Source organism: Notolabrus celidotus, chromosome 9 (genome assembly GCF_009762535.1).
Source record: "Notolabrus celidotus isolate fNotCel1 chromosome 9, fNotCel1.pri, whole genome shotgun sequence".
NCBI lineage: Eukaryota > Metazoa > Chordata > Actinopteri > Labriformes > Labridae > Notolabrus > Notolabrus celidotus.
This window is the reverse complement of record NC_048280.1, coordinates 20,982,168-21,104,063: the sequence shown is the minus strand read 5'-3', so window position 1 is coordinate 21,104,063 and position 121,896 is coordinate 20,982,168. Positions and strand designations below refer to the sequence as shown.

Here is a 121,896-nt window from a genome sequence, read left to right as displayed (position 1 = left end):
GAAGTTTTTCTGTGAAGTGGTCTAGTGCCTTGTGAACATCAGGGATTTTAAAAGGTAAGACAATTCAACAATAACAAAAGGTGCTCATCAAAGGCTTTCATCTGTTAAAAATGTTTTTCATTTTGTTTTCTTCATGTGAGTAACCCTGACACATGCAACTTAACTGAATTGAATTGAGATGAGTTTATTATAGGGTAGCTCCTTGAGATGCCGCATCTAATTTTTAAGGGGTCCCATTGAGCAGTGATCACTTATTCAAAATTCAAAAACACTGGAGGCCACAATTTTATCACTTCTGTTGGTCAATACAAGATCTGTTGGAGCAGAGTCTGTTATGTTTTTTTTGGAGTGGGCCTTTTGAGTTCAGTAATAAGATGCAAAATGTTCAAATTACAGCACAATTTCTCGAGGTCTTCAGTGGGCATTAGGTAACAAATTAAGATTAAGGTTGCCTGAAATTACCATTTCCTTGTGCACCATTGAGAAGAGGATCCTCCAGCTTACCTTTAGCTGAGGGAAGCCTATAGATTGCTATGATCACAGAAGAATTATCATTCCCATTACATTTTTTAGGACAATAAGTTTTAAGCATTTAGGTACCGTAATGGTTTTGAGGATAACACATTAAAAAAAATGTTTGAAAAGACAGCAACACCCCCACCGCCTGTCAGTTCTATATAAATTATAGTTGATAATGGACACTTCTGAATTGTCTATGCTTTTTTGTAGCCAGGTTTCTGTGATAACTGCAGTATCAAGCTCTACTTGTGACACTTATACTGTATATTTAAATTACCCAATCTTGCGGATTTAAACTTCTGATTTCAAATGAACACATCCTTTTGGTTGGAGGGACGTACTTGGAAGAAAGCTTAAAAAAACAAAGTGTTGATACCGTGTCAAACACCAAAATTCAATTCTAAAGTTTTAGGTCTGAACTATTCTCTGCTCAGTTACTGAGACATCAAATGGACCACTTACTCATGTGTTAAAAGGTTTACTTTATGCAGTCAAGCTGACACCTTTAAACACGTAATTATTCAGCCTCTTTGTCCTCACATCCTCTGCCTCCAAAAGGCAGATTCATCTTTATTAGTCCCTCTTCTGCAATTTCTTTTCAGCCACCTCATTTAACCTTTGGAAGAAGAGTACGAACAGAAACAAATCCAGGAGAAGTTGCAGTGTTGGCAGTGTTAAATTCTATAAAAGCACAAAGAAGAAAAGATAAGAGTCACTACTATAACAAGTCACAATGTTGTGCTTGTTGCTATGGCTATACCCTCTGAAAAAAAACCATACAGTATATCGCTAAAGGCTACCGCCCACACTCCAGCACACGCTCAGGAGCCTCTAGTGTCATATTTTAGCGTTGGTTGGCATTTCTCTAATTGTATTTACACAGTTCAAAAGCCTGAGTATTACATAATTTAAAAAAAATCCTCTTTAAGGAACACTCAATCAATGCTACATAGAAACCATGTCACCTAAAGATGACTTAAAAAGTGAATATCACTCCATACTCCATACAAAGCTTTTGAAATCTACATTTGCTGTGCAGCTCTGATTGAAATGCTCTTACTGCTCTTACTCATCTCAGTGTCAGGGTTTCAATATGTCCCAGCCAACCTATAACACAGGCTGCTGCTGCTGCTGCAGAGAAAGACACTTGGAGGGAAAGCTTTGAAAGATATGATTCAACAGTGGTTTTTTTTCTTATGGCAGATGCCTATGTGTCAGAAAAGAGATGCTGTCCTCATGTGCAGCGTTTTGCCAGCAGATTCTGCCACACACAATCTGTCCTCTTTCTTGAACAGTGTGAAGTGTGTGGGCACTCAGTCTTTGTGGTCTGACCATTTTATGGACAAGTAAATTCACTATGTGGGCCATATGGTGATATGTGTCTGTTAGGACTAGACCATATTTCTTAAGCAATGAAGTTATATGTCAAGGATCTTCACACACTGGCACACACAGAAGCCATCAGTTTCAGTTGGATAACAGCAGAAGAAGTATGCCATGATTTGTCCTTGCTGGATGGAGCAGATTCTCTCATCTATTCTACGTTTTCTATTTTTCCGCCTGTTGTAGTAGGAACATGGTGCTTCTTGTTAATGATTATGATCATTGTTTAACTGTAGCTTGTCTCCTATAATTGATAGTCATAAAAGTAAATGCTGCTCTTTATCATACCATCTTTTCTATGCACATCTCACAGTTAATGTGTTGTATATGAGGTTTAAATTCAAGCTCCAAAGCCTCATTACCAACTCTGCAATATTCCTCTACTCACCTCTGAGTGTTATAAAATAAACAGTTTTATTCAGGCTAAGGTTTAATGGTAATTGTGTGGATGTGCTAAAAGCTTCCCCAATTAGATAACAGAGAATTTTAATATTCATGTAGAAATTATATCTAAACATTTATGAGTCTTACACTTTCCCCTCATGCACTTTGATACGTTTTAATATGGCTTTATTTTGGAATCTAAGGTATGAAATACAGATTTGTGCTAAGATTAATTCCAAAGTCAAAGTAGGAATTTCCACAAATACTAGGCTGCCCCCAAGTGGTTGATCTGTGTCATTAATACAGAATGTGGTGAGTGAAAAGACTCATGTTCAGTTTATAGACCTGTAACTCAGAAACAGGCAATCAAATTTTGGACACATCTAATTTAAGCCCAAAAGACTCACTTCAATTTAAGCACTAAAAACCCAAGATCTGAGCCCTGAAAACTGTCCCCTTAGTCAGCTGGTGAGGAAGCTAATCAGCCAGACTCCAGTCAGCAATGATCTAAAACACAACCAAATAAACTCATCATGAAGCACTCCAAAGATCTGCATTTAGAACACTGGAGAAACTAAACAAAGGACCCAAAGTAGGATGAATTGTTATTTGACCCTAAACTGTGATTATAAATTATCTGAATATCTGTACAGTGTCAGAGATACAAAACAAAGACGTACCCTGACCAAATACAGGCTGAGTGACCACCAGCTAGCTGTAGAGACAGGGACACACAGGCAGACATGGCTGCCCAGAGAGGAGCGTCCATGTGCTCACTGCTCTACAGGGGACATAGAGACAGAGATGCACTTCCTCCTCCACTGTAGAAGTTCTCTTCACTAAGAGATTCCCACTACAGGGAATTACTAAATTGTAACACACTTCCCAACATTAACCCCAGAAGAGAAACTGTCAGTTCTCCTGGGGGAAGGGTCAGCAGCTCCTCTGGCTGCTAAATATGTGTCTGCCTGTCAGCCTGAGGGACGCACCATCCCATAATATTTGATTTTAGGTGAAGTTTTTTATGAGCATACTGCATCAAGTGAGGACATTGAAATATGCTGTATGGGTGACACCATCGTTTCAATACGTATAAAATATGTAATATGTAATGAATATAATGTAATGTATGTCAGGGTTCCCACTCTTTTCCAGAGATCATTTTCCAGGACATTTCCAGGACATTTTCATTGATGATCAAGCTGGTATGACCGTCTAAATTTAGTTCCTAATTTAGTTCCTAAATAGTCTAATATGTTCCTCTCAGTGGAAGTCTACATTGAAAGACATGTAGTCTATGGCTATCAATGAAATCATCTCTTACATACTTAAAAATGATGGCAAATTGATAATAGAATAGCCAGGGACCCCTACAGGTGAGACAATTGTCCATGGCCCCCTCATAATTGTAACACTGATTAAGCACATTAGTGATGTGTCATGATCAAAAGCGCAGCTCTGAGAGTCGATGCTTTATAGTGAATCAGAAGAGCCGGCTCGCATCAAGACGAGAGAGCCGGCTCCAGTTTTTCCTTTCACTGCTTAGCTCTCTCAATGCTCAGCCCCAGCTCTGCTCACAGCAGAACTTTGTTTTGATTGGTCAGCATGGCGGCCATGTGGCCAATCACATGTGAGGATATAGGATACAGGTGGTGGAGGGGAGGCTGTGTATCCTGGCTTCATCTGTTCCTTCAGAGAGAGTCTTCTTGTAGACCGGGCAAATACTCACTGAGAGGAGAAATCGATCAGCCCATCCAAGCTGAGGCATCTGATTTTCTCAACGCCAACTGAGGACATTAATAATGTTTGCTTGAGTTTGGTTCTGGTTCTGTTTGCTTGAGTTTGGTTCTGGTTCGGTTTACCTGAGTTGGTTCTGGTTCTGTTTGCTTGAGTTTGGTTCTGGTTCTGTTCTGGTAAGGTTCTGGTTCGGTTCTGGTTCGGTTCGATTCTGGTTCACGTCTGGTTCGGTTCTAGTACGGTTCTGGTTCGGTTCTGATTCGGTTCTGGTTCGGTTCGGTTCTGCTTCAGTTCTGGTTCGGTTCGGTTCGGTTCGGTTCTGGTTCGGGTCTGGTTCGGTTCTGGTTCAAGTCTGGTTCGGTTCTGGTATGGTTCTGGTACGGTTCTGATTCGGTTCGGTTCGGTCCCGGTTCGGTCCCGGTTCGGTTCTGGTTCAGTTCTGGTTCGGTTCTGGTTCGGGTCTGGTTCGGTTCTGGTTCAACTATGGTAAGGTTCTGGTAAGGTTCTGTTCGGTTCTGGTTAAGTTCTGGTATGTGTCTGGTTCGGTTCTGGTTCGGTTCTGGATCGAGTCTGGTTCGGTTCTGGGTCGGTTCTGGTTCAGTTCCATTAGGGTTCTGGTTCGGTTCTGGTTTGGTTCTGGTTGAGTTTGATTCTGGTTCTGTTTGCATGAGTTTGGTTCTGGTTGAGTTTGATTCTGGTTCTGTTTGCATGAGTTTGGTTCTAGTTCTGTATGCTTAAGTTTAGATCTGGTTCTAAACCTAACCCTAACCCTAACCCTAATCCTAATCCTAACCGTAACCCTACTCCTAACCCTAACCCTAATCCTAACCCTAATCCTAACCCTAACCCTAATCCTACCCCTAATCATAACCCTAACCCTAACCCTAATCAAAACCCTAACCCTAACCCTAATCACAATCCTAACCCTGACCCTAACCCTAACCCTAATCCTAAACCTAACCCTAATCCTAACCCTAACCCTAATCCTAACCCTAATCCTAACCCTAATCATAATCCTAACCCTAATCCTAACCCTAACCCTAATCACAATCCTAACCCTAACCCTAATCCTAACCCTAATCATAACCCTAACCCTAACCCTAATCAAACCTAACCTAACCCTAATCACAATCCTAACCCTACCCTAACCCTAACCCTAATCCTAACCTAACCCTAATCCTAACCCTAACCCTAATCCTAACCAATCCACCCTAATCCACTCCTAACCCTAATAACCCTAATCCTAACCCTAACCCTAAACCCTAACCCTAACCCTACCCTAACCCCCTAACCCTAAACCCTAACCCTAACCCTACCCTAACCCTAACCCTAACCCTAATCCTAAACCTAATCACAACCCTAACCCTAATCATTACCCTAATCCTAATCATAACCCTAGGATCAGGGTGAGAATGATTTTTTAACAGAAGAAATGCACACAATTGGGCATTATAAGGCTTCTCATAAAACACCGTACGTAAAGGGTTTTCAACACAAACTATTATTTTTGCAAATTTAAGGTAAAAAATATACGGCTACAAAAGATCCTAAATAAGAGCCGTTGAGAGTCGAAAGAGCCGGCTCTCTGAAGAGCCCAACTTCCCATCACTAAAGCACATGCTTACTACCTTTTGCACTCTAGTTGCCCTTGGAACTATTTGTATTGTAAAACGTATCAATGTAAATACTTCAGACCTGTACCATAGTGATAAACAGATAACACTTCAATTTGAATCAAGTAAATACCACTTGTATACTTAAAAACAGAGGGTCATTTCATTCCTTGTGAACTCAACATGACAACATTTATACTTTTCAAGTAATGATCTTAAACGCTTTCAGAAAATTAACAGTAGCAAGACTCACATATCCCTTTGAGCCACCAAATGGTATCATAACAATGGTGTATATGCTGTTTTGTAATGACACAGCACAATTTTATAATTTATTAGAAATGTAATTCAATTATTTCACAGACCCCCACGCTATGGTTTCGCAGACCACCAGGGGTCGCAGGACCCCACTTTGAGAACAACTGAGCTAGAGTACGGTAATTGAGCAAGTGTACCATAAAACATAAACAATATACCAACGTTTTCTGTGAATGCATGATTATGAAGTGAAGGAGAAAAGATGTGAAAAAAGTTGCGCAGTGTCGCTGTCTTTTCCAGCACAGCGTTGCACTCAACTTTCAATGAATGGGGATGTGTTTTGTTAATAGGGTCAGGTCAAACGCAGCCATGTGGAATAATTTTTCCAGGACTATATGTGATTTTCCAGGACATTTTACTTTTTTCTCCCATTTTCCAGGTGTTTTCCAGTACTGGAAAACTGGGTCAATTGATTTCCAGGTTTTACAGGTTTTCCAGGATGCGTGGGAAACCCTGTATGTGTATAAATCATATGTGCTTTGGAACCTTTGTCTTTGTTCATGCCAATAAAGCAAATTGAATTGAATTGAATTCTCCTCTGACTACAGTGGTAAGAAAGTGTTTAAATTATGATTTTATCACAAATCAACCAACTTTATTCAATCTGTAATTTATATCAAGCCAAGTTTCTATGATTTGAGAATCAGCCATTTTGTCAATTGACAGTAAAAACACTAAAGACAACCTGTTTGACATTTCCAATACATATACCATTTGAGTACTTACATAAAACACTTTATTAACAAAGCTCACTCCAAATTAAAAAATGAACTCTGGTTGTGCATCAGAAGCGTAAAGAAAAGCAAAGATTGGAAACATGTTTCTGTTTTGCTCTTTTTGACAGTAGAGTGGTTAAAAGGCAACAAGGTCATTGTCCTCCAGAGGATCTCTCTTTCATGTCTCATATGGTCAGTCATACACAGTAAGTCACCCCACACTCATACACAGTCACAAATAGGTACTTATTATCGTGCAGTGGGGGAGCCCTGCTCACAACCAAACACCCTTTCAAAGATAAACACCAAGACTCCACACGAAGCCTTCAGCTGTTTTATGATCTGTATGCATTATGCAGCTCACTACTGTGCAGTCAGGGCGTCAGCTCTCAACAGGCACCCTGTGATTTATCTAAAACACGGTTTTGGCAATAATGCACAAGAAAAAATATTAAATGAGGCAGATAAAGAAGAACATTCAACTCAGTTTGAGAAAACAAAACAAAAAATAGTAATAAACGTGTATCCCAGTGCTGCACATGTGGCTGGCACTTGAGACATCACCACTGGGAGAGACAGATATAAATGAGATAAAAGGGTCCAGTAAGTCCATGTAGGAATCCGTACAAAGGTGCTTAAAGTCTGTGGTTGAACAGCTGCACGATGATCCGAGGAGGTTTTCCAGTCAAAGATTCAGATGTTACAGACTTCAACTTAAAAGTCTGAAAGATTTATATAAGCTTTGGTGAAAGGTGCTAGCCTATATGTTATAACTTTCTCATGAAAGTGCCTTTTTGTGTTTTAAGAAAGGTAGATACTTCTAACTGTATACTTCCATTAATTGGTTTGTATGACAACTTACATAATTTAAATATCAGGAATATGGCTTGTTATGACTTTAAGAAACATAGGACTTTTGTACCAATTACTAATGATAGCTAACACATCTAACCCACTGGCTCTGTTTACACAATAATACACAAAAGTTTTTGGCTTAGCATTGCTATTTCAGTATCAGATGCAATGGCCTTTATTGTCTTTATTTCCCTTTAATTATAGCACAGCTAATCCATTTAGTTTGATTTTCAGTTCCAGTCTGAGACCGTCTCATTTAAAGGACGATGCAATTCATTCTCATCACTTCCTTCTGTTCTGTGTGTCTCTAATGCCTTCTGTTCTTTAATCAGCCTCAATCCATTTCATTCTGCTTTCATTTGCTTTGTAATAAATAAGGTAGGAAGGAAGATGTTCAGGATTGCTTTGGGTTTGTTTTGTTTTGTTGTCAAAGATAAACAACCAAGTTACTGTACAGCTCCATCGATCACTTTGGCTGATAAGGCAAGTTGTGTCTTTAAAAGGAAAGTGCATTGACTCAACAGCCCCAAGGCATACTTCCACATACACACACACACAAACACGCAAGTTTTACAAAAATACTCACCCCATTCAAAATAAAATACCTTCTTTCCACTTGAAATCGGTAAACATCATTGCCATTGTTAATAAATTAAAGGTTCAGCAGTTCACATTCATCAGCTGGTTGTGTGTTGTGTGTCTCTGTGCAAGAGTGTTTGGGTAGTTAAGTTGTATAGTTCACATTGGTCATTGTTGTTCCATAGCTTTTTTGAGAAGCTCCAGATCTTTTCTCTTTTGAGCTGTAGGTGGCGTACAGCCGTATGCCTCCAATCCCAGAGGCAAGTACCGCTCCTGCAGCCCAAGGACCTCATCCCCCTGCCCGGCTTGTAGCGAGACCCACGGAGGGGTTGAAGAACCACCCTGGAACCCCCAAAGTGCCAGACTCTCTGTGATGAGGGGTTGCAATGATAGTGTGTGAGAAAGTGAGCCCAGAATAGTGACTAGACAGAAAAAAATAGAAAAAAATGCTATTGTCTCTAACCTTTATTCTGCAGATCAGCAGCTTGGCCAAACCAAGGGAAACCAGATATGGTGCTACACCCACCAGGCCTTGTGGTTGACCTCGTGTTGCCATCAGGACTATGGACCTTAAGAGAAAACAACAACTCTGTAAATAAACCAAGAATGTGGATGACTTTGCTAAAGTTTTATGTGTGTGTGGTATTTTACTCTAATTAACCTTTTTGGTATTCCAGTTTTAAGGTACTGTTCCATCTTGGCATCCATTTTAGCAAATGAGGATTTTTTAGTAACTTTCCCCGAGCAGGCATCCACTTCGACGATGAAAAAGCCAGGCTGAGAAAAGGGCATGGTCACCTCATTCACCTGGCAGGTTTCAGGAAGAAAGAAAAGCTACAGTGAGTCACATGTTCGAGTGATCCCGGTGGGTTAATATGCTTGGATTTTGATTGAGGCGTGGCATGCTCACAGTGATAAAAGAGCTCTTATCTCCTCTCTGCTGCTCTTTGCTGCTGAGAGACTTGATTTGTGTCTGGAGGTAGGACGTCCAAGGCTCACTAGAAAACACAAGCTGTGAAAGAAAACCACGGTGAGCAGTGCTGGCATACATTTTTAGTGTCCCAACAGAATTGATCTTAAATGTGGCAACACAAACCTGTTTAGCACCACAGCCTTTGCAGGGCTCTTTGTTTAAAGGTGGCATAGGCACCACTGCAGTGGGAGTTTTGGAGTACTTGGGGTAGGCCTTAGCTGTGCAGTTACACGTCTGTTTGGAGGACGTGGTGGCCATGACTTTCACTCTCTCACAACCTTTAAAGGAACAATAGCTGTGACCATCACGACCATGCCGGGCCCGGAGGTAAAGCCACAACAAGCTGGTTGGGGGAGGGGGGAAGAGCAGAAGCAACAATTTTAGTCTCATAAATAAACATGAGCAAGAAAGTCTCAAAGAGTTGTCAAAGTGTAAAAGTTAAAAGCAGATAATGTTTTGTTCTCTCACCCAACACTTTGATCAAAGTAGTACTTCCTCTCCATCGGCCTCTTCTCCAGCTCTGCAAGCGATGACACAGTGCCGTAGTCTGTAATGTCATCAAAGGTGTTGCTTTGCCTATCATAGATGTCAGCCATGATCTGGAATGTGGTGTCTGATGGGTAGCAGAGTCCTGCCAGCACCCAGTCCTCTCTGTGGGGGAAGACATCAACAAATGTATATATTCATAAGGGATGAATTTGCACTTGCAATAGATTATAAGGGTACTCTTATAGAGACAGTTTTTAAAATGTCCCCAAACTACAAAATAACCGAGTCCAAAATATCCTTATCCCTCCGTTGCAGCAGGCTTAGTCCCAAATACACCTCCACACAGCGTAGTAGACTCATGTTACTTACTTGTCAAAGTTGATAAGAGAGCACAATCTCTCTGGTTGCAGGTCCACTCCAGTGCAGAGTGTAGCTCTTACTCATCATCAAAATTGGCTGGTACTGCTGAGAGGTTGCCCCCTGGCTGTTAATTCCCCTCAGAACCAGTGGAGCATACGGATATTCATCTCTGCTAATGGATAAACTGAGGCTGGAGGCTCCCTGGGTCTGAATATACACCTGAGGGATGATAAAGTGAAGTGCAATGATCAGGATTAGTGTATACCTTAGATGAAATGACAGAGATTCAGACCCAAACGTGCTGTACCTGAGAGTAGCGGCCGCTGCAGATAACTCCACTCCACTGGGACATGTTCACACAGCTGGGATGTTGGATCAGGTAATTGTCTGCTCTGCCAACGTAGGTGTCTGTGTAGCCTGTTACTGACCCATCCACATCATGAAAGATGGAGTTTTTGTCACCATCCAGGTCGTTCTCTTCAAACCACTGCCCGGGGCGACCAAAGAAGGTTCGCAGACCCACCTGAGGATATCATTTGCAAAGACAGTCGTTTATTATTTAATTTAGTACATGTTTGTGCTAAAGAGGAAATGTTAGAATGAAGGCACTGCAGTATTTTTTTTCATTTACATGTTCCCCCTTGGCCATATCATCCATAAATACAATGTCCATTATCATTGCTATGCCAACACGCAACCTTACATCCAAATAAAACATATTGACCAATCAGAAATCACTCATCTCCACAACTGTCTGATAGAAAACAAATCTTGGATGTCGGACAACTTCTTAAAACTGAACGACTCCAAATCAGAAGTCATTGTGTTTGGCCCCCTGGCAAAGAGGGATCAAATCCTGCCAAATTTAGGTGAACTGAAAAACAATGTTAAACCCTCAGCCAAAAACCTTGGTGTCATTTTTGACCAAAATTTATGTTTTGAACCCCAGGTGAAAAAAGTTGTCTAGTCTTGTTTTATCAGCTCAGAAATATACCTAAAGTCAAGTCCTTGATGTCAGCTAAAGATCTACAGAAACTCATTCATGCTTTTATATCCTCCCATCTCTTGTAATTCCTTGTACTCATGTCTTAGTCAGAAATCAATCCACCGTCTTCAAAAAATTCAAAATGAAGCAGCTCGTCTTTTAACAGGAACTAAAAAATTTGTCCACATCGCCCCCATTCATCTCCACTGGCTGCCTGTTGATTTTAGGATTGATTAGCCTGCCAGAGGAGATCAGACTTGCAGAGTCAGTCCTGTGTTTTATGTCATTACTCAAGACACATTTTTACAGGAAAACTTTTATTGTTTTCCATCAGATACAGAGGGCCTCACTTTTGGAAGAGTTAAGCTGGTCATATAACAAGTTACACAAAGTTCAACTCATTCAAGAAACAAACTATAACATTTCTAATAGGTGAGTTAAGTAATACAACATGATACAATGTTTAATGCGTATTTACAAACACATAATCTCCCCACTTTCCTAACTTGTAAATAAATATTCTGTTCTTTTTGTTTTGTTTGTTTTTTAACTTTCCCTTCTTTTCTTTTCATCATTGTTTTAAATATTAATCCCTCTTTTTAATCTTTTTTGTTTTGTATGTAGATTATTCTGTTTCTACATTGATACTTTGTCTTTGTGTTGATTATTTTCTATGGAGGGCCACTCTACAGGCCTGTTAGGGTTTTTTGGCTCCTCCTGCACATAACATGTAAGTGGTTAGTTTTATTATTGAATTTTATCTGTTATATCTTGGCTCGTGTCATTGAACATGCAATGTTTTGTTTTGTTGTTTTATATGTGCAATAAATAAATAAATAAATAAATAAATTGTGTTATTTTATTTCATTTCAACTCTGATTTTAAGGGTCTGTTTTATAAGCTTGCATGCTTTTTAGTTTTTATTCATTTTATTTTTTATCACTCCATTTTGCTTTGCACTTCTTGTTTTTTTTTTATTTATTTAAACTTTATTTAACCAGGTTGGTCCCATTTCTGTGTATGTGCTGTTTTAAGAGATATTACTCACAGGACTTAAAAACTGGTCCTGATAAGTGTGTGGTTGAAGAGATCGGTAAGAGGAGCAGAATATCCTAATACATAAAACCCTTGTTTATTGTATAAATTAAGTTATTGCAATGTCCCGTTCCACCGCAAGGGGGCATAATCCATTTAGATTGGCTTCTAAATAGGTCCAACTTGGAGAAAGGCCCTCTCCTTTCTGTCAGACTCAGTGTGTCAAGAGAAAACACAGGCACAGACACAGACACAGACAGGCACAGACACAGACACAGACACAGACACAGACACAGACACAGACACAGACGTAGACACGGACAGGCACAGACACAGACACAGACACAGACACAAACACAAACACTCACAAACTGATAGAAAGCAACAGGATCAATGATAAAGGAGGAGAGAACAAAAGAGAGCCGACTAAAATGCACAATGGAAATCATGACCTTCTGTGACAGCGTTTATGGATCAATGTATCCCACTGCATTTCAATTTGTCTATGCACTTCTACTGATAACAGAGAAAATGTTAAGTGCCTATGTGTCTGAAGTGAAACCCCTCTCCTTTTTCACTCACCGTGGAGTGGAAGTTGAGCTGGGACAGGTTGTTTTGTGGGGTGAGCTGCCAGGTGTTCTTCAGGTTGAATCCCACTGCACTGGTATAACGCTCAGGTGTGGGGATGTACCCACGAAATGTACTCTCTGTAAGCCGCACAGGTCCATCATAGATCTGGAAACCTCGGATAGGGAATGTCCTAAACAGACAAGATATAATCCATGGTTAAGCAAGACAACACGTGGTAATAGCTGGGAAGATGAGAATATGAATGAAGTAAGTAAACAGAGTAAAGACCATATGTTATTAAAATATTCCAAATGTCTCAGCTTGGTGATGACATCATTGCGAAGCAGGACATTAAATGCTACCAAGGGTTGCCTGAACATGACCCTTACTGTGTTGATGATGTTAATAATGTAGACATCATAGTCAGTGTAGGAGTCTCAGTGAATATAATCATTATTCAAAACTGCATAAATTTTCCCATAGTTTGACAAAACTACCATTCCTGAAAAATTAAGTTAATACCACTGATGTTCTTTGATAAAAATGTACCCCGATTTGTTGGAGAAAAATGTTGTTTTTCCCTCCAGCAAAGTTTACGTTCTTTGCTTTCTCTCAGATAAGAATCTAAGATTGAACTGCTTGTTTTATTGGCCTTGTGTTGAAATTATATTGAAATCTGAACTTCTGTTATCTTGAAAGAATACAAATATCCATCCAGTTCATTGGAATTACCTCCTCAATATGAGGGAAAAAGGGTGTCTGCAGTTTTGGCAGTGGCCACAATGACGACAGATGAACTGACTGAGTCAGATGTCACTTTGTGGTCAGGAAGCCTATAAAGCGCCTGTAAAGCTGTGCTCAGTGCTGACAGTTCACCAGCTGATATAAACCTATGTTTTAAAGCTAAAAATGGCAGCTATCTAACCAGCCTATGTTTATGTTGCTCTCCTCTTGTGTAACAAGGTCTGATAAAAGTATAAAGAGACCCTGAGGGGACATAAAACTTTTAACTTTCCTCTCCTTAGACTTGTCCACTTTTTAAGAAATGGCATTACAGCATGGAGAGATTCCATTCATATCTTTATAATGGTGTCTTCAAGGTGCTGTCAGTTAAGCACAAGTGAAACAGAAACCACTATGATTAAAAGTGCTGTTGGTGATATCTTTAAATACAGTATTTCCTCCTAAATAAGGTCCAAAATTAAAATGAGAGATAATAAGGAAGGAAGTGATGCTGAAGTGAACAGAAGGTTTGAGTCAAAGATTCTTGATAAAAGAAAAAAACTCCCCTCCCTCTTGTGTGATCAAATTCTAAAATAAGAAAGATTTTTCTGTGAACTGAAGTAAGTGTTGCAACCTTCGTTTTCATGAATTGCCTAAAATATCCCTGCAGAGAAGTCAGTCAACACAGAACCTCCTTTCACACAGCAGCTGTACGAGACTCATCTGTCCATCTGTCCAGCTACCTGATTGCCCGTCTGGCTCTCTCTTCCTTGTTTGTTTTTCCCTGCATAGTTTTCTTTGCCAAACTACACACCAGCCCCTGCAATTCCTGTTTTGGAGTTTTCCCTCAGTTAATCACATATAACTTTCATCCTTTTACCAACTCCCCCTCACCTGTTTCTAGGTAGCGTTCTCATTTTTGCATCAGCTCCTCCTGGGCCCCAGTATTTATTCTGACCTCCATTTGTCCCTGTTTCGGCTTTCTCCCAAACAGAGACTGCTTCACCTCCTGACTGGAACCTTCATCCTTTGGATAGCTGCCATCGCTGGAGAAGGAGGAGAAAAGTGCGTACAGTAATTCAAAAAAATCCTGTCATACCAATTTGTTAACATGTTTATAATGATTCATGTATTTCTAAGGGATGAAAGAGGAAAAATGAACAGTGCCAAGGCAGAAAGAAATGCTCATCATGACCACAAAACAGTTTGTCTGCTACATACACAGTCATTATCAATCATGAGGCAAGTTCATCTGTCAAGAAGAGAAGAAAGGCATACATGCTATATAAAATGAGAATACACAGGACTGATTTTTGAGTACCCACCTAGCAAATGATAATCCTACTCCATTGTCTGCAAAGCTGTTCAGAGAAAGAAGGGAGACATTGATTAGTCTGACAAATGTCAGGTTTACTCATAGCTCAAGAGTAGAGTAAATTTCTTCCACTCCAGTGCTGAGTAAGTTATTAAAAAGGAAAGGGGAGATCAGTCCAGATGAAGACTTGATGATGTTCTCAAAACTATATCTGGTTCTTTATAAAAACAATGTTCTGTCAATTCACTGTTATCACTTGAAATACTGTAGGAATCAATCAAGTGAGTGAAAAACAAGGTTTAATGGTATAAATGAGTAAAAGTGTCATTGGTTACAAATTAGGATGAAGTCATCTGAGGAGCTGTGGAAGGATTACATAAATCCTACTACCTCAACAAACTGTCAACATCCCATTCATCTTACATTTTTATTTTAGACACCCTCCTTATATTTTTCATCACAGAGATTGTCAGCCCTTCGATGTCTTTAATTCATAAATCTCATCAAAGCCTGAAAGATGTCCCACCCAGAGTTCTCAATGACAATGTCTCCTCCTCGTATCCACGCTCCTAAGTCGTTGTTCTTGAAGGAGATCAGAGAGTCGATGATTGCCGCCACCCGGGGAAGGCTTGGGTCGGCATTCTGATGTGGTCTGAATCTGTAAAACAAAAAACCACACAGGTTAATACGGACATCTCTAATAGAAATATTTATCCTCCTTGAGAGCATGACCATGCAAGAAAATGTTATGACCATCGCTTATTCGATGAGGAAATATCTTGGGTACCAACCAAAAAATGATGATTTAGGGCTGACACCCTCCAATGATGAGCTCTTGTCCAAAATAGAATTGGTCAGTCAATGCACATGTTACTTTGATGTGGAAAGAAGAACCTAATCCATATTTGCAGTGAGGGATGATGTTTTGTAAGAAACACAACACAGATTATGAAAGAAGTATTTAAAACATTTTACTTACATCTTTCTGATTATTAATCACATAGTTTAATTGAAGTAGAGTCAAAACAGCTGGAACAAATTTGGACTCTCCCTTTTCTAGAAGAGACTGAAGACTTCAAGGCACATAACTCCGCCCCCAATTCATCTAAAAAAAGTCTGCTGTTTGGAACTGTTTCTTAAAATGATAAATAGAAGGTTAAATGGAAACTTTTCTAACAGCAGTTTGTTTTTCACAGCTCAACAACCAACATGGGCACATCAACTAAAGGGTGCTGCTTCCGATTGTGACGCCACCAGTTACCAAACTAGATATGTGCTCCACTCTCCTTCAAATTTAGAATCAACAGCACAAGTGGAATTGTGACTTCTAAGCCCTGTTTCTGTTATCAGGCTTATTTATGTAACCTGCATTGATCTCCTGAAACTGGTTTGTTTAATAATGATTAATCTAGAAAAATACTTGATATGTCTGTGATTGACGGTAAAGGCTTTAAGTTTTGAGATCAGTCTGGTCACATTAAGGAAAAAACTGAGGTCAATTTGGACCCAGTCGAGCCAGTGGTGTCTCTCCTATAGACCTGGGCTCCCTGCAGACTTATGTAAAACCCATAGTCACAAACCTTGGTGTCAAAATGGGACAGTGATTTTAAACTTGATAAACAAATAAACTCAGTAGTTTAAACCAGTTTTTATCATCTGAGGCTTTTATCCACAATTAAATCTGTTGTATCTTTTAATTTTGAGCGCTTGATTCATTATTTTATCTCGACCCGTTTGGACTACTGCATGTAATGCACTTTACACTGGCATTAACCACGCCTCCCTCGCTTGCTTACAGTCAGTCCAAAACGCGGCTGCTCACCTTTTAACAGGAACCCGCAAGCATGAACATATCAGCCCCATTCTTGCATCCCTCCACTGGCTCCCTGTCCATTTTAGAATTAATTTTAAGATTTTAATGTTTGTTTTTTAAGTCACAAAATGGTCTGTCACCTCAGTACATCTCACTGAGCACTGAGGTCTGCTGATCAGATGCGTCTTGTTGTGCAAAAAGACGACAAAAGACGAGGGATGACTGAGCTTTTTCAGTGGTAGCCCCACCCTGGATACTTTTAAATAACGTCTTAAAACTCAAATTTTATCCTTGGCTTTTAATACAGCATAAGCGTTTGTGTTGGTCCCTGTTTGTCTTTTAATTTACTGTATTTTAAATGTACTATTATTTATTTCTACTGTTTGTATTTGTTGTGCAGCACTTTGGTAACCTTGTGTTTTTAAAATGTGCTATATAAATAAAATGGATTAGATTGGACGATATGTGTAGCTGTATGCTGGGAAATTACACAGTGCAGGCTGGAACAAGTGAGTCCTGTTTATTGTTATGGTTATAAAATAAGTGAGAAACAGTTATCGGTAGGTATTTTGTTTAACTCTAAATAGTTATTGGGCTGTGATCACCAGTTCATATAGTTATACTTTCAGAAATCATATGAATATAGGCAGGGCACGCTGATACGCTCGGGGTCAAATGTTATTTCAGTACAACATAATGAGTGTTGAAGTTCATTTAGAGTACCAGCCAGGGTGCACCGACCCCATAGTCACTGATAGCGATGATTGAAAGATAATGTGCAGTTGTTGTTGTTTTTCTCAACAACCAATCAGGTGGGAGCGATTCAGTCAACCAAGTTTTCCTTCATTTTCACCTCTCTCTTTCTTATGTAAGATTAATGCACACTGACATTTAAAATCCTCCCCCTCACACCTCTGCATGCATATATACACTCCCACACTGAATCAAACACACACACAAACACACATGCATGCACTCACACCGCATTTCCAGCAGTCTCTGTGGACACATAAGGTTTTTTCCATCTAGTAGAGGGCTGTATTTGGGTAAGGAGCTGCAGAGAGGAAACTCTATCTGTGAAGCCTTATTTTCTCTGTCAACACCGACCTGACAGACCTTCCACCAAAATGCAGCAACAGAGTATAAGGCCATCTATCTGTCCCGGTCAATGGCCCTAGATATAGCCATAAATATCTTCGCTGACAAACAGGTATTGACAGTGGCATTACACAAATAAATTAGTAAACCACAAATACCTTGATGTTACATAGTGTAACCGAACACCAACCATAGACCCTCTATTAATGCATAGTTACAGGCTTTATGTAAATACATGTGTAGCATACTAATCAGCTGTGAGTAAATATCAATCACAAAAACTCACAACACATTACTGAAGACTATCCTAACTAGAAAATAACTTTGCAGATACATTTGTGTCTCTCTTTGCACAGTGAATAAAGCACAGTATTTTCATGTGGAAATGCATTCACTCATTTGCATGCAAATACATACCTGGCACTGTTATCTAGACACAGGTACTCCCGTTGGTCAGCAGCACTAGCATTGGTGGTCTTCACCCCTTTATCAATGAACAGTCCTGCCTGGGAAGAAGCATGATGACAGTAAACCTCCAACATTTATCTTTAACTACAGGTAAAAAGCCAAGATTGGCCTCAGGTTTATTTCTGTCTGACTGACATAAACAAGACTACTTGTATATTTAACTGTGAGGGACCTGAGGCAATAATAAATGCTCTAAATTTAAATCCTGGGCTAACCGAGTTATGGAGTCAATGTGGCACAGGGTACTGCGGGAAGCAGGAAAAAGGTAAACAGAATTCCTGAGCTTTTTTTTTTCCAATGTGTATGAACGTGTAATGTATATTACACACTCCATATCCTATGGATTAGCTATGTTAACAAAATGATTGTAAAATTAATGAGAGGGAAAAATGTCATGTCTGTGTGTTTGTGTGTTTCTTCTGTTTATGGAAACTTATGCTCAAGTTGGTCTTGTGGTATAAGTGAGGTATAGTCAAAAACCTCAGGGCTGCTTCCTCTATAAGAGAGGCTGCTGTGGTCAGACTGAACAAAGAGCTTACAGTTCACCTGCCCGACTTCTGTCATTACACCACAGAGCACTATTGTGGAGCCAACTCGCACATGTGTGTGTATGTCCATGCTTTTTTTTAAACTGAGAACCAAGTGAGCAAGCAGAGTTTATATGCAAGAGATTTTACAAGTTGTAAACACTATATTTCTTTTGTCTCTATAAAACAAAGGCCTCATCATTGTGAGGTTTGGAAGGTTTTTAAACTGTTTATAGGAGGAGAGAGCACACTTACTTGAGCTTATCCAATAACAAAAAAGCTTTATGGTTATCTACACTGATAATACCTTAAAGTTGGAGTGTACACGGTTGTTGTAAAAAATCCCCAGAGGGGTGAGCTCTGCCTTGGTCTCTGGTACCAGCCCGTGAGAGTCTCCGGTGGAAGAGCTGTGGAACACAAACCATATGCCAGCATCCTGGAACAGGAAGCGAGAGGAGACAAATGAGGAGATAAACAAGATAAATCATGTTAAGAGCACAGCAGGTCAACAGCAGAAATTTAATTTGGACTCATAAACACATTATTCATCGGTGGAAGTCAGGTCCCAAAGAATAAACTAGGAATTCATATGAGCTCAAGAGCTCATTACATTTTACGCTTCAATAGACTTAGACATAAAAACCCCAAAACAAATCAATAACACGCATACCCCCTTACAATATGTAGTATGTTAAAAATCCCTACCCAATGGATCCTCACTCAGTTTGAGGGATCTACTTTTTTACTCTTATATTAAAGGTCTCACAGTTTAATCAGACACTAAAGCCTGTTAAAGCCTGTTTTATTGACGGATCAATTTGTTATGAGCGTTTGTTTTTGTTCTGTTGCGTTAGAGGAAACACAAAAGCTAGTGTAGCCTCAACTGACGTACTAAAGGTCACACTTCAATAAGGGCTGCTCTTGTTGGTCATTCATTTTTTTATAAATATTAGTTGCTGTTGTTTTTCTTTTTTTAAAGGCTAATTTAAAGTTGTTTTCTTTCATAACTCTGATGTTATTACCTGAGAACCAGCAGCTGCATTGCTGATGAGATTGTTGTTGGGGTTGGCGATCCAGAAGGTGGAAACTGCCCTGGAAAGAACCCCCACAATGCACACAGACAAAGACACAGACATATCAAATCACAGTCATGCATGAAGAAAATATATTTAAAAGGCAGTACCTCGACACGACAGAGACTATGAGTAATAAGTAGACAGAGATCAAAGAAACCAGTGATGCTTCAAAACTCTCTCAATAATCCCCCTCTCCAACATAAACTCCGGACAGAGACAACTCTGCCAACACACACATACTGAAACCCCTGGAAACAGGCTGTACTGCCTCTCTGAAAAGAGGCACTTTTCTTGTTCCTGCTACGACATAAAAACATCCCGCGGATAGAAGTCGGTTGTTATTTCACGGATAAAACCAGCCTGCCAATATCTTTTGCACACACTTGAACTCACTACAGTATCTCTTTCACACGGAAATCTGTCTTTTCTCAAAGTATGTCTGCACTATCTCATCAGGCTTCCACACAGACACTTGACTGAGAGGGAGAGATTCTATATGGACTGTTTTAAAGACAACTTAGTTAACCCTCATCAACTTCGTTTTCATCATTAGATTAAAATCAAGATGTCAGGCTCAATGCAACTGCCAGGGGTTGGGAAGTGTATTTACAGTGTCCTGCCTATTATCCATCTTTACAACTTTCCTTGTGAGTGTCTAAAGTTGTTAATGGTTGATGGATAAGATATTCTGTATTTGAAAGGATGGACCTCTACGTCTATAGTGTTTTTTCAGAAAGCCTTTACTACCACAACAGCAAGACACCCTGTGTGTGTATATATAAGGGCAGGACTCTGTCTGTGGTTAAATTAAAGACTATCACACTGCTATAGTTACTGTGATGACAGTATGAACTTATATTGCACACTGGTAAATCATTGATATTTACAACCATACTTTGATAACACTGAAGAATCTTTACACGTTTAAACCCTCCTGTTATGTTCGTTTCTCTGGAACAGCAATAATGTTCCTGGGTCAATTTGACTAGGGGCATATTCGATTATCCAAAAAAAACTTTTTTTTTAACCCCATTTCTAACCATTCAAATCAAGATTTGGTCCATTGGTGTTCTTTAATCCTCACAGATCATGGTTCAATAAGGATAACTCACTCGTTTTTCATTAAAATTGATGTTAAAACTTTTTTAATGTACATTGGAAAGCCCTAAATAGAAACAATAGTTTTACATGTCATAGATTTTTGTTTATTTTATTTTACATTTGTATTTTTTTTTTATTAAGTGATGTTAATAAATTAATACGAGACCTCTTCTGTCACATGCTGTCCAGAATTTGATGCTGCATTTAGCTGGTTTGGTTGGCATATATTGCCTAAAATAGACTTTAAAAAGGGTCAATTTGACCCACAACATAACAGGAGGGTTAAGGAGCATCACACTTTGACTATTTACAGACATGCTCTCGAGGATTGTGCAGGAATGTGTGATGTCATCATGTATCAGTTTGTTCTGTACTCATATCCTGAAGCAGAAACAAACATAGGCATCAGTCTCTTACTTGCACTCTGTGCTGGGTGAAGGAGTGTAGCCTGGGTAGACTTTGTCCTTGATGCTGGTGCAGAGTGTGTCATTGCGGTCAGTTGGCAGTAGAGTCCCAGGTCGAGTCAACAGACCAAGGTTGTGGTACAGAGTGTTACGCTGCTCAATCCCATCCTCAAGGAAGAAACAGTGACCCAGGGTGTCATAGCCTACAGTGTTCTTCACCTGAGTCAAGGGAATAAAACCATGACATATTTAATAAGACAAGGAGACAAATTATGACTTTTAGAGCTTAATAGTTCTAGACAGGAGAGAAAAATAAAAACAAGACTGCATGCCATGTGTAGGAATCTTTCTTTTACAAGGAAAAGGTATTTCACTCTAGTTGGAAATATGCAGGAAACCTTAGTAAACACTGGGGCTAAGACAACATTTTAGTACATGTTGGAATCATCACCAACCCTCAGGAAAATACTGTATGTTCCAACTGGGAGATCTGCCTGCTTTCCTCAATACTTTAAATTCCATTAAGTGTTTCCTACCAAGACTGTTTCTTATTAAATCCATCTGAAGGTATGTAGAAAATGAAGGTCTTAAGGCACTTTTAGTCAAGGATATACAACAAATAATTGTACCAGAGGCAACACAGGAAAAACGGCAGAGCAATAACAATGTTATCCAAAACTTTGTAAAGTCCATTTCCTTGACATAAATAGGAAGAATGCCGTTACTTCTATGGCCTCAAGGACAAAAGTTAAACCTATCACTGGCTGACGTCAAGAGAGAGCAGAAAACTCGCACAAACAACATTGTGATTACCTGCTGACAGATTAAACATGCCTTATGTTTTCACTTATCCAGAAAGTAAAGAAAGCACATGTTTATATTAGCACACAGTACGAGACTAATCACAGGGGAATATTTGTACCTGTTGAATCTCGTGCCAAAGAGACCTCTAAAAAGAATGTTAAAAGACATGAGACAGGAGGGTTTCATGAGAGTGTTTGAGAAAAAGGAGAAGGGGAGTAAAATAATCTAAGGAGGAAATAGGCCATTACTCTAATCCAGTCATTGAGACTGTGACTGATGAGCATTCAACAGCTTATATCACGTGAGCTCTCTCACACGTCATAAATACCTACAGCTGTCTTTTCTTTGTACTCGCATGCATTTTAGGCTTCATTATGCTTCCCTTACCAGTAAGCCGTTGGTGGCATGGATGGTGAGGCAGCGGGAGAAGGAGTGGTGTATGGAGAGTCCGTCCACATAGGTGGGCTCCCAGTAGCCTCCCTTCTTGTCCACATCCCTGCACATGTGGAAGTGGAGAGGGTAGCGCCCGGTTTCAGCCTGCTGCCCCATATTCTTTAGCTCCACATGGGACAGATGCACTGATGAAAAGTTGCCAAAGATCTGCCAATGTGGGACAGAGAGCAAATGAAGGTCACGTTGGAAGAAAAATGGCAAACATTTAAAAATCTATCAAGCAAGATCGATACGCCATTACACAAAGCCAAGGTAAATCACCCTGGTTTTGTGTAAGGTCACGCGAGGTTCATATCATGCCACAAAAGCAGGCTCACTATCTTTCCACTCTGGTCCAATTAAAGGTTCAGAGTTTTATAGTATGGTTTTCTGAGTTTGTCTATGATTCCACTGGGATGTGAACTATAGCTTTGTTGGCATCATGTTCCATTGAATCTAACTGCACCAGAACACCACTGATGTTCCTTTCCACAAGTAATAAATGTGAGTTACTGATGCGTAAGTTTAAAGCTCAACTCACATGAGGATGCTCACGTGCAAAACACTCGAGGACTTGGGGGCATATAAGTTAAACATGAACATCAACAAATAATCCAATTCAAATATGATGGAAAATGCTGCCTGGGAGTTTTTCTTGTGGGTATAGCATAATCAAAACAGTCTGGTTCCTGTTATGGAGGTATTGGCCAATCCCTCCAGCTAACTGTAACTTAACCACTCACACACACACACACACACACACACACACACACACACACACACACACACACACACACACACACACACACACACACACACACACACACACACACACACACACACACACACACACACACACACACACACACACACACACTCACACTCACACACTCACAAACAGCATATTGACAAGTAGAGCAAGACTAATATGGGATTAGGGAGGTCGATTCAAATACCCAAATCAGGATCTTAAGCTAGTTGAAAGAAGCACCAAAACTGGACAGAGAAATATACAGTGATGGTGATTACTGTGTGTTGGTAAAGGCTTGGTTCTTTAAGTCAAATAGTTCAGGGCTGGGCAGGTCAATAATTTTCATTGCCAATTGTGTAATATGAGAGAATGTTTTTTGGTGGGGACAGTTAATGTGGTAAAACAAAAGCTGTTTGTTTAGCTCAGGGTGATTTAGTTACACGAAGCTTTAGGAATGTTATTGTGTTTTTGCCACTAAAGAGAAAATTATTGTATGATCATTAACCAAATTAAAGAGACCTCACTGCCTGGACTGTAAAGAGGCTCAGGTTTGACCTTAGCTTGTCTTATGTCTCCAGTCTTTGCTCAGAGCTACAGATACACAGAAATGTCAGCCACAAAATGACAACTTAAAGTGTAGAAGAAAAGTTGTGAGAGTTTGGGGGTGAAGAAGTAGCCATGCATTAAAAGCTAAGCTGTAGGCTGTTCTCATTTGGAATAGCATACACATATAGAGTGAACACTTAAGCTTTGCAGTGTGGAAACTGTCAGGCACATTTCTGAAGGCACAGTGACATTTAATGAGAGTATGAAGTCCTGCTGAAGCAGGCAGAGTTATGCAAACTGTAAATACAGAGAGAAAGCACATTTAAAAACACACACACACACAGCTCTCTCTCACACACACAAAATACACACCTTGATGTGGCCTCCAAAGGTGTCATGGTTGTAGAACTGGCACTTGTTGTTTCCGTAGCAAGAGTTTTCCATTTCTCCATAGATCAAAATGTTCCTGGAGAGAAGAGCCACTTCAGCACGCATGTCAACCCCGTCTAAGATCTCTCCAACGTGATTGTACTGTGGTTTCCCTGGGAAGAGAAGACAGGGAGATTCAAGGACATGTTCACAAGCAGAGAAAGTACTTTCTTTGTTTATCAATGCATTCCATCTCATCTGAGGAAATCAGGAAAGAAAACAAACACTTGAGGAAATCATTTAGTTTTACTGAAAAACACAACATTACTTGGCTTTTAATCTCTGCAGAACTTTTCTTAGTGGAAACAAGTCATACTGAGAGCAAATCCTCTGCACTGAAAAGACTATGAAACAAACAGTAGTAGCATTTAAACTAAACTGATGTATTTTATCTTGAAAATGACATGCTTATAACTGTCAACCACGGGAAATCTGTCCAGCACACTTAGTAAAACATAAACGACCCACACCCAGAAAACAACCAAGCAAAATATTAGACACACACAAGCAAATGTAATCCAATTCATATGAAACACAAACTAATCAGCCCTTCTACAAAATGGAAAGCACCCCTGCCCTTGTGTTGCAGCTGCCAATGATAAAGCCCAGCAGTACTCCATCTGTTCACCCATCCTCATGGCAGTAAAGCAAAAACTAATACACCCTTCTGAGGAAGGGTGTTGTCGTTTGTTGACAACAGATGAATGAGATCAGGAGACTTATCCGAGATAGATAGATGTGAAAATGTAACAGTAATATTTCTGAGTGCAGCATAACAGGAGCTAAAGAAGGTGAAAAGCCATAGAACCACTGTGATTTTTATGGGATAGAGTTGCATCAAAATGTTGTCTGATAATCTCTTTTTGAGTTTCCTCCATAATCTTACATCAATGCAACAGCTGAACAGGAAATTAGATCTCTCTGGACCTTAATGTGAGAAGCACCACATCTGCTAATCATATTCATTGACTGAACTGATGTTTTAGCAGGGGATCTCCTCTGTCTTCTTCTGTTGCTGAAAGGACTTTAATTGTGAGTCATGTCATAAATGTTCCAATAGGACAAATATCTGTATTGTGCTTCACATATTTCTTCCTCCCTTTTTCTGACACATATTTTAGTTTAGTTTAGAAAACTTTAATGTCCTCCAAGAGGCAATTTGTGGTACAGCACAGCTTTAAAAACACAACAACATGAAAGGTACATCAGACACACACAACAAATTGATCCAAACCGATCCAAACAACCCATAGTAGTTGTTTCACAGTAGTAGTCATTGCTAGCCCAATTTAAACAACAATTACAGTTGAAATACAATAAATAAGATAACATTGGTGTACTTATAGACAACCTTAGATCACTTGTGCATCTTATTTAATTGAGTTATTGCCATGGGAATGAATGAGTTTTTAGCACGATTTGTTCTCATCCTTGGGTATCTACACCTCTGGCCAGAATGGAGTAGCTGAAACTCGACTGAGAGTGGGTGTAATGAGTCCATGCAGCCTTTGTCTGCCTTCACAGCCAGCCTGCTCAGGTACAGCTGCTGCAGGTCAGCTTGCTGCTCCCCCATCATTTTCCCACAGATCCAAACAATTTTCCCCAATTTGTTTTTTTTTGTAATTTTAGCATTACCATACCAGCAAACGATACAATAAAAAAGGATGCTTTCAATAAAAGATTTGTAAAATATAGTTCAAATTGTGTTATCAACATTAAAATATCTTAGTTTCCTCAGAAAATACACTCGTTGTTGTCCTTTTTTAAAAAAAGCATCCACACATGAGTCCCAGGAGAGTTTGTGATCTAAAATGAGACCAAGGTACTTCTAGTCTGTCACCACCTTAATCTCCTCTCCTCTGATCCTAGATGAAGCAGGGGGCGGAGCCTCACGTCTGAAATCAATGACCAGATCTTTGGTCTTAGATGGGTTCAGAGTTAGGTGAAAGGCCTCACACCAGCTTACAAAGTCATTTAACACTGGACCATGATCCACTTCATCCTGCTTCAGAAGGCTGACCAAGGCGGTGACATCAGCAAACTTAATAATATGATGACCTGGGTATCTGCTGCGACAACAGTCTGTGTATAGGATGTAAAGAACTCTACAGCACTAATACGAACTTCTGTACAAACTTTAGGTCAGATTACCAGCTACACATGAAAGGAAGAGGCTTTAGTGGAAACACGATATCACAGACAAGGGCAGAGTTAGTTCAGTAAAAGGAAGGGCAAGCAAAGAACATAAAGTGACAAGGCTTCACTCTCTCACCTTGTATCCTGATCTGCCTGCTGGTGCAGTTGGGGCATGGCAGCAAGGTGAACTCTTCAGCCTGATGCATGGAGTAATCTGTGCTGGCAACTACAATCTGATGCCCAGGCTTCCAGCTTGGCTGCACTTCATCCTGCAGGTTCAGCAACACCTGGTCCACAGCATCCACCTGGAACCCTGATATTGGGAAACCTGTGGGGGACATAGCAATGTTGTTGTTTTTCTTTTCACAGGGACTGAAGGGTAAGCTATAATGAATTACAATGCCTCACTCGGAGGAAACAAATATAAAGCTACTGGCTTTGAAAGCTTATTAACCATGGTGGTGTTGTGAGGGTAAGATTGACTAAATACCTTAAAGCTGGGGTTGGTAGTCAGATTTAGATACACTTTTTGTTATACTGGTTAAAATTATCTTTATGTCCTGATGGCAATCAATACATAATGGGTTCTTAAAAAAGAGTGAAAAAAAGCTGCTATCTCCAGCCGGAGTAAACCTTGGAAAACACCAACCAATCCCTGCCATCAAGAGCCAAATGATGAAACCAATCAAATCCCATCCTGCCGTTCTGCCCGCTCCCTCTGCATACATTTCCACGGCGTGCACTCCCTGTCCCATGCCTCTATATTTACTGCCCCTCTTGCTCGACCTCGGGCCTGTCCCCTCTGACCCGAAGAGGTGCTTTGCTCAGGACTGTAGTCCGGATCAGAGTCTAAAAAGCTCTCACCACGGGGCTCTGACATGAAATAGAATTAATGAAATTTAGTAAGTCCTACAGAAATGTATATTGTAGCCATGTTTGTTTGTGTTTTTAACTTTCACTATGATAATGTTTTGGTGTTTTCATCGTTTGTGTTTTGCATAAACGATGTGATGAGGACCGGTTTTAAATCAGTCACGATCATATGGTTGTGAATCAGCTGCACTCATGCATGTGAGCGGGGGCGTTGTTTTGGAGGAGCACCGAGGGGAGGCGGGGAGGGGTTAGACAGAGTCCTGAGGAAATGCTACATTCAAGTTTTCCGTGACTACCAACCCTAGCTTTAAAGTAAATGTTTGTAATGTTTGTATCAATGTTCAGCTGAGGGCAATATCAACCAAAATGTTGTGAAGAAAGTCTGATAATCTAAAGAGGGTGCTTTCATTTTGCTCTGTTTCTTGGTAATACTGAGTCACTGTGAAAACATAGATTTTTTTAAGGTGTGGGTTTCACAGTCTCAATGAAGAAAGATAAGGTTCTGCTAGTGCCTCACCCAAACTAAATACACACAAAGACACTTACCACCACACACATCTGTCATAGGAGAAGTCACAAATATACTTTTCACAATGACAAGAATGTCTTTCATGTCAGGTTGACTGATCTGTAAAACAGCTGTCATGTTGGAACCTAATACCTCACCCTGACCACAAGACGTCTCTTTAAAGCTCAACAAACATCTCCGCTTTCCTGAAAAAGTTTCCTGACACTGAAGCTTGTTTTTGTGTGTAATCACAGTGTTGGCATCAAGCATAGACCTGACATAAAGCTCAAGCACCAAAACAAATGGAATACTAAATGGTTGCGAGTTCAATGGTTTCTGAATTTGATTCCAGCGTTAACCGTCTCTCACCATTCTTCCACTCGCTGTAGGCGGTGACAGCGAAGCCCACTCCATCCAAAGTAGTAAAGTTTTGTCTTGCCAGTGCCTTTCCTCCAGTGTCGTGGTTTTCATGTTCCTTTACGTCCTCCGAGCATGACACGTTACCACCGCCTACCACTGAGACCAAAGCCCACGCCTGTCTATGGAGACCAGAAGGATGAAGAGAAAAGTGGGACACAGACGAAGTTAAAACATTTTTAAACATTTAGAGAGCGTAGATTTTGCAAGACATCTTTCACCAACAAGTTAAGTATCGGAAAGGTCACAGTAGTTGAGGGTAGAAGCAGCTTCAGTGTACCAATATTTGGTGTACTTCAGAGGACGTATGACCTTTGTACAGATAGTATTTATTTATTTTTTTAGAACTTTTGGATTTGTGTTTAGGTTAATATGTTTATCGTCCTTACTGTCTTGTTGTTAAGTACCAGTGTTCCATCCACCATGCCAAATTCCTTGTGTGTGCGAGCTCACTTGGCAATAAAGCCTTCTTGAAACTTGAATCATGAATCTATTTTCTGTTGGGACTGCCTGTTGTATAATCAGGACTACATGTAATAACTTATTGATGCAATATCCACTCAGAAAAGGCGGAACTTTAACTGAACAGTTACAATTCTCTGTCTAGTGTTTCTCTGAGTCATGCATCAGTACGAATATGTGCTAACCAACACACAAAACCTCCACCCCTGACTATAAAGATACTTCATATTATAACAGACAGACACATGTGGAGCACTGGGAAAGATATTAAACCAGTGTAATACTCTGTAGGCAGAGCAATTAACCTGAAGCTAGAAGGAAGAGGAGAGAGGAGCAGGGCACTGATTATCAGAGTGGATATCATGTACTGATAAAAAGACAATGAGGGGTTAAGGGATCATTAAAATGAGAACAGGATATTTCAGGAAGGGTGTTATATGACTCAGAGGAACCCGTCATTCAACTCCAACTTTTTCTACTTTTGCTTAAAGTTCTGTGTTCTCGCTGTCTTTTCATCCCTTTAAAGCAAGAATGAATTCTGAACACAATTCCAAACATTAAATTTCAAAAGACAGACTGGAAACATTTCAGTTGAGGAGCTTTAGGGCGTGGATAGTGAATGGGATTTGGTGTACTTCAGAGGGCGTATGACCTTAAGCAGGACAGTGGACTCCAAGTTGCAGCCCTGTTTTTTTAAATGTCATGGTCTTGGCTTCAAAAGAATGACTTCTTGCTTTTTTTGTTGTTCAGTATTAGCTGAGGCAGTCCTCACATGCTTAAAGCCTTTTCTCTATACCTGGATGTAGGAAGACCATTGTTTCAAACTATGGTATGACCTTTAAGAACTTTATGAACACAAACTGACCCTTAATCCAACTGACAACCATTCAGGAGCTTGTTTTTCAGCCAGAGGAGTAAAAGCCGGGTAGCTCACTGAACAAACTGTTGGACTGGAAAGTAACTCGGGAGAGGTTTTACATACTTTTATCACATCAGTCCTGTCCTTGCATCTTTGCACTGGTTGCCTGTTAACTTTAGGATCCAGTTCAAGGTTTTATTAATTGTTTTTAAGTGTTCAAATGGTCTGGCACTGTCTTATTTATCAAATCTTGTACAGCCTCACAGTACTTCCAGAGCACTTAGGTCATCAAACCAGCTGCTCCTGGCAGTACCTCGGTCCAGACTCTCTACTCGTGGGGACAGAGCCTTCTCAGTGGCAGCCCCAAAGCTGTGGAACAGCCTACCTTTCCAGGTTAGAGCTGCACAGTCTGTTGAGCACTTTAAAACACTACTGAAAACCTATCTTTTCTCCTTGGCGTTCAGTCCCAGCTAAACAAGAATCCTTGGCTTTTTTACTTTTTTTTTTTACTCTTTATATTTCCTAAATTGAGCTCTTACTATTATTTTATTGTTTTATTTATTATTATATTTGTGTATGATTATATTGTATCTTAATAACTGTACAGCACTTTGGTCAACTGAGGTTGTGCTTTATAAATAAAGCTTGACTAGACTGGACTTATCCCCAATTCATCTTTGAGCCTACTTACTTAGCTGAGTTCATCATGTACTGTAATGAACCCATGGCAGCAGCTGCAACATACTGCACATAAATGCCAAACAAAAGCAGTTAAACGCACAATCAACCCCTTTGGAAAATATCTTTGAAATAAATCAAATAATACAAAATAAATTGCATCCACGTTGCATTCAGAATCCTAATGTTTCCTTAGAAAGTCTCCCTAATTATTAGCAGCAGTTTGGGATGTTTTCAGCTCCATCCGCCTGCGTGTAAATCTCTGTCTCTGCTCATAATAATTGCTCCCAGTGGCATAATCACAACCTAAACACATCCTCTCATAGATGAAAAGACCCTCTAACATGTCACTGCGTACCCCACTGACACACAAACTGAAGCCATCTGGGGATCGACTCTATTCTGTCGCAGCAGCCCCAGAGTGTGGCTTATCCTGCTGGGAAAATAATCAAGGAAGGCCTCCTCTCTGTCCCGAGGCTGCTGATGTGCAGTCTGTGGAAGTGTGTGTTTTATAAATCGAACAAAGAGGAGAGAATCAGGGAAAGTGGTGGTTTCACTGTTTCCTTTGCAACATCCTTCAACAGATCTTCAATAGTGTTTTAACAACCTCATTGTGCGAGAGGAAATTGTAAATGTGAGGCGTCAGGAGGTGGAATCCCAGCAGACCTGCTTGAATGTGTGTTTATGTGTAATAAGAGACAAAGACTAAAGACAGAAGGGTCGACAGGCATGAGGCAGGAGCCATTATATTTATGTTACCTGTGTCTGGCAGGGGGTTGTCACTATACTATAAGATCCAGCTGTGGAAGATATAAAGCATTTGGGTGATTTACTGCTGTTAATCTTTAAATCAAGTTTGAGATCACATGTTGACACAGTACAGAGTTACAGAACAGATCCCCTAATGTTGTAAAAACAGGCACCACAGTTGGTTCCCGCTTACGCTTCAGCTACGTTCCCTGCTGTTCCTGCACATCAGGCCACTACATGTCCTAAACAGATCTCCACTTCATCATTACTCCCAGTCCTACACGTCATGTGCCTTTACCACCCAACTCTATCAACCTAAATCACTCAGCCTAACATTGTGTGACTTTAATGAGACATTAAACTGCATGTTCTCTCATAAATGTGTGCTGTGTTTCCTCCTGCCACAAGCAAATCCATAGACAGCTGAGACACAAATCCCCACTCAAGTAAATGGTGCAAGCACTGAAAGGGGAAACACACTGATAACTTATTGGCACTTTAAAGACACACACCAACACACATACCTTTAAACATACTGAGGGTTCAACCCTCTGAGCCATTTAAACCACTATGCTGTGGATTTCAGGGGATTTGTTTGAAAACGGTGTGCTGCCTTGGCACCCACCCCCGGAGAGTGAAATGTGACACTGGAGAATCTGGCGCAGCACTTGGCTTTTCAGCCAACCGAGGACCAAATCGGGCAAAGCAACGAATAACTCAAGAGTGAAATGCTGCACTAAGACTTCCCTTTGAGAGGCACTTGTGTGCACACGTGTTTGACTGACAGTAACAGAACATTAGTGTCACGTAAAGCTAAATTTCCAAGTGTTTCCCTTAATGAACTTAAAATAAAGTGTAAACCTACATGAACAAGACAAAACCTCTCATATAACTGTCCTTCTGAGGGAAGCATGATGGACACATCTCCTGAATCACCACATTTTGCACAAATCCTGGAAACTCTCCTTCCGTAAACTCAATATCCCGTACGCGTTTCCTTTTTCTTGCAGAGTACGACAAAGCGGAAACAGAGGGGATGCAGGAAGAGCAATTACCATTCAAGGGAACATCCCAAATGAGAAGAACGAAAGATGAAAGAGGAAAACTTTCCACAAGGGATGGACGTGGAACAAAATGTTGTTATTGTCAGTCGAAGTATTGAGGCTTTTGAGGTGAAGGGGTTTACTTCGGGGCACGAGAACACATTAACCTTCTTTATCAGCCCCGAGAGACCAAGACTAAACAAAACACTCCCAAAGACTTAAAACGACAACAAACCATTGAGAACCAATGTAAACGTTCTGAGAGCTGGTACTTTTTGTGGAACACAACTGAGACACAAATGCACTCACACACTTGGAGTGTCACAAAATTTGACAACAGAAGCACCTTTGAGGGCAACATCAATTAATAACTAATGTGAATGAGCATTTTCTTTTAAATAGAAATATATATAATTTAGTGATCTGCTCAAAATGTTCCACAAACATCAATCAGCACTGCTTACCGGTATTTGAGATCATAGACAAAGCTGCTGCCCAGCCTGTCTTCGATGGCCTTCTTCGTTTCATCCAGAAGATTTTTAACAGCTGAGTCACCAACAGCCAGCGTGACAATACGGCCATCAGGCAAAGACTGCAGCAGCTGTGTGAGCCGTCGACTGTCATTACGAGACTCATGCGTGTCGTAGCGCTCGGTCAACAACACAGCAGCCGTGTCCTGGTCAACCACACGCAAGTTAATGCCTCGGCTGAAGTTCCTCTGGAAGGCGTAACCTCCAGTGACCAGACCGGAGGCTGGGATGCTTCTGGTCATCAGGGTCCAGGAAACGCTCTCGGTACCGTGCAGCTCCAGAGTCCCACCACTCATGACGCCAATGAACTTGCGGCCCAGGCCAGGCACTTCAGGGACTCCTTTGTCATCAGAGCGACCCACAAGGGTGATGGTGCCGCGAGAGCGGTAGCGACATTTTGGAGCACCAATGTGAAGGGCTCCACCAGCTTCAATAAGGATGTGCCGTGTTCTCAAGGTTATGTTTTTGGAGCCGTCTTTATTGTCTGCAAAAACTACCCGACCTGTAAAGAAGCATCAACAAGCATCAGCTCTTCTGATATGATATGATATCTGCACATCTATAAATTAAACTTGTATTCTAAATAATCTTACTTCTACTTATTTTATGAACGAGAAGCTGTGTTACAACCTAACAAAGTAATACCTGACTAATCTTGCTTACCTCCTGACTGGATGGTGAGTGAATGGAAGGTGGCCGAAGCATCTAATCGAAACAAATGTCCTCTCCTGACAACAAGAGCTTTCTCTGGTTGGTGGCCTGGGTTCCAGGTGCTTAGGGTAAGGTCATGGTCTGGACAATTCTCTGCAAACATGACCAATCGGTAAGAAAGCAGGTAGTAAAACAGTAAGGAATACATTGGTTACTAGGGATGTAAGGATATATCGTAAGTCGGTAAAAACTCGATACAATATGATCCGTAGCTGTTTAATACCGTAAGTTATATACATTGTGTTGTGAAGGAAATTTTGATTTAGGGGAAAAAACGCATTTGGCATTATTTTTGACATGGAAAACGTTCATGTTTTTTTTAATGATAAAACGATAATTGATCGTTAACATTTCCAAAGATCGATCACAGAAAATACTTGAAATTTACATCCCTAATTTAAAGAGATTTACCTTATTGGTTTTAATATTTAATACTTTCATTTGGGAATTATTCACTTTCCATTTCTCTATAATTTTTCTGACATTTTCCAACATGGTATTTTTGTATGGTGATTTTTGTTTTTTGCAAGTTGCGGGAAAAAAAGTGTGCAGTGGTTTTATTAGAGTTAAAACACACCTTAACAACGAAAAGTGATTACTTTGTTTACAAAGATATATAAGAAAACAAATATGTATTTGCAACTGTCCATATCTGAGAATTGAAATAAGATAATAGTTATTTAAATTTTGAGTTCAATCCAGTTTTCTTGAAAATCGTTAGAGAATTGTGAGTGAATCGTATTGTGAACCAAAAATCGGGATTCGAATCGAATCGTGGGTCGAGTGTATCCTTACATCCCTATTGGTTACATAAAGATGAATCATCACATATAATCCGTAACTCACCATCCAACACATCTCCACTAGAGAGACTAAGAGCAAGGACGAGGGTGAGGAAGAAAGCCCCGATAGATACACCAAAACAGATAAATGTGTTCTTTCTTTGCTTGAGGCTCCTGGCACGCTCTCTACGCTGGTTTTCCTCTGACACGCTGAAAGTGGCTTGGCGCTCCAGTCGAAGGCCGTGAGGTTTAATTGGTGGAGGTGGTGGAGCTTTGGCAGGTGGTGGCGAGCGGACTGGAGCCACTCGCCCGGGGACATAACCTGGAGACCTCTGAGGGTTGCCGTGAGGTGGGGCCACAAAGACCGGGAATCGGCCAGGGCCTTCATTTGTCGGCATGGTATAAGTGTCTTCTACCTGAGAGAGGAAAAATGAAAAATAATTACATTATGGGCTCAGGGAGGATTATCGAGCCGTGATTGTTCAGATCTACTTTCTTTTATCTGTCACATCCATCTTTGTAGTAAAACAGAAAAGAAAATGGTACTTTGAGGGGAGTCTAGGAACACATCATTTCAAACAGAAGTTGTCAGCAATTAGTTCAAACACAAAGTTCAAGAAATTTTTATTCTCTTGTAAAACATTTAATGAAGTGTTTGAGGATAAGACAAACGGATGAATGAAAAAGAGGTCAAACAGAAGAGGTCAAGAAGGAGGAAGAAGACACTTTAAAAGCACATTAAATGTGAGTAAAAGCAGTAGGACGCCAAGGTAGATAAAAGGCTTATCCTTGGGAAACAGGCAATGAGCATCTCACTCTCAGACCTTGAAGTAACAATCCTGAGACAGCACTGAAAATCCGTTACTCAAAAACAGCTTATCTCCAGGCTTTCTTGGCTCACAAAGAGTGACATTGGCTGCTCTTGTCCACAAACTAACGCAGGAGGTTGTGAATAGTAGATGGTAACATTCCTGAGACTGTTAACACTGCCAAAACAGATGGCACCAATTACAGTATAGGGAAGCAAGAGAGTGCTCCAGCTTGAGCCTGAGCTAACTTTATTTCATGTAAATACAGAAGTTAGCACAAAGAGAACATGTACACATGTCACACGCACATATAAGGGTCATTTGGCACACACCTGCACACACAGGGGTAAAGGAAATGGCAGTGCAGAAAAAAAGGCTTCATAAGCACTTTTGTCTAACAAAAACACCATACACGTCTGGAATGACACCCATAGCTTGGTGCTATAGGTCTTCAAAAACATAACATCAGCAGGTTACAGCCTTTGCACAGAAGACTCTGACTGCATGACTCCATGGGTGACCCAGTCTTTTTCAGAGGCTGTTAAGACCATGGAAGACAGGCTCGATAACGGCAAAGCGATCACTGTCAGCCTTAACACCATCAGAGTGAGTATCATTGCTCAAACCACACACAAATACAGTCTCACACACACACACTTCTGTGCCAACCCACGGACACAGACAACTGTCCATTGTCATCATTTAACCCAGAGTACAACAATCCTCTTCAATTTATAAACAAAGCACTGTACAATGAAGGGCACTCAACGAGGGCTCTGTAATTTCTGTGTGCTTAGTCCAACACCCACTTGAACATGAATGATCCCATTTCATTACGTAAACCTAAACGAGAAAGTAAAGGAGAAAGAATCACTGATCACATTGTGATTAAAGGTACATTTCAACCAAGAGTTCCGGGGTCTTTTTTAGCCCCCAGAACTACTTTCCCCGGAACTACAAGGCTCCTGTGACCCCCATTGTTGTCTGTGTTTCGACCGCGGGCTGAAGTCCCGGGTGGATTGTGCAAATCAAGCCGGTGACGTATGGAGAAAAAAAATTATATTAAATAACATTTTGAAATCTTAATAAAAAACTAAACTATTATGCATTCCCAGGAACTCCCTCTGTGTTTCAGCAACTGTGTAAACTCCACAAACACTGTTACGTTCAGCTGAAAGTCCCAGGACCTTTGAAAAGTACTACCCCCCTAGGCAGGGGCTTTTCAGGGGGGAGATTATCTACCCCTGAACTAAATTTAAACCCTTTTTCCTCTGGTCGAAACACACGTAGTTCAGGGGTAAAGACCCTAGTTCTGGGGTAAATTTCCTGCGGTGGAAAAACACCTTTACATGTTCATCTTCTCATGGTCAGTGCCCTATATTGGATGGCCTAAACAGGAGCCTGATGCTGGAATGATTCCCCAGGCGTCAGTCTTTGTAACTCCGTCTTAGGCTATGTTTTAATTCACATTCCTTGCCATAAAAGGACCAAGCTGTAACTGCCCCCCTGCCATTAACTCACCTGCTAGCACATAAAGAGTTGTGGACTTTACACACCTTAGGGCTCTTGTAGAAAATGCTCACGTAATAATCAAAGTGCTGCACTTCTTAATTCGGACCACATACATTTCCTAATAACATCATCCCCTCCGCCACTCTCTCTCTTATTCTTCTGATTTCAGAGCTACTGAATATCAAACAGATGTGTAGGGGAAACACTGAAGTCAAAGGGGGACACACCATTGCACATTCCTCAACTGTAAAATCACCCTTTTCTTGGGAAATCAGCACTGGCAATGTAACAGAGAGTGAGCCACGTGTTTCTTCTTTTCACTGAGTAGTGGTTAGCAGTTTAACACAAAGTGAAATGGGTGAGGTGGCCCACATTGAGAGATATTGAGGTTAAAGGAGATGTGTTACACAGAGGGTTTAATTACTTATCATGATTTATGCACTTGTTTTGACAACATTCACGCAGTTAACCCTCCTGTTATGTTTCTTTCTCTGGAACAGAAATAATGTTCCTGGGTCAATTTGATATAATTTGTATATTCAATTATCCAGAAGTGTCAGAACCCCCAAAAAATCCCAATAAAAATTTTTTTAACCTGATTTTTAACTCCATTACTAACCATTTAAATCAAGATTAAGTCCATTTGTGCTCTTTAATTCTCACAGATCATGGTTCAATGAGGATAACTCACTCATTTTTCATTAAAATTAAAGTGAAAACTTTTTTAAATGTACATTGGAAAGCCCTAAATATAAATACAACAGCCTAGTTTTACATGACATATATTTTTTTGTTTATTTTATTTTATATTTTGAATTTTTTATGAAATGATGTTGATAAATTAACACAACACCTCTTCTGTCACATGCTGCCCAAATTTTTTATGCTGCATTTAGCTGGTTTAGAAGGCATATATTGCCTAAAATAGACTTTAAAAAGACATAAAGTCAACATAACAGGAGGGTTAAAAAAAGACAACATATTCGTAAACTATATGATTACAGTCACTATCTAGTTTTCTACTGATATAGGCTATTACCACAGAGGAATAATAATGCGACATACATTCCGTTATAACGTTACGTAGCGATTGAACTTTAAAACGAGTTTAACACACATCAATAACTTTTTACCGCCTATTATACCCTGACTAACCCCCACGAGGAGTCTCATTCATAAAAAAAACTACCTCCAAATCAAAGATTCCCCCGGTGAATCGTCCCTGTCACCCCCATACACAGTCTCTGATCACCCCCCAGGCTGACTGACAGAAACAGACACAATGTAACCAGGAGTACGGACAGTGAGTGTTACCGTGGGTGAGACTGCAGTCCTGCTCCTCTACCGATCTGTCCATTCGCTCCCTACCGAGCCGTAGGGGACGCTGACTCGTTAGTGGTGAGACCTGTGAGTAAGTTCTCACCCTCGCAACTTTGCTCTCCGTGTCCCTTTTTATGTACTTTTTCTTCACATGATGTTTTTTTTTCTGCTGATGGGCCGTCGTCCATCCGTCGGTCAACCCCCTGTCCCACCGAGAGGGAAGCAGCAGGCGCGGCTAGAGATAGAGGAAGTAGTGATGCCTTCAAATGCTGTCGTACAGAGCACAATCGGGTTAGAAATTACACTAATGAGGACAATGGGTTTTTTATTGAACATTTTACAACATTACAAACTCTCAATTAGGATGGTAAACACACAGATATGTAATCAATTACAGTGCAATTAACAAAAAGGGAATCATGTAAGGAAAATAAAACAAAATATTGTAAGACAACAAATAAGGTGCATCAGGGCTCCTGAGTGAGTCAGGCATCCAAAAACAATATAAAGCAGAGCAGAGGCACAAAAAGAGGCAATCAAAGTTCAGTGTAGCAAATAGCTGATTGGTCAGTCCGTATATTGAAAATAGTTTGGGACGAGGGGACGTCTCATTTCAAATTTATCTTCATGTTTAGCTGTTATAATAGAGGGAAAAGATAAGAAAATATAAATACATATAATATACACATATACATACAAATATACACATATCTATATACACATGTATACATATATACATATTTCAAATTAAATGTCTAAACATATCTTGCTTGCAATTTTTCTTGTCCATACTATTTTCAGGGTCGAAAAAAATAACTTAAAATAATTTATAAAACCAGGAAAGGAGGGCTTATAATTTCTCCACTTACACAATGGATATGGTATTTTGTTTGTTTATTATTAAGCCTTATTTATTTATGTATTGAATTGTTTAGTTTGTCATATTTTTTTTGTATTATTTATGTTCTATGATCTGTCTATATTTTAGACTTTCCTACACATAATTCAACATAATATGAAGTAAGAATTCTGGTTTCAGCCCACCTTGGATAAAGCGTATAAATGCCAAAAAAAGGAAATCATTTCTACAACTGCAGTCTTGTGTTACCACAAAAAATACAGTCCAATATAAAAATTAAACATTCAAGTATAAGTGCACTGAGACAGGAGCATTATGTTTATGTAAAAATACTCTTTTGAATCAGTCCGGATTCTTAAAACACAAATCAAAAACCAAACGTAAAACATAAAAAACGAAAATGTATTATCTGCCTTTTGCATTCTTACTCCCATCCCAAAGTATCTGGACAAGAGACAGCCTCTGGATCAAGGCAAATTTATAGTTCGAGATTTTCGAGGAGTTCTTGAACGTATCACAGAGAACACTCGAGGACCTTGGTTTAAGGGGAGGAGCTTAATCTTGCATGACACTGCCGCCTGCTGGTTTGAAGGAGAAATACTATAATACCACTTCAGAGATAGACCTGCGGGACAAACCACTGTCCTGGCTTGTCTGAATTATGAATTTAATTATATTAAAAAAAATAAAAGAACAAGTTTGTCGTACCAAGGTGTAGACAATTATTTCACATACTTTTAAAGGTTTCATTTTCATAGCACTCACACTATTTGGTTTCCCCCACAACCTTTCTTGTAACCCATGTGATCTTATCATCTCCTCATCCATGTACTGTTTCTATAACTGACTAAAGCAGCAGATTCGACCTCTTGACTTCAACCAGTAGTAGTTTTACATATTTTCCTTTAAGGGAAGTCTAGCCCTTGCAGCTGAAACGTGCAAACATCATGTATAATATAAACAAATATTAAAAACATTACCTGGAAAAAAATGAAATCCATGATGTCTGCAGTGTGTAGGACCAAACCTTATGTCATAGTAAGATGGTGTTCAGTTGGGTTTGTTTGAGAGTCTGGTCCACTTCTGGTCCAGTCCAGTTTGAAGCACGGTTTCTCCTCAGACCCACAATGACCTCAAGATCTGACAAGAAGACTCCACAAAGTACAGTGGTCCACGTTATTTTCAAAAGGCAGCAAAAATGTGACACACACACACACACACACACACACACACACACACACACACACACACACACACACACACACACACACACACACACAAAAAAAACACGTTTTGTTTTCTAAGCATATTTCTACCTCTTCTTGCATTCACACATGCACATTCAAGATGTGCAATTTTCAACTTGATAAAATAAAAAAATAAAAAATAAAACCCAAAAAGTGATTGGTATTAGTTTTACATATTTTCCTTTCAGTAAAGTCTATTTTTAAATATATATATATATTTGTCACTGCAGAACAAAAACTCTTGTATCTGGGCCACAGTGACGCAATGTGCAGAACATTTTACTCTCTTCTTTAATATCAGACTAAAAAATGAGCTGTTTTATAATTTAATTTTAGGAAAACATCAACAGCCCCTTCTTTTATGGTGTACCTATGAACCACAAGGGTGATAGCTGATGCAAGGGTATTCATTGGTTTAATTTTATTACATTTTCCTTAATTGCAGCCAAGATTAGAGTTTCTAGATTGCTGGAATTGATAGTTATGAAAATGTTTAACATACAAAAAAAGTTGAATTCTACTCAATGGCCCCATATTATAATATGAGATCAATATTAATCAAAACTTCCAGGAAATTAAAAGGTAACTAATCATTTTAGGTTAAAAATCAATCTTTCATGTCAGTTAAATCCATAAATCAATTTTGTTGAGCAGCTGAATCACAACTCTGCCACAACAGAAGCACTTTCGTCTTCACATGATTTCTCATCCAACACAATTAGAGCAAGTTACCTTCACTTCTTGAATTAGATTAAATGAACGGTACACTAAATTGTACTTACAAACACATACAAAGGCATGAAATAACTGGTTGTAATGGCACAAGATGACCTTAGAAGAAGAGGTGTTTCCAGAAATAAACAGTTCAGAGGCATATTTTGTTGCTTCTCAGATACGGTTTTATTTTCTCTATCCATGTTAGAATTACTATAATAATATTGTTATTACATTTATGTTTCTCCTTTACTGAAATATGCTATACAAAATGAATCTAGTCAAATCAGAGATGACATTAGTCAAAGTGACTGGTACAAAGTCCATCTGAAAAGCCATGACGATGGCCTAACGTGGTCTGATATTGTCTATCAAGGGTTAAAGAAGTAAAAAGAACTACAGTTGACAGGTTATGACAAAAGAGAAATAAAAATGACAATATGTTCAGTACAAATATTATTTACACAGTGAAAATGAAAGAAAGAAAAATCCTTCTTCGTAAGACATGAGTTGTGAAAAAAAAAAAGTCATTACAACAGACCATCACCGGACAAACGACAGTTACCAACCCTGATCTGAAGTTTTGCTTCTTCCAACCTGTGAGTTAACAGACCTGAAGGTTTATAATAGCACCCATTGGCTTAGTGGTTCATTACCAACAGTATTTCACTCCTTTAGATAAAACTGTTTCTAGAGTAATGCAGGTGTTTAACACTCCTATAGGAAAATGATTCATCAGGATTTCTGATGTTTTTCTGGGTTTGTTACATAGGCCAAAGATGAGCCTTTAGCGACATGCAGTAGCTCTTTGACATTTGCTTCTCAGGGCTCTGTCAGGGCTTTAAGGGAGTCATAGGCTGGCTTTTTTTTTTTTTTTTTTTGCTTTTATGACCCAGCATTAAAAGGTCAAATCAACAAACAACAATGGATCCAGAAATACCATGCAGACAAAAAGACAAAGTTAAGACAATGAAAGAAAAACATTCTGTTTGTGACAGAGGCCTTAAATGCTGAGGTTAACCCATAGTTACAGATCACTTATTATTAGTGAGTAATTGAGATTAGAGTCCCATTTATTTACCATCTCATATACACCAGAGTATATAAACTTATTTTGTTACGACTACCTGAAACAGAAAAGGGGACATCAGCTGTGGTAACAACATTAACCGTTCAGTCCTGGTTGGCATGAGTGGTTAAAGTCTTAATCAAAGACCCAAGCATAAGCTGCTGTCACAGCAGCTCAATTTGTATCATATGAAGACACATAGACACATCTGATTTGGGTACACAAGAGAGATCCTTAAAAAATAACTGCACATATTATTGGACATGAGATCAGCAGAACCAAAGACAGAAAATACAACGTTATTATTGGTCTAAACATCAATGAGGATACTTATAGTTTCTTAAGTGGAGTCCGAAATTGTCCAGCATTCCATTTTTTTTAAACAAGTATATCAGAATACTTTGATGTAAACTCTAAAGTAAGAGCTTTTGAAACGTGTGAGGAAATTATCTGTACTTCATTGGTCAGTGATGTCAAGCTTCAGCCTTTTGATTGGCTGCACACGCTGCTGATTGAGACCCATGTTGTTGTTGCAGATTTTAACATTATATTGTACAATTTCAAGACCACAAAAAGAAGTGAAGACTGAAAACAGCAAACAGAACTATGGAGAAGTTTCTAGAAGTTATTTCCACAAAGTACAAAGTTCTTTGCGTGTCTAAATGTCTGCAGTATTATACTTAACATTTGGCAACACTGGCACAGCTAGATAACAGGTCAGTTTGTCTTGTACAGTTCTTCAGCAGCAGCTGAAACGTGCAAATATCATGTATAATATAAAAAAATATAAGAAACAGTACTCCAAAAAAATGAAATCCATGATGTCTGCAGTGTGTAGGACCAAACTTTATGTCATAGTCAGATGGTGTTCAGTTGGGTTAGAGAGTCTGGTCCACTTCTGGTCCAGTCCAGTTTGAAGCGAGGCTTCTCCTCAGAACCACAAAAACCTCAAGATCTGACAAGAAGACTCCAGTGGACCACGTTATTCTCAAAAGGCAGCAAAAATGTGACACATACACACTCGTACACACACACTCTGACACAGTCTTGTTCTGTGCGGACACATGGTTTGTTTTCTATGCACATTCCTACCTCTTCTTTCATTCACACACTTTCAAGATGTGCAATTTTCAACATGATAAAATAAAAAAATAAAAAAATAAAACAAAAAAAGTGATGGGTACTTGTAAGTTCACAGCTGCATCAAGTGAGCGGACAGTACTCGGGAGGAGAGGTGTTTGATACAGAGAAAAGACTGCCACCAAGACGTCAGCATAACACAGACAAACACCACCTATACCTGCACCACTTCACAAAGAGAGGAAAAAGTTGCACCTTTTTCCATCAACAAACCACTCCTGAAATACTATTCTTTCCTCCTCTTCTCCCCTCTCCGCCCTTGGTCTTTCAGCTCCTCTACAAGTTGACCAGCTCATGTGCAACAAACTGTTTGAGTCTCTCCAGGTATTGTCCGTAGAGCTCAACGTCATTGTGCCCGGCCCCCTCCACCCAGAGCGGCTCCACCGGGCGCTGACAGCGTTCGTACAGGGCCAGGCCGTGGGAGAAGTCGATGACCTCATCCTCTGTACCATGAATCACCAGCACTGGAGATGTTACCTTAGAGATCTTGTCAATGCTATGGAGTGAAAACAAAGAAACACATGATCAATTTGGATTTGGAAAAAATAAGAAAGACAAAATAAGCCTTAAAAAATATCAGATTGACAAACTGACCACCAGAGGGAGCAACAGAGAACATTTCCGAGCACTGTGACTCATTAAGAAGAAAACCCTCTTCTTGAATTGTTATGACAGATCTATATTTACAAGTCCATTCTTGCAAGCATGTGTGTGTGTTTTCTTTTAAAGATTCATTCATGCACTGCTCTTGTTTTTGAATACACGTGTCCTCTTGTTGTTTGATGAAACTGTGCAGGGAGTCTGTGTGCCTTTCTGAGGATGCTTCCAATTTATTAAGCCTGGTTTTTCACATGCCATCTGTTCAAACAGGGGACTCACTTTGGGAAGGCGTCGAAGCAGTATGTCTTCTTGGTGTCGGGGAAGGCCACCCTCATGCCAGAGGTGAGCGGGGAGTGGAGGATGACAGCAGCGCTCTCATAGCGCGAGGCCAGATCCACTGAGGGCACGGTGCCAATGCTTTGGCCATACACGATGACGTTCTCTGGCCGGATGCCATACCTGTGAGATGAATAGAGCTTATGAATATCACACTTTAACTGATGGTGCAGAGGACTCTTACACTACCAGCAGCCAGACACATTCTGGTAAATTTTCCTTGCTCTGCCAGACACTGAATAGGGTCCAACTAGGCCTTCTGTTAATTAGAAAGAGCAGCTTGGCTGGCAAAAGAGAAAAAGCAAATGTTGCGTATTTTGAATACTCCAATTAGTGTAAAAATGTAATTTCTCAAAGTAAGGGGGGGCTTGATGCACCCCTGAATCTATAAGAAAGGTCTGCTTTTATATAATAAATATAATAATAAACTATTTATATAGCACTTTTCTTAACAAGGTTACAAAGTGCCTCACAACAAAAAAGCAGAGAATTACAAAGTATAAAAAATGGTTTAAACGGGGAAGAAAAAAGACAGCAGCAAAAACAAGACATCTGAATGCAGAGCAAATTCAAGAATTAGGGGTAGAGAAATGCTTTCTCATATAAAAATGTTTTAGTGAGGATTTAAAAGCTGTGAGACTGAGAATGATCAAAAACAGATTATCTTTTCAAAAGTCCCGTAAAGAAATGCTGATGAATTCCTAATAGACGTTATTTTGTAATCACTGTTTTTGTTTTATTAATTTTTGGTGCCATGTGTTTGTGACAATATTGTTTTTGTTTCCATTATTTTGTAGTTTAATGCTACTCATCGTTCAGATACTTGGTTTATTTTTCATTTTTATTCTGGATTTTTATAATTGGCTGCTATTGCATCTTTGTTAATCATGTGTGATTTTAAATAATTGTTTTTCTTGTTTTTGTTTTGTTGTGTGGACCCCAGGAAGACTAGCAACCACAACGTGGAAGCTAATGGGGATCCTAATAAATAAATAAATAAAAAAAGACTGTCTAATTGTCAGTGGCAGGGAGTTCCACAAACTTGGAGCTCCCACAGACCTGAGGGGCCGCCCAGGCACATAGGGGGTTAAAAGGTCTCTTAAATAGTTTGGGGCCTGTGCATTTAAAATTTTAAAAGTAATCAATAAAATCTTAAAAGAAAGGAAAGATCTTATTTTGGATATTTGTTTGAGGTGGGAAAAAACAGAATTTAACAGTATTTTTTACGTGAGTGTCGAAGCATAGATCTGTGTCAAATGTCACTCCTGAATTTTTGACCTTCATTGTGATGTTGTAGAGGGGACTGAGTTTGTTATGAGGGATAAGCTTTAAAAGGTTATTGGACATCCAGCTTGTGATGTCTGTGAGGCAATTGAGTAAGTCATCAAGGCTGTCCTTTTAGTCAACACATAGTAGATTCTCTCACACAGCCAATTAGTCTCCCTTCATCCTCTACTTCACACAGACGCTGCTCCATGAGCAAACACACACCTGTGAGCTAACAGAGACTTACTCATACTCTATTATCAGCTGAAACATCATGCCATAGTGACTCAGTGATTATACGGTTTCCTAAAAACAAGCACACAAGGATTGGAGGCAGCAAAGGTTCAGTAGCTCTCTCTGCAGCTCTTCAAAGCAGCTGAACACAGAGGACCACCACTGCAGTCTCGTGATTCAGAGCTCAGGAGGTGGAATTAGACCAAGTCGAGCAAAAAGAGAGCAAAAGAGACACTGATACTGGATCAAGGGTGAGGGAGAAACAGGGAAATGAAAGAGAAGACATTCCTCAGCTTATTATGTAGAACGTGACCCAGTCTAGCGAGCGAGCAGTCAGCTGACAACCTGAAACCAAGTGGAGAACACTGCATCACTGTCTGCACTGCTGGAAAAAAGCACAGCAGTACTACTCTACATTATGAAAACTGAGAGCGCTAACATTTCAGGCTTGGCTTCACAGCTTCTGCAACTCCATTTATAGAATACACAATAATACACAAACTGTAAAGTGTGACAACACTCTTTACTGCTGTGATGAATCATGAGAAAGTCAAAAAACACAATTAAAACACAACCTTCACAGAGAGAAGGGATGAGATTCTGCTGCTACAAAAGGACAACAGACTTAAGTTAAGTGCAGACAGAAGCTGGGAATGTACATACAGCCCGAGTCAGAGTAGGACTGTAGGGCTTGTTTGCTGATGGTGTGTCAGCTGGCCTTCACAGAGTAAAAATAGGGGTGGAAATACTGGCAGAGCATGGACAAAGAGCTACTGCCAATTGTTGGGTGCTGTGGTTTAATACAGCACCATTTACTCTCAAGGTTAGCTGAGCAAATCCTACACAGTTCAAAGATTAGAAGTATATCACTCTCATTAGAGAGTGTATCTTTGTAAAGCAGATAAAGGATAGGAAAATCTTAAGTCAACCACAAACAGTATCAAAAGGGACTGACCTTTGGAAAGTGTCGGATCATGAGAGACTGAAACACATAATCTCACACAAAAAGCTTTGTTTTATGATTTGCAAGTGAATGCCATGCCTTTTTGACCTCCCATGTTCAGTTCAATCTCATCTGTTTGTTGTCAGAATAAGGAGATGGTTTTTACTGTTTGGGGACTGAAAATCCACTTTGGATTAGTCTAGTTTTTAGAAAGGCTGTTTCTCAGAATCTCATAGGCTTCCAGGGTTTTAACGGTTAAATCACGCAGAGTTATCACTGAAAGCAAAAATGACACAATGTGAGCGCGAGAAATAACAGAGTCATACACTCTTCATGAGGACACAAGTTAGACTGCCTCTTTTACCTGGAGTAAAAATAACAAAACAATAATGGAGGAGAATAAATACATCATAGACTGTATAAAATATGGACGTAGTATCCGTGACGTCACCCATCTGTTTCTGAACGCTGTTTTGAGACCAATCGGCAGCGGCAGCCATATTGCTTCTGTCGAGCCAGTGTGACGTAAAGTGGCGGGCTTTGAGCCTCCTAGCCAACAGCTACGGTGTTCTTGCAGGCAGCTGTGCCTCTCATTGGAAGACTAGTAATCTCAATATCTTCCAAATTGCCGAATTAGAAAAAAATTCATCCCCCTCACAGTGAGAGGACATCGAGAAATTAGCTATTCAGACTACACTCGTCTTTTGTACCAGGCTGTAAACATGTTTATTAATGCTGCAAAGATCGTCTTTTTCCCATTCATGTGTATGTGACTTCCGGTACTTCCGGAGCCAGCCTCAAGCGGATCCTCGATGAACTGCAGGTTTTAACACTTCCGCATTGGACTCATATTTTTAGACCGGAGGTTGCCGCTTGAAATACATTCATCCTTTTAGGCATAGCAGGATTTAGTAAAGTGAGAGGGGGTTTGTTGCTGTGCTTCAGATCATCAAACAGTTTTGGACTTCCAATAAAAACGATCAGAAAAACACAAGTAAAATATGTCAACCTGCCCCCCATCCAGGACTTGTACCGGTCCCAGGCCAGGAAACGGGCAGGCAGTATCACCGCAGAGCAGACCCTCACACCCGGGACACAATTTTTTCAAACTCCTCCCCTCCGACAGATCACTGTGCGCCACAACGACCTGCCATAATAACAGTTTCTGCAGGCTGTCACTCTGATGAACACTAAACTATAACAGTGTCATACCTGTCACTGTGGAATAAACACAGATCCATGCTCTCTGTAAATAAACATGTAGATATACAATGTAACAATTCTTCAAACAGAATTCACATTTTTGTATTTATTTTATTATTTAAATATCACCTATATATACTCTTTTAATGTAAAACTGCCTCTGCACTACTCAACACTGCACTATTATCATATTATTTTTAACCTGTACATATTAGTCGTGCCTATTTGTTGTTCTTTTTGTGTTTATAGTTGATTTTATTATTATTATATTTATATTTTTATTTGTATGCCTTATTCTTATGCCTTTGTACAAAGAGCACAGTCTACCAAGACAAATTCCTTGAGCGTTCAAGCATACCTGGCCAATAAAGCTGATTCTGATGTCAATTAAACTTAGAGTTAATAAGCACACATGATATTACCCACTTGATCCTGTTAAGTGTTCACATTGCAGAGCAAAGCTAGAGTAAAAAATTATAAATCTTGCCATTTCAAAATGGATTAATCAAAGTCAGGTATTTTGTAGCCGTGCTTAAGATTAGCGAACAGCAAGAGACTTCCAGTAAAAATCCGTCTTGGAAGGAGGGCAGATTAGTAAAATAAGATGTCAAGCAAACTGAGAGATGCCTGCCACAGTGGATTTATAATATTAACTCCTCCCATGAGAGATGAAAATAAATCACATGACAGGCGGGGGTTGTTCAGTTGCTTGCTTCACTTCCTCATGACTGATCACAGGCAGCATTGGGTTATAAGAAAGTCTGAATGTGTGTTTAATTAGACCTTAAGACTTCATTGTACAGATGGACACTGCACAGCAATGTCTGCAAAGAATAAACATATGAGCTTTGTCGTCACAACACTACTTGTTTCCTGTTGTGATCATTTTTATCAGTATAGCACTTAAGTGTTATCAGTAATAACCGTTTACTTATCTCCTGTTTATGCTTAGAGTCAATGTTCTTTGGCATATCAGACCACAAGATCCTGACCAATCACAAAACAGTCAGCACATGGATGTCACTACAATGTACAGCTTATTCAGAGTCAATAGACACAGTAAATTGAAACCTATTGACAGCTGAGTCATGAGGTCTAAGGCTAAAGGCGTTCCCCAAACCTAACCCAAAACACTCTGCCTACATCTGTACGTCACCAACACAGTGTGAGCTCAGAGAGTTCTCCTCAAGGACACAGATATAAACACAATGAATAATGCAGAGCTTGAACCTATGACCCTCCACTCACAACAAGGTCATGCTAGCTGCTCACCCAGCCTGCTGTCCGGCCTCTGTAAGATTGACTGCTGTGGATTTTTTTTTCTTTGCACTTTCAGGGAAAAAACAACACTGTGCAGATCTGCAGCTGCACTCTTATTCAGGCAGCATTACAACAGTCTAAGAACAACCCAGGGCAGACCCCCTGGACCGTCCAGCACCAGCCTACAATTTACTCTATTTAATTTCTTCTCAAATAGACCTTAACCAGCCATAGCTGGCCATGCTCCATGGTTACACCCCTCCCCCAAACCTTCATCAATTTGGCCTCCTGACACAAATTCAATCTATTATGCATCACATCCTCTGTCGTTCCCCTGCACTGTCTCCTGCTCTCTCTTGGCTGCCCACCTCTTGCCCACCAAGGAGCAAAAATATTCTCATCCCGTATTACTCACAATGACTAATAGATATTTTAGGACATCCTGAACATATGTGCAGGCATTTTTAACAGATTAGTGCACCATCTGCAGTACAGCAGGGGGATCCTTCACTGAAGAGCTCCAATGATCTCATATTATGCAGCGCAGATTCATACTTGATTCCCTCAGCTGTACACTTGATTTAGATTATCATTGGAAAATTAGAGATAGACGATATGGTTTTATCAGGGCCGATACTGATTATTAGTAGTCAAGGTGGCCAATAACCGATATTTGGAGCCGATATTCATTTGCAGTTAAAGGGAAAATATTGTCGTCAAAATGTTGGATAATACAAACTCCAAGACTTCACTTTGTTTAAATGCCTTTAAGCATATGTTTATCAAACGGCTTTTCAGATTTGCAAAATGTTTAAGTTTTTTTATTATCTTAGACAATAGACATCTTTGTTTTAAAATTCTAACAAAAAGTGCAGGGAGCTCACAGGATCAGCAGCATGTCTTATAAAGTTAAATGAAAACTTGAAACAAATAAATAGCTTCATAAAGTTTTTTACGGTAAGTCAAGTTTTCCAAAATTTCAGTATGACTGAAATGTTAATCTGTCACTTATCTTTGTTTTAAAGGGATATTTCAGTTTTTCTGAGTTGGGTTGTATGAGTTTTTAATCGCTAGTAGTTGTAGGGGCCACAACGGATGCTGCTCAGCTCGTCCCCTGTGATGAGAAACTGCAGGGAGAAATGAGCAAACTTAACCCAGTTTAAAGTGATCTCTTATCAGCCGTCGGATTAAAAAAAAAAAAAAAAGGCTGATATGCGTCAAATTGACGAATATCGGCGCCAATAATCAGCCCAGTTGATAATCGGTCTATCCCTATTGAAAAAGTAGATTCTGAGATCTCCTTTGGAGACAACACATTTTTCAGAAAGTCAGAACGAGCACTGTACTATCACTTGGCTCTGTTTGTATATTTTCCATACTTAGATAGTCAGATGAGTAATGGCACGTGATTCAACACAAATTAGCTGTTATCTATAGGCCATCACATTTCTGTTCACTGATATTTCAACTCAAGTCAAGTCAGTAACACAGCCACATGGTTTACAAGAATCTGTCTCTATTACTGAATGTCTGAGGAGACAGATGGCATTTTCATATTGATCAATAAAGCCTATTGACCAGGATGTGAGTTTCCCCTGTTTGTTTTTATTGGCCATGGTGCAGGAAGACCTCGGTCTGAAAGCTTATTGGATATCAGTTGCTAGGCTACCACTCAATATTGAACTAGCAGGATTGACTGTTGGCCCGCCTCCATGTCAGAGGGAAAAGAAAATGATACAGTGGCTGTCTGTAGTGAAACATACACACACACACACACACACACACACACACACACACACACACACACACACACACACACACACACACACACACACACACACACACACACACACACACACACACACACACACACACACACACACACACACACACACACACACACACACACACACACAGTCAAAGAGAGGAAATGGGCTGACAGTCTGATCAGCTTGGTCACTCCTTGTATTCTAACTGAGCCTTTTTTTCTCAGGCTTAGTTTTACTCTGACGTGGAAAACAAATAGTTCATTGCACATATTATGTAATCTTTTGTATGATGAAGGAGGCTGTGAGAGCGTGTAAACCTGGTGACTCAGAATTACTGAATCAGCTGGCTCACTCTCCGCTCAGGTAAAGGGAGTGGCTCATCAACTGTGGATAAGCAAAAAACACAAGAGCTGCATGTGTGCGTTTGCGTTTGCGTGTGCGTGTGCGTGTGTGTGTGTGTGTGTGTGTGTGTGTGTGTGTGTGTGTGTGTGTGTGTATGTGTGTGTGTGTGTCTGTCTGTCTGTCTGTCTGTGTCTGTGTGTGTCTGTGTGCCTGACTTTGCAGTTGTGGTTCCACTGTTATTGAAGGGAGTGACAGGTGCCTGCCCTCAGTCATAAGACTGTGGAACAAAGGCAGCCAACTCGAGTATGTCAACAATCAAGAGAAATAGAATTTGCAGACTTCTGGATCACAAGCAGATGACACAGAAAGCAAAACAGATAGGAAGTGACAGACTCAGCTGTGTTCAAAATGTCAAATAGTCAAAAAAAAACAACACAACATTCGACAAATACTGAAAGGGAGGGAGACGTCACAGCAGCTCTCCTCCTCAGGCTGTGCGTCTGATCTAACATGAGAGACAAACTCGAGGGATTCTATGCAGCAGACTGAAGTGAGATTTTCCAGAGAGGCCTTTTGATGTGATAAACACAATCTACTTGATTCATGTTCACTGGGTCAAAAGGCTGGGATGTACCCTCTTTCTGTCACACAGAAAGTCAATTATAAATCAGACGGATCCCTCAAACAGGAAAAAGGCAGCTGATCTAGAAAGGATTGTAAATGAGGCTCACTCAGCTTTGAAGACTACAACAAAAAGATTGTCTTTTTAAAATGATAAAGATTTTACACAAGACTCACATCTTAATTTCTATTTGTAGATCATTTTACTTGTAATTCATTAGCCCATTTATAAAACCCAAAGTCCCAGATATAGCGATTCTGTGAAAGATCCTCAAAGGCTGTCCTCATTTCATTCTGTTTGTGTGGAAACTTGTTTTGAATTTGGATTTATATGAAACTTCAGAGCTTGCTGAGCTGATATAAAGCCAGCAGATTGGAGGCAAGAATTTCAAAAACCAAAACAAATATTATGCATGGCAACAATAATCTCTTGATAACACAGTCTCCATAAAAATGTAGAATGTGTAAAGCCTGGATTTTAGTAAGACAAGTGTTACGATATCTGTTTGAAGTATGTTTGTAATCTAAGTAGCACTGACCAATCATGTGTAAGCAGGCTTTGGTGTGTAGAACAGTCAATATAGAACACAAAAGCAGGTCGAATGCAACCTGCCTATTGACATCTCGGCTCGGCTGTCTCCTGCTGACAGCTTTTCTAGACATATTTGCATGCAAGTGAAGCTAGTAATCCGGTTGGACAAAAAAACGCAGCTTGAGCTGCAAATCTACTGGTCACAGCAGCCAAGCAGATATTCGAATTCCTGACTTCCTGAAATGACCTTTATTCAATAAACAAGCAATTTAAAAGCTGTTGTATTCACACTTTTGAAATATCTGCTCATAAGTTTGTTATTTCTGCAAATTTATTACTCATGAACTGCAAGTAAATCACAAGAAAATCAGCTTCTGTTCGGATCAATTAAGTAAGCCAGAGTGAAGCCTTTGTGTAATCTACTATTAACAGCGAAACGGAGACCTATTAGAAACAGATAAACTTGCACTAATCCAAGGAAAGATATGAACCAGATAGTGATGATGGTGCTGCTTTTGCAGACATATCTGGAGAGGGGGATTTCACTTTGATCCGACCACTCTTCCCTTCTTATGTTGAAAACTGGACTGTAAACACAAAAGGTGCATTGAAAAAGAAGTCTTAACTGGAAGTCATTCATTGATAACCACTAGCTACACTGAAATACTCTAAGGTTTTTATAGTAACCACAGGCATATACTGTATCTTTGTCTGGCAACTGCCATTAAGTACGGTGGCCCTGAAGTGCAAATCACAACGGCAAATCAGAAAACACTGCGAAATTAACCAAACCGGAAGAAGAAGGTACCCTCAGGGAACATGACTCGTCTGTGATTGGACTGTTCCCCGGAAGGACATGGTTTACATGTTTTCCAAATATGAGTGCCGCCAGCAACAACGTACATTCTGCTATTAAAGAATACTTTGATGCAGGACATGGATATGGCGTGATACTGGATATTATTTGGATATTCCACAACATAAACAGCTTCATGTCCTGAGCATTGTGTTTTCATTTTTTGTGTAAAGACTGCTCAGTATCATTAATAGCAGCATGTACGTTGTCGCTGGCGGCACTCATATTTGAAAAACATGCAACCCATGGCCTTTCGGGTCAAAGGACAGATCAGTCCAATCACAGACCAGTCATGTTCCCCGAGGGTACCTACTTCTTCTGGTTTGGTTAATGTCGTAGTGTTTTCTGAATTGCCGTTGTGTTTTCTGAACTGAGTGTTAACCAAGCGGCAACCTCCGGTCTAAAAATATGAGTCAATGCGGAAGTGTTACAAGCGGCAGTTCATAGAGGATCCGCTTGAGGCTGGCTCCGGAAGTACTGGAAGTCACATACACATGAATGGGAAAAAGACTATCTTTGCAGCATTAATAAACATGTTTACAGCCTGGTACAAAAGATGAGTGTAGTCTGAATAGCTAATTTCTCGATGTCCTCTCACTGTGAGGGGGGGGGATTTTTTTCTAATTCGGCAATTTCGAAGTTATTGAGATTACTAGTCTTCCAATGAGAGGCAGAGCTGCCTGTGGGAACACTGCAGCTGTTGGCTAGGAGGCTCAAAGCCCGCCTCTTTACGTCACACTGGCTCAACAGAAGCAATATGGCTGCTGCTGCCGATTGGCTTCAAAACAGCGTTCAGAAACAGATGGGTGACGTCACGGATACTACGTCCATATTTTATTTTATATTTCTATGGTGGTAACACAGTTAAAAAAAAACATTTTTAGGTATAATGACTGCAACATAAAATATTTTGAAATACATAGTTAAGATTAGTCAGAGGTGTGCTGCATAATTTTCTCTGTGGTATACTCTTTGTGACATTTTCACACTTTTTTTCTAATCATAGTAATAAGATCATATAGAAAACTTAACTGTGCTTACATTCCCAAAGGGCCCAAGTATGTATTAATTTGTTCCTGAACTATAGCTTATAATAAATCAAAATGAGCTGAAACTGAGCCCACCTAAGTGCAACTATGGAGAGGGACTGTTAACCATGTGACCACATAACTCGTGACATACAGTATGAACAAGTAAAGTCTTCTTCAATTATCTAGTTATGTCCTTATTCCTGTGAGTCTCTCGTCTGATCATTAAGAGTTGTCATGCAGAGTTAACCTAAAAAGCCATGTGATCCAGTGTCTTTGTTAACTAATGAAGGGTCGATACCTCCTCTGACAAACTGCTTATCCACACCACAGACAGAGACAGCAGGTTTGCTACAGTTATAACAACCCGCAGGGCTTTAGTAACACCAGCAGGCAAAAAGCCAACCTGTCTGAATGAGCTGTAAAATTTTATTTGGCCTGTAGGGAAATTAGACAGTGACAATGTGGATTTGAACAATGATGACAGTGCTGTCATCCAAGAACAAATGCTTATTCAGACTGCCCGACAAAATGTTGGTGAAGGAATAACAAGGGATTATTATATGCACAAATGATCCATCATATCTAAAAATAAGGCATGAGGGAAGGAAAACTTTCTTCACGTCTACAAGTTACAGTGTGAGTTTGTATGCTCAATTAACCTCACTAGTACAAATAAAGGAGTGTTGTACTGCAATAAAACGGCGAGTGTATTGAAATGATGATTCAACGTGATACATCCGTACAGACAGGTGAAAAAAAAGTCAGAGCCACACTGTGTGCAAGCAACAGACGAGGAAGATAAGCTAGGTCATGCAGAATAACCTATATTACTGTGCCTCCATAAAGAGTACAGCGTGTTTTCCATGTATCTGAAGAAAATCAGTTAACACTTCGTGCCCCGGACAAAAATCAAGAAGCATAATGTTATACGACTGGAAGCGTCTTTTCTGCTTCAATCAGATTCATTTCAGAGCTAATTTTTCCTTTGCTGGTCACGACTGTGTGTGGGAGCAAAAGATTTCTGTGCATCAACAAAAATGAATAAGTTGGATTGAAAAAAGAATTGCAGAAAACAAAAAGCACACACCAGCCAAAACTATTCATGTCTTTCACACGGTCATACTCTGGAAATAAAAAAGGATGTTTCTTCTTTGTGCAGGGGAACTTTCTTTAGCTCGTTTTTATTTCTTTCGCATCCAGCATTGTAACTTTTTAAGGTTTGGTGAAAGGTTTGTCTTCTTGGCAAGTGGAAGAAAGGTTTCAACATGCCTAACCACCAGAAAACAGGTTCTTCTTCACAGCAGCCTGTTGCTCAACCTTTATGATCAGGAGTTTCCTGTTTAACTTGCCAGCTTCCTTATTTAATTCACAGAAGACATCTCAGTATATCCCTCTAGATCTGTAAAATGTGAAAGAAGTGCAGAGAGAGAGATCAGCTAGGAAACAACATTTAATGCCAGTGGAATTACTAGTACTAACCATCAGCACTTTTAAATCTCTGCAGGGCCAACACCTTCATCTATAACTGAGAGGAGTACATACACCCACGTCAGCAATGACACCAGAGGAGTTCTCCACACTAAAAGCCTAGTTTATAATCTTTGTGGTTGATTTAAACCGCTTTGGCTCCTCTCTTCAGCCCTCTCTGATTCCCTGAGCCAGCATCCCCTCTCTTCTCTGAGTCATTTGTTTGTCTTCCAGCAGGAAGTATACAAAAACAACCAGGCCTACTGGATGAACTTTTATATCCCCCCCTCATGCACATAAACAAAAGGCACAAATATGATGGACACACAAACACTGTACACTCCTCCCCCACATCCTGTTGTACCATAGAACAGGTGAGTGGCCAATCTTGTACGTATTTGTCAAGCACTGAAGTTATTTTCAATTCTATGTGTTAACCAGATTACCTTCCCCTCCATGGCCATCAATACCGTCCTCATCGACAAACTTGCCTCCATTGGAATATCGGACACACCCCTGGACTGGTTTCAATCATATCTCTCTGACCGTACTCAATTCATCCAACTCAAAACATTCATCTCCCAACCATCCCCCCTCTCTTCTGGTGTAGACCAAGGTTCTGTCCTTAGGCCCCTCTTATTCATCATCTACCTCCTCCCTCTTGGTCATATCTACCGTAAACCTAACATCCAATTCCACTACGACACGGATGACACCCAGCTCTACCTGTCCACCAAACCCACCTCATCTCTCCCTCCCACCTCCCTCTCCGACTGTCTTCATGACATCAGATCCTGGCTCACCAACAACTTCCTCAAACTGAACCGCGATAAAACAGAGGTCCTTCTTATTGGCACTAAATCCACCCTCTCAAAAACAAATAACCTCTCCATCCTCATTGACAACTCCTCCGTCTCTCCCTCCCCCATGTTAAGAGTCTGGGTGTCATCCTCGACAGTACACTGTCATTGCAGTCCCACATCAATAATGTCACCCGGTCAGCATACTTCCATCTCTGTAACATCTCTCGCCTGCTTCCATCTCTCTTCTCCAACAGGACATCCATTCTGGTTCACACCTTGGTCCCCTCCCGCCTAGATTACTGCAACTCCCTTCTTTTTGGTTCACCTGACAAATCTATCAACTTCAACTGGTTCAAAACTCTGCTGCCCGCATCCTCCCCAGAACCCCCTCCACCAGCCACATCACACCTGTCGTGCAGCAGCTCCACTGACTTCCCATTAAGTACGGCATCATTTTCAAGATTCTGTTCCTCACTTTCAAGGCCATCAACAACCTAGCTCCTCAGTACCTCATTGACCTCCTCCAAACAAAAATACCCACCCATAGTCTCAGGTCCTCATCTTCCATCCAACTCACCCTACCACCTGCTTGCTTGACCACCATGGTGTCGAGGGCCTTCAGCCGCTCAGCCCCCCGCCTCTGGAACTCTCTCCCCCTGGACGCACAAAATTCCACCTCTACCACCTCCTTCAAATCCTGCTTAAAACTCACCTTTTCCATTAAGCATACTCACTCTAATCGGTCTCCTTGGGACTGGAATGAATTCTCCTCCCCTTTCATTTTTCTAGTTTCGTATCTTTATTCGAATGTATTTATTTACTGTTGAATGTTGCTCTTAATATTGCTGTGTTGTAACGTGACCTTGAGTGTCCAGAAAGGCGCCTATAAATAAAATGAATTATTATTATTATTATTATTATTATTAGCTACATTTACATTAGCACTAAAGCACCAAAAACAATGGTGACACGTTTTGAAGACAAACTAAAAGATAAAGTTGCTTCTTCTGCCTCAAACTAAGAATGAATAAAGTAGTCATCCTCCTCCAGTGTCACCTTGGTAATTGTTAATAATTGTCAAATCCAGAGGCATAGTAAGTTTTCCTCATGAAATCATTGTTAAAAAGATATTTGACTTGACTGTTTGTCAGACCCGGCACAGAAGCTACAGATGTTGCCCCTATCCTCCTAAGAGACAATAGCTATGGTGTTACGAAAAGGACAAAAGAAGGAGATGATGAGGGGGTTAAAAATGGATGGAAGGAAGTGAGGGACGTGGAGTTAAACAGATGGTCTTATCTGAGAGGAAGGACTTGTAATTCATGTAATTAAATCAATGGTTGAAGATCTGTTTACAAAACTAACGTGAATTATAAATGGCTGTGATGAAGCAGGGGTTAACCAATACATTCCTCTAGACCAGCTGCAGCGTAGACATGAGACACTCAGGGTTTCTTACTCGTTCTGCTCACATCACAAAGCTATGATGCAGACATCAGTGACTACAAGCACTACATAACTAAGTGTTACTGCGTGAAAACGATTAGAGGTTGCATATTGGCCAATAAGTAGGAGTCTATTCATAGCCCACAGAGCAAAAGATGCTGCAGAACACCCACTCACACCTACATGTGGTGGCTGGCCAGCAGAAAACACGCTTCTTATCATCGCCTATGAGAACACCATGTCATCCCTCCTAAACCGATCCCCAGCATCTCCACCCGTGACATTATCAGATCCAATCTCATCAGCTCTACACCCAGCTCCTTCAGGATGCTTCAAGGCCGACTTCAAACTCTCACACGACAGCTTTTTCTTTTTTTTATCTTAATCGATCTCAGCCCACTCTCACATTTTGCGTACACTTGTTTTCATTTCAGCGCTCTCAATTTACTGATATTCACAGTGGAGTAAAATAACTTAGAAAGGTTGCCATTGTTGTAATTCACAACATTATCCCTCTTCCTTGGCCCCTTCCTTAAGATCTGGGCTGCGAGAGCATATTTTGCATTCCAAGTTAACCATGCAATACATTTTAAGCGTTTATCCACTTTCATCCCTCCTTTAAAGGTTTAGGGGGTTAACCAATCATTCTTTAAGCGTTTGTTAAGCCTCATCTGCATTGCAATGTTGGCCTCAATCTGACATTGGTATTCATGCTGTTAGTAGTGTTGTCGGTGCATTCATCACTAGACTACGGTGGCCCTGAAGGACAAAACAAATTTACAAAAGATGAAACAATTTTACAAAGTTGGAGACAAATTCACATTTTGGAATTTTTTTTTACATTTTATAAAACAAAATTACAAAATCAAAACACTTTTACCAAGGCCGAAACAAATTTACATTTAAGAAAACTATTTTACAAAATTAAAAAAACACATTTACAAGCGGTGAAACAATTTCACAAACGGCGGAACACTTTTACCATTCCTGAAACAAATTTATATAAATTTTTAACGGAAAGGGAATGTACCAAACACAGGAAGGGATCCGGTACTAAACGGAGTACCAGTACCAAACGTAGCTCCGTTTGGTTTCTCTTCATCCAAACAAACTAAATGACCCCTCACTCGATCACTCCTGGATCACTTCCGGTGTTTGGTACATTATAAATGTACATTTGATTCAGAAATGGTAAAAGTGTTCCGCCGTTTGTAAAATTGTCTCGCCGCTTGTTAAAGTGTTTTTTAATATTGTAAATTTGTTTTCTTAAATGTAAATTTGTTTTCCAAAATGTAAATTTGTCTCCAACTTTGTGAAAGTGTTTCATCTTTTGTACATTTGTTTTGTCCTTCAGGGCCACCTTACTAAACCCATGATTAAATCATTGCTCTGCTAGCTGTGCCAAAATTAGTGTGCAGGTTCTTTCTCATCATCATCACCATCACCCCTTCTTACCGTGAGCGGAGCGCCTGCCAGGCGGCATCCACATCAGCGTACAGGTTCTTTTCCGAGGGTTTCCCAGAACTGGCCCCGTAGCCTGAGTAGTCATAAGAGAAGACATTGCAGTTGATCCGTGACCCAAGGCCGATGTAGAAGCTGCTCATTTGGCCTAAGTCCACTGCATTTCCATGGGAGAATAATAGTGTGTAGCGGGCACTGGGTGAGCAGCGGACAAACATGCAGGCAATGCGGTTCCCTCTTGATGTGCGAGTCATGAAGCACTCAATGGCGTCTTTCTCTCGCGTGGAGTACTGCCAGTCTGCACGCTCGGAAAGGTGTAACGTCCACCGGCTCCCGCTCTCATCGCACATGAGGCTGTAGGTGGGCTCTGGGGGCAGGAAGGCCAGCTTTGAGGCAATCTTGCTGGGGCATGGTGGACAGCAGAACAGGCAACATAGCTCGCTTAAGGACAAGTGATTCATCCTAGAAAACCTGTGACAGAGAAAACGAGGAGGTTAGTATGAAAATTTAAGAACTGACCTTTATAGAGAGAGGGAGAGAGAGAACATATAACTGCCACTTCAAACAGGAGTGTCTTGGATCTCTCACACAACTGAAACACCAATCTGCCACTACATCCCCTGCAGATTGATCACAAGGAAAACACCACAAGAGCACATTCACGCCAAAGAACTCTTGAATGACGTTCTCTCCATGAATGTGAACACTTGTCTTTTAGAAGTGGAGGAGCAAGAGTATTCTGGGACTGGGGGCCTGAAGCCATGCTGTTGTCCTCTTTTAAAAACACCATCTATTCCCCTCTCAAGAGTAAGGCTTCCTACAGCCAGTATTATTAAAAAAAGAAAAGACATAGCCCTGACCCGGTTTGATTCCCCACAACCACCCAGGCAGTATTGACTTAAAAGGCTTTCTTGTTTCACTCTGCACCTGGACCCCCACCCGAGGCAACCTTTCACATATCCCAGGTGCTTTAGAGTTGTACTGCCCTCCACTAAAGAAGGTGTGTGTGTGTGTGTGGGGGGGGGGGTTAATTTCACTCCACATAACTACACATGCCCTTTTAAAAAACGCTGATGGCAATTGATATCAGCAATGACTGTTCTTTGGACTGTATTTCTAAGGAAGTCACTTCATCTGTGCAACTACATCCTCTAACACATGATGACTCTGTCCATTTTAGAATTAATTTTGAAGATTTCACTGTTTAGCATGATTGTTAAATGGTCTGGCACCTCAGTACATCTCTGAACTTATACACATCTACACCCCCCTCCAGAGCACTAAGGTCTGCTGATCAGATGCATCTCGTCGTGCCAAAAAGACGACAAAAGACGAGGGTTGACCGAGCTTTTTTCAGTGGTAGCTCCTAAACTGTGGAATGAGCTACCCACCCAAGTTAAAATGGCCCCCACCCTGGATACTTTTAAATCCTGTCTTAAAACTAATTTTTACTCCTTGGCTTTTAATACAGCCTGAGAGTTTGTGTTGGTCTCTGTTCGTCTTTTAAACTGTATTTAAAATGTTACTATTATGTATTTCTACTGTTTGTATTTGTTGTGCAGCACTTTGGTAACCTTGTTGTTTTTAAAATGTGCTATATAAATAAAATGGATTAGATTAGATTGGATGACTCCATATTGCTGCCGTGCACGTACTTCATTCTGGTTTCTGAGTTAATATTGGCTTAGTCTCACCTATAAGAGAGGATATATTCCCAGTGTGACTTCTAGGTTAAATAAAGGTTAGATTGCCTGTATAATCGTAGTTCTCTAACAGTCTGAGACAGCGTTTTTCGTCTTGAGGATACAATTTTTCAATAAAAGTAACTATTTCAGACTTGTCCTCTGGGGGTTGCATAAAATCATAGTGCTGACGGAGCGCACCTGAACTGCGCTTTTTTTTCGGGGACTTTTTTTTCTTAAAGAGAGAAAATAGATGACTTGCTGTTTAAGATTCATAAAGACTTTTTAGAGCACTATAAGATGATCCACTAACTACGAACACTAGCACTACACCCCTGCATACAACACTGTCCAGCAAGCAGACTGCTCATGCTGGAGCTGAGGGGTCCATAATAGTAAATTGTACCTTCTTCATTATTATAATCTCTGCTATTTTGCTGTAAACATAACACTCTGTGTGTAAGGTGAATGGGTATCCTGTGTGTTTGGTGTGTTCGCAGCAGGTTTCAGGGCTTAGAGAGTCAAATATTCAGCCCCACTATGAGACTCATCATGGCAAAAAATACAACAGCTGTTTTTGTAGAAAGATGTTCATTAAATGGGGACATTTTCAGAATATACTTGTACTTTTTTGCACTAAAACAAAGGATAATATTTAGAGTTGTTATTATTTATAGGTTATTATGTTATGATTTCACTGGTCCGGTTGATTCAGATCAACTTGGGCTGTATGTGGCCCCTGAACTGAAATGAGATGACGCTCCTGCTCTACAAGCTCTGTAGCTCTTGCAGCAGCAAAGCATCCAACCATGAGAAGTGTTTTTTGATACAGTGGCTTACTTCAGTCGAAATTTGCAATGCTGCATTTACCACATCCACTTAAATATAAATAAATACACGTCTACTGACTGAATTATCTTCACAGCTGATTTACAGTTCTTTGTCATGTTTTCTTAAGTCTCCAAACACAGACTTAAAAGACATTCCTTCCCTCCTTAGGAATTTTCACATCAGTGTTTCTCAACAGTATTGTACTTGATTTATTTTTTACATACATTTGACTACAGTATAGATTGACTAGAAGATTGGCTGACACGCTGTTGAAGCTCACATGTACACATATATATATAGCCCACTAAAGCCCTAGCTCACTTGTGGCATCTTGATAACGCTCAGTGACATCAATGTGTCTTGATGAGCTGGACATTGCACTTCTAGACAAATGTCTGGACCAACATGAGTTCAGGTGAGTCCTATTTATAGCCACATGTTATCTGTATTTACATCTACAAGGTTGCCTGACATCACAATAATAAATATGAAGCATCAAAACACATAGTGTGGGATATTTTCTTGCTATATTCCCCATCAATAGTGCTTAATGTCCAGCCATGGAGTCAGAATGGAGCCTCGGAGAGATTTAGTGTAAAATGGTGGTGGAGGCAGAAATGTGTTCAGAGAGATTGCAGCGCTTCTTGGCTGGCTCAGTGGAGGTTTAATATCCAGTGATTGGACACAATTCGTCCGTGAGTGTGTTGGGTTAATAAGCTGGCAACACTCTATATTCGTGCGCGCCTGATCCATCTGAAACAGAGATATGAATGCAACATTACCTGGATGGTGACTTTTGCTTTTTCTTTCTATTTTGAGGTGACAGTCTTGGCAAACGTCGCCGTAGTCAGGTGTTTTCTTCTCACCGAGCTAACTAATTTATCTTCTTCTGAACGCAGGGAGATTGGCAAGGTTATCCTCGGCCAGATTATCCTCTGTTTAGCGTGTAGTCTCTCTCACTGTGTCTATCCCCTCTTGGCACCACAGCTGTGAGTTACTATAAGCTAGCAGCTTCGTCCTCCGGGGTCCAGACAGCCTCCAAAAACTGTCGTTTCTTGTTCCTCCGCTGGGCTTTAACAACATATGGTCCCGAATGATAACGAGGTCGATTCATTCAACACATCCAGGTCTATACAGTGGTCCAGCGTCATGGGTGAACTCAGTAAATGTCTAAAGTAAAGTAACTTCTTTCAGACAGTTGTCAGCCGTATCACTTCTTGCCTCCGATACATCACCGCTGTCGATGTGAAACCACTCTCTGCTTGTTATCTCAGTTCATAAGGAAACACGGGGCGTGACTGACCGCTTCATTGGCGAATAGTGACGCTGTTGATAAAACAGTTTTAACCAATAGCAGAGAGAGTGGAAATATATGGGCGGTCACTGTACACATCACAGGGCGGGGCTATTGTTTTGATCGACGTTTAGGACAGCCAATCGATGATTACTATTGAGATTAACCGTCCAATCAGCAATGATTGCGGTGTTTCTTACTTTCAATCAGGTGACGTCATGGACCTGAAGCTATTTCATTATACGTATTTTTACATTTCAAAGACCTATATTGAAAAAACAATCGTAATTGCTTTGATTAATTTGAACAGAATTTGAGTAAAGGGGAAAGGTTGTCTCTTGACCTCATGTAGGTCACACGGGCTACACTTCAAAGATTAAGACTTTTTTATTTGCCACTGCCTTCCTATCTTAGCTCATTTTAACTCACTTTAAATTAAAATTTTAATGTATTTTTTAATATATTTCTAATTTTCCTTTTCTTTTCTGTTTTATTATATGTGTAATTTTATTCATTTTATTTGAGCTCTTTTATGCCTGTCTGAATTTTTTCCAATGCTTTTAATGTTTTAATGTAAAGCACATTGAGTTGCCCTTGTGCATGAAATGCTCTATACAAATAAAGCTGCCTTGCCTTGCCTAGCCTTACACTTTCTAAACAGGTTTGCATCGTGTAATATGATTTATATAGTTATTTATTTTATTAATTTAATGTATTTATTTTGATTAGTTATTGATCTTTTTTATTATTACTAATATCATCATTATTATTATTATTATTATTATTATTATTATTATTATTATTATTATTAGTCGCTTAATTTTTGTTTATTGTTGGGTTATGTGTTTTCATGTTTGCGTGATGTATGATTAACACGCTCAAGACAGTTGAGATGACAGTGGACTTTAGGAGGAACCTCGCTGCGCCTTCCCCCCTCGCCATCCTGAACAGCACTGTGGCCGCTGTGGAGTACCTCAGGTTCCTGGGCACTATCATCTCCCAGGACCTGAAGTGGGAGACCCATATAGACTCTGCGATGAAAAAGGCCCAGCAGAGACTGTACTTCCTCTGCCAGCTGAAGAAGTTCAACCTGCCACAGGAGCTGCTGAAACATTTCTACTCTGCAGTCATTGAGTCTGTCCCGTGCTCTTCCCTCACTGTCTGGTTTGGTTCTGCAACCAAATCAGACATGAGGAGACTGCGACGGACAGTCAGGACTGCAGAGAGGATCATTAGAAACCCTCTGCCCTCACTCCAGGACCTGTACTCCTCCAGGACGAGGAAAGGGCAGGGAAAATCCCCACATACCCCTCTCACCCGGGTCACCACCTCTTTGACCTTCTGCCCGGGCCGGTAGTTCAGAACTCTGAGCACCAGAACATCCCAGGACCTGAGCAGCTTCTTCCCTCAGGCCATATCCCTCATTAACAATCACACTGTAAACCACTAAAGACTCCTGTAATACATCACATACATGTGCAATACTTTGATTTACGGTGCAATACCTCATAACCATGTGCAATATTGTAAATTATTCCATAACATATTTTATTGTTATATTCATCTGCCACATGTGCACTCTGGCTTAAGCTAAGTTAACTCATTTCATGTCTTTAAAAGTACTTATTTACCTTCTTTGTACAGATAGCATTTTTATTTAGAATTTTTGGATTTGTGTTTAGGTTTATATATTAATTGTCCTTACTGTCTTGTTGTTAAGTGTTCCATTCACCACGTCAAATTCCTTATGTGTGCGAGCTGACTTGGCAATAAAGCTTTCTTCAATCTTGAATCTTGAATGTAGAATGTTACCTGAAGTACAACACTCTGAAGTTACACACTCCGGTGCAGTAGGTGGCGGTATGCACCTTTTTAAGTTGGTTGCGATCCGCCAGTAAATCGAGAGAAGAAGAAGAGTACTCTTTCTTCTTCCGGGTTAAGACTTTCTCTGGCGTGGTTTTGGAGTTTAGTTGAGTTTAGCACATAAATTACATGTGTTAATAAAATTAGTTAAAGAAGATGAGTTCTCAAAAAGGTAACGTGTCTCGGTCGCGCGGCCAGAAGCACCAAAACAAATCTGCATTCAGAAACGACATGTACGGAGCAACTGTACAAGTAAAGGTGTGTGAACTTTGTGTGGATAGTAATGTGTTATATTTACCTCAGATACAGATTATGATGGGAACTGTACTGAGCTTACATTGAATTGTAATATACAGAAAAATATGTGCTCTTGTGTAGATTCAAGGTTTCACATTTCCTTTCAACTGTGCGTAGAAATCCTTTAAATATTGCGTTTACAGCAAGTTCTTCTGTTAAAAGCCAGGATTCATAGTTTCTACGTTAATTTTGTGACTTTCCTTATGTATTTGTATTTGTGTTTGTGATCTGTATTGTAGAAGGCAAACTCAAAGATCCACGATGGGCTCTGTCAACACTGTAAGGGTGTTCTTGAGTGGAAAGTGAAATACAAAAAATACAAGCCACTAACACAGGCCAAGAAATGGTAAGTACCTACTACAAGCATTATTTCAACTCATTTGATCTGTGATAGTTGGTAAGGATCTAATAAAAAAGAGTAACATTATACTTAATTCACGTTTCATTTATCAACAAAACACGCATGTTACAGCCCAATAATAACAATAATAATAATAATAATACAACTTTATTTATACAGCACTTTTCTGAACAAGGTTACATAGTGTTTAACAACAAAATAGCAGAAAATTACAAAGCATAAAAAACGGTGCAAACAGGGTGAAGAAAAAAGACAAGCAAAACAAGACATCTGAATGCAGAGCAAATTCAAGAATTAGGGGTGGAGAAATACCTTGTTATATACAAATGTTTTTAGTAAGGATTTAAAAGCAGTTAAGATTGTGGACTGTCTATTTGTCAGTGGCAGGGAGTTCCACAAACTTGGAGCTCTGATTTAGAAGGCCTGCAGCCTGTAGCACCAGCAGTGCGCAAGGTGTGTCCTAAGTTAGAGTGTAAAGTCATCACTAAACTAAACGTTGAAACTAGTAGGTTTGTAACTTAAGTTGTGTCATTGTTTAGTTCCACCCAGGTTGCACCACAGAGACGTAAGGTTCATCTTAACTTGTAGGCTGTAACGTCCAAACGGTCCAAACTAACCAAAACATTGTCGCAGATATGACATTGACACTTCCAGCAGCCAATCAGAGGAAATCACCAATTTTGATGCAGGGAATATCATGTTATTTTTCGTGCCTAATCATCTTGACCGACAGCTGAATCAAAATAAAGTAAAATGATAACTATAGCCTAAATCTTTAATCTGCAGTGTCTCAGGAGCGCAAATCTTGGTCATCATATTTTCCAAAGGATGTAATCTCTCACTTGTATATCGCGTTGAAGACATAATCTAGCTGGGAGAACTCTCTGTATCTCCTCATCCTCCAAATCATCCCACGTTTCAAAACGATGCCATGGCAGCCGATACTCTACGGAGGACTTTACACCTGTGTAAGAATTACGTTGTAATTTAGGCTTAGGTTGGAGCTGGCGCAAAGCCCAAAACGTTAGTATGGTGTAAACTTCATCCTAAATGAGAAGTTACGTTCAAACTAGGCTACGTTTGAGTTTACGCACAGCTGGTGCAACAGGCTGCTGGTCACCTTTTGTTTAAGGGCGGGATCTTGGCACAACCAGCAGAGATGCATCCACAGGAAGATGTGTTTTTGACGTGTGTGTTTACATGTTGTCTCCTTTCAGTGTCAAGTGTTCTCAGAAAGCTGTGAAGGATGCGTATCACATCATTTGTAAGCCCTGTTCCCTTCAGCTCGAGATCTGCTGCAAATGTGGAAAGAAAGACGATATCGTTATTCCGTGAGTGGTTGTTAATCAATACATTGTTAGCACGGATTTGAGTGTGTGTTTACTTGTGTGTGCAGATAAGTATATAAAAAGGGTTCACACCTAATGTATAACTCCTCAGTCCGGTGAATTCTGTGTTTGTCCCTTTAATATAATCAGTGTCTTATTATTTGGAAAGTTAGACATGTACATAGAAAACAGTTGTATTCAATTTGGAATTTTGAAGGTTTTTTGTCTTCTTGCTGGATTGAAATATATGTCCTTGATTTTTGCATGAAGTCAAGTTTCTGTGATCATCTCTATAGTAAAGCGCAGGTGATTGATACCTCTGCAAACCTGCCATCTTGTGGACAACAAGATACATTACAACTCTTAGAAATGATTTAACTAATTGAAGAATTTTAGCCTCCATTTAACGCTCTTTACAATAAAACTTTTGGTGTCCATTTATTTTCATCCATCATCTCTGCCATTCATTTGACGACATTATGGTGTTCCAACAAGGCTTGAGGGATTGTCCCTCTGCTCTTGAAGATGTAAAAATAGCCATCATAACTGCTGACATATGGTTTTCTCTTATTGTGCAGAATAAACTCACAGGAGGAGGAGAAAGAGACAGACGAAGATGGAGAACAGAGAAAGAAAAGAGGTGGACTAAAGAAGGAAGACATTGCTGACTTGGACAGTGATGATGATTTTGGTGATGATGATGACTTAAGTGACTTTGGAGATGATGATGAAGGAGAGGATATCAAAAGTGACCCAAAGAAGACACAGAAAAAGTGTGAAGTGCTCCCAGATGTGGCTCGAGTCAAATTTGCAGACTGAAGACATTGATATAAGTTTTGTTACCCAATGGACTATTTTATTTTACATTTTCACAAAGCAAGTTTCTGATCCAGTACAGCATGCAGTTTGAGATGTCATTATCCTCAAAAGAACCAATGTGAATCAACTACTTTTTACTGGTTAAATTCATAACATGGGAGAAAAGTTTATTTTATGTTAAGTAAACAAAAACCTACCAAATAATTTAGAATAACTGATCACTTGTATATACTTTTTCATTTAAGATTCTGGGGGTTTCAAGTCAAGAAAGATCATTGGACCACATAGTTGACTGTACATTAAAGTCTCCGTTCATGAACAATGCCAGCTTGATGTTAATGTTCATTAAACCTTTAAACTATGTTTGCATTAAGTTAAGATATCCAATTGGCCCATTCATTGTACAATGCTTGAACAAAGCCTTGTAATAACAGCAACCTTTACCAGAAAGGAGAAGTGGAGACGTTGGATATCAATCAGTAAAGGACTCTGAGATTTTGATACTGTCAGCACACCTAGTTGCCATTTTATCCGGCACTCTCAGCTGAAAGTAGTTCATCTCAATATAACTGCCTCTCAATAAATCTTACCCTATAACACAATAATGGCTTTTTTATTTTGATAAATAATTTGACAGAAGTATTGATTGGGCTTTAATGCTGTTTTAGTGTATCTTGTTATGAGCAACTTACACATATTGACTCTTGTCTTCTGAAATGAGAAATATTTGTATCCATTTAAACCTTAGATTTTGTGCAGAATCAATTAAATGATTCATAAATAGTAATAAGTGTGAAATTGTATCATGTAACAGTATTTCCACGCAATGTACTCAACATTTTAGGTGTGTTAATGAGAGCAAATCTTATGGTGGTGTCACTTAAATGCAAATTTCACTTATATATTAACACTTATTATATATATTAACCCAGCTTTACAGCTTCAACCAAAAGCAATCAGCAATAAAACTTACAACTCAGGTTTGTTGGGAAAAAAAAATGCTGACCTACATTCAATTAAATACTTTTCTCTTATATGTTAATTTTCTGCTGCTGGACAGCTTAGAGATTTTATTATCCTGCCAATGTTCCTATTTTTCTTTGTTTTGTGCCACCTTCCTCTCACTTCCTTTCACTCAATAACCTGCAGTTACATAGAAGGAGAGTGTCGTCATTCATCATGAGGGGTTGATAAAATTAAATCAGTGTTCAGCCTCACTTCCTCATTAGGACATGCAACATCTTGACATATGGCTGGATCACTCATTGAGCTCATAGGTTGTCTGTTTATTTTGAGTATGGCGTGTCTCACATGTTTTTGGGTTCTGCTTGAACACTCATGACTTAGGGTCAACATACTGAGTCAATGTTGACCCTGAATTAAATTACAACTAAGATTTCCTTAAACATCCAGGCAACTCCACTGGGCCAAAATAAAACCCTGATATTCATAAAACCCACCACTGAGTGTCTTTGCTAAATTAACAGTTCAAAGCATTTTATATAAGTTGAGAGCATAAAAGGATTACCTGGCTGATGCGGTCCAGCGTTTCAACAGTCTTCACTTGTGTTTTTGTAGTGTTGGTCTGGTCTAGTCCAATGTACTGAGAGGTGTCTCTGATATTTTGTCTACCCTCACTGATGAGCTTTAGTTGTAATTCTGGAAAATACCTTGTAAATTTGCTGACTTTACTCCCACTGCTGTGCATTGCTTAACACCCTGCCTGGGTGTAACAGTCTGCAACAGGTGTCAAAATCAGAGTTCATCTTTACAGACGGGTATGTGAGAGATTCCTCTAACACTTTAGATACAAAACTAAGAATCCTTTATGTGTAGATTAAAAGAATTAGCATATATAAAAAATAACAAAAGTGGAAAAAAATCTGTCTCATTGAAATTATTAAATTAAAATTTGTAATTGTTGGGCTTAAACGTGCTCTGGGGTTTCTGTTGTAGCTGTTAAGGTATGAAGCTACCATGCTGTTATGTTACCCCATCATGTTGTAAAGAGGCTGGTTGGTACAAAATGTTAAAATGCTTTAATAATATGTTCTGCCCAGTATTTATTTATGTGCCATCGACTGAATAAATTCAATATTAGAAGAAGCCTCAGCCTTTAGAAATTACTGATAGATTGAAAGAGGAACAACTCAGAGTATTACCTAAGAGGGAAGTTCACATTTAGGCTTTATGCTGACAAGTATATGACATAAGTGAGGCCAAATTTAATTGTATTTATATCTATTTACTTTCAGTGGGGAAGCCTTCATACTATTTGGTTTTCCCACTTGTGTTTTTAAACATAATCTGTCGCTGTCAAGTCACGTTAAATATAAATCATATAGCATATTTTAAAACAACTGCAGTTTACCAAAGTACACAAGCTTACAAATCTATATAATTGAAAAGCAGATATGAGTTAAAAAGAATACACATGAAAACACAATGTCTAACACAATAAAACAGCCACTCTAAATAAGAGCAAATAAGATGTCAGAATGTTACGCTCAACAGGTGTTAAAAGCCAATGCAAAGAGATGTGTTGTAAGCAAAGATTTAAAACTCTCAAGGGTCTGTGCAGTTCTGATATTTAAAGAAAGACTGTTCCATAGTGTGGGAGCAGCCCCTGCAAAAGTCTCCTCTGAATTTTAGCTTGGAATGTGGGACATCTAAAATCATCTGGTGTGTTGACCACAGTGATCTGACTGGAGCATGTAAGTGCAAACACTCACACAGTATGGTAGTGCCAGTCCATGTACACTTTGAAAACCAGCAGTACAATTTATACTGAATCCTGAACTGATCGGAAACCATTGAAGAGAAGCTAGTACTGGTGTGATGTGATCTTGGTTGTCTATTCTGAGCACTGATCAACACCAAATACAAAGGATTATAATAATCCAGGTTAAAAGTGAACATGTGTATGACCTTCTCAGACTCATTTGGAGGAAGATAGGCCTCTACTTTCCTTGGAAGTTTCAACCGAAATAAGCTCATCTTTATAAGTGAGCATATCAGTTTGCCACAGGAGTCTTGTCTCTACAAACTGTTCTCCTTATTGGCAGCTTACCTCTCAAAATGCAGTTTGAAGATTTACTGTAATGAAATAAGGTTAAAAATAATACATTATAATGATAAATAAAATAGAATAGATGTACTTTATTGATACCCCATTGGGAGGAATTTGTTTGTTCCAGCAGCTTACAACATGGTAAAGGAAAATACAAAAATGTGCTTACATAGTTAAAAAAAAACATGCAGTTCTCTTCCTTAATGGTCACGGGCCAAATTGTGTGACATATTAAGATAACTAAAAACCACTCACAGTTTTAAAACACTTATTTCATCAAGAGAAACAATTTAAAGTGTCTCCTACTTCAATGTGTAAAGAAAGAAGAGTGAAGTTTTTTTATTTTTTAATGACCAGGAGAGTAAAGTATTTGTTACAGTAAGTAAATCAAAGGAAACCTGAACAGACTGAAAATTATCTAATGATATTTCCAGATTCAATAGAAAACCAGGTCATGTAAATGTGTGATGCTACATATATGAAACATTGACAGCTGTACTGTAAATAAGACATCGATCAGAGTTATTATCTATATATTATTACAGCTATAAGTGCAGATTATTCAGATTTTCCATAGGGGTAACATGAATCCTGCCAAATTTCCCAAAACAACTAGAAAAGAGCTCAAATGTGGAGTGTACTCCTTTAACTTGGATGGTGCAAGCATGCTCACACATTGCTAGTCACACACACACATATACACCTGTCTTCTAAATCTTAGCACAGGGTGGTGAGCCTCTGAAGAAGCAGGGAGCTTTAGTGACACACTTGACCCAGTTAAATGTGATCTGTTGGTGCTGAGGAGGGTGACAGGGATTGATGCCGTTGGTCCACCTGGAATGCTGCTGATTTCACTCAAGCTGCAGGAGGCAACATTTTAACGAAAGCTTAACTTGTCTTGGTTGTGTTAATAAAAACAGAAAAAAATGTTTTTCTATATTCAAAAGTTTAAATGTGATATTTGATATATGTTTTTTTGTTCTGTTTTGATCAGGATAAGCTGAGTGACTGGATCTCAGAGCTAGGAGAAGTCAGAGAACATCCTCCCTCTCCTCTGGACCAGTGTGTGGAGTTTGAGGCAGCAATGCAGTCAGAATGATGACATGATGGCTCTGGTGATGGAGCAGTACAACAACATGTCTGTCAGCATTGAGGAGGAGAAAGAAGACAAAGCTGGTGTGTGTTGACCACAGTGATCTGACGGAGCATGTAAGTGCAGACACTCACACAAGTATAATAGTGCCAGCCCATGTGCACTTTTGAAGTGTACATGGGCTGGTCAAAACCAGGAGTACAATTCTTCTCAAACTCATTTGGAGGAAGATAGTCTTTATAACTGAGCTGATCTATTTGTTACATCTGAAAGAACAGTCAAGAATCACACCCAGGATCCTCACAGTAAAGGGTGACTAACATTTGTGCCATCTAGCTGATCATGTTAACATCTCTGAGACAACTCAGAATGTCCCCCACAGGAGTCTGGTCGATAGATAGATAGAATAGATAGATAGATAGATAGATAGATAGATAGATAGATAGATATGGTGAAACTAAAGCAAAACTAGAACACACCACGCACACCAGCACACACACACACACAACACACACACACACACACACACCCACACACACACACACACACACACACACACACACACACACATACACACCTCTAAAGACACACACCCTTTCTTCTCATTGGCTGCAAATCGCCTTTGCAGTCAGGTGGAGCCGTGCGCACTGCTGCCTACTGGTGATCAGAGTTCTCGGAGGATAAAAAACCCGTTGCGCTCAGTGCTGCAGGTATCTTAGTGCTCGACTCAAACTGGTGCAAAGGAGGGATGGCAGACTCTAACAGAACCAACAGCGAAATTTCGCATGTCTTCAGGGGAACGTTTCGTTCACTCGACCCCGCAGACGGCTTTGGAAATCCTGGAAGATGCGCTCCTCGGAGTGGATACAGAGGGGAAGGTTTGTCACATGCTTCTGTCAGATTTAGTGCAGCCATATCACAAAGAAAATAACCAAACTTTTACGGTTCTTGTCAACAAATCTGCCGTGTTTGCTTGTTAATTTGAGTTGTTAAATTATTGGGTACCCATATCAGTTATTTTCAAAGTTTGCACAAGAATTAAACGCTTTGGTCCAGAATATATATTTAATTCTCAGACAGAAAATATATCAGTCTGTTACATAATACAATAATTGTCTCCTACAGTGAGCTGTTGCTGAGCAACTTACTCAAATTCTGTCACACTCGGCTCTGAAACATAAAAAACATAATGACAGTCTGAAGTAGACTCTTAAGATTTAAAGGGGATCAAAATTCATCAAACATCAGTCTAGCGTCAATAGAACATAGTCTCCCATAATGTCAACACACATTGCAGTTATAAATAAGGAATTACAATATGTGGACATATTGTAATAATGAACAGGTTATTTAGGAGTTTGAAATATAACAGGAACACAGCAGTGAACGTGAACTGAACCAGTAACTTTTGTTGAATAGAAAGACCAAATATCACTCAGGATTTTTTCCCTCCATACCAGGATGTTCCTCTGGGGACGAAGTCCCAGCCTGTTATAAATGAAGTATCATGTTGTCTGTTCTCTCAGCCTCATCAAACAGTGTTTAAATGAAGATGTTTTTTATTATTCTAACTATACACTGACTTTCTACTGCCAACAGATTGCTTTCATTGGAAAAGGTCTAGAGCTAGACAAGCTGTCTCAGACCTTTGGATTTAGTGGGACTAACATTACTCAACTAGCTCCACAGTAAGTAAAGCATAAAACTGAGTTACCAGATTTAAAGCACTTTACAGTAGTATTTCAGAGTTTTAGCTCTTTGTCTTAACCATCTGTACCTGGCCCTGCACTGCAGTGAGTTCTTGATGCCAGGACTTGTTGACACACATCCATGCATCACAGTACAGCTATGCTGGAACTGCCCTGGACATGCCCCTACTGCAGTGGCTCAATACCTACACCTTCCCTGTGGAGTCACAGTTTAAAGATCTGGAATTTGCCAAAAACTACACTCAAGTTGTGGTGAGTTTGCTAAGAGTATGAAAATCTTTGTGTTTTTTGTGCAGCAGCCACAGGTTGTTGACACAACCTGAGTTGATGAAACCATAATGTAGTGAGGCCCCTCTATTGTCACAGCCTGTAGTCTAAGGAGAATGAGAATTATCTGGCCTGGTTAGACAACATATGTACGAATGTTAATCCTGTAATATGATCTTGTGCTTCAAAGAGCCGGACCCTGAGAAATGGTACAACCACTGCATGCTACCACGCCACCATACATATGATGCTTCCCTTCTGCTGGCACAGATTGCAAGTATGTCTGACACTCAAACACACAAAGCACATATTTTGACTTTTTTTTATTATTATCATTATTTTGTAGCATTCTTTTCAAGGGCTTCTTTTGTGTTTGTGTTATGGGAAACTGAGATGTGTACTGGTGGATATAATATATGTGAGTTTAAGAGAGTTGCATGCTACAAGAGTCTAGGTATGGGCCATTAAAAACTGGGCAATATCCAGCAGTCTTAAAGGCTTACATTATAGCAGTAGGTTATTGGTGGTTATTATTGAGGTTAGCAATTCATGTATACATAGATATGCAAAGGAATGGTGAATTAAATTAACTAAACCAAACTATGATTTAAATCCATGGTAACGTGAAAACAGCTGTTATCAGGAGTGCAGTGGTTGTATATGTGATAATGAGTCTAGATGTCTTATGTGAGCCATTTAGCCCTCCTAAATAATCACAGAATTGTGTCACTTTAAGCTGAAAGTATGGGACTATATTTTCTAATAGCAGAGCTCCTGTTTCATGTGGTACAGTCAACTGGGTCAACACACACTTATTTACTTCACCTGTACGCCTTATCTTCTTGTCGTGTTACGCAATCCTGAACACACAGGCAGGCAAACACTCACACAAACGTGTAATAATTCAATCACTCTACATTGAAACACTGGCTTTGGCAGCTTTACACAGTCGTTTTGTGTAATCAGGGTTGTTGAACTCTCACCTTTGTCCTGTTCTCAGCAGCAGATCCACTTTAAAGAACAATGCTGTTTGTCAATGGAAGCGTATATCTGTGCTTGTGTTTAAGAATTTACAGCAGATTTGTATTTAATTAATGTTTACATTCTTCTTATATCTTAATTCATATATTTCTACCATATATAAAATTATAAAATAAATATATATTGTTTCCAATGTATCCAATGTGGTTTATTGTGTTAGGCAGGATTCTTGTCTGGTCTAAAGTTCAAGCTCTCAGAGAAATCTGATAAGAGCACATTTTCTGCCTGGTTGATGAGGCTACAGTGGCACAAAGCTCTCTTACACTCTGACACACCATGTTAACCACCTGTAACACTAGGAGGCAGAAGCGTATACGATTTAAAGTAAACTGATAAAAACATGATTAATAAACAATAGTTATAACAATTGAAAACGAATCATGTCAACATAATTGTCAATATACCTTGCCTGCCATTGGATGTAACTCTGTGATGCACCTATGTGTTTTCACAAATTCCAGGCTGCTGTGTAGTTCATTAGTTCATACACTTCAGTGATAGTAACTTCAGGCATCATAGTCAAATATCAAGGCTCTGTTTGGCATCTAACCTCAAGTCCAGGACCCCTCCCCCACCCTCTCTTTATCACCTTCTCCTGGGCTGGAGCATGGAGGAAAGGATGGCATTACAATGCTGAAATAAAGTTATATCAATATTTAGTTTTTCTTACACTTGGACACCTGAAAAGAAAACTAATCCATCTTAATAGGCTTTGTGATATAGTCTAAAACATATGCATAAAGGCAAACAGGCAAGAGTTCTTATTCTGCAGTCAGGATTGCTGTGGTGTTGCAAACAGTCATAATCCGTATTTTCCAAGTCTGTGGATTGTCTCTGAAAAGGAAAAGTAGACCACAGTGAAACAAGTCAGAATGAAAAACTAATCTGTAATCTTGTGTAATTGTGGTGAAATCTCAGATTAGAGAAGGTTATTAGGCTTTTTAGGGATTTTATAAATTAGGTCAAAAACAAAGGAATTCTGTTTAATGAATTAATTAAGTTAAGACTGACCACAAGCTGTAATGAAATAATAGTTCCTCTAATTGGAGTTATTTGTTGGATAGTTTGTAATGCCTTCCAAAAGCAGGAAGAGTGCATATCTCTCTACATGGGTTACATTAAACCACTACATGAAAATACACCCGGCTCAAATCTTGCTAGATTGTAAAATTGTTGCTTGCAGTAGCCATTCTAAATTAATGGAATTAAATTAATATTACAAAATCTTTACTGGAAAAAACGTTCATTTCAGATTGACTCTAAGGCATCATATTGTAATCTCTGAACATTCAGCTCACTAACTCTCTGCTCTCTGGCTTTTAGACATCAGGGCCTTGCTCTTGGTCATAATTTCTATCACTCTGTGTTGTTTTGTTAAGCCATGAGGGTTGCACAACTTACCCTTCTGCAGGCTAAATAATTGCAAACACTTGTTCATGTTTTCATGACCGCAAACCAAATAGCACAAACTAGACTGTACATGAGCAGTAGTTGGTTTTGACCTTGAAGTGTGTGTGCTCGTAGATTTAAAGTGTAAGATATTTTCGCAGGGACGGCTATAAATATCTGGATGCACTTTTAGTCTGACATACACAAAGTCTGGTGAGGTAAAGTTCAACTAGACAGGCAGGTTTTATTGGGCTGGGTTTGAAATGCAGTCTTACATGCACACGTGTCATATGTAAGAACCGTGTGCAATGAATGGTTAACAGGCTTCTTCTTCACAGCAGGATTTAACTTTGACATGTGAAGGGCCTGAAATGCTGTAATACAACAGAACAAAGAGACAAAACACAAACGGGTAACGTGAAGATGTATGTTAAACCCAACCATTCACAAACACTAACGCTGATTCAGTGTAGAGTAATAACAATTGAACTTTTTTCTGTACAGAGAATCTGTAGAAAACATTTACTTTCATCTATAATGTTAATGAAATGTATTCATGTATACCAACAGAGCAAATGAAGTGCAGTTTGGTCTTAAAAAAGACAAATGACTTTCTAAAAACGATAACACATTAATGCATGTCCTCATCCCTCACTTATCTCTGTTTTTCTTTCAGATGACGTGGACAGCGTGCCTTGGTGGGTAAAGTCTGTATGGACAGGAATAATTCAGTGAAACATTACAAAGAAACCTGCCAGGAGTCTCAAGAGGAAACCTGTAGGTGAGTATCTGCATAATACTGTTCACCTAACAAATGTGTGAGGCTTTTGTGTACATGTTGTAGGCTTGTGCTCTAGTGTTCATCTTGTATAGATATATCTGGTGTGTTATTAAACAGGATATATTAAAGCTGGGGTTGGTAGTCAGATTTAGATACACTTTGTTATACTGGTTAAAATTATCTTTATGTCCCTATGGCAATCAATACATAATGTGTTCTTCAAAAGAGTTAAAGGGGACATATCACGCTTTTTTCATCAATATATATTGGTCTAAGAGGTCCCCAAAACATGTCTTTAAAGTTTATGCTCAAAAAAACACTTAGAAATCAGATTTTGGCATGCCTGAAAAGTCCTCTTCTTCATTCCTCATCAGAACACTCTGTTTTCCCTCTGACCACGCCCCCTCCGGAAGTGGATGTGCCTCGGCTCTCCAGCACGTTGATCTAATGTTGAAATGTTGGCTGAATATACACGGCTGCTCAGAGATCGCGTTACTTCAACCCTCTGAATCTGATCCTGACGGAGAGGCGCCTGTAGAAGGACCTTCCTGAACGGATTGGTCACAGATTTAGTGTTTCTTTTGTTTTATTTATCAGTATGTCGATGGTGTCTTGGTACACAGCTACAACATGTAGCTATTGTGGCTATGCTAACTAGCGCTAGCACTTATCCATGATAAATAAACATCATCCACTAGATCTCAAATCTGCAGACAGTGGGGAGTAAAAACCGACCTCTGCCAGAAAGGCAGCAGGACCTTTTATGAAGGATTGGTCACAGATTTAGTGTTTCTTGGTGTTTATTTGTCAGTATGTCTGACGTGTGGTCTTGGTACACAGCTACAAGCTACAGCTATAGCTATGTGGCTATGCTAATTAGCGCTAGCACTTATCCATGACAAATAAAAATCATCCACTATCTTCAAATCTGCAGACGTGGGGAGTAAAACCAACCTTTGTGTTTATTAAGACAGCCTACAACTAGCATGCCTCCCTCCTAAGCTCCTTGTTAGCACACATTTGTGCAGGGAATGAAAAACGGAGGAGGGATTCAGTATTATTTTATACAGTCTATGGGCTGAACAAGCTCCGAGCTCTGACTCCGTGACAGACCGGATATTGTTGTTACGTAACAAAAACACGGAAGTCTGAAACGGCTCGTTTCACACACATTTACAGAAAGGTGTAGAAATCAAAACAGGGGCAGAATGGATTTTTTTCATTCTCGGGGGGTTAGTAGACATGCCAGGGACACATATTCACGTAAAGAACCATTAAAAAGTCAATTTTGCATGATATGTCACCTTTAAAAAAAAGCCGCTATCTACAGCTGGAGTAAACCTGGGAAAACACCAACCAATCCCTGCCATCAGGAGCCAAATTATGAAACCAATCAAATCCCGTCCTACCGTTCTGTCCTCCTCCTGCACGTACATTTCACGTTTGTTTGTGTTTTTAACTTTCACTATGATAATGTTTGGTGTTTTCTTACCACTGATTGAGACCTGAGGAAATGCTACATTCAAATTCATGCTAGGTTTCTGTGGCTACCAACCCTAGCTTTAAGTGTGCCCTTAACAAATGTCACTCAGCTTTAATAAGAGTTCATTTAACGTGATGCTGGAGGTTGGTTTGATAAAAACAAGCAGATTAGAAGTAAAGCATAAAGTGAAAGATTCACTGAAGCAACTATTGAAGACAGTGATGTTAATATAGCACAACTAAACTCTGGATGACATTGGCACTGTATGAAGGAGTGCTTTAAGGCAGTATCTGTGTCATTTATGTATTATTGATAAATAACTGGTTTGAAATAACCTCAGAGTTGGGTTGTTTTCTTTCCAATGTACCAGCTAGAGTAAACACGGTGCTACGTTGGTGCCTTTATTGACCAAGTGTGGTCCACTGATCCACTGATTCTGGTTTCCTCTCCTGATTTATACTGAACAAAACTCAGGGTTCCCACGCATCCTGGAAAACCTGGAAAACAGTTGACCAGTTTTAGGGTAGGGTTAGGATTAGGGGTAGAGGGTGAGGGTTTGTGAATAGGGTTAGGGTTGTGATTAGGGTTAGGATTAGGGTTGTGATAGGGTTAGGGTTAGGATTAAGTTAGGGTTGGTGATAGGGTTAGGGTTCGGGTTGTGATTAGGGTTAGGGGTTCGGGTTGTGCTTAGGGTTCAGGGTTATGATGAGGGGTTAGGGTTAGGGTTGTGAGAAGGGTTGGGTGAGGGTTTAGGGTTTAGATTAGGGTTAGGGTTTGTGATTAGGGGTTAGGGTTGTGGTTCAGGGGTTAGGGTTGTGATTAGGTTAGGGTTAGGGTGTGATCAAGGGTTAGGGTAGATGAGGTTAGGGTATGGTTGTGAGAAGGTTAGGGTTAGGGTATGATAGGGTCCTTATGATTAGGGTTCGGACTAGGGGTTAGGGTTAGGATTAGGTAGGCTTCGGGTTAGGGTTAGGGTTGTGATTTAGGGTTAGGGTTAGGTGTTAGGGTTCGGGTTAAGATTAGGGTTCGGAGTAGGGTTGAGGGCTTAGGATTAGGCATTAGGGTTATGATTACGGGTAGGAGTAGGGTTAGGGTTTATTAGGGTAGGATAGGGTTAGGATTTAGGGTTAGGGTTAGGGTTATGATGAGGGTTAGGTTAGGGTTAAGATTAGGGTAGGAGTCGGGTAGGATTAGGGTTAGAAACCCGAACCTAAACTTAACCAACAGAACCAGAACCGAACTCATGCAAACATGAACCAGAACCAACCCAAGCAAACCCAACCAGAACTGAACCAGACCCGAACCAGAACCAAACCAGAACCGTACTAGAGCCGAACCCAAACAGAGCCCGATCCAGAACCGAGCCAGAATCGTACCAGAACTGAACCAGAACCGAACCAGAACCATACCAGAACCGTACCAGAACCGAACCGGAACCGAATCAGAACAGAACCAGAACAGAACCGAACCAGAACCGTACCAGAACCGTACCAGAACCGAACCGAATTCAAGCAAACACACGCAGAACCAGAACCAGAACCAACTCAAGCAAACAGAACCAGAACCAACTCAAGCAACAGAACCAGAACCAAACTTGAGCAAACAGAAGCAGAACCAGAACCAAACTCAAGCAAACAGAACCAGAACCAAACTCAAGCAAACAGAAGCAAGCAGAACCAGAACCAAACTTAAGCAAACAGAAACCAGAACCAAACTCAAGCAAACAGAAACCAGAACCAAACTCAAGCAAACAGAAATGCATGCCGCCATGCTGACCATCAAACAAAGTTCTGCTGTGAGCAGAGCTGGGGCTGAGCACTGTGAGAGCTAAGCAGCCAAAGGAAAAAACTGGGAGCTGGCTCTCTTCTTTGATGCGAGCCGGCTCTTATGATTCACTATAAAGCATCGGCTCTCAGAGCTGCCAGCTTTTGATCATGACACATCACTAATGTGCTTAATCTGTGTTACAATTATGAGGGGGTCCTTGGACAATTGTCTCACCTGTAAGGGGTCCCTGGCTCCAAAAAGTTTGAGAACCCCTGGTGTAGCTAGTAGGAGTGCAAACTCCCGATAGTGAAAAACAAACGGAACAAACAGAGTGAACAGCTGCACAGAAACTCAACGTGTAGACATCGCTGATCATAAAAGACATCGCCATGCAGGAAGACAGTTTACATTTTTTTTTTAAACCTCTGAGAGATCTTCAAATACAGAGTGCGTCTTTACACCGGTGTGATTTTTTTTCAGAGTTTACAGTACTCAAGTAAAAAACGTGACATTTACTTTGTTTTAGATCGACCACTTAGCATGATGAATATCATGATTAAGCAGATATGTTTGAGTTGAGTGAGTTGAGAAACATTTGTGGCCATTTTGTCATTTCAGTTCTATTAGGTCATTAATGCACTGATCCTCTGATCATTATTATTATTTAATTATTTATTTCCAGTAAGGCAGCTTCCTGATTCCTTTGCTGGTTCTTTTGTTTTTTTTCTAACTCATTTTCTATTTTTTGAGGAAAAGAGGAAGCTGAGATGAGAGTTGCCCATCATTGTTACTTGGTTGCACTAATAAAGTGAAGTGCTGTACAGCTGTGGTTGCATTATTCTATTATCAATTTGCCATAATTTTTAAGTATGTAAGAGATGATTTCATTGATAGCCATAGACTACATGTCTTCAATGTAGACTTCCACTGAGAGGAACATATTAGACTATTAAGGAACTAAATTAGGAACTAAATTTAGGACTGTCATACAGCTTGATCATCAATGAAAATGTCCTGGAAATGTCCTGGAAATGATCTCTGGAAAAGAGTGGGAACCCTGAAATCATAAATGTCTTATGAAGACTAACTTTGTTGATAAGAGTGACAACATATCTGTTTATACAAAGATAGCACCACACTCCCCTGCAGCTGTAGGGACGTTTTAGTATTTTCTAAAGGGTTAATGTGTCTGCCTGTAAGACTTATAGTTACTCTTTGTTCCTTCAAGGTTCATTGCAGAGCTCTTGAACAAAAAGGTAACATATAATCATAAATAAACTGAACAATTCAATTATATCAGAAGCAGATAAAGTTTGATCTGAGTCTTCATCACATGCTGATTCTCTTCTTCTTCTCTAGTACCCTCGGGTGAAACCAGTGTGACTCCACGTGTTTGCTCCATCCTGCACAGGAGCCTTATTAGGACAGCTGGGAGCGTCGCTAAGAATAACACCCTGCACATACAGGTGAGCTTGCTGTGACAACCAAACCAGGCCATGTCCACAGGGGACTGTTGTCATAGAGGCCTCAAAGAATTTTACTTGTGGGGGTTTTGGAAGAATGAGATACGTACACACAATGCAATTTTTGAAGGTTGGATTCTGTCTGAAATGAAGACCATACATTACATAATGGAGTTTAATGTTGGTAATCCTTTAATTTCACAACTCAGGCTCTGTCTACATGCTTCTCTTAATAGTTTGCCAACAACAATTGAACCTCTAATATACTGTGATGTGTGTTTATTTCCAGAGTCACATCAGTGAAAACGTGGGGAAGTGAAGCTTGTAAAGGAGCTGTTTCCTGAATCAGACTCTTACACACACATCTACCACAAATACAACTGCTTACTGACAAGGTGAGGAAGACACACTCACATCTGTCCGTCTATATTAAAGATGAAAATGGTTGTAATTTGTGTTGATTAAATCACAGACAGTGATGGCCCATGGCTGCTACCTCACCGATGAAGAGTTGACTTTGTTTAGAGAAACAGGAGCCTCTGTGTCCCATTGTCCCAACTCCAACATTTCGTAAGTTTCACATAGTTTCTTAAGACTGAAGGATGACTTTGTGTGATGAATTACACCAGGGGTTCCCAAACTTTTCAGCCCGTGACCCCCAAAATATAGGTGCCAAAGACTCACGACCCCCACTGTCCCTCAAATTGATGTCGCTTCATTTAGCTGGTCTGCAGAAAATTAGCCGTCCTATTGAGCATGTGGCTGTGTTTCCTGTGCTGTTATGACTTAACCTGCTGCTACTGATGCTTTTGATAATTCACTGTTCACTAACCCTAAACTTAGGAGTCATCTGGAAAAGAAAGGCAAAAAAACTCATTACATTGTCTATTTTTAAGGTTGTATTCAAGGTTAGCTACTATTTTTATATACATTTCTATATAACGGGTAAAATGTGCTACTTTTATATAACTTTAAAAGATAAAAAAACATTCTGGACGACATCTCACGACCCCCCCATTTGTGTCTCGCGACCCCCCCAGGCGGTCCTGACCCCTACTTTGGGAACCCCTGAATTACACCACTGAGAGTTTACATTCTAAAGAAGTATTACACAACATAACACTGTACATCCTTGAATGCAAAGGTTTCTAACATTAACATTAGCTATTCATGTGATGATTTGTTTGTTGCAGAATGATATAGAATTTGTTGAAACTTGCAAAGACAATATGTAGTAAATGTGATAATATTTCATTGTATTCTTTTCCTCTCTCCCTCTTTGTCTGCCCAGGCTGTGCAGTGGAATTCTAAACGTCCGAAACGTCTTGAATCAAAAAGTGAAATTGGGACTGGGAACAGGTGGGAGCACATTTCACTTTAAGTATTGCCAGACTGCTTTAGACAAAGTGTCTTACACTGTTATGAGCAGTAAAATATTCTTGATGATTTGGATACTTAAACATGAAAAGAATCGATCTTTACAGCAGAAATAAACATGTTTACAACCTGGTACAAAAGACGAGTGTAGTCTGGATAGCTCATTTCTCGATCGGCTCACACTGTGAGAGGGGTGATCTAACACAGCAATTTCGAAGATATGAGATCACGAGTCTTCCAATGAGAGGCACAGCTGACTGCAGGAACACTGTAGCTGTTGGCTAGGAGGCTCAAACTCCGCCTCTTACGTCACACTGGCTCCACAGCAGCAATATGGCTGCCGCCGCGATTGGCCTCAGGACAGCTCTTCAGAAACAGATGGGTGACGTCACGGATACTACGTCCATAATTTATACAGTCTATGAGTCCTACCATCATTATTCTCTGTAGCTACATATGATATACTCTCGGTCAGAGCTTTACAAAATGAGCAGCAGAAGTGAACAGGTGACAGCCCCAGCACTCCTCTTTGATCATGACAGGGAAATAGAGGAGGGTGTGTCTGAAGATGAAGACCATCTTGTGGTCAATTCTGAGTCTGATGATTCTGATTATGAACCAAATGAGGAAACAGATATTCATATTCCTCCAAGCAGACATTCACCTCAAAAATGGGGAAATACAGCAATCTTCATCCCCAAATATACGTCAGGCAAAACTGTCTGCAGAAAACATTATAAAGACAGAGCCAGGATAGCAGTGACTCGTGTAACAGACATCAAGTCAGCTTTGAGCTGGTCATGGTCAGGATAATGGTAAAATGGACTTGTACTCATGTATCTCTTCTCTAGTCTTCTGACCACTCAAAGCTCTTTTACACTACTCATCACATTTACCCATTCACTCACTGATGGTAGAGGCTGCTATAGTAAGGGACCATCAGTGTTCATCTCATTCATACACATTCACACACACCAATGACAACAGTGGGAGTAGTTTGGGGATTAGTTTTTTGCTCAAGGACACTTCAGCATTTGACTGTAGGAGCTAGGATCGAATAGAGACAAGCTGGCAGGCATTGGGACAGTGAGGGACAAGTGGGTAGAGCAACTTCCACTACTCTATAACCCAGGCCCTAATGTCACAGTGGATGAAAGGCTAGAGGCATTCAGAGGTTCCTTCCACTTTGACAATATATGCCTTCCAAACCAGCTAAATACAACATAAACACGCTGGGCAGCATGGGACAGAAGAGGTGTCTCGTGTTAATTTACCAACATTAGTTCATAAAGAAAAAAAAAAAATCAAAATTTAAAATACAATAAACAAACATCTATGTCATTTAAAACTATTGTATTTATATTTAGGTCTTTTCAAATGTAAATTTAAAAAGCTTTACCGTGATTTTTCATGAAAACGAGTGAGTTATCCTCATGGAACCATGATCGGTGAGAAATAAAGAACACAATTGCACTAAATATTGATTTAAATGGTTAGTAATGGAGTTCATAATGAGATTAAAAAATGTTTATTGGGATTTTTTTGGGTTCTGACACTTTGGGGATAATTAAATGTGCCCTGGGTCAAGTTGACTCAGGAACATTATTGCAGCTGTCCCAAAGAAACAAACATAACAGGAGGGTTAAATAGTGTGAGCAAGTTGTTATACATTATCTGGTTTTTCAGCAGTCAGTCATTTCATTGTTTTAGTGGATGTAGTGTGCAGAGAGATTAGCATGCAGGGCAGCTGACTGTCAGCTGATTCACTGTTAAAGGGTTTTGATGGTTTCAAAGTTTAAACGGAAGCTTAAAAAGGTTTCACTTTGGCCTCCATCTAAAAGTGTAAACAGACATTCACCTTTTTATATCACACCTAAATGTGTCTGTATGCATATCGGTATTCATTGGCTCATCTTTTCTGTGTTCAGCGTGGCAGAGGATATTCAGCCTCCATGCTGGATGCTGTGAGAGGAAGCTCTGGACTCGTCCAAAGTATTGACCATCCAGGACCCAGAACACGACACCCTCACCTTTGAGGAGTGTTCAGACTGGCCACACTGGGAGGCAAGCCAAGGTAAATCCCTCACAAACCATGCTGTCACAGAAACACCAGTACCCATATGTGAAAGTTAGAATAAAAACGTCAAGACTTTTGCCTCCTCGTAAGTCTTAATCCACCAGAGAGAGTCGGTCTTTTCAGGCTGAAACATCTTGTCCCAATTTAAGATCCTCTGTATGAGAGCGCGACAGCAAAAATGCCTGATTCACTACACCAGATGCGGCAGGAGGATATTTTTAGTGATGACCAAGTGCAATTTTGCACCATGGAGGAGAACACAACAGCTTCCTTTATGACATGCTTTTACTGCAGCCTTATCCATGGACGACCAGACAGGGAACTTTGAAGTGGGCAAAGACTTTGACGCTCTGAGAGTAAATGTAGCTGCTCCAGATGAACCCATTGACCTGATCCAGTGTGATGGACCAAAGGTTTGTAGAACAGATCTTTCTTAGATTACTGGCGTGCATTAATTAAATTACATTTTAATACTAATCTTTTTTTTTTTTAATCTAGATTCTTTTGGAGAAGTTCCTGAATTTGGGTGAGTTTGGGTTATTACCTCCCAGCTTCCAGACTCCATTGTGCCACAATGTGTACTCTAAATTCACTTCATTTTTCCCCTCTTTGCAGGTGATGATCGAAACATAGTGGAGGTGTTTGTTGCTGGAAGAAAGGTGGTGCCATTCACAGAGAAGACAAAAGAGGAGACACTTTGATCTTCAACACACTTCTACTTGCCTAGAATGAACTGGGAAAGCCATCTGAAGGAGGACCTTCAGAAGTGAAACACATCAAGATACTAAATATGTGCAGCATATAATCAGCTGGAAACACGTGATTGCTGCATGTATTTTGCTGCATACACACTTCTCATTTGATCCTGAGACAGATGAGTAGAACATGAATCATTGTCATAAAAACAATAACTTTACAGCCGATCCAGAGGATTTTTTTCTAATTAGGTTCAGGGAGCTTGAGGCAACACTATGGTCAGGTGTGCTCATATCACATCTTCTCAAGTCTCCATGCTTGGTAATAGGATTTTACATAAACACAAGGGACTTGCTGTGAACCTTTCACTTTGACTGTTAATTATTGCAGATAGTTAGTTTGTTGCATATCTGACATCAGAACTGGCTAAAACAGAACCTTTGTATTCTCTTTGTACATTGTTGTAGATTTTATAATTGTATTTACTCTATTTCTCCCTTTAGACAACCTAAATTACAAAAATGTAAAAATGCTGGTACAATAAAAGTACAGTAGACTCTGAGCTGAAGTGTACACCACTTATTTTCCATACTATGTCTGTATCGCACTGTGTTGTCCTCATGAATTTGAAACGGAACCTTTATCCATTAATTTAAATTCCATATGAATAGGACCTTGTGCTGTAAAGTGGCTCAGTGTAGCTGGGCAGCCTGACCTTTTGATTGGTCTATAATCTCAGTTTCATTCATTGTATATAGCTACAATTGTTTTATGATCAGAAGACTTCAGTTTTGCACATGACCCCGTTTGGTTTTAGCACGCCAAATGACAAAGGCACATATCCAGCAGTGATTGCTTAAGTTTCACTTTACTGGTTTAGATTTTCATTCTTAAACATCAGATTTTAAAAAGTTACTATTTTCTGTTAAAGGTAAAATTTGTTGTACAGAATAATTTGACTGAACAACAATTTTTGTTTATCTAGCACTTGACCGATTCACTTCAAAATCTGCAAAGTGAAAAGTAGGCTTGCACTTAACTTTGTGCCTTATTATCCAAGTCAGTTAGCTTTTTTATCCTTAAACAGTTTTACAGCTGACATTGTTGATCATAGTGTATCTATATATCATAAATGTTACTTATAAATCTATCAATCTGATCAATCTATTAAATCTTAGAAAAAATAAAGGGAAATTGAAAGCACTGATTACTAAATGACATAATGATGTATTTACAGGTTTTTTAGATGATTTTTGTAAAGCAATGAAACATTTGTTAATTACATCTCACTGTGACATCAGATTTCAAATGTAAAACACACTCTTGTGTTTCTATGATGTGTCAAATCATAAGAGATTGAAATAAAGCACCTTCATATCTGTTTCTTTTAAATAATGTTCATCTCATCTATGTGGTCATTTTACAGGTAGCTACTGAGCAGAAATCTTTAGGGAGGATAAAACACATGAGTTAACAAAATGCAAACTGCCTCTTCATTCCACTAATAGAGTCTACAGTTTCTTTCTCAGGTTGTCTTCACCATCTGTGACTGACGTCAAAAAGATTCAGATGGCTGGAGTCAGACATGAAGATGGTGTCTGTCATGTCCTACTGACAGAAACACATATCACATGTGCACTGAAGAGAGCCAGCAGTGTCACCATGGCCACAGGAAGGCGACACTGTGCTTTAGGAAATGACAAAAGTGTATGCCTGCATTAGTAAAACTTCAGCTGATAGTTGAGATGGAGCTGTACGGGTGGTTATTGATGCTTCGTTTTTAAACTACCGGCTTCAACTAGTGTCTATGACAAGCATACAGTCAAAGTCAACCAATAGCAACAGATGGTAGTTTTCATAGAGAAATATAATTTTGAACTGCAATTGACAATGTAACCCAATATGCTGTATAAGAGCTTTTCTCCTGTGTGTACCCGGGGGCCTTAATGTTGAAGTAGTTCGCTGTCATATTGGTTACATAACCACTGGCCTGTCTGTCACAGAACACCATAATGCCATTGTCACAAAATTACTGGTATATGTTTCCACTGGTATCCCAGCTAGCAATGTTCTGTTCTAATAATATTCTGTTAATGTTACAGAGAATGTACTGTAATGTTTTCAGCAGGAAGTTTGCTTTGTGTTCAAAGAATGTTCTCTTGTAACATTCTCCAAAAACATTAATAAAATGTTGGGTAAACATTCATAAAATGTTAAGTGACAACAGTGCCCTAATGTTCTTGAAACATTCTCAGCGGGAAGTTTTCTTTATGTTCACAATTTGTTCTCAGATAACATACTCTAACAAAATTAAATAATCTGTGACCCAAAGAATGTTATCAAACATCCTTTGAATGTTAAAGATAAAACATTATATCTTTGTTCTAATCAAATATCACCGTAATATTGTTCATTAAAACATTTTGTGATTTGAGGCGTCAGAAACATCCTGAAAACATTTTTTACATGTTGCTTTGATAATGTTGCTTCTTTGTTATTAAGTAACATTATGGGAACATTTCATAGAAAACATTCAATAATCTGTTACCTAAAGAATATTATCAAAGCATCATCTGAATGTTAAAGACAAAATTTTCTTCTTTCATTGATAGTTAACAAAAAAGGAACATTATTTAAATTGATAAACATCCTTAAGATGTTCTCTGAATGTTACACTCAGAACCATGTCTTGAAACATAATCAGAATTTATAGTATGTTAGCCAATGTGGTGAAAACATTCCCTGCTAGCTGGGATCCAACTCTGTACATTGTTGTTTTTAATTAAATAATAATAAATCATAAATCCAAAGCTGTGGACATGGCGTGATGGCAGGGGTAAGTAAGAAAAGTCTTTTTAGATAATTTATTTAGTAGTTTTAATTACCAAATAATTTACAATGTTTCCCTCAAAGTGAAACCTGTGAGCTGTTTGAAACTTTTCCAACAAAAGTACTGCCCCTTTACATTGTCTTTCAGGAGTACGCACACACTTCATTACTGGTGCAATTATTTGGCCCATGTGTACGAACTGGTCATGTTTAGATAGTTCAGAACTTAAATCGAATAATTTGGGTGTTCAAGGTTGTCTGGAATAAGTGGCAACTGCAAGCTTAAGGCGAAGTCGTGCCTGCAAGACTAAACTCAGGGCTGAAACTCACGACCTTTACAATCAGGAAGTACTTCGGTGCATTCATAAAATCAAAGGTTGTTGCTGTCACTGTACATTTGTCTTTCCCTCAACAACCCACCCCCTGTCTTGCTCAGTGGATAAAACATTATATATATTATTTTGAAGGTAGGTCCCCATCGCGCAGTGTAAAGTCTTTGTTGTTTATTACGTTGAATAAATGAATTGATACCTTCCTCTTTCTCGGACTTTCCTCCTAAGTGCCTGAGTTGATTTGATTTATAATGTACAAAGTATCATTCATATAAGCTTATTCTGTATGCATGATATTAAAAACTAATGTATCGATGGGGCTATTTGAAGATATCAAACCGTACTTGTTTGCATCTGAACATTGAACTCAATGAGAGGCAGAGAGAATAGTTAATTTGAGTAGGCCTACAACTTTTTTTTATCTTGATCAAATTATGTCTTTTAAAAAAATCTACTTTTAAAAAATAAACTATGAAGGAATTTAAGTAAATCAGCTTTTAGTGAAAATTTAGATCCGTGTTCCCCAAACTTCTTCCTTGCTTCTAGAGCAATGTGAAGTCTCCTATAAATATAACTACTTTTCAAATCTATGCCATTTGAAATCACCTGTTTTGGGGCTTTGTCCATGTTAAAACGACTAGAAAACAAAAAAACAACTTAAACTGAAGAAAGAAATTGAAACAGGTTAATATTTTGACATCAGAATCCTGACTTTTCTTGTCTTTCATCTACCTCAGGACCAAAACCAACTACTAAAGCCCAGCGATGCCTCTGTTTCGGGCAACGGGGGAAAGTAGCAAGTTAAAGGCTCAGTCCAGGAGGAGGAGGAAGGTACGTGGCATGCCAGATGATGATGGCTCTGTCCTTTCTCTCACACGCCTGTGTCTGCTGAACCTGTCTGACAACATGAAGGATGTGTGGGCAAAAGACTATGCTGACAACTACCTGGATCAATATTTCTTCAGACACATGGGGCCTTTCAACTTACTGCGTGAGTTTGTGCTGGTATTTATAACAGAGAATGCTCATCTTCAGATTAAGTGATTTACAGACTGGTTGATTCCTTTCTATTTTCTGTCTTTCGTTGTCTCTTTAGCTGGTGAGCTAGTAGAGGAGCTGACGTTGCTGCTTTGCGACAGGAAACAGCTGTCCCGAGCAGCCCTCCATCTCCTGCTGGTCCCTCAGCTCCGAGCTCTGTCTCTGGAAAAGTGTCCCGGTCTTGCCACCTCTGCTCTTTGCTCCCACATTGCTGCACGTTGCCAGGTCAGGCAGACACCTGTATTTCTTTGTCACTGGTTCAAAGTGTTAATGTTTACCACCTTTAGGCAAAATGCTGCAGCTGAGAACATTCAAAATGGAAGGATTGAAAACAATTTGACTGTTCTATATGTATATGTCTTAAATATTATAAAAGTTCAATAACTCCTGTGGTAGTATTTGATACTTTTTCTCTCGCAGCTCCTTTTCTACACTGCTAATCCAGTAAATAGAACAACACAGAAGCCACATCTGTTGCTCCACATGATTTTCTGTAGATAAAGGGTATACTGTCCATGTAATAAGTCGCAATATGTGACAGTTCAATGTTCAATGTGTGACAGCTGGTTAATGGTTGTAAGTCCTTCTGTAAGTACAAGGCTTACATTTTCTTGTCATATATTGAAGAATATACACTTTTTAAACCTACAAAGAAACACAGATTGCATACAGATACTAAAATCAATAAAGTACTGTGGCCCTGAAGTGCAAATCACAATGGCAAATCAGAAAACACTACGGCAAATCAGAAAACAACATTTAAACCATGTCCTTCCGGGTCAAAGGATAGACCAGTCCAATCAGTAGGGATGGGTACCTTTCACATTTGAACCAATACGGTACCGATACCCGGTACCTGGGAATCGGTACCGGTACTCAACGGTACCAATTTTCGGTACTTGTGTGTGTTTATGTGGTAATGAATGTTAATTTGTTTAATAATAGAATCTCAATTTTTTTTAAATTTAACATATTTATTTCATTCAACATGAATTGAACAGAAACAGGCCAGGAAAAAAGGTCTCAACCTGGTCTCAATTTAATCCTCATGCAGCTCTGCCTGCGGTGAGTGCGTGCGCCCATCAGCTGCAGGCTCCGTTTGGCGCGCTCCCGCGCAGTGCAGAGAGCAGAGCGCAGTGAGCAGAGACGTCCACCTGATCAGTCTCTGACTTTATTACAGGGCGAAAGTATAAAAAATCACCTACTCTTCCACTCCCTCACAGTCACGAGGATGCGTTTAGGTACCGAAACATGATACCGTTTGATTTTACGTGAATCGGTACTTGGTAGTACCGACGGAATTCGGTCAGTACCTATAAAAGTACCGAATTCGGTACCCATCCCTACCAATCAGCAACGAGTCATGTCCCCCGAGGGTACCTTCTTCTTCCGGTTTGGTTAATGCCGTAGTGTTTTCTGAACTGCCGTAGTGTTTCTGAACTGCCGTTGTGATTTGCACTTCAGGGCCACCATAATAAAAACATACATTCAGGCACAACAAAGGACAACAACTTCCTAAAACAAAATATGCTTAGTCATACTGCTAGCCACTAGCTGACAGCTCTGCTACCTCTCAACTGACTTCATTTCAAAAGTTTATGAACAAACAAATTTAAGTGATTTATTCTACCTTTGTTTCTAACATCCACGAGTAAAACAAAAACAGTACTTACAGACAAATAGTGTCCAAGGCAGCAATGCTGAAGATAAATGTTGCAGTTGAAGCAGCAGCAGTCTAATCAGCACCAAAAGAAGTTAACTCTTTATAGTCCAATGCCCCTAAATGACCAGGAGAGGGAAGTGTTAAACAAAAGTTAACATTCATACCTTTACTTCTGGCTTTTCGCTTGTGATCCAGTCGCCTAGGACAAGTGCCAATGCCAAATATAAACAGGGCTTCTGTCAACAGAGCTGTCAATCCTGGTGTGGTGCCCCTTTTTTAGCATTTAATGAGTAAAACTGCTCAGGAAAAAAACAAGTACACATTATTAAGCATGATAACAACCTAAATTTATTTGGGATATAATTCAATGTGAAAGTTTGACCCATGTCACATCTGCTAATATGAAGGAGATGGACGTTAAGACCTTTACTGCTGCCAATCAAAAGAGAAAGCTCTTAATTTGTGTCTTATCTTTTCGTGAGCTGTCATGTTGCCCATCTTATAATACAGTCCATGATATTTCCCCTCAGGGTCTGTGGAGTCTGGACCTCTCCGGAGCTCAGCAGCTGCCTTCAAAGATCTGTCAGACACCCTTTGCTATTTACCTGCCTGCACTCGCTCTCACTTGCTGGAACACCTTGTGATGAATGTGTAATCAGGACAATCGCCCTACAGTGTCGACGTCTGCGCAACCTGGACATTTCCCGGTGTCATTTTTCTCTCTCCTGCTGCACTACTTCCTCTTGGGGTCGGAGCTTACTTTCATCCTCCAACTGTCTGTCCAGTGGCTCCAACTCTACATCCAAATCTCCTACATCTTGTCCTGCACATTTTTCTTCCCCCAGCCCTCTGCTGTCTTCCGCTCTGGATATCGCGTTTGGAGAAGAGGAGGGAGACCCTGTGGCAGCTGCAGCCTTCCTCTCCTCTCACTGCCCTGCCTGCAGAGAGTGGCCATGGAGGGTGTTCGCACAGGCCTGCTGTCTGATTCAAAAACAAGAGTTTTACCAGACTTATGAATTCACTGATAGAGAAGGGGTACCCCGGCTGGATGAGTTGTGGAGGCAAAGGTTGGACAAAGACAGGGGGAATAAAAAGAGAGAAGGAGAAAGAGATGAGGATGAAAAGGTGGAGATATTGTGGGAGGGGTCCAGCAGTGAGAGTGAGGAGGATTTAAACAACGATGAAGGACCAGGCTGCTCTCAGAGCCGAGCTGAAGAAAAGAGAGTCTTGTCACAGTCTGGTGATAACCTGATCCTGCGGCTAAAGGACATCAGAGGCTTATCGTGTAACTATCTGGGCAGTGTAAGTCAGTTATGTCCAAATATCCACTCCATATCTGTAAACATGGATGATGATGAAGATGCCAGAGGAAGAAGTCAGGGATCTTTGTTAGCAGCGAGCCTGCAGACATGGTCAGGTCAGCTGAGGAGCCCTCATGCTGAAATACCAGGGCCCTCTGCTGGATCTACTTCCTGCCTTGCAAGTATCAGGCTCCTCCTTGTCATGTCTCACCCTGGAGGGAGTAAAAACAAGCCCTCACACTCCTCTACTGGACATCATCAGGGCCTGTCCCAGACTCAGAGACCTGATCGTCTCTGCTGAGCCTTCAAGCATGCCACAGGAAGAAGAAGAAGAAGAAGAGGGAAGAAGAAGAAGAAGAAGACCAACAACGAGAGGGAAGAACAGAACGATCAAGATCTTCCACGGCTGCCCAACCTTCACTCCCTAACACTCAAGTAAGGAAACTGTCATGGTTAAAAAAGAAAATGCCAAGAACTAATGACTCATGTATGATAGTCCAAATTAAAAATTAAGATACAGAATCAGTGGATTGACTGTTTTTTCTGATACAGACTGCACATATAGTCTTGTGTTGGACGCAGCTATATTGGGAAATATGTAATTAGGGATGGGCATTTCAAGCCAAAATACTATTCGATAATCATTGGCATCTATTCGACGATTATTCAAATCATCTCCCCCCCACTGTGGATTTATTTTTTACCCGATATGTTTTTACTACTACAGTTTTACAACTTAATCAGGGACTTTTCCAAACTTGTAGCAATTTGTTCCCCCAAGTGTTCATAAACCTGGTGTGCATTTATATTAATTTTATTTTCACTTAACAGTGATATATTAAAAACAGGTTCTTGCATATAACTTGACTTCATATTAAACTAATACTCTTGTCCTCTTTATGTCTCTTGTTTGTCTAAAGATTCTTCTACGAGCACAGCCAAATGAAGCCTGTCATGTCCTGGATGTCCCTAAAGAAGGTGCTGAAGTGTCTTCTCTCTGGTTCTCCTTTACTGGAGACGCTCTCGTTAGTCTCCATTCCGTGTCCTCTGAACTCTGTTTTACAGGATGTACTGCGCATGGTGGACATGGACCTGCTTCTCTGTGTAGACTCTACAGATCTACCTCCTATTCCACTTGGGCGTCTTCAGCACATTGACCTGCAGAGGACAGATGTCAAGATAGCAACAGTGGAAAGTTTGATGCTGCAAAGCAAGAGACTGAAGTGCATAAATGTGAGTTACTGCTGGCAAATCAGTCGGCTTGAGTGCCTCAACTGTGCCTCAGTCAGTAAAGCCCAACTTGTCTGGTCTTAGTGAGGAGATGGTCAGCTTTCATTACAGAATCAACAACACCTACTCTTATTAAAACCGAATGTACATTTACATCGTCAATGACATATTTGTATCTCATCTTGTATGTACTTAACTCTAAAGTCCTGTTATTTTTGTTGACAAAGCTTTATATAACATGTTTTTGCACTAACAGATCACAGTATGTCCTTTATGATAACCTGCAGGTCTCCAATCAAAAGACATGTTCAGGGCACCATTGGCCAAGCGGTCTAAGCATGTGTCGAAACTACTGCTACAGCCTTTGTTGCAGAGGTTGCAGGTTTGATTCCAGCCTCGACCTTCTACAGCATGTGCTTCCCACACTCTCTGTCTCTCTCACGCTGTCCTGTCTATTAAAGGCGAAAATGCACCAAGAAATTTAACTTTAGAAACACATGTTCAGATAGTGCCTTGAATGGACACAAACGCATCTTCGACACAGTGTTGTATATTTAAATAATTTTACTTTGTTTTCTAAGGTAATGATGAAATGGAAATTCAGGTCAGGGTACCTTACTTACAGTAGGAAGTCACTAAAAAAAATAAAATGATGTTTGTTCAGACTAAATAAACTGATTCGTAAGGCCAGTGATGTTGTCGGTTGGAGCTTGACTCTCTGACAGTTGTGGCAGAGAGGAGGACTCTGTCAAAGCGCCACAGCATCATGGACAACATCCACTACCCTCTACACCTTGCTGGTGAATCACAGGAGCACATACAGCGCAAGACTGATCCACCCTAAATGCACCACAGAATGCCACAGAAAGTCATTCCTGCCTGTGGCCATCATTCTGTACAACTCCTCCCTCTGATGCCTGAACTATATTCTGTACTCTGTGCAATAACGTGCAATATCCCTGCCACTTCAACATCCTGTATATAATATCTTCATTCCCAGTGCTATTGTACATAGCGAACTGTAACTATTCTGTGTTTCTGTATAAACCTATTAAATCCAATTTATATTATTTTTTATATTAGTAGTATTTTATAAAAGCATTCTGTAACAACTGAATTTCCCCCCGGGATAAATAAAGTATTTCTGATTCTGATTATAAAGACGGTGGAGAGATGTACAGCTGTGCTCATAAGTTACATACCCTGGCAGAATTTGTGATTTTTTTGACCATTTTCAGAGAATATGAACGATAAGAGAAAACAGTTTTTTTTCCAACTTCCTAACGGACAGGAGACAGCAGGTGAGGCTGGGGAGCACCAAATCCAGCACCCGGACCATCAGCACTGGCGCCCCACAGGGATGTGTTCTCTCCCCACTGCTCTTCTCCCTCTACACCAATGACTGCACCTCAGGGGACCCCTCGGTGAAACTCCTGAAGTTTGCAGACGACACCACCGTCATCGGTCTTATCCGGGACGGAGACGGGTCTGCTTACAGACAGGAGGTGGAACAGCTGGCTCTCTGGTGCAGTCAGAACCATCTGGAGCTGAACCCGCTCAAGATGGTAGAGATGACAGTGGACTTAAGGAGAACTGTGTCTACTGTGGACTCTTTCAGGTTCCTGGGATCCACTATCTCCCGGGACCTGAGGTGGACCTCCCATATAGACACAATCAGAAAAAAGGCCCAGCAGAGGATGTACTTCCTGCATCACCTCAGGAAGTTCAACCTGCCTCAGGAGCTGCTGATCATGTTCTACACCTCCATCATCCAGTCTGTTCTGTGCACCTCCATCACTGTCTGGTTTGGATCTGCAACCAAACTAGACAAACACAGACTGCAACGGACTATAAGGACTGCAGAAAAAATCATCAGTGTCGACCTGCCCCCCATCCAGGACTTGTACCTGTCCCAGGCCAGGAAACGGGCATGTAGCATCACCGCTGACCCCTCACACCCTGGACACAAATTCTTCAAACTCCTCCCCTCCGGCAGGCACTACAGATCACTGTGCGCCAAAACAACCCGCCATAAGAACAGTTTCTTCCCCCCGGCTGTCACTTTGATGAACACTAAACCATAACAGTGTCATACCTATCAGATAAATACTCTCTGTAAATACACATGTAAATATACAATGCAACAATTCTCCAAGCAGAATTCCATATTTCTATTTTTTGTATTATTTAACTACTATTTCTATAATGTAAAAACTACCTCTGCAACTCACCACTGCACTTTACCGTATTACTGCTACTCACCACTGCACTTTATCATATTATTTTAGCCTGTACATATTAGTCATGCCTATTAGTCATATTTGTTGTTCTTTTGTATTTATAGCTGATGTTATTGTTATTATTTTTATTTTATTTTATTTGTAGGTCTTATTCTTATGCCTTGTACAAAGGGAGCACAGTTTACCAAAGTCAAATTCCTTGTGTGTTTAAGCATACCTGGCCAATAAAGCTGATTCTGATTCTGATTCTGATTCTGATTCTGATTCTGATTCTGATTCTGATTCTGGTAGTGGTTGGGTGAAGCAAAATTTGTATCAATCAACTGTGTTTACTCTTTTTATATCATAAAGACAACAGAAACTACCCAAGAAACCATAAATTCTGCCAGGGTATGTAAACTTATGAGCACAACTGTATGTTTCCTTGTGTGTTTGTTGTTCTCCTCATCAGAGGACAGTACTGCGGTCCACCCAGTAGGTGGCGGTATTGCGACGTACAACTGATTTCTACCAGCTTCTAATGGCAAAGAAGAAGAATGTTGGGCGGTGTGGAGTTTGCCGGTCTGGTTGCTTGTAAATCGGGCCACGCGGTGATAAAAATCAAACAAACTTCTGTCAGTACAACACGTCACTAACCTGAGACCTGCTGCTGCCACATACCACACCGCTACACATTAGCCAGAGGTTAGCATCTGGCCGCTCAGAAATGTCTTTATATCCTGAACAGAGGGGACTTTCACTTCTTTGCTAGTAAGTATCAAATCAGCAATACACTGCAAACATATAAGTTCACCTAGGTGTGAGTGGCGGTGAGTGAAAATGTGTAAGATTGGTGTCTCATAGCTCGCTTCTACAGTGTAACACGTAATATTAGGGGACTGGCTCTCTTTAGACTCTGTTAAACGCTGATGTAAGCACACATTTGGGGTTTTATTACACTGCTGTGCTTCTCTCCAGTGTGATTGTCTTGTTTAATGCTGTTCTACGTTTAGATGACCCATAACAGCGTCGACACGGAGCGAGAACATAGTGTTATGCTTTGTAGTCAGATCATATCGTTTAACATCAGGCCTCTCCCGTACAAGTGTTTGTCATGAAAGTATTTATATGTTATAATTTCATCTCTAAAGGTCACAATGACAGGTACAGGAATCGGGATGGAGCCGTTGAACGAACCACACGTCCCTCCCTCAGCAGACTGATCCTAAGAGATAATCCAACAGGTTGAAGGCACCCTACATCATGGGAAGGTTGGTCTACTGTGGTCTGTGGGAATGTGGTTCATGTGTCTCTCGTATGTAGGGTTGCCAACTTTCTCAGTACCAAATAAGGGACTGGTGCCATGGTGGTGTGAGCATAATGTGTGAATTCAGCGTATGTTCATATTCTGATTCAACTGGAAATGCAGAAAGTGTGTATATTCCCTTTAATCCTTACTGTATCATTATGTAACCTCATATGAATAAACCTCAAAGAAACCACAATTTGGCTCTTTGCATCAAAAAACAGGCAAAAGAAAAATTAAATACAGAAGAGGAGTATGACTCACCAAATGAACTTTCTCCATGGATACTTTTTGCTGCTCTTGACTGACTCAAGCAGTCTTTTGTCCTTTTGCACATCCAGAGAGAAGTCCTTACATGACAAGTCACAGTTTACAGATATTTGAAGTTCATTTTTGATCAGCTCTGTGTTGCATCTGTTTCTTGAGTCTGACTATTTAATGGCCATCAGAGAGAAAATCCTTTGTGATTGGATGACAGGTGGTGTGATTGGCACATGATCTGCCACTGCTGTTTTATCTGATCTAGGATCTGTAGAGTGCAGTCTGCTGTATTTACAAGAGTTAATAATCAATATACGGGACGATTGAGGTCCCGTATGAAACAAACCAATTTAGCCAAATATACGGGATGTCCCGGCTAATACGGGACAGTTGGCAATCCCACTCGTCTGTGAAATTACAGGCACACTTTGCTCATTCTTTCCTCTCTTCCATCTGTTGACAGGATCAGCTTTTCGTGCCTTTTCCCAGCCTCGTGGCATTTCAGTCTGCCATCCCAGGTTCTTCCTCGGCTCCTGATCCCCTCCCTCAGACAGCTGCTCTTCATCGGCCTGGTATTCTGCCTCATAGGACTGCTCTACCTGCTGCTTGTCTCTGGACAGGGGGCCTCCAGCTGGACCAGAAAAGAGAATCACTTCCACAGGTGCATTAATAGTTTCTTCCACAATGCTTATGTAGGAATAAAAACTCCTAAACATGACTGTAGCAATCCTTCTTTTGTTTGAAAGGCACCTGGCAAGGGTGACTGATATAGATGCAACAGACACAAACAATCCCAACCTAAACTATGGCCTGGTGGTGGACTGTGGCAGCAGTGGCTCCAGAGTATTTGTGTACTGCTGGCCCCGGCACAACGGTAATCCTCATGAATGTTGGACATTCAGCAAATGAGAGATCAACACCGCAAGCCAGTGGTCATGAAGATTAAACCAGGTATGATGCAAAGTCCCTTTCTCATTGTTGTAAGATTAAGAGCGCTTTCTGTTTCAGTTTTGTGAAATTATCAAATGTTATGCCAGAGATATGATGATAAGGTCTCTTGTTAGATGGTGTAAAGCCATATTATTGGTCTCCTTTTCCTCTGTAGGTATCTCTGAATTGGCTAAAACACCAGAGAAAGCCAGCGATTATATTTATCCACTTTTGAGCTTTGCAGCTCAACACATCCCCAAAAACAAACACCAAGAAACACCTCTGTACATCCTGTGCACAGCTGGAATGAGAATCCTTCCTGAAAGGTACGGTTGCATGATCACCATGCTGAATTTAAAGTCACAATATTTCTAGAAGCTCCAGATATAAAAGTAGCTGCAAGAAATGTCAGGTTTAAGACGCATCAAGTTGCACTGAAAAAAATCCAATACTTTTTTTTCCTTAGTCAACAAGAAGCGCTTCTTGAGGATCTGAGAACGGACATCCCAGTCCACTTCAACTTCCTCTTCTCTGACTCCCATGTGGAAGTCATTTCTGGAAAACAGGAAGGTAAATAATGTGAAAAATAGGAGTTAACAGGTACAAAAAATGACTTTACTTTACTACAACTTGTTGCTACTTTTAAACTTTTGGGGATTTTCATATCTCACAGTGACGTTTTGGTGTTTTCAAACATTTCTCCTACAAGACAGTAATGTGGGACATACATTTTCAAATTCTTACACGGTTGTATGAAGATTTTCCACTGCATCATAGATCTTAGTTAAGTAGTGCAAGATTGACTCTGTGGTTTAAAGTTTACATACAGTTTAAAAACACGTCCTCTTTGGCTGCAGGTGTATATGCATGGATTGGAATAAACTTTGTCCTTGGAAGGTTCAACCATGTGCACACTGGTAAGTAGCCAAACATGGTGCATGTCGAGTGTGCAATTAAGATTTGTACACATATCCTCCCTGACTGACTGACTCTGTCACCTCCGTGTCCTCAAAGAAGGGGAAGCGGTAGTGGAGGTTAATGTTCCGGGCAGCGATCAGCAGGAGGCGCTGGTGAGGAAAAGGACTGCTGGTGTTCTGGATATGGGTGGGGTCTCCACACAGATCGCATATGAAGTGCCCAAAACTGTAAGCTTTGCTTCTCCACAGCAGGTTATTATCCACAACCAATTCTGTTTTGTGCTGTCTTTGTGTTTTTGCCACTCACCCTTTGTTCTTCTCCCTCCTTTCAACCTCTTTCATTCCCTGGTTAAACCTGTATGCACCATTTTTGTCCCATGGAGATGGTCTGCTCTCCATTCATCACTATTGAAGGCATACTGTAAGCCTGCTGCATGACTCTAGCAGGATTTCTTACTTGAAAACATTCGAGTAGAGACTGTCAAATGCAATGGAAGTCGTCCCTGTCAAGTATTTTTATGTGTTATAGACATGTATTGCTCAGTAACAGGTTTGACGTACAATGCTTGACTTTTTACTGTCATGGTTATTTCTTTACACCACCATCATTTTCTATAAATTAAACATTGACTTAGCTCACATACTTTAAACAAGACATAACGGTATTCAGTTCATAAATGAATGTCTTCACCCCTGTTATCTTAAAAAAACAATAAATAAGCATTGATGTATTATTAGGGTGTTATTATTCCCGGACTGATTTTGGTTTTCCCCCTAGGAGGAAGTTGCCAAGAATTTACTGGCCGAGTTCAACCTGGGCTGTGACGCACATCGAACAGAGCATGTTTACCGTGTTTATGTGTCCACCTTCCTGGGATTTGGAGGAAATGCAGCACGCCAAAGATATGAGGAGACCCTCATCAGGAATACTGCCACCAAAAACAAGTGAGAGACCAATCTAATTGAAGTACCTCCCACCACTTTTCGCTGCCTTTATTGACATCTCATTACTGATTCATCCAGGCTCGTAGATCAGCACATTGGTGAGAAAGCAGAGGCTCCCCTCCTGGACCCGTGTCTCCCTACAGACCTGCAGGATGAGATTGGCCCACCGACACAGAAGCTCCATCTGAGAGGAACGGGAGACTTCAACCTGTGTAGACAAATTCTCCAACCGTATCTCAACCGCACCAATGAGACCCAAACCTCCCTCAGTGGGATCTACCAGCCGGAGATAGACTACAACAACAGTCAGTTCTACGGCTTCTCGGAGTTCTACTACTGCACGGAGGATGTACTGCGCATGGGCGGGGATTATAACGCGTCTAAATATTCTCAAGCTGCCAAGGTAAATGCATTTTATAGAATTAATCACATTTGCTCTGTTAAAGTGTGTGAGGTTGATTTATACCTGGTACTGTGTTTAAAACTGCTTTCTGCTCATGTACAGGTATTATTTGTCTGACAAATAGCTCATCAAAATGTGACGGTGTTTTTCCTCAAACGGTTTCACATACCACTTCACTGAAGGAATTTAAGAGGAGTGTGTTTTATGTTTTGCAGAGTTGTGTTTCTGCTTCCAACAAAGCTTGGAGAACTGGATTATTAATTTTTTTTAAATGGCAAAGCTGCTTTTAATAACAGTTCATACAGCATTCTAAAAATACATATTAATTTGGCTAAATTTGTACTGGCCTTTGGATTTTGTCAGTATAATGCTGCTGTAGATCTAAAGTCTGATCATTTGAGAGTAACAGAGATTACTAAAGTATTCATTTCTCTTGATATTTCTGGTTATTTAACCTTTTACAGAGTTACTGTGCCACCCAGTGGAAGACTCTTAGGGAACGCTTTGACTCTGGCCTGTATGCCTCACACGCTGATCTACACAGACTGAAGTAAGTCTCACAGGATTACCGCTCCATTTCGAAACCTCAACCAACCAGTTGGCCACACCCTAGAGAAAGATGTCTGCTAGTAGGGACAAGAATATTCAACAGCCACTTTATGTTTTTCTTTTCTTGCAGGTACCAGTGTTTTAAATCGGCGTGGATGTATGAAGTATTACACTCAGGCTTCTCTTTCCCAGCCAACTATAAAAACCTGAAGACTGCTCTGTTGGTCTATGATAAGGAGGTCCAGTGGACTCTTGGAGCTATTCTTTACAGAACACGCTTTTTGCCTTTGAGGTAGGAATGATTTCCTCTCCCATGTGCCTTTTTCTACTAATCAAACTTTAAGTTATGTTTGCCAGCAGAGACTATTCTCTTAAACACCATGTCGTATGATTTTTTCTCTTCCATAACCAGTGATTGTTCATGGAATGACCTGTGTTTAATCCCCTGTAATAATGGCACTCTTCTATAATGAGCAGAGCACTGAGGGTTACATAGTACAGCTTTCTAGCAGCAGGATGTTAATACAAGTTAAGAGATTTCCCTGATCTCAAACATGTTTCTTCCTGTGCAGCTAAACTTTATCAAAATCTTAGCCAATGACAAACTCGAACTGTTCACCAAAACTAGTATCTTTCAATGTCATGCTATAGCAGTTTATTTGTGGACTAATCTTAAAAAATCAATTCATATCAGATTATAAACTCACGTGGGGTTAATCTTCAAAAAATAATTGCTACTGATCAGCTTACTTTGTTCAAAGCTGCAGTTTGACAGGTTTAATTTGGGGTGCTTGTTAGATCCTCAATCAGATCAAGACTGCTTACATTTAAAAATGTCCTGAGCAGGATTTCTGTATCTCTGTGCCTGTTTCAGATGTGTTACTTTTTTTTGTCTCCTTCAGGGACATCCAGCAAGAAAGTCTGAAAGGATTGCACTCTCACTGGCGGCACAGCTTCTCCTTTGTCAACAACCACTACTTGTTCCTGGCTTGTTTCTTCATTGTGTTGTTGTCCATTATGCTGTACTTACTGCGACTCCGCCGCATCCATCGGCGTCCAGCTCAGCGCTGCAGCCCCTCTGCTGTAACGTGGCTGGAAGAGGGCATTGGTTCGCCAACACTCCCCATCAATCTCTAATGTTTGTAGGGCATAACGTCTGGACAGCATGTCTGACTTTCCAAAGCCAGTTGTCACTCCTTTTCTCTCTGAAGTCATCTTCTGAAAGCAACTTCCTCCTATTGGGAGTTTGATCAGATGACTGACAAATGGGAAAATGAGGAACATTTGTATGAGTCATCAGGCTTATCTGAGCCATTAATAAGTTTAAGTTATTTTTGTTAGTATTAAGATGTCTCTAGAAATCATGTTCTTGCCTGCCACATACTGTTTATAAAATCAAAAGGCGACTGCCTCCAGGTGTCTTCTACTTCATTTCTTAAACAGAAAAACAAAACGGTACCTTGCCTGCTAGCTAAAATCCTAGCCCAGATTAATATGTAGTCTAAACTTGTTACTGAGGGGGTAATTTATGGGGCATTGCCTTTTATTTATGCCTTTTTATATATATATGATCACATCTTATCTTTGTTTTTATTGTCAAATGGTACAAAGATGACCATTTCTGCAAGAACCTCAAATGCAATATGATTTATAATCAGTAGAAGGAGCACTTTTAGATGCAGTAAGGATTATTTTTTTCAGACTGAATGTTTTTTCTTTCTGATGTGTGTGTGTGCTTGAGTGTGTGTGTGTCCTTAATTGTTTTTGCCTCAACAAAACGAGTAGCCTTTTAACGGCTCTATCAGTGCAATACATGTCTTGTCACTGTTGGGAAACGCTCCAAAACTGTGTGCTGCTCCTTTATCAGGAGTACCAATCACTCTTAATTAAAGCCCTGCTGAAATTCATGTCTTGGCACGTCTGACCTTGGAGTTGGATACTGTTGCATATTTACGTTGAGCTTCATTTTCAGAAGCCGTTCTGTCACTGCTGTGAGGGGAATTTAAATGAGCGCACACGCCCTGTTTTTAATATGGAAATAGTCTACTGCTAGGGAAAATGTTTGCACAGATGATTGCTAAATAAATGTCACATTGAACTTCAGAAATAAAGGTTTTATTGTACACCTGTCTGGCAATTCATGTTATATTAAGAAAAAAAAAAGCATTGTGTGTAATTCTCTTAATGAGCCTTGAATTGGGTTTTGATTTTGAAGGACAATAACAACACACTGGCACAGAAAAGGTGAGCTGATCTGTATATGGGTTTTGATATAGAGTATTGTATGAGAGCCTCAATCCAGTCTTGTATGCTGCAATAACTCATCAATGTTCAAACATTCACATCAAGGCACTGAACACAGTTTAACTATCTGTTCTAGCTGTGCAGTGGCATCCTGAGATACGTGTTGATAGAGCTAGTGGTGGACAAAGAACACAGCTTCATTACTTAAGTCAAAGTATAGATCCTCCTGGTCAAATATTACTCCAAAACAAGTGAAAGTTGTACAGTCAAATTATTACTTGAGTTAAAGTACTGAAGTATTCAAAGTACCTTTTAAAATATCTAAAAACTTTGTATTTTCATAAAGCATGTGTGCAGTCAAGAATACATAGGAGTACATTCTGTTACATCATGTTTATTTTGAAACCATTACTTGAAATCTCTACAAACTATACCATGGAATAGAAACAGAAACTAAGTTACTCCAAGCATAGACAACTTAGTTTGAAATGTTCATCTGGAATGAAACAAATGTTACATAGCTCAACACACTTTCTCAGGTTGGACAGTGAATTTTTGTATGTTTGGGCAGAGTGGGAAACAGGAAGAACATTTCAAATGATATGTATCATTCTTCATTTCAATAACCTCTAACATGGGCTGAAGATATGGCTGAGTGCTCAGGTGGAGAATTATAGCCATCATTACCACCTCTAAATGAACTGCCTGATCTGAGTGAAATTTGCTCTGTGTTTGCTCCACGTTCAACCGTGGAGACGCACGATATACAGGTATGCCTAAACCACTGAGACAAACAGAACTACACAAACACACTTTACTGTCTGAGGGATCAGATTTCAAAAGAGAGAAGGAAATTCATGAGCGGACTTCAAAGCAAAAGTAGTGAGTAACTAGAGCATTGATGGAAATGTAGTGGAGTAAAAAGTACAATAATTGTCTTCTGAATGTAGTGGAGTAAAAGTAATACGTTTCCTCAAAACATAATACCCACGTAAAGTACAGATACTCAAAAAATGTACTTCAGTATTGTACCCAAGTAAATTTACTTTGTTACTGTCCACCGCTGGAGCACATCCTTCCTTTGTTACAAACCTGTGCAAGACTACTCTGATTAGAAAAACTGAGCTTGTGATGATTTGAAATGTAAAATTTAGGGTTATTTGCTGTCGTATAATAGTACACCTAATTATTCACTATACATTCATGGCAAATAGAGAGACGGATCACTCAATTTTTAAGTCATCCATTATTTCTCGTGCTTGTGTTAGGTGTGGAAAACTTAAACAACTTGTGTATCAATTACTGCAAATGTCATTAAAATAACCTGATCAATATTTTATAGCTAACTAATGAGAATATATTCTCTCTGTAAACATGTTTAAAGTACTTCATTCTAAATGTGTGATAACAAAGATCATATTGGAGCTATTGAGTCATATCGTTAAAAGTATGGAACAGAAACATGTAACAGAGTCTCAAAGTATGTAGTGTATGATAAAATGGTTATTAATGCTGGATTAACAGGTGAAAGGGCTTAGGGTCACAGGTGTAATTTCTATTTGAAGACGGTTATGCTGTAGGAAAACAGTTCGAACAAGTGGCTCTATGGGTCAGGCTCCAAAAATGCTGAGTCACTGACGTGCAACACTACTAGGTTGACACGCTTGTAAAGACACTCATGTGTGGTGTGTGTGCACAGCTTATGTTTCAGCCAATGGTGAGTGATACGAGATAGTCTAGATTTTACACAAATAATGTGATTAACAGATCAAACAAAAAATGTACAATCACAAAGTTGACAAACTCAGAAGAAACTAAATTGATCAGATGCTTCTCTGTATAGAACAAAAAGAAGAGTAGATTAACTTACAGAGGCACTGAATGTTAAGATCTAAAGCTTGTTCTGCTGAATCAAATGAGACCTAAACACAAACAGGCATCCAGTTGGTTATCAAGGTGAAATTTAAACTTCTGGCCTGCAACAAGAGACGGGATGACACAGCAAACAACAAACAATAAATTATTAAGATAAGACATGTAATGAGAAAGAGCATACACGTTCATTTAGCCTCATTGGAATGACTAGTCAAGGGGCTTTTCTACTAGCTTCATCAAACAAGCCTTGAACCTGTAAGGTTGTGTCCTCCTGCTTTTTTTTTTGAGAATTTTAAACTTAAGCAAGTCATCACTTCCTCTCTGTAGTTCTAGTTCCACTTTAAATAAAACATATGTACTTGACAATTCCAAGCAAATAAAATCAAACAACAACCAAATGATGACAAGCTGCAAAAAGCAACTTGTCATATATAAGTTCGACTCCAAAGACAACAAAATATTTACCTCAGAATATTATGATAAGTCACTAAATATATGCTAAATTATTTTACAGTTTTTTTTTTTTTTTTACTTTAGTACAACTTAACCCATAAGAACCCACCGTGACACAGGTGTCTCCGCCCCTTTAAGCCTTGTGGGCAGGTCTTCAAAATGCTTAAATCTTCATTTTTTTCCCATAAAGTCCCTAAGTGACATCTACCCAACTTCCTGTTGCAGTCATGTGACTCTGCCTTCATTGTTGTGCCAGTGACCTCACTTCCAATATGACTGTGCATCAGGCTAATGCATGAGTCAGATCTTGCTAATTTTGGAAAGCTTGATTTGTGTGTCAAAGGTATGTTTCAACCCCAAAAAATTATGAATTTGTTAAATTAACATGTTCTGTCATACATTAGACCAGTTTTAAATACATTTTTTGGAAAGCTTTACATGAAACAAGAAGAGATAAAATCGCTGTGACAAATATGTCACATCAGGCTTTTATTCCTAAAATTATCATGGAAAATCCCATGTGACATATTTGTCACAATCAAAGAAAATGGTAGAATATTGCTAAATTACTTGAGCAAATTAATAATTGTTAACCAATGTATTCATTACAGTTGAAGCCAAAGAATATTCATACAAATATGAACAAAAAATCTCTTTTTAAATTCATTAAATTAGTTCATAAAAATATGTTGAGAAACTTTTCATGCAAAAGTTTTTAAGCCTTTCCCAAAAAATGTAAGTCAGCATTTATAGAGAACTTTGATTAGTTACACACACAAGTAAGATGTTTTTCCTATTTTAATTCAATTTCATTGAAATTTGATTGTAGTATGGATAAAAAGAAGCAATACAGTCTTCAGGATGCTCTGAAAATCATCACTGGAGATGACAGTGATTTTGAGGGATGTGAAGATAGCTCAGATGAAGATCCTGATGACCCTGATTATATCCCCAACAAAAAAGAGATTGAGACTGAAGAGTCAAGTTGCTCTAGTGATTCAGACAGTGGCGAATCAAGTGATTTGGATGAACAGCAACCAAGCGTGAACCCGAGGCAGCAAGCAACAACTGTCCAAAGAAAAGAAAAGGAAGAGAAGAAGACATTTTCCTGGAGGCAGAAATCTTTTGAAACACCTGATTGCCCATTCAAAGGAGAAGATGCCAGTCTACCTGACACTCTCCATACTCCTCTGGAGTATTTCAGAAAGTTCATCACAGCAGAAATGCTCCAGTTACTGAAGGAACAAACAAACTTGTACAGTGTACAAAAATCAGAAAGGCACAGCAATGTTAACACTACTGTGAAAGAACTGGAAATACTAATTGGCCTCTATCTGCGTATGGGCCTTTGCCAAATGCCTGGGAATCGTGCATACTGGGAAAATGACACAAGATGTTCCATGGTGGCTGACTACATGTCTCGCAACCGTTTTCAGACCCTGCTAGCACACCTGCATTTCATCGACAACACTGATTTGTCAAACAGGCAAGCAGGGGATAAGTGTTGGAAGATCCGTCCATGGCTCGATATGTTCCGCAAACAATGCCTGAATGTCACTCCAGAGGAGCACAACTCAGTTGATGAGCAGATGGTCACATTCAGAGGCTCACACAGTCCAATAAGACAGTATGTGAAGGGCAAGCCCCACCCATGGGGACTGAAAATTTGGGGCCGCTGCTCTTCCTCAGGAATCCTCTGTGATTTTACAGTGTACCAAGGTGGCACTGGCGAAAAGACCTTACTTGGCATGGGAGGTGATGTTGTGGTCAAGCTGTGTGAAACGCTCCCATCAAACCAAAACTACAAAGTATTTGCAGACAACCTTTTTTCTTCAGTGCCACTGGTGCTCAAGCTTCTTCAGCGAGGGATCTACTTCGTTGGAACACTCCGGAGCAATCGCTTGGCTGGCTGCCAACTTGAAGATGAGAAAAGTCTTGCTAAAAGAGGCAGAGGATCCGTTGATGCCAGGGTGGAGAAGGACGGAAAAGTGGCCATTGTTAAGTGGTATGACAACAAATCGGTCACCTTGATCTCATCTTACTGTGCCATTGACCCACAAGACAAAGCTTGACGCTGGAGCAAATCAGACAAGGCATTTGTGGAGGTCAGCAGGCCACACATTGTGCAGGAGTACAACACATTCATGGGGGGCATAGACCTCATTGATGCATGTGTCGCAAGAACCAAGTACCACATGAGATCACGGAGGTGGTACCTCTACCTGTTCTGGCAAACCATTATGTTAGGCCTGGTCAATGCATGGTTCCTTTACCGCCGTGACTGCAAACTCCTTGATGTCAGAAAGCCCCTGAAACAAAGGAACTTCCAAGCAGAGATTGCCACGAGCCTGATTCTCTTGCATTCACAGAGGGGGCGCCCAGCATTTGACAGCCCATCTCCACCACCACTACCACGCAAGAGAGTCCGTACAGGAGTTCCAGATGATGTTCGAACTGACCACATTGCACACTGGCCTGGGAAATGTGAGAAACGAGGTCGTTGCAAACTCTGCAAGGTCAATGCAACCACCACCTTCTGTGAGAAATGCGACGTGCGTCTTTGCTTCACAGAGGAGCGAAATTGCTTCAAGTCATACCATTTGGCCTAAGCTAATCTGCTAAAAGGAAGTTACTGTGAAAAAACTGTTCAGAAATGGTGCTGATAATGCAATAGAAACGTTATTTTTCAGCAGTCCTTTTATTTACTGTTCTCAAAAACATGTTTTAGCAGGTTTTCTGCGTAAATCTGTTATTTATTGTTCAGTTGCTCTCTAATGCCCTAAAAATCTGGATTGAGAACGCCAAAATTGTTATTAAACCTTTTGAAAAGGTATTGTTTCTGTTTAAATGCAAATAAATGCAAATGTTGGTTATTAAGCAACAAAAGTTTGTATCTCATTCATTTTCAAATGAAGAAAAAAAATCACAGTAAACACCCAATGTGACAAATTTGTCACTTTTCAGATTTTTGACACAAGGGGGTGCTATTGAAAAAAAAAGTTTAGAAATGTGTTATTTGTGGTCCATTTGGTCTGTTCTGTAACACACATAATTTTCCTGAAAGGGGAAATGGGTGTGGGTTCTTATGGGTTAATATTTCTACTGCAACAAATTTAATAAGGAAACGTAAAATTATTTCACCAACTATATGAATTTATGAGCTCAATTTTCAAAAAACGTTGAAAATTAAGATTTATTTTACAATAGGCCACATATTATCTAATATAAATGTACGCATAAATAATAACATAACACGATACATGTGTATGTTATTAAAACTGATGCAGAACTACAAAGATGCCTACATGCTAATGCACCGGTTACTCGATCCATATATTATATAAAATAATAACAATATACGTCCTGGCAAGAGAAAATACGGAAGAGGGTAAGGGACACTGGAAAAAATAAAAAAATAAAGGTCAACATTTTTTAAATTATTATTATTCTGAGAAAAAAAAATCAGAATTCTGAGATTAAATTCAGAATTGTTAGATTAAAGTCCGAATTCTGAGAAAAAAATCAGAATTCTGAGATTAAATTCAGAATTCTGAGATTAAAGTCAGAATTCTGAGAAAAAAAGTTAGTATTCTTAGATTAAGGTCAGAATTCTGAGATTTAAGTCCGAATTCTGAGAAAAAAAGTCAGAATTTTGAGATTTAAGTCAAAGTTGTGATAAAAAAAAGTCAGAATTCTGAGATTAAAGTCAGAAAAAGAAATAAATTCTCAGATTAATGATAATATATATGTATATATATATATATATATATATATATTGGCCCTTTTTTTAAGTGGCCTTCATCCTCTTCCACAAAGAAACAAACATGCCGTTATGAGAGTTACAACGCTGCCTGATAATGAAGCGGAACATACTAATCTACTCAAGCAGAGGTGCAGATTCCTCTTAGGTCTACTCATTCAAAGAAACAAGAAACAGGCACGGATAGACATCAGGGGCTGACTATGAAGTGTCAGAGGAATCCACCATGAGAACTTCTCATTGGTCACTCCGAGCTCAGAGCCCGCCCATCTGGAGAATACATGAATCTGATTGGTCCATCATTGCCTTCAGGTGCTACGTCACGCTACACGGGCGCTGCAACTCCACGAACTAGTAATGTGATGGTGTTGTGGTTGTGCATGCTGCCGACACCTCTCCCGCTCCCTGAGTGTTATCTGGAGTAGAAAACCATCAGGGAGAGCTCACCACGCATGGAGTTGAGCTCGGAGCCTGTGGTGGTAACACTGGAGATGTCGCAGATCACAAGCAAAGACGATGATGGTGTCGGAGACTACGAGAGCCTGCCACCTCATGTCTCAGTGACGACCCACATGACAGCCGGAGCCGTGGCTGGCATACTGGAGCACACCGTGATGTACCCCGTGGACTCTGTCAAGGTAACATACACAGGCTGATCTCACTTGTTTCCCCTCTAAAGCTCCTGAACTCACTAGCTACAGAAGACTGCTAACTGCACAAACCGCCTGCTAACACACGGTAGCTTTACAATGTGTTAGTTAGCCTCAATGTTAGCCCGTTTCAGCACGACTGCATGTTTCAAGTAGACTCAACTAACTAGTTCAGCAGGCTAGCATGAATTAAAACAGGATAAGGAAAGCCTTGTTTTAAAAAACTATTAACTTGGCTAACACAGCAAGCTTACAGAACACCCAGTTTAACCTCAATCAACCCTAAAACACATTCAGCAAGGTTACAGAACACCCAGTTTAACCTGAATTAACCCAAAGACACATTCATCAAGGTGAAGGTTTAACAAGTTTTCTTCCTTTTACTTTAGAGATCCTGCTGTGAAGTGTATCCCGGTGTTTCCTCCATTCATAGTGGCTTTTCCTCACACAAGGAAGCAAAGAGTTATTTAGACAGACGTAGGGTGGGTGAAGGTCAAGCAACTGGCTTGACTGTAAATCACGTCAAACTGGCTTTTCATTCAACACCAAACGTGGTACCATAACATCACATCAACTCTTTAGAAAATGCCCTTTTACAGTGTTTTTGTGCTGCTTTGCATTCTCAAAAAATACCAGAACTGCCTCTTGTTGTTTCTTTTAACATTTTAAAAATAGATTACTATAACCCATTTGGACTGTATGTTTCTAATCAAAAGTTTTACTTTAAAGCTCCTGTGGGAAGTTTTTAACTTGTAATGAAACTGACTGAAGACTAATGTGGCGTGTCCACTGGCAGCGTTTTTGATTTTCTGTTCAAACTCAATGTGATTCAGCATTTTCAGCGCTCTCAGTTGAAAATAGTTCAACTTTTGGAACACCGCCACTCTCATCAATGTCACTTCTTGATCGACGATGAATCAGAATCAAGAAGGGGCGGGACTTCTACAATCATCTTCGTCAACCAAGCGGCAACCTCCGGTCTCAAACAATGAAGCCCACGCGCTAGTGTTCTAAACTGCAATTCATTGAGAATCCGCTTAAGGCTGACTGTAGAAACACCGGAAACCACATAGACACCAATTCAAAAAAGACGATCTTTGCAGCATTAATAAACATGTTTACAGCCTGGTTCAGAACACGGCTTGGCTCTACGTAGCTAATCTCTCTATTGGCACACACTGTACGGGAGGTGAATTTTTTTCTGACGTGACGGTTCAGAAGATATTAAGATTACGAGCTTTTGCCCAAATAAGGACATGACTGACTTGACTCCTGGTCAGGAACACATAGCTGTGAGGCTAAAACTCCGCCTCTTTACATCACACTATGCCTGGTTGAGTTCAGCATTTCCAATATGGCTGCCGCCATTGATTTGCTTCAGAACAGCGCTCGGGAACAAATGGGTGATGTCACGGATACTACGTCCATATTTTATACAGTCTATGTTGTCAACACAATGGCGGATGTCTGTGCAGAGGAGAAAAGTCATCACACTCGTTTTGTTGAGATATGATTTCCTGGTTTAGATCTGCTGCTGATGCTCTGACACGAATTTCTATCAACATTTTTAGTTTCATGTTAAAGTGCCGTTGAATGAAAGCGTGTATGAAGCATACTAGAGAGAGATTTTTAAAACAGACATGACGGGACGCAGAAGTGACGACGTGACGCTTTCGTTACCCAGCAACGGTAAACGCTGGCGAGAAGCGCTCAGAAAATGAGGTTGTGGGCGCTACCGGCGCAAAAAAAGCCGGCCGTGGATACGCCACCTAATGCCTCTTCATGACCTCCAAAAGCAAGCAAGACCATCACTGTGAAGAGTAAAACCATTCCTATTTACATTCAGTTATATTAAGTTATATTTAATGTCTGAAACGGCTGCCAGGGGGTAGGTGTCAGAAAAAGGGATTTCCTGCATGCTGCAGAAAAAGCCTTTTATTTCTTTAAGCTTTCCAAGACAAAGATTCTTGATGGGTGATGCATTTGTCTGTTGAGATGACTCATTAAAAACACTACTTGCACATGCACACAGGTCAAATTCCTTTCTACAGAGGCACCAATATGTATGCAAACCTGCGCTCTGCACAGGAGCTTTAACTGGCCAGGTTTAAAAGATCAAATCAATGCTTCATTACATTTTTCTCTGTTAACTCTGATGTGTCAATAGTAAGAATAAAAAGTAGTCCGTTGCTAAATTTGTCAATCAGGAACTCATTTTTTTCCTTTTTTTATTTTACCTCGATTTTAAACATTTTGGAGGCGGTAGATTAATTAACATTTACATTCATGAACATTAATGAACCACTAATCCGGTGAAGCCTGTGACGTGTGTGTCGATGAAATCTCTCCACAAAAGAGCTGCGTGTCAGGTTACAGAGACAAACCAATGCACGAGTAGGTTTTTTTGTCTTTCTGCATAACTGAACAAGCAAAGGACTCAAGTGGTTTAATGTCATTCATACATTCACAATTAAGTCTCGATTGTTGGACCAGCCTTTGTAATACCAACATTTGGTGTGGATCACATGAGCTCAATCACAGAAACCTCCCCTGACTGCTGCACTCTGTATAAGTGCTGTCTGGCAAATTCAAGACTCACTTGTTTGTTAAAATGAAGTAAGAAGTAAGAAGAAGTAAGAATTTCTTGAATTTGAAGTAAGAAGGTCACAAACTTTAAAAAAAAAAAAAAGTCATTGGCTTGTTTTAAAGCTTCTTCAAATGTCACTTGTGACTGCAGAGCAAATAGCAAACTGTTGGAGTGATTGTGAACTCTGCCCCTTTAATCCTCCTCTTCTGCTCAGCTTTTGTTTTCTAACAATGTGGGGCTGTTCTGAAAATTTGGCTCACCTCTCGACACTTCTGATAATCTTGAGGTGGCACTGACAATCCCATTAACACCCAGCAAGAAGTGATTATGTCATCTTTGCTTTAGTGTTATAGTCTCCTAAGTCTTCTTTCCGAACAGATACCTGTGTCGTCTTTATTACGTAAACCATTGTTGCTATTTCCTTTTTGAAGTTTCTAAGTTTTCACAAGAGCCATCATAGACACGCACTAAACAGACAGCGGATCATGGTTCCCTTTTTGTCTTGTTTGTGGTGACAGTTTAAGCGTACAGTATTTAAACATTCAAACACAGAAGACAGACTCTAATAAAGACACTCTTATTTCCATTCGTGATTCTAAATCAGGAGTCAGCGTTCAATGACTATGAACTGGTGTCTTACTTCAAGATCATTCAAAGTGCTTCACTCAGTTTAAGAACATATTGATTTTATGTTTTCTTCAGTCCCTCAGTAAATAAGAGAAGCAGTTATGTGTCAGGGTGTAGCCTGATCATAGGAGTGGGATCTTATCGCTGTTACACACACTTGAAATCAGCCTCAAACAGTAAAGGGTGTGTGTAGGCAGTTGTGCTTTTACTGTGTTGATTAGTAAACTTCCACAGCGCCAGAGCTCAGTTAGTTCCTTGAAATTGCAAGATGCGTCACAGGTTGATGTAGATTATCATAACGTTTCAGTGCAGAGTCAGACAATAGTGAGTTTAAGAAAGCAACACAAAAGATTCTGTTCAGAATAGAAACATGTCTGAACTGAGTGCTTATCATTTCATTGGGATTTACATTTCTGGATGAATATTTTGGACTAGGTCAGATATATCTTTACAGCCTCTTATATTTGAACACATTTAATGAAACCACAGGTTTATCTCTCTTCAACAACTGAGTACTGTCTTACAGAACATTGTTTGCTTGGCTTTTATTAGATTTTACCCTTTTATTCTGTTCTATCCTGTTTAAGAACCAATTGTTAATTTTTCTATTATATAATCATGTTTACATATTATTTGACAGATAGACACATTGCATCCCATTTTTGTGTTAGATTAGCCCAAAAACTAACTTTAAAGAGCACTACTGATATTAATATTTAAGATATTAAAGTTAGACAATATAATTGGACAGTGGTCATTTTAAATATTTTTTTAAAGTTATTTCGGTGCCAATGCAAGGACCAATTTTTCAATTTCTTTCTTTCAAAGAAAATTATTTTGGAATTTTTAAAAACCATAACCACAGTTTTTCCTTTACCTCATTAAAGTTTGAGGTGCATTTTGTAGGTTTATAATCTTCTCTTTCCAAAATTAGTTTTAATATTGTATGGATAGTCTTTGGGAAGCAGCATTATTTATTCTCCAGATTTTTGTTAGAACGAACATATTACCCTTTTTTTTTTAATCAAGTGGTCTAAATATAAAAATCCAGTTCAGAACAATGTGATATGAAGTGAATAAAGAAACTTCAAGAGTTAAACTGGTCAAATAATTGTGTGCCCAGAGTTCTCAAATCTGTATCAAACGGAAATGTAACAGATATTTTATTGTTAATCCAAAGGAAGGAAACATGGGAACATGCTGAGGAAGATAGACCCAGCCTATCTCCTGAAGCAGCCCCACATCTCCTTACAAATAAAAACATGCTTTGTGGTGCACAGATAACTTGGCATGGTCGAGTTAAACAAAGAGCTGCCACAGCTTCCCACACCAACCTTGGGAGAGACACACATCACTCAGTCAGGACCTCAGTGCTGCCAAGAACACTTGCTGTCAGAACAATGTGACAGTGAACAATACATGATCACACCAGGTGCCCACTTTAGAACCACTCAGGGTCACGTGGATCCTATGACTGCTATCAAATCTAACCACATGGTAGCTAATGGTAAACAGGTTTATATATCATGTGCCCTTTTTTTTTTTTTTTTTAGACAAGGATGCAGAGCCTGCAGCCAGACCCAAACGCTCAGTACCGGAGTGTGTATGAGGCTCTGAAGAGGATCATCCGCACAGAGGGGGTCTTCAGGCCACTCAGGGGTCTAAACATCACCATGATGGGAGCTGGACCGGCTCATGCGCTCTACTTTGCCTGCTACGAACGGGTCAAACGCTCGCTGAGTGACGTCATTCAGAGTGGTGGCAACAGCCATTTAGCCAACGGTACGAGTTCCCACGTCTTAACACATATCACTTGGTAGTCACTTTAAAGGCTTTTACACCAGGCAAACAACCACGGCCTGGAGGAGTATAGTTCAGCCTTTTTAAAGCCGTATCCTGTTTACAAAGATGAAGCCAGGTCCCAACATGGAAAATTCAAACAGCTAAGCTGGATGCAAAGATAAAAACAAGAGTTATTTTGGCATTAAAACACAAGGAAAAAAAATGCTAATTGAACTCAACCTCAACTGAAGTCTGACTTATATCCATGACGGAGGAATTCAATTCTTGTAAGCACACAGTTTTATTTAGACTTGACGACATTTCCTTTTGTTTTTTTATGATTCATCAGGTGTGGCAGGCAGTGTGGCCACAGTCCTCCACGATGCCATCATGAACCCAGCTGAAGGTAAGGAAACGTGTTTGACGATATGTTGTCTCTCTTAACAGGTTTAAGTTGTTGATATGCACTGTTTCCCCATTGTCAACAAAAGCAGAAAAGTAACCATGACTTATATATATATATTTTTATTCCCCTTTGCCGTACAGAACCTTTTTGTCCCAAAAGTTAATAAAAAAAAACGTTACTATTAATTATTTCGTTATAATTTGGTATGATCTAAACCGTGATTTCCTTTGAGTCAATCCATCAAGCATTGTCCTGCTGCTTATAAACCAAAGCACCAAATGTGGACTGATCTATGCCAGAAGATGAGGCAAAGGCCAGTAGAGTATCTAGTCCTATTTGAGTACACGGCACTGTGATGCTTTTTTTTAGGGATTCTGCAATTATACCCAGAAAAAAAGCACCTAATCACCCTTTTTTTAACATCAAATCAAACAACATTATATTCCCCCTCAAGTGTGACTTTGTACTTCAATTCATTACACACTGATCTCAGCAATAATAATGGTTCTTTTTAGGTGCTTGTACAGCCATGCTGACCATTTGCACAAGCTGTAGCTTAGCTGCTTTCTCGTTGATTGAGCTGCTGGTGGGTCACTGACAGTATATGTCATTGATCCGTCACACCCCCTCATATAAACAGATTCAGCTCTGTCCCTGTATGCTCGTTTAACTTTAAAACAGCAATGCATCCACATTAGGGATGTACATTTTAAGTATTTTCCGTGATTGATTTTTGGAAATGTTAATCAATTACCGATTAATCAATTTCCAAAAAAAAAAACCATTATTATTCTTATGTCAAAAACAAGGCCAAATATGTCTTTTCCCCCTAAATTATATTTTCTACAGCAGTAAAATGCATATAGGTGACTGTATTGAACACAGGTACATGTTTAACTGATTATCAACGATCAAGCTCATAAAAATATTCTCTGCGGACATAGTCTTATAAAGTGAAGGCTCATAATACTAACAGAAAAGTACTTCAGACTCACAGTGTCCAGTTTTCTGCCTACTCGTTCCTATTGAGAGAAATAAACATTTGTATTCGATCAAGTGTCAGTCGGGAGTGCAACCGGTTCATAATCAGTCCAGCAGCAGAAAAGCCCAGACGGCTCTGACGTTGCTGCTCTGCAAATATAGCGTACTAGCAATTCACACCAGTCTGTTGGCTTTGTATCCAATGGTTAAAATGTCCTGTTTAAGTTGTCAACCTTCGTGTCCTTGTCGTTGTTGGCAGCAGTTGCGTATTGATCCTCTTTAAAAAGCGCATATCGAGACCTGACGCACAGCCGCATATCTGCTGTGCGTAACACCTTTAACAGCTGATTCAGATCGAAACATGCTTTAAACTTAAAACACCTCCCTGATAGCCGAGTATAATATGAGACCACATGATGTCTGTTCCACGTGACGGAAAATTGAAAACAAAAATGCATGTTTCGAGTAATTTCTTAACAATCAATTAATCGATAATCAATTAATTGTGTACATCCCTAATCCCCATCTATGTTTGAACCTTTGTACAGAATGGCCAGACAGCATAATGTTGCCCAAAACATGCTGTGTAAAAAGGGCTTATATATACAATAATTACCACGTTTGTTTTCAGGTTTCAGCTGCAGTAAATCAAGGTAGCTGGTAGCAACAGATAGACACAGTAGTACTGCTCTTGGTCTTTTCTTTAAACGTATCTCTAAAATATGAGAAAATGATTGTGTACAGTGCATACATTTATATATAAATGAGTAAAACAATGCAAACATAGCTGTTTGTTTCCTCCCTCAGTGATAAAGCAGAGGATGCAAATGTACAACTCTCCATATCGAGGACTTGTAGACTGTGTTCGAACGTTAACGCGTACCGAGGGTGTTGGAGCCTTCTACCGCAGCTACAGCACACAGCTGACCATGAACATCCCATTCCAGGCCGTTCACTTCATCACCTATGAGCTGATGCAGGAACAGCTAAACCCCCACAGACATTACCACCCAGGCAGCCACATCTTGTCTGGAGCGGCCGCAGGAGCCATTTCCGCAGCAATAACCACTCCTCTCGACGTTTGTAAGACTTTGCTTAACACACAGGAAAACGTTGCGCTCAGCTCCATGAACATCAGCGGTCACCTCTCGGGAATGGCGAATGCTTTCAGGACTGTGTACCGGCTCGGAGGTATGCCGGCGTTCTTTAAAGGGGTCCAAGCTCGGATAATTTACCAGATGCCCTCCACTGCCATCGCCTGGTCTGTGTACGAGTTTTTCAAGTACTTCCTGACTAAACAGCAGCTGGAATCGGAGACAGGACCCAGACCCATGTAATGGAAAATTTAGAGTTAACTACGCCTCGAGTGGAACTGATGAAAGTCTGTCCAAGGAAGTAACATCAGTTTCCGTCTCAAAGGTAATTCACCATTATGAAGGACTGGTGAACAGTGTCACTCCTATTGTTCTCTTAAGTCTACGTATGTTAGAGATGAAGTTGCACAACAAGGATATGCAACAGATACAACAATTCATAGACGGACAGATGTAGAAGGATTAAATGGTCCTCTTCCTCCTTCCTCCTTCACTCCACAAACTTATCAACTCTCCAAACCGTGCTCTTCTTTTTTTTTTTTTTGGCTATAATTAAGTTGTCTTGAATGATGTTTATAGTTCTTAATATTGGAGCTTTTTATTTATTTTGTTAGCTTTTTCAAGGCTTGTGTTTTATGGATGCGGAAGACCCACAGTGCTGTTTGTTTGTTGTATTTCATTGTGTATTTATAAAAAAAAAAACATTACAACACATTCCTTTCATTCACTCCTCGGCCAACGGAACAGTTTTTCCAAGTGCCTCATAAATATTAAACGCTGCTTCACATTTATTTCCCTCTTTTGCTTTCTGTTTTTTTTTTACAGAGAATTATTTTTTCTCCTCCATATTTACTTTTTGTAATGGCAAAAAAAAAGGGCGCTATTCACTGTTCTTTGTTTTTACTGGTCAGAACTGAACTTGTCATTGAGCGCTGTTTTTTCTTTACTTCATGTTCAAGGAAAAATCTGCTGCAGCTCTATTTTTTTTATACAGCTTTTTTTTAAGTGCAAAGTTTCATGAGGCATTCTGTCACTCCAAGTTTCAAGATATGTGGTCCTACTATTTGCCTTGTGAAACACCTCACTACCATGCTTCTGAATCACGCACAACAGCAGAGAATCATAGCTGTCGCAGAAATTAGGCAGCTTGTTTATATGTATTCAAAAACAGAATATATATTATAAAGAACTTAATGATGCAGGTCCAAAGGTGGATGGAAAAAAAGGCTGTTACTTGAGATAGTGGCCAAATCTTAGCTTTACAGTGGCCTGTGTTGTCTGTGTGTCATATTGACCTTTGACCTAAAGGTTGTAGATTGTATATTTTCAGAGTATAAGTTGTATAAATGCAGACTTTATCAACTTCAAATGTTGGATAAGGTTTTTTTCTGAAACCATGAAAGTAATCTTTGCTATTCCTTCCATTTTTGTCTCATCCTGTTATAGTTTCATATTTCCTGTGTGATCTGCTCTCTGCAGCCTCTTTTCTATTTTCCATTCAGTAATCAAGACATTCCTCCAGATATTGATGTAATCTAACAAGCAGCCAGATTTATTTGCTTTTGATTAAGGGGTTTTTCTTCCTTTGGTAGAGTTCAGAGAGTTCATCTGATTCCATTAGTCCCACAAACCGTTTAGCGATGCATTCAAATGCCTGTTAAGTACTTGATTTACCAAAGACATGCATCATATGCTATGCATCTTACTTTGAACCTGTCATGGCGATGCTGTTTACCTGTCAGCTGTGAATCATTCCACCTTTGTGCCCCAATATTTCTGCTTGTTAAAGTGACACATATCCTCAGTCTTCAGAGGCTGGATGGTATCTTTGCGGCCTTATTGTTTTCAGTTTCTCAAACATACTTTAAGATTACTCAAATACTTGACAAAACAGCAGATATAAGACAAGAAGTAGAGTTGCGTTACAATTCTTACTACCTGCCCCTGGTGGGATACCTTGACTTGACAAAAAAGGGTACCCCTCTTATACGTGTGTGATTTTTTAAAACATCTGTTTAACATTGAATGCTTACATTTGCTGGCTTTGCAAACACGACACTCTCTGCAAGCAGATTTACAATGTAACCAGATTTTCACTTAATGATCCATCACAGTTTAGATTACATAAAGTAATGCATTTCACATAAACAGATGAAGGGTTTGTCAGCTTGACTATAAAAGCTGCCTATTTACCAGACTCATACAGCTGTGTTGTTCCTTACTAAATCTAATCAGAGTTAGGTTTTTCTGTGACTCATCTGACTTTAAAGTAAAAAATCAGCAGGTCAGAATAGTGTCTGATTTCATGTGTTACACTGTCAGTCACTCTGCCTGCCTGTCTCCATTATCATCACTTTTAATCCCCAAATTGTGTCTGTGTCCAGTACTTCCCTACGTCAAAGTAGTGTTTCTACTCGATGCTTACATTTCAATGGAGACAGATGAGCCGATATAATCATATGTGGCATTTTCCATGATGTAAATATTTGAATGCTATGAACGCACAAATGATAGAAGTGGGAGTTCTGATAATATTTTTTGCTGTGTGCCATCTCCACAACAGGAATGCTTGGAAGATTGACCATGCAACTATGAAATGATTGTAACAATGCTGCTACAGTTTGTAACACTGGAGCCCAAATAAACATGCAAATAAGGTATGCTCTTTTGTAGTTGTGAGTTGTTTTTATCTTTATCATTGTGTGGTTTTTATGTACTGTCTCAATCTGAGTCTAACATCTCTAAGATGTTACTTTCGTTTTATACGTCTAACATTAAGATACAGCCACCAAGAGTTTAACAGTGTGTTAAAATGCCTTCTTTAAGTAAAAGAAGAGATTTTAAATCCAGCAAAACGGACTAGTCGGGCAGTTCATTAATTTACATATTACAGAGAAAGGTCAGCTGGGATTGTTTTGAAAAAAAAATTCAGAAGAGTGAACATGGTGGAATACTGTTGGTATTGAACACAACTGTTCACAACATTTGAACATGCAGATTTATTTCTATTTTATTTTTTTATTTATTATTTAAAAGCACCATGTATATTGATTAACACTTCTGTAAATATTCCAGAATTAGCCAAAAGGTTAGTTTACATCTGTAGTCCCTTGCCAGATGTTAAAAAGGCTCCCTAAAAAGATCAACATTAAACAAAGTAAAATAAAATATAGTAAATACAATCAAAATAAGAAGGTAGAGGAGAAGCCAAAACACAAACAAACAAACAAACTAACTAACAAAAAAGAGAATTAAAAAAAATTACAAATAGCACCATACGATTAAAAATGACTAAAAGCTACATAAGGACATGATATGACTAGACATACTTTGGTAGACGTACAGAAATTTGCAACATGTGGGACAGAAAATATTAAGCTGACTTGAAAATGTTTATTTTTTCTTTCTTTGAATAATAAGGTGACATTAATTTCACATTTGTGTGAATCAAACCTAGCAAACATTCACTCTGCAAGAGACAGGAGTCCTACATGTCCAGTAGAGGGCGGTATAGTTTCATTTGTAGGACAAATACCACTGCAGTGTTTGAACCCAGCTCTCAGGTAAAGATAATGTCAGAGTCAATCCAGCACAGACAGCTCAGCTCTTTTTATGGGTCTCAGTTTTCAACCTGGGCAGAGTATTTTAAAGATATCTAAAAGCCACTTTGAACTAAAAACAGAATCATTTTGCCAACATCTAGTCAAGGAGGTGTCAGACAAAGTGATGGCCTGTGCAGGTTGCTGGTTGTCTTTCAGTCTGCAGTAGTCTTTTTGACATTAGCTCTAGAGATGTGAAAAAATATCGATACAGCAATATATCGCGATACTTTGAACTCAGATATATTATCGATATTTCAACTCTTAATATCGATTTTTTTGTAAAAATAAAAATTCATATTTTAGCTGAGTTGGAACTAAAACACGACGTCAGTATTTCAAAAACAAAAAAGTGGAAAACTTGTTTTCAATCAAATAGTTTTGACTTAATTTGTCCTTTCAATTTTGAGTAATATTGTGTGATTTACATAAACACCATCTCAATTTTTTTCTTAGTTAACTGTAGAATATCGCAATATGTCACAATATTGTGATATCGTGATACTATCGTATCGTGACCCAAGTATCGTGATGCGTATCGTATCCTGAGTTTCTTGCCAATACTCACCCCTACTTAGCTATGTCAAAGATTATTAATGAGGGATACGTGTTAGTTTTAAAAGAAGAAAGGATGA

The 121,896-nt window shown here is 39.8% G+C and overlaps 7 protein-coding genes across 7 annotated transcripts; 5 read left to right on the top strand and 2 right to left on the bottom strand.

Moving 5' to 3' along the window:
• Positions 1–6,524: 6,524 nt before the first annotated feature.
• On the bottom strand, positions 6,525–37,593 carry cemip2 (cell migration inducing hyaluronidase 2). Its single transcript, XM_034692605.1, is given in 27 exon segments — positions 6,525–8,472; positions 8,568–8,588; positions 8,591–8,673; positions 8,766–8,911; positions 9,015–9,116; positions 9,201–9,420; positions 9,546–9,728; positions 9,936–9,956; positions 9,958–10,145; positions 10,234–10,449; positions 12,529–12,706; positions 14,134–14,227; positions 14,230–14,285; positions 14,565–14,600; positions 15,081–15,212; positions 17,883–17,971; positions 18,768–18,896; positions 19,483–19,552; positions 21,055–21,260; positions 22,233–22,445; positions 23,947–24,116; positions 26,276–26,467; positions 27,890–28,059; positions 32,194–32,761; positions 32,923–33,063; positions 33,817–34,168; positions 37,388–37,593. Coding segments are annotated over 26 exon segments (4,158 nt in total). The 5' UTR covers positions 34,151–34,168; positions 37,388–37,593; the 3' UTR covers positions 6,525–8,272.
• Positions 37,594–40,375: 2,782 nt separating this feature from the next.
• Positions 40,376–62,425, bottom strand: abhd17b (abhydrolase domain containing 17B, depalmitoylase). Its single transcript, XM_034692502.1, has 4 exons — positions 61,888–62,425; positions 58,587–59,063; positions 43,302–43,481; positions 40,376–42,918 (listed from the first exon to the last, which is right to left on the bottom strand). The coding sequence occupies exons 2-4, from the start codon at positions 59,051–59,053 to the stop codon at positions 42,699–42,701; spliced, it is 867 nt and encodes a 288-aa protein (XP_034548393.1). The 5' UTR covers positions 59,054–59,063; positions 61,888–62,425; the 3' UTR covers positions 40,376–42,698.
• Positions 62,426–64,291: 1,866 nt separating this feature from the next.
• c9h9orf85 (chromosome 9 C9orf85 homolog) lies at positions 64,292–67,664 on the top strand. The gene is made up of 4 exons (XM_034692696.1): positions 64,292–64,520; positions 64,799–64,905; positions 66,138–66,251; positions 66,827–67,664. Exons 1-4 carry the CDS (start codon positions 64,419–64,421, stop codon positions 67,065–67,067), a joined length of 564 nt encoding a protein of 187 aa, XP_034548587.1. The 5' UTR covers positions 64,292–64,418; the 3' UTR covers positions 67,068–67,664.
• Positions 67,665–71,901: 4,237 nt separating this feature from the next.
• gda (guanine deaminase) lies at positions 71,902–85,842 on the top strand. Its single transcript, XM_034691553.1, is given in 21 exon segments — positions 71,902–72,032; positions 72,034–72,108; positions 72,830–72,918; positions 73,025–73,057; positions 73,059–73,191; positions 73,397–73,448; positions 73,451–73,487; positions 76,313–76,417; positions 80,896–80,923; positions 81,027–81,102; positions 81,105–81,133; positions 81,420–81,438; positions 81,441–81,509; positions 81,512–81,525; positions 81,603–81,700; positions 82,422–82,613; positions 84,444–84,477; positions 84,479–84,581; positions 84,879–84,997; positions 85,083–85,110; positions 85,200–85,842. Coding segments are annotated over 21 exon segments (1,473 nt in total). The 5' UTR covers positions 71,902–71,978; the 3' UTR covers positions 85,286–85,842.
• A 2,168-nt stretch (positions 85,843–88,010) lies between these two features.
• Positions 88,011–93,838, top strand: si:ch211-214j8.12 (uncharacterized protein LOC100000539 homolog). Its single transcript, XM_034691549.1, is given in 9 exon segments — positions 88,011–88,116; positions 89,179–89,432; positions 89,538–89,704; positions 91,673–91,750; positions 91,752–91,853; positions 91,855–91,888; positions 91,957–92,573; positions 92,575–92,867; positions 93,364–93,838. Coding segments are annotated over 8 exon segments (1,911 nt in total). The 5' UTR covers positions 88,011–88,116; positions 89,179–89,206; the 3' UTR covers positions 93,758–93,838.
• Positions 93,839–96,456: 2,618 nt separating this feature from the next.
• Positions 96,457–103,326, top strand: entpd4 (ectonucleoside triphosphate diphosphohydrolase 4). Its single transcript, XM_034692060.1, is given in 14 exon segments — positions 96,457–96,663; positions 97,044–97,163; positions 97,923–98,120; positions 98,206–98,345; positions 98,348–98,410; positions 98,565–98,715; positions 98,856–98,959; positions 99,247–99,306; positions 99,404–99,534; positions 100,085–100,251; positions 100,330–100,654; positions 101,119–101,204; positions 101,334–101,495; positions 102,106–103,326. Coding segments are annotated over 13 exon segments (1,830 nt in total). The 5' UTR covers positions 96,457–96,663; positions 97,044–97,155; the 3' UTR covers positions 102,341–103,326.
• A 6,520-nt stretch (positions 103,327–109,846) lies between these two features.
• Positions 109,847–120,327, top strand: slc25a37 (solute carrier family 25 member 37). The gene is made up of 4 exons (XM_034692629.1): positions 109,847–110,173; positions 114,953–115,181; positions 115,531–115,587; positions 117,376–120,327. Exons 1-4 carry the CDS (start codon positions 109,988–109,990, stop codon positions 117,903–117,905), a joined length of 1,002 nt encoding a protein of 333 aa, XP_034548520.1. The 5' UTR covers positions 109,847–109,987; the 3' UTR covers positions 117,906–120,327.
• The last annotated feature ends 1,569 nt before the right edge of the window (positions 120,328–121,896 follow it).

Bases quoted from the DNA above. Each gene is read 5' to 3' on its own strand.
- abhd17b (XM_034692502.1), bottom strand. From the start codon at position 59,053: ATGAATCACTTGTCCTTAAGCGAGCTATGTTGCCTGTTCTGCTGTCCA. The intron at 43,482-58,586 runs GTAAGAAGGGGT...TTCATCTCACAG, and splicing joins TGGCAGGCGCTCCGCTCACG to GTATGGCATCCGGCCAGAGA. The intron at 42,919-43,301 runs GTGAGTCCCCTG...TTCACTCCATAG, and splicing joins TGCTTCGACGCCTTCCCAAA to CATTGACAAGATCTCTAAGG.
- c9h9orf85 (XM_034692696.1), top strand. From the start codon at position 64,419: ATGAGTTCTCAAAAAGGTAACGTGTCTCGGTCGCGCGGCCAGAAGCAC. The intron at 64,906-66,137 runs GTAAGTACCTAC...GTCTCCTTTCAG, and splicing joins CTAACACAGGCCAAGAAATG to TGTCAAGTGTTCTCAGAAAG. The intron at 66,252-66,826 runs GTGAGTGGTTGT...CTTATTGTGCAG, and splicing joins AAAGACGATATCGTTATTCC to AATAAACTCACAGGAGGAGG.
- slc25a37 (XM_034692629.1), top strand. From the start codon at position 109,988: ATGGAGTTGAGCTCGGAGCCTGTGGTGGTAACACTGGAGATGTCGCAG. The intron at 115,182-115,530 runs GTACGAGTTCCC...ATGATTCATCAG, and splicing joins CAACAGCCATTTAGCCAACG to GTGTGGCAGGCAGTGTGGCC. The intron at 115,588-117,375 runs GTAAGGAAACGT...TTCCTCCCTCAG, and splicing joins CATCATGAACCCAGCTGAAG to TGATAAAGCAGAGGATGCAA.